This window comes from Anolis sagrei, chromosome 3, assembly GCF_037176765.1.
Source record: "Anolis sagrei isolate rAnoSag1 chromosome 3, rAnoSag1.mat, whole genome shotgun sequence".
Classification (NCBI taxonomy): Eukaryota; Metazoa; Chordata; class Lepidosauria; order Squamata; family Dactyloidae; genus Anolis; species Anolis sagrei.
In genome coordinates, this window is record NC_090023.1 from 244,538,605 (window position 1) to 244,682,783 (window position 144,179).

The 144,179-nt window shown below is 40.5% G+C and overlaps 1 protein-coding gene across 3 annotated transcripts; it reads left to right on the forward strand.

The window, feature by feature from the left end:
* Positions 1 to 38,009: 38,009 nt before the first annotated feature.
* On the forward strand, positions 38,010 to 119,431 carry LEKR1 (leucine, glutamate and lysine rich 1). 3 transcript variants are annotated; one of them, XM_060767645.2, is made up of 13 exons: positions 38,010 to 38,121; positions 43,084 to 43,164; positions 48,636 to 48,850; positions 56,614 to 56,733; positions 58,272 to 58,447; positions 61,857 to 62,042; positions 76,207 to 76,288; positions 94,924 to 95,001; positions 95,616 to 95,819; positions 105,007 to 105,100; positions 108,760 to 108,915; positions 111,114 to 111,413; positions 118,807 to 119,431. In XM_060767645.2, the coding sequence occupies exons 2-13, from the start codon at positions 43,111 to 43,113 to the stop codon at positions 119,215 to 119,217; spliced, it is 2,076 nt and encodes a 691-aa protein (XP_060623628.2). In that variant the 5' UTR covers positions 38,010 to 38,121; positions 43,084 to 43,110; the 3' UTR covers positions 119,218 to 119,431. The 3 variants fall into 3 exon arrangements, with proteins under 3 accessions (XP_060623628.2, XP_067322112.1, XP_067322113.1); XM_067466011.1 differs by lacking the exons at positions 105,007 to 105,100; positions 108,760 to 108,915; positions 111,114 to 111,413; positions 118,807 to 119,431 and having other exon boundaries at positions 95,686 to 95,775; XM_067466012.1 differs by lacking the exons at positions 76,207 to 76,288; positions 94,924 to 95,001; positions 95,616 to 95,819; ... (2 more) ...; positions 111,114 to 111,413; positions 118,807 to 119,431 and adding an exon at positions 69,024 to 69,154.
* The last annotated feature ends 24,748 nt before the right edge of the window (positions 119,432 to 144,179 follow it).

The following is a 144,179-nucleotide window of genomic DNA, read 5'->3' on the forward strand; positions in this document are numbered from 1 at the left end:
AACACAAGCCCCGAAGCGTGCGCCAAAAGCGCTCCTCTCTCGCTCTCTCTCTCCACACACACACCCGCACCCCGCCTTCCTTTCCCCGACCTCTCACGTTTTCAACTCTGCTCTATCCCGCTCGGGAGAAGCGGCGCATGAGTCACCGGGACTAGCCTCTTGCCTTCCTTTCTGTCACTCACAGGAATCCACTATTAATGGGGACTTAGTGCCAAACAAAGGGCCGGGCAGAGAGCGGAGCGCCCTTCGCGTGCGCCTTGGTCGTGCGCCTTCCTGGAGGACAGCCTTTCTCAACCTTCATAATTGCGGAGCCCCCACCCCCGGTGGCACAGTGGGTTAAACCGCTGAACTTGCTGATCGAAAGGTCGCAGGTTCGAATCCAGGGAGCGAGGTGAGCTCCCGCTGTTAGCCCTAGCTTCTGCCAACCTTGTTCATGCCTTCAGTCGTTTCCGACTCTTCATGAGCTCATGGACCAGCCCACACCAGAGCTCCCTGTCGGCCGTCACCGCCCCCAGCTTCTTCAAGGTCAAGCCAGTCACTTCAAGGATGCCATCCATCCATCTTGCCTTTGGTCGGCCCCTCTTCCTTTTTCCTTCCATTTTCCCCAGCATCATTGTCTTCTCTAAGCTTTCCTTTCTTCTCAAGATGTGGCCAAAGTACTTCACCTTTGCCTCTAATATCCTTCCCTCCCAGAGGTGGCCCTGGGTAATTTTCAACAAACAGTATTTTGCCCCCCCCCCCCAAACAATCACTGACATATATTTTCTGTTCATCCTGGGAGTTCTGTGTGCCATATTTGGTTCAATTCCATCATTGGTGGAGTTCAGAATGCTCTTTGATTGTAGGTGAACTGTACAACCCAGTAACTACAACTCGCATATGTCAAGGTCTATTTTCCCCCATGAGCGCCTCAAGAGCACCCCTGGGCAAAATCAACTATACTGCAAATGCTTACATTGTGTAATGGGTTGAGCCGCCCCTGTTCCCTCTAATGAGCAGTCGGGCCTCATTTCCTGAAGTATGGACTGGTTGGATTTTCTGGCCTCCAAGGCTCAAACAATGATGGGTCTGGACTAAACTTGGCACGAATACTCAATGTGTCCAAATGTGAACACTGGTGGAGTCTGAAAATAATGGATCTTGATATTTGGGAGTTGTAGTTGCTGGGATTTATAGTTCACCTACAATCAAAGAGCATTCTGAACTCCACCAATGATAGAATTGGACCACACTTCCCACACAGAACCCCCATGCATTGAAAGGACCCGCTGGCATGAGCCTCCCTCCAGCCTCGCACACTCTCCCTCAGCTGCATATGTGCACCACACTGTCATGCCACCTTGATTAGCATTGAATGGCCTAGCAGTTTCAAGGTCTGGCTTCTTACTGCCTGGAGGAATCCTTTGTTGGGAGGCAATTAGCTGGCCTGGATTGTTTCTTATCTGGAAGTCCCCTTTATTTACTGACAGTTTTTAGGTGTGGCTTGTTACTGCCTGGGAAATTCCTTTCTTGAGAGGTGACCTCACAACCTCTGAGGATGCCTGCCACCGATGCAGGTGAAATGCTAGGAGTGAATGCTTCTAGAACATGGCTACATAACCCGAAAAACCTACAACAACCTAGATGTTTTCTGATGGGGTGATAATATGATAGCTGGGCCCGGAAGCTCTGAGTGCTATGCACATCCTGCAATGGCGGTTGTGAATAAGAGAAGGGACCACGTGGTCCAGAGAGGAGCAGAGTGAGAGCAGGGAGAACAGCACACTGAGGGCAGGAATATAGTTCGTAGTTGAATTTGGTGGAAGTATAGAAAGGAGAGGAGGGTTAGGATAAGCTTTAGGGTAAGGTTAAGGGTTAGGGTTTGGGTTAGGGTAAGATTTAGGGTTTGGGTAAGGTTTACGGTAAGTGTTACGGTAAGGGTTAGGGTTTTACCATTAAAGAACTCTTACATTCCTTCTATAATATCTGTCTTGGTCACATGTTCTGTTCTGTGTTGCGCAAACAACGCTCCCGAAGGAGTGAACCAGAAACAGCATAACGCTCAGAGCTTCCAGACCCAGTTATCATACTACAGTGTTCCCTCACTACTTTGTGGTTCACTTTTAGCAGACCCGCTGTTTTGCAGTTTAAAAAAATATTAATTTAATATATATATATCGCTGTATTTTCCCTGTTTTGCAGGGTTTTTGCCACCACTGCTCTCTGAGGCACTTTCCCTCCTCAGTCCTCCCTCCATCCCTCCAGCCTTGAAGGGCCTTTCCTTCACTTTATTTTAAGTTTATGAAGACTTAAAATAATGTAAAACTACTAAGATAATCCAACCAGTCCATACTTGGTAAATAAAGCCCGACTGCTCATTGGAGGGAAGGATATTAGAGGCAAAGATGAAGCACTTTGACCACATCATAAGAAGAAAGGAAAGCTTAGAGAAGACAACCATGCTGGGGAAAATTTGGAAGGCAAAAGGAAGAGGGGCCGACCAAGGGCAAGGTGGATGGATGGCTTCCTTGAAGTGACTGGATTGACCTTGAAGGAGCTGGGGGTGGTGACGGCCGACAGAGAGCTCTGGCGTGGGCTGGTCTATCAGGTCACGAAGAGTTGGAAACGACTGAACGAATGAACAACAACTAAAATAATGTATAAATATTAAAATAAATATAACGTCCCTACATTGCGGTTTTTCACTTATTGCGGGAGGTCCTGGAATAAGTGAAAAACTGCAATGTAGGGGCATTATATTTATTTTAATATTTATACATTATTTTAGTTGTTGTTCAATCGTTCAGTCCAGTTGTTTCCAACTCTTCCTGACCTGATGGACCAGCCCACGCCAGAGCTCCCTGTCGGCCGTCACCACTCCCAGCTCCTGGAATGTAACCTCCCCCCCCCCCCTTATTGCCTCTGATGGTCTTTGGAGACCCCTCTGAAACCCCAGGTTGAGAAACGAAGCTGTGGTAGGTCCCCCATGGCTGAAAGTGGGGCCCTCCCGTCTTCCCTCTTCTTCCCTGGCTCCTTTGCTCCCTTCCCCTCCCGTTGTCCTTTCTTCTTCTTCTTCTTCTTCTCCCCCTCCCCGAGTCCCCGGCTCGGCTGCTGCGTGACTGCTCCATTTCACAACCACAACACACGGGGGTGATTTCAACTGATCCTCGCTGCCGAGCGGCACGACACCCTTCGCTTGCAATCTACACAGCGATAGCGTGAGAAGAGCCAAGGCTGCTCCGAGGAGGAGGAGGAGGAGGAAGAGGAGGAGGAGGAGAGGGAGGGCAGTGTCCCCAGCATCTCCCTGCCGGCCTTCCTCCCCCAGCCTCACGAAAGAGGACGAGGAGGAGGAGGAGAGGGACCGAGGCGCAAAGGGCATCCTCCGCCAAGCCAGGCGCGCCTTTGTTTTCGGAGCGGGATCCAAAGCGCCGGGTCCTGCTCCCCTCTCCGCCGTTCAGGGCTCGGCATTAAATCTCTCCCGTGGCGACCATAATGAGATGGTGATAAGCAGAAGAAGGCGCCTGCCTGGAGATCAAAGCGAGGGAGGGGGCTTGCTGAGGTTTTAGCACGCAACCCAAGTGAATGCTGACTGCTTCTTATGCGCCTTCAGGTCACCTGTCCGGCTTCAGGCGGGCCCAGGCGTTTCTTAGGCAAGCAACACTCCGGTGGGTTGGGCTGTTCCTTCCAAAACACTTCGGCCCTCCAGGTGTTTTGGACTTCAACTCCCACAATTCCTAATAGAGGCTGAAGTTAACAGGGAAGAGTTAAATACTCCTTTGAGTGAATCTTCTCCTTAGTGGTAAATATAATAAATAATAATAATAAACTTTATTTATACCCCGCCACCATCTCCGAGGGAGCCCCCGGTGGAACAGTGGGTTAAAGCGCTGAGCTGCTGAGCTTGTTGACTGAAAGGTCACAGGTCCGAACAGGCATGTAGCCAGGGGGGGGGGGGGGCTCGGGGGGCTTCAGCCCCCCCCCCGAAATTTTCATGGTGGTTCGCGAAAAGGCCTTATTGGTGCATTACTTAAACTGTTATGTTTATTCATATCATGATCTGATCACCATACTCAATATATCCCATATGCATGGGGGTATTGGGGTAATGATACAAAAGGTTTGCTAGGCTAGACCTTCTTTCACTCAGACTCAGCCCCCCCCCCCGAAACTCACCCCCCCCGAAACCCCCCTGAAAAAAATTCAGCCCCCCCCCCCCCAAAACGAAATCCTGGCTACGGGCCTGGGTCCGAATCTGGGGAGAGGCGTGAGCTTCCGCTGTCAACCCAAGCTTCTGCCAACCTAGCAGTTCGAAAACATGCAAATGTGAGTAGATCAATAGGTACTGCTCTGGCGGGAAGGTAACAGTGCTCCATGCAGTCATGCCGGCCACATGATCTTGGAGGTGTCTACGGACAACGCCGGCTCTTCGGCTTAGAAATGCAGATAAGTACCACACCACAGAGTTGGACACAAATGGACTTAATGTCAGGGGAAAAGCTTTACCTTTACCTTACCATCTCCCCGAAGGGACTCAGAGCAGCTAACATGAGGCCATGCCCAAGAGTTACAATAAGGCCCTTAGGCTTCTTGTTAGACTGAGGGCCCTTTCACACAGCCCTATATCCCAGAATATCATGGCAAAAAATCCCACATTATCTGAGTGTGGACTCAGATAACCCAATTTAAAGCAGATATTGTGGGATTTTCTGCCTTGGTATTCTGGGATATAGGGCTGTGTGGAAGGGCCTTTATATACCTGGTTATTGCTCTGAACTGTTAGGGACAAAGATACGTCAATGCACAAAATATATAGCAGATCTTCAGAAGTGTTTCTTCAGTTGCCCCAAAACATCTACTCTCCCATAAAATACAGGAACACCTCAGCAAGTGAGAATCCAAAAGTGGCAGATTAAAACCCAACACCTTAATCAGTGGCTGAGACCGGATGAGAACCTACCTCCTGCGCATACAGAAGATTGGGCAACTTGGAAGGTGCTGAACAGGCTGTGCTTTGGCACCACGAGATGAAGAGCCAACCTTAAGAAATGGGGCCACAAGTGGAGTCCACAATTTGCAAGTGTGGAGAAGAAAAACCACAGACCACCTATTACAATGCGGTCTGAGCCCTGCCGCATGCACAATAGAGGACCTTCTTACAGCATCACCAGAGGCACATCAATCTGACATCCTTTCAAATATTTCAACATGGCTGTCATTCCCCCTATCATCCTTCTCATCTCCACACTAAAAAAAACCCCTACATTCCTGACTTGGGAGCCAGTAAAATAATCAGTGCACATCAGGACCTACATTGAGACCAATGTAATATTGTCCCTAATGCACCATATTCCCCCAGTGCATAGTGACAGAACACTAGTGTGAGGGGTTGTGGGCTGTAGTGATTGCCATTGGGCACATTGTGTAAACGGTTGATGATTAGATGTGAGGTTCCGATGACCTCACAACCTCTGAGGATGCTTGCCATAGATGCAGGCAAAACTTCAGGAGAGAATGCCACTAGAACATGGCCATATAGCCTAAAAAAAACTACAACAACCCGATGTTCAGAAACCTTTTACTGATGCCATTTTTTGTGACCCAAACATTGAGCTAAGGGGGTCTCCTTTGGGGTTGGGACCAATATTTAAGAAGCAGTGGACTAGACCACATCAACTAACATTTCTGGGAACTGAAGTCTAAGAACATCTGCTGGGGACCACTGAACTAGAATAAACCCACTTCAGACTTGCTGAAAAGATACCAAAGTTGTGACCTCCTCATTCCAACTTTGCAATTCTATGTTCTTTTCCTTAGATCAGTCTTCTTTCATCTGGCTCTCTGCCCTGTTCTGATTCTCCCTGTAGCTTTTCTTTTATATAAAAAATGACTTTTTTATTAGCCCTCTGTCTTTCCACTTGTTATCTATTCACTCTTTCACTCTAGAAGATATATTTTATTTTATTTCATTTTCTTATATATTGGAAAACCACCTTAGATGCACAACTCTGTAACCCCCTACCCCCCCCCCCCATCCCTTATTCTCAATAAAATATTATGCTAAAAAAGAGAAAGGTACTAAAGTTGGCTCAGTTGGATCTCCAAGGGGAAAGCTTTCCAGAGTTTGTTTGCTTATTTATTTACTGTATTTATACCCCACCCTTCTCACCCCAAAGGAGACTCAGAGAGGCCTTACAATGGGCAATAATTCAATGCCATATAAAACAAACATAACATAAACATATACATTAAAACATAGAACAGCTGAGAAGATGGTCTCTCCTGTAGACTTTAATTCTAGGTATGTACAAAAGGAGTCACTATTTTGAGTATTTAGGGACTGAAATATCATCATTGGAATCTTCAGTTCAGTTTGAAAGATAATGGACAGCATTGCAATTCTTGCAACTCATATTCTGTGTTGCCTCTATGGTAGTCCTGTTTGCAACCTTGCTGGTTGGATTTTGCACTAGCTGTACTTTTTGAGTCATTTTCAATTATATTGCAGACATGACTACAATATTCCTGTGCGCACACACAGAGTGCCTGCAGCTAAACATCACACAGGGCAGAACATGGACTGTGCAGTACAGAATGCATAGTATCGACTCACCCAGAACTCACAGCTAACACTGGGCTCCTGGTACGTGCAGACACAGTTCAGTGCAAGACACAATGTCCCCTTGTCATATGTAATGATCTACACAGACCGGCCTTCTGTGTAAATATTTTACCTTGGCTGATAGCATTATAAACAGAACAGCCATTCCAGAAAGAGGCAGCAGTGTATGTTTTTTCCACACTCGAGAAAAAAAAATCTTGTGGAAATATATACATTTTGTTGTGCATTAACTGCTCTCTTCAAGCATGGCATTAGGCATTATCATCAGTTGGTGGATGTACATGCAATACAGTGACTTAATACGGGGTTGTAAGTGAAGATATACAATTTACACTCATTCTCTTGTTTCGAGAAACTTCTGTCAGTATAGATTCATGTAATTCAGTCTAACTACACTGAACTACATTATATGAATATACACCAATGGTTCCCAACCTTTCTTTGACCAGGGACCACTTGACCAGGCATTGCTTTGACCAGGGACCACTCACCAACATTAGTACCAAAAGGGTTACAAATAGGTTTTTGGTCAACTTCAAATTCGGTTTGGTTATTTGGGGTGCTGATTCAGGAAACTGCACTGGATAGACCACATCAGCTCTAGTTTCTGATACAGAACATATGCCATCCAGAGGTCACCATCTACTCACCCACAGAAAACCATATTTAATAAGCCCAGACACTATAAGAAAGTTTCACAAGACCAGTTGCTCTCATTGCAACAGTGTAGTAAAGGTGAGGCCACGGACCATATTTTAGTTCTTGGTCCTCAAACCACAGATAGGGAACCACTGGTATACACTGACCAATAATGCAGTTCCAAACTGCATTATATAGCAGTGTAGATGGGGTCTATATGAATCTCATGGAACCTTAACATTTACAGGGGAAGACATTCTCTTGGTCCTGCCACAAAGAACTGCCTTGGTGAAGATGTGAGAGAGAACTGGGTTGCTGTAGGTTTTTCGGGCTGTATGGCCATGTTCTAGAAGCATTCTCTCCTGGCGTTTTGCTCTGAGGATGCCTGCCATAGATGCAGGCAAAATGTCATGAGAGAATGCTTCTAGAACATGGCCATACAACCCGAAAAGCCTACAACAACCCAGTGATTCTGGCCATGGAAGCCTTTGACAATACATGAGAGAGAACCTTCTCAGTGGTTGCTTCCATCCCCTGGACAGATTTATTTCAAAGCATACTCATGCATGATTTTTAAAGGTGGTATCTGAAGATGTTTTAGCTTCTGATTTGTTTGCTATGCTTTATCTTGTTTAAATTACTAATGCTTTTTAATCTGGAAGTGTTTCAAATCGTTTATTGTGTAGACCACCTTGAGGCCTTGGGGACCCTTCCACACAGCCCTATATCCCAGAATATCAATGCAGAAAATCCCACAGTATCTGTTTTGAATTGGGTTATTGGAGTCCACACTCAGATAATGTGGGATTTTCTGCCTTCATATTCTGGGATTTAGGATTCTGTGGAAGGGTCCTCAGTTAAAGGGTGGAATAAAAATATTTCAATAAAATAACAAATAACCAATGATGGTTCATAGCTTCAAGTTAAACAACCAAAACAGAAAATCATTAAGGGAACGAATAGTTGTGCCCCTAAGGAAGTATGTCTGTCATTTCTGCTTGGGAAAAAGTGCTAATTTACAGTGCCAACATCATTTCCCTACATAATTCTCCTGGATTGATTGCTCCAGCTAACCTGGGTCTCCTCCACACCTCCTTGACAGTATCTGTGGAAATTAACATGTCTTTACATTCATATTTTCTTTTCTTTCTCTGCTCCAAACCACATATTTCTTCTTTTACACAGCTGTGGGGATTCATGTAGCTAGTGTAAGATCCCTGTAAATTATACTTAGCCCTAGAAAGCAAAAGAACCCTATGATTTCTGAAGTGTAGCATGCATAGATATAGTGCTGCCAGTGGATGTGCTGTGAAAACAAACACAGTTTAGAAGCAAAGATTAATCTTTCTCCTGCTACAATACAGAGATTTGTGCAAGATGATCACAAATCAGCTGGGGGGGGGGGGGGATTATGCTATTTCAATAAAGAGCAATGGTCAATTTTCTCCAACTTGGTGCCCTCCAGACATATTAGTCTTAAATACCACTCTGAGTCCCCCTTGTGGGGAGAAGGGCGGGATAGAAATATACGAAATAAATAAATAAAAATAATGGCACATATTTATGGATGGTGGGAGCTATTGATCTGCATTTGGTGGTAGTTGCGTACCTTTGAGTCATTTGCAATTTATGGCAAGATTTGTTTGGGGAGAAGTTTACTTTTGCCTTCCTCTGAGGCTGAGGCCCCTTCCACACAGTTGTATAAAATCCATATTGAATTGGATGATATGACAGTGTGGACTCAGATAATCCAGTTCAAGGCAGATATGGTGGATTATCTGCCTTGATATTCTAGGTTATATGGCTATGTGGACAGGTCCTCGGAGAGTGTGATTTGCTGAATGAGGATTGAATCTGACTCTGCAGAGTTGCACCATGGCCTCCAAAGTTATAGTCCAGCACTGAAATCATTTCACCATGCTGGCCTGCCTCAGGGGAGTGTGCTTCCTCCATCAATGTTTAACATTTACACACGGGACAGAGAGTTTCATCTATGCTGACGATCGTGCCATCACCACCCAAGCAGGGAGCTTTGAAATGGTTGAACAGAAGCTCTCTGAAGCTTTAGGTGTTTTACTACCTGTTAGAGGGAAAAGCAGCTGATTTCTAATCAATCTAAAATGCACAACCTGGGGATCACAATCAGACACAGTGAAGACATCTGCCCTTGTGCTTTGCTACTCTGCTGCTGTCTACGCATGTCCAGTGTGGAACATATAATATATCATCACATTAAAACAGTGGCTGTGGCTCTTAATGAGACATGCCACATTATCACAGGATGTCTATATCCTACACCACTGGAGAAATTATACTGTTTAGCCAGTATTGCTCCACCTAACAGTAGCAGCCAATAATGAAAAGACCAAGGCCATGACATCTCCGGTCCATCCCCTGTTTGGCTATCAGCCAGCACGCCAATGCCTTAAGCCAAGAAGTAGCTTTCTAAGATCTACAGAGATATTTGCAGGAATACTTCAGCAAGCGAGAGTCCAAAAGTGGCAGGCTAAAACTCGGAACCTCAATCCATGGCTGATACCAAATGAGAGACTCTCTCCTGGGCATACAGAAGACAGGGTGACTTGGAAGGCCCTGAACAGACTGCACTCTGGCACCACAAGATACAGAGCCAACCTTAAGAAATGGGGCTACAAAGTGGAATCCACAACATGCAAGTGTGTAGAAGAACAAACCACAGACCACTTATTACAATGCAGTCTTAGCCCTGCCACATGTACAGTGGGGGATCTCCTTATAGCAACACCAGAGGCACTCCAAGTGGACAGCTACTGGTCAAAGGACATTTAGTATAATGCCAAGTTTTTAACTTTGCATGTGTTTTTAAATGCATTACAACTGTACCCTCAATTCGCTTCTGACACAATAAATAAAATATCATGCTGACCCCAACATCTGGAGTATACCTAATTGTATACATTTATTTATTTATTTATTTATTTACTTCGCTTATATACCACAGTTCTCAGCCCAGGGGCGACTCACTGCGGTGTACAACATAGCAAAAAAACAAGGTGCAAAATATAAGACACAGTATAAAATAATCCACAATTCAACATTATCAAAAAACATCATCAAAAACATCATCATTACTACAAAAGCCATTCCGTGTCGTCTCATCGCCAAAACCACAATCCAGTATCAATTTCCGTTGTTCATTCCTATGGTCAATTACCAATCATTGCACTTCTTGTTCAAACGCCTTCTTAAACAGCCAGGTCTTTAATTTCCTGCGGAATATCAGCAGGGAGGGAGCTAGTCTGATGTCCACGGGGAGGGTGTTCCACAGCCGAGGAGCCACCACTGAGAAGGCCCTATCTCTCGTCCCCGCCAGCCGTGCCTGTGAAGCAGGCGGGATCGAGAGCAGAGCCTCCCCAGAAGATCTCAAAGTCCTCGTGGGCTCATAGGTCGAGAGGCGGTCATTATAACCAATAATCAGAAATGATGGGAGTTCTACAATAGTTAAAGGGCAAAAAGAGTTCTAGTCCTGTACAATTCCAAGAACATTGTCCATATAGAAAGAGAAATCCAGCTTCCTGCTTGAGCCATTTCCAAAAGCAGCAGCAAAAGCCTCAACCAGCTGCTTTTGTCTGTTGAACATATGGCTCTCATAATGTGCAAATTCATCATTGGTTACTTCGTAAAGAGCTTTCACTTTAAACGAGGCGCTATACCCGCACTAAGCAGTGTACTAGAGTGATGATTTAGTGAAAGAATCTGCAAACAGGGAAGAAGAAAGGATATTTGGAGATAAGGGACATGATCTAATTGTGGTTATCTAGGCCTGTTCAGAAAGAATTCACAGCTTGCTCCATCCAGTTCATGTTTGGTTAGATACTTTAGGCAATCTAATACATATGAAATATTGTCATTCATGTATACCCTACGGACTGTGGGGGCATGGGATGGAAATGAATATTTCAATGCCCCTTCCTGGCAAAACTACCAAGATTCCATAGCATTTAGCCATGGAAATTAAAGTGGCTTAAATGAGCCTCTAGTCTAGGGGTGCATCTTCACTGACGAATTAATGCAGCTTCATTTCACTTGGCGCAGTGAACCCCTGTGCCGGCAGGACAGGTCGCAGTTTCGAATCCGGGGAGAGGCGGATGAGCTTCCTCTATCAGCTCCAGTTCCTCATGCGGGGACATGAGAGAAGCCTCCCACAAGGATGATAAAAAAAGACATCAATTCATCCAGTCGTCCCCTGGGCAACATCCTTGCAGACGGCCAATTCTCTCACACCAGAAGCGACTTGCAGTTTCTCAAGTCACTCCTGACACGACAAAAAAAAATCACTTTAAATTCCATGACTCGGTGCTATAGAATCATAAGACTGATAGTTTTACAAGGTCTTTAGCCTTCCCTGCAAAAAACCGCTGGTGTCTCACCAAACTACAAATCCCAGGATTCTGTAGCACTGTGCCATAGCAGTTATAGTGGAGTCAAAGGGTCCTTCCACACAGCCCTATATCTCAGAAGCAAGGCAGAAAATCCTACATTATTTGCTTTGAACTGGAATATATGGCAGTGTGGACTCAGATAACCCGGTTCAAAGCAGATACTGTGGGATTTTCTGTGTTGATATTGTGGGATATAGGGTTGTGTGGAAGGGCCTAAAGTTCATTAAACCTACGTAGTAGATGCAGCCCCACACACAAACCATTACACCAGTCCTAATTCCATTACTCGGAAGCAGGCCCACTGAACTCTCTGAGTAATACTCATAGGTCTGTACTGTAAAATGCGTTATGCATTCACACATAAATACTTTGTGTCAATCAATGGTCCTTTTCTGAGGAGAGTACAAATATAAACGAACTAAGACAACCTAGTCATTCTAAAATGGGGTAACCATTAGGGATAGTTGAATGGGGAAAACAGCCTTGACTTCTATGCAGGCTTCAGTGAAATGTATGACTTGCGCAGAAGCATATTACATGTCGTGGAACACAAAGAAAACATTCTGTGTTCCTTTGGCACACAAAGCACAAGCATATGCAGTTCACACATGCACATATCCTGCCTGATTTCTGAGCATTTGGTTACCCAGGTTGAGCATTCTCCAAAATGCTTGGGATCAGAATGCTCTTTGATTGCAGATGAACTATAATTCTCAGAAACTACAATTACAAAATGTCAAGGTAGATTTTCCCCAAACTCCACCAGTGTTCACATTTGGGCATATTGAATATTCATGGCAAGTTTGGTCCAGATCTATCATTGTTTGAGTCCACAGTGCTGTCTGGATATAGGTGAACTACAACACCAAACTCAAGGTAAATGCTCTCAAAACCCTTCCAGTATTTTCTGTTGGTCATGGGAGTTCTACATGCCAAGTTTGGTTCAATTCCATTGTTGGTGGAATTCAGAATGTTCTTTGATTGTAGGTTAACTATAAATCCCAGCAATTACAACTCCCATATGACAAAATCAGTCCCCAACCCCACCAGTATTAAAAGTTGGATGTATCAGGTATGTCTGCCAAATTTGGTCTGCATATCAGATATTTACATTACAATTCAAAACAATATCAAAATTACAGTTATGAAGTAGCAACAGAAATAATTTATGGTTGGGGGTCACCACAACAAGAGGAACTGCATTAAGGAAACATGAGGAACTATATTAAGGGGTGGCAGCATTAGGAAGGTTGAGAAACACTGGTCTAAAGGAAAGGAAAGTAGTTCCAGATAGGTGATGCTAAGCAGATCTGATTTTTGTAGGCTGCCTACAAAAATAGGAAATTGTGTGGGAACAATGTGTAAGCTCCAGTGGGAAGAAATGCAGGGTATAATGGGGGCGGGGGGGAACTGTCCATAGGTAACAGCAAGGAAATAGCTTAGGAAGACACCAGATAAATATTATTCTCATACAGTGGGACTGACACACAAGATCCATTTAGTAACATGACTGTTCAGTAGAGAACATTCACAGTGATTTTCTTCTAAAACACAATTTATTTGTTCATTTGTTTTATTTAAATTCAGCTTTTCACCAGGAGAGAACTCAAAGCAGCTTACAATATGTGTTGTTGGGCTTGGCCTCATGTAAGCCGATCCGAGTTCCTTTTGGGGAGATGGTGGTGGGATACAATTAAATAATAATAATAATAATAATTATATAAATATCAAATAAGTCAACAGGGGTTTAATAAAGTACCAGAATATAACATGGCCTGTAGGCTCTATTTTGCACCCATGTGTAGGTTGCACCCCAAAAGAGGCTCCTTGTTTCCTCTACTACCTAGCAGCCTATAATCTCAGCCAAAGGTAAGTGCCCCATCCTGTACCATCAGTAGGATGAACTTTACCTGTGGCTCAAACCAAGGGGTGTTAGTTATAAAACTGAAATAGGTTACAATCCATAAAAGTGTATACTGCAAGGCCTTTTGTGATATTTGTGTAACAGACCCACAGAACTATCCCCTTGGAAATTTTCTCCAATCATAATGTCCCATGCCTAAGAAGCAAGGTCACATAGGTGTGCTTCAAGTGTACAGCAGAAGATGATTTGCACATCCTCAAGGGCACTGTCAGGGGCCTTATTTGACTGATTGCAATGTTTGTTTATGCCACATGCACGCCACTCTGCACCAGGAAGGGCTCCCAAGAGCAGCTCACTTATCATTAAAAAATGCAAAATAGTTCTGACCTTCAAGCTTACAATTTTAAAAAAAGTAGGACAGAAAGGGAAAAGAGGACAAGAAAAACAAGAAAACTCAGGCATAAGGTCCTAACATGAGATGTTCCAAGGAATCAAGACCAGCTCCCTGAAAGAGGCACAATGAAGTGTTTGGAGGGGGGGGGGGGGAGCTCAGTCGACCTGCTGAATCCTTGGAAACCAGCACACTCTTCTCTGTTCGCATTCAGAGTGCCAAGGGAAGCCTGCGTGCGTGCCCGTGTGTGCCATCCCTGGTACATTCCCCCTCCCGTCTCCCTCGTCTCAAAATAGCGCCACTAGGCAGGCGTGATAATTGCCTCATTTCAAACCGCAGCGGCAGTCTGGCACGACAGTGGACATTTCGAGGCTGGCGTTGGGGTTAAGGGGGGGCCAGGGGGCCAGGACACGTGTCAGGGCCTATATGTCAAGAAGCAGAGCTCTTTTGTCTGTGGGAAGTGTATATAGTTCAGAGGCAAAGTGACAGAGTTTTGTTTAAGTTAGGTTATAGCAGGAGGAATACTAATAGCTCAAAGATTACTAATAAAGATTACACTATGTAACATGATCTTTGTTCCTGGGTTATAAATGTGATTTCCTAAATGGCTCTATTATAGATGCATGGAAAAGATTTATTAAACTGCAAAAACTTTGTTTTTGCGGGACATCCTGCAGCACATTTTGCTATAGTTTTTCAATGAATATCTCATAGAGTCTCAATCAATTCAGTGTAGTTTGTGGCAGCCACAAAAAATGAAATTTCTGGAGTATAACAACTACTGTCAAAGTAAGCACTGCACAATTAAACAGGAAATAACACTTTCAAACCAGGAACAGAAATTATTTCACATTTTGTTGCATAGTGTTAGAATAGTTTTACTACTTGGATGGGAAGCCAAGGCTACCGGGTACTGTAGGCAGACAAAGTAACTGAGGGCCCTTCCACGCAGCCCTATATCCCAGAGTATCAAGGCAGAAAATCCCAAAATATCTGCTTTAAATTGGGCTATCTGAGTCCACACTCAGATAATGTGGGATTTCCTGCCTTGATATTCTGGGATATAGGGCTGTGTGGAAGGGCCCTTTGAAAGCCACCTCTGAAGATGCCTTGCTTTAAAAACACAATGAAATTCATGGGGTTGCCATAAAGCGGCAGGCAATTTGAAGGCACATAACACATGCAAGACTGTATGCATCTTGGAAATGTGGGTTGCAAAATAAAATATCTAGAATTCTAAGCTGCTAAAGGTATATAGATTACACACACACACACATACACACACATTCTCCAGCAGCAAAAGGTAAATATTCTAAAGGCACTGGCTCTTACTTGGTCTTGGGCACTAAGCAGAGCCAGCCCTGGTTAGTATCTGGTTGCTTGCTTAGGCCATCCCTAAATATATCCGAGTATGATGGCCTTTTCTTGGAAGATGCCTGTGCATTGGATTTTTTAATGTGTAGAGATCGATGTACAGCCAATCAACACACAGTTTTCATAGAGTGAGGGTCCCAACCAGTGGCATGGTTAACATGATGGATTGTGGTCTTTGGTTAATGCTTGGTCTGGAACCTCCTGGGAGTTCATGACTCCAACGGTTACGTCCAGAGGTTTATTGGAACACACAAGCCCCCTCACCACTACAAGGTGATAATCCATCGAGGGAATATCTGGATGGCAGAGTAACAAGAAACAGCAATTGCCGAAGGCTGTATTTCAGGGGAAAGAACTGACAAACTCACTCAGAGTATTCCTTACCTAAGAAAACGTTAGAAAATCTATATGCAGATGACGCCCAACTCTATCACTCCTTTTCACCTAATTACAAGGTGCCTGTGCCTGGCAGCTGTAATGGATTGGATTGGGGCAAACAAATTGAAGCTTAATCCAGACAAGACAGAGATGCTCCTGGTCAGTTGTAAGACAATTCTGGGAATAGGGAGTTAGCCTGTGCTAGATGGCGTCACGCTCCCCCTGAAAATGCAGGTTCGCAGTTTAGGAGTGCTGGATTCGGCTTTGAACTTAAGAGGCCCAGGTATAAGCAGTGACCAGGAGTGCTTTTGCACAGTTAAAGCTAGCGTGCCAAGTGCACCCATTCTTGGAGAAGTCAGATCTGGCCATGGTGGTACATACCTTGGTTACATCCCAGTTGGACTACTGTAATGCGTTCTACGTGGGGCTTCCTTTGAAGAGTGTTTTGAAACTTCAGTTGGTCCAAAAAGCAGCAAATGTGTTTGGTTGGAACACAAGAGAGGGTCTTTGTGGTGGCTGCTCCCAGACTGTGGAACTCTCTCCCAAGAGAGACCAGGATGGCTCCATCCCTTCTGGCCTTCTGCAGGTCAAGACCTTCTTCTGCTAGCAGGCATTTGTGGAAGAATAAGGGACAGACTTTGGAGAGGTGGTGGGTGGTATGTTGTGTTCTAAAATGCATGCTAAATGTGTTTGTTGTATTTTACCTGTCTTTCTAACCTAACACACACACTGCAGTTCAGTTGTATTCTTTTTAATGTTTGTAATTGCTTTATTTTAAATAATCAGTGTGTCCAGGCTATAAATAAAGTGGAACTCTCTGCCCCAGAGTGTGGTGGAGGCTGGATGGCCATCTGTTGGGGTGCTTTGATTGCAATTTTACTGCTTCTTGGTGTGGGGTTGGACTGGATGTTCCATGAGGTCTCTTCCAACTCTACGGTTCAATGAAATAATAATAAAGTTCATGGAGTCGATTGACAACCAGAGGGGAATTTTGATTATTAGCACCTGTACTTTATAGAAAAAGTGACTGATGAGAGAATGATTTAAAGTTCTTATAGATTAATTGTTTATGGAAGAGGAACAAGAGGAGATTGAAGTCCCTTTTATCTTTCTTAAAAAGGTGCTTTTCCTTGTTTCCCCTTTTCTTTCTTCCCCTGGCACTTATGTGGTTGACTTGCTTTTTAAAATCTATTTTCTTTCCCTGCTTCTTAATGTTTACACATGGTTGTCCTTTTGTTTTATACATGTGGCAATCTTTTATAAATATACAGAGAGACTCATTCATCCGTGGGTCTCTTCCAGCAGCAAAGCCAGGGCAGGCTGGGCCAAGGAGGGAGGAAAGGATCTTTCTTGTCCTTCTGCCCTGTGGCCCCCAACTGGGTCCCTTCTTCCTTCCTTCTTCTTCTTCAGGAGATCAAGTGTAGGGAAGGGGGGTCTGCTGGGGTCTGTTTCAGGATTAAGCCAGCCGGGCCTTGCTTGCCGGCCGGTCTGCACGCAACGCAGCTCCCAGCCCGGAGGGAGCCGCCGTCCTCTAAGCCGGTTGACACGCCAAGCGCAGCTGGGAAGCCCGGCCAGCCGGCTGGCAGGAAGACAGCTGGCCAGGGGAGTATCCACACCAGAGAGTTAATGGACTTTGCCACCACTTGAACTGCCACGGCTCCATGCTGTGGGAACAGGGGAATTGGGCTTATGGTGAGGCATAAGCACCAAGGCCAAAGACTGTGTCAAACTACAACTCTTTTGGGTTGCTGTGAGTTTTCCAGGCTGTATGGCCATGTTCCAGAAGCATTCCTTCCTGACATATTGCCTGCATCTATGGCAAGCACCCTCATAGGTTGTTTGGTCTGTTGGAAACTAGACAAGTGGGGTTTATATATCTGTGTAATGTCCAGAGTGGGAGAAATAACTCTTATCTGTTTGAGGCAAGTGTGAATGTTGCAATTGGCCACAATTATTAGCATTGAATAGCCTTTCAGCTTCAAGGTCTGAGTGCCTACTGCCTGGGGGAATCCTTTGTTAGGAGATGTCATTTGGTCCTGATTGTTTCTTGTCTGGAATTCCCCTGTCTTCTTGGTGTTGTTCTTTGTTTACTGTCCTTGTTTTAGTTTTTAAACACTGGTAGCCAGATTTTGTTTATTTTCATGGTTTCCTCCTTTCTGTGGCTTGTGGATTTCAATGGCTTCTCTGTGTAGTCTGACATGGTAGTTGTTACGAGTGGTCCAGCATTTCTGTTTTCATAAATAATATGCTGTGTCCAGGTTGCTTCATCAGGTGCTCTGCTATGGCAGACTTCTCTGTTTGAATTAGTCTGCAGTGCCTTTCATGTTCCTTGGTTCATGCTTGCCACAAACAGACAAGAGTTATTTTTCCCACCGTGGACATTCTATAGATATATAAACCTCACTTTCCTAGCTTCCAACAGACCTCACAACCTCCGAGGATGCCTGCTATAAATGTGGGTGAAACATCAGGAGGGAATGCTTCTGGGTCATGGCCATACAGCCCGGAAAACTCATAGCAACCCAATGATTCCAGCCTTCATACAACTCTTTTGATTCCATAGCACTGAGCCATGGCCTAGTGTGGGTACACAAAGAGGAGCCAGGGAATCCCTGCCTGGCTGCTCCATTCCCACAATCGTAGTAGGTCATGCCCTCAGATGCCCTGCAAATTCCTGGAGGTTGGATGCAACTCCAGCCTTCACACCCGGGATTAATTGAATTAATTTAAACAAAGGTCTCTGCTGGACAAGGATAAAGGCGGGCAAGAGGAAGAGAAGGCCTCTGACCATGCGATGGTAAAGAAAGCCAATGGGATTTTGGCCTGCACAAACAGGAGTCTAGTGTCTAGATCCAGAGAAGTCATGCTACCCTTCTATTCTGCCTTGATTAGGCCACACCTGGAATACTGTGTCCAATTCTGGGCACCACAACTGAAGGGAGATGTTGACAAGCTGGAATGGGTCCAGAGGAGGGTGACTAAAATGAACAAGGGTCTGGAGAACAATCAGTATGTGTGAAAAAGATCTTGGAATCCTTGTGGACAAGTTAAACATGAGACAACAATGTGATGCTGCATAAATAGGAATATGGGGAGGCCCTGCTCTCGGCCCCACCTTTATCACAAGTGAGACTGGTGGGGACGAGGGACAGGGCCTTCTCGGTGGTGGCCCCTCGCCTGTGGAATGCACTCCCCGGGGAAATTAGGTCATCAACATCCCTCCTCTCCTTCAGAAGGAAGTTAAAAACCTGGATATGGGACCAGGCCTTTGGGTAAGTTGGCAGATGGATAAAAGACAATGACGACCAGAATAGGAAAGGACAATGACAATGCTGGATGGATTATGAATTGGTGAACGTTGACCACAAGATGATTTTATTGCTGCTATTGTATTAATTTGACTGTTTTAACTAGTTATAACTGTTGTCGTTATATTGTATTTTGTATATTGTATTTTGTGAACTGTTGGGCATCGAATTGTGCCTTTTGTAAGCTGCCCTGAGTCACCCCTAGGGGGTTGAGAAGGGCGGGGTAGAAGAACTCCAAATAAATAAATAAATAAATATAGTCTAGCTCCAGGGAAGTCATGCTGCCCCTCTATTCGACCTTGGTCAGACCACACCTGAAATACTGTGTCCAATTCTGGGTACCGCAATTGAAGGGAGACGTTGACAAGCTGGAATGTGTCCAAAGAATGACTAAAATTATCAAGGGTCTGGAGAACAAGCCCTATGAGGAGCAGCTTAAAGAGCTGGGCATGTTTAGCCTGCAGAAGAGAAGGCTGAGAGGAGACATGATGGCCATTTATAAATATGTGAGGGACAGTCATAGAGAGGAAGGAGCAAGTTTGTTTTCTGCTGATTTGGAGACTAGGACGCAGAACAACGGCTCCAAACTACAGGAAAGGCAATTCCACCTGAACATTAGGAAGAACTTCCTGACTGTGAGAGCCGTTCAGCAGTGGAACACTCTGCCCTCGAGTGTGGTGGAGGCTACTTCTTTGGAGGCTTTTAAGCAGAGGCAGGATGGCCATCTGTCAGGGGTGTTTTGGAATGTGATTTTCCTGCATCTTGGCAGGGGGTTGGACTGGATGGTCCACAAGGTCCCTTCCACTCTGATTCTAATTTAAGCAAAAAGCTCTAAAACAAGGATAAATTTGGGCAAAAGGAAGGGAAGACCTCTTGACCATATGCAGAAGTAACTATCTGTAGAATACACCCCACTCTAGCATTGGGGGGACTGTAGTTGTGTCTACAGGAGGCATGAGCTAGCTTGGAACCTCCAGGTGTTTTGGACTTCAACTCCCACCATTCCTAACAGCCTCAGGCTCCTTCTTTTCCCCCCTCAGCCGCTTAAGCGGCTGAGGGGGGAAAGGAAGGAGCCTGAGGCTGTTAGGAATGGTGGGAGTTGAAGTCCAAAACACCTGGAGGCAAGGCCCAAGTTAGTCCAAGTCTGTAGATGGAGTCTTGGTTCTGAGAATGCTTGGGCTCCCTCCTTTGAGCTGTCTTTTGCCAATCCGGGCCAAGAAGTCTAGGAGGAGGGCGTGGGGGTCAGTGGGGCGGCAGGGCGTACGGGCAGAAGGGAAGGGAAAGAGGGAGGAGGGGAGGGCGTGGGTCCGGGCAAAGTGCGTGCGCGCTGGGCTTCCGCCAGCCCGGCTGATCCCGCCGCAGCACGCGAGCCGGGAGGAGCCCAGAAGGCAGTGGCAGCTGGCCTTGCGTGCCAGCCGCGCACGCAAAGGCACGCCGCAGCCCCGGCGCCCGGCACGGAAAGGAAAGGAAAAGGGCTGGCTGGCTCGGGAGCGCGCACGCGCCCTGGGACCAAGACAAAAAAGAAGAGGAAAGCAGCGCGCGCCCGCCCAGGTTCCCGGGTTTCTCTTTTGTTTTGAGCGCGCGCTCTGCCTCTCATCTCTCGTTCTTTCTCCCCAGGGGAAGCGCTACGAGCGAGGCACGATTTGGAGACATCCTGTATCATCACGATCTTTCGCTTCCCTTCCACCTTCTCTTCCTGAAAGAAGGGATCACTCTTCCCCTTTAGGGCTCAGAGATCCTTGGAGAACCAAAGGACACGGTTAGGACACGAGTGGGCGTTGGAAGAAGGAGGAGGAGGAGGAAGAGGAGGATGGGGTTCAAAAGCATGCCATGACTTCCAGAATCAAGGCACAGGTTCAAGGAAAAAGGGATCTTTGATTTACAGCAGGCATGGGCAAACTTCGACCCTCAAGATGTTTTGGATTGTAAAGGTAAAGGTAGTCCCCTGACATTAAGTCCAGTCATGTCTGACTCGGGTGTGGTGCTCATCTCCATTTCTAAGCCGAAGAGCCAGCGTTGTCCGTAGACACCTCCAAGGTCATGTGGCTGGCATGACTGCATGGAGCGCCGTTACCTTCCCGCCGGAGCAGTACCTATTGATCTACTCACATTTCCATGTTTTCAAACTGCTAGGTTGGCAGAAACTAGGGCTGACAGTGGAAGCTCACGCCGCTCTCCAGAATCGAACCTGCGACCTTTCGATCAACAAGCTCAGCAGCTCCGTGCTTTAACCCACTGCGCCACCAGGGGCTCCAACTCTCACAATTCTGAATAGTTAGGAATGATGGGAGTTGAAGTCCAAAATACCTAGAAGGCTCAAGTTTGCCTATGACAGGAATTTTAGAAACTCAACTTTAGTCCTTAGGGTATTTTGGAGTTCAGCTCCCAGAAACCTCAGCTGCCTTGGCCAATGATCAGAGTATAGAATTTTTTTTGTCATGTCAGGAGTGACTTGAGAAACTGCAAGTCGCTTCTGGTGTGAGAGAATTGGCCGTCTGCAAGGACGTTGCCCAGGGGAGGCTCAGATGATTTGATGTTTTTATCATCCCTGTGGGAGGCTTCTCTCATGTCCCTGCATGAGGAGCTGGAGTTGATAGAGGGAGCTCATCTGCCTCTCCCCGGATTCAAACCTGTGACCTGTTGGTCTTCAGTCCTGCCGGCACAGGGGTTTAACCCGCTGTGCCAGTGGGGGCTCCAGGGTATAGAATGATAGAGCTGGAAGAGACCTCATGGGTCATGCATTCCAGCCACCTGCCAAGAAGCAGGAAAATTGCATTCAAAGCACCCCTGACAGATGGCCATCCAGCCTCTATTTAAAAGCCTCCAAAGAAGGAGCCTCCACCACACTCCGGGACAGAGAGTTCCACTGCTGAACAGCTCTCACAGTTCTTCCTAATGTTCAGATGGAATCTCCTTGTAGTTTGGAGCTGTTGTTCCACTTCCTAGTCTCCACACAATCTTGCTCCCTCCTCCCTATGACTTCCTCTCAAATATTTATACATGGCCCTCATCATGTCTCCTCTCAGCCTTCTCTTCTGAAGGCTAAACATGCCCAGCTCTTTAAGCCACTCCTCAGAAGACTTGTTCTCCAGACCCTTGACCATTTTAGTTGCCTTCCTCTGGACACATTCCAGCTTCTCAATATCTCCCTTCAGTTGTGGTGCTCAGAATTGGACACAGTATTCCAGATGTGTTCTAACCAAGGCCGAATAGAAGGGAAGCATGACTTCCCTGGATCTTGACACCAAACTCCTATTGATGCAGGCCAAAATCCCGTTGGCTTTTTTTGCTGCCGCATGACATTTTTGGGTCATGTTTAACTTGTCCATGAGGACTCCAAGATCTTGTTCACACATACTGCTCTCGAGCTAGGTGTCCCCCATTCTGTATCTTTGCATTTCATTTTTTCTGCCTGAGTATCTTGCATTTGTATGTGGGGAACTGAAGTGCAAAACACCCCGAAGACCAGCATTTGGGAAAAACTGGCACTAATACGGTTTGACAACAGTTTGGCTGCCTGGCTCAGTGCTGTGGGACCATGGAAGTTGTACTTTGGTGAAGCACCAGCATCTATTGACAGAGAAAGCTAAAGGCCCTGTAAAACTGCAAGTCCCATGAGCTGTGGCAGTTCAAGCGAAACTAAACTGCATTCAATCTCCAGTGTAGTTGTAGCCCAGGAGTTGAACTGCCAGCCACTTATGGAGAGCCAGCATTTCTGTGCTCTCAAATCATTTTTTATTTATAAGTTTATCAATCAAAATGTATAACTATACATTTTCCCTTTTTTTTACAGTATCTTAGACAAGAGAGTATGCCATATTATATACAATCAACAATAAAAGGAAAAAAATCAAAAACATCTTCCAGCATATTTCTTATCATTTTTTTTAACTTTACAACTTATACTACCTTTTATCTACTTAAACATGTGTTCTCAAATCATATGCTATGTCCAGGTTGGTTCATCAAGTGCTCTGCTATGGCTGACTTCTCTACTTGGGTTAGTCTGCAGTGCCTTACCTGTTCCTTGGTTTGTGTTTGGATGATGCTAGACCACTCAAACAACCACCATGTCAGACTACACAGAGAAGCCACTGAAATCCACAAGCATGTGGACAATTCAACAGAAAGGAGAAAACAATGAAAATGAACAAAATCTGGCTACCCGTATTTAAAATAACTCTAAAATCAGGACAGTAAATAAAGAGCAATACTAAAAAAACAGGGGAATTCCATACATGAAACAATCAGGGCCAGCTAACACCTTCCAACAAAGGTCCCCCATAGAATCATAGAGTTGAAAGAGACCTTGTAGGCCACCCTGTCCAACCCCCTGCCAAGAAACAAGAATCAGCCAGGCTTTGAAGCTGCAAGGCCATTTAGTGCTAATCAAGGTGGCCAATTAAAACATTCACACTTGCATCCAACAGACAAGAGTTCTTTCTCCCACCATGAACATTCTACAGATATATACAGGGGCAGCTCAACCCATTACGCAAAGTAAGCATTTGCAGTATAGTTGATTTTGCCCAGGGGCACTCTTGAGACCCTCTTGGGGGAAAATAGTCCTTGACATATGCGAGTTGTAGTTACTGGGATGCATAGTTCACCTAAAATCAAAGAGCATTCTGAACTCCACCAATGATGGAATTGAACCAAATATGGCACACAGAACTCCCACGACAGGAAATATATATCAATGATTGGTTGGGGGGGGGGGGGGCGCCAAAATACTGTTTGCTTACCGTTTAAAATGACCTAGGGCCGCCTCTGGATAAATAAACCTCATTTGCCTAGTTTCCAACAGACCTCACATCCTCTGAGAATGCTTGCCATATATGTGGTTTTAAGCAACTGATTTTAAAGTGGATATAAATGAATTTAATGTTTATAATGATTTGAATGTTTGCTGTATATGTTGTGCTCCACCCTGAGTCCCCTGGAGGGTGAGATGGGTGGAATATAAATGTTTTAAATAATTAATAAATAAATAAATAAATAAATAAATAAATAAATGTGGGTGAAACGTCAGGAGAGAATGCTTCTGGAACACGGCCATACAGCCTGGAAAACTCACAGCAACCCATTCTTTCAAATATTTAAACATGGCTATCATGTCAACTATTAACCTCCTCTTCTTCAAATTGAACACACCCAGCTCCCTAAACCATAAAACACAGTTTTACTGTTTTGGTTATCATAATAATAAGGAGTGCAGTGAGAGGGGTTTCTCCTTGTTACTTAGTAATTATTTTCCAGGATCAGGACACAGGGATATTAACAAGGGATTTTGCAAAAAACCCATCTACTCCAGAGAGTGTGGAAGGTCCTTTGCAATAAATGTGTGTGTAGTTTTTATAAATCAACATGTTGTAATGGTTTGAGTGCTGGACTAGAGTAGATTTTGGGACTAAAGCTTCAGGAAATAAGGGTTCGATTCCCCAGACAACTATTGAAACTCACTGGGTTACTTTGGACAAGACATTCTTTTAACGTCAGAGGAAGACTGTAGCAAACCCCCTCTGAGCTAACCTTGTCAAGAAAACCTTGTGATAGCTTCTCTTTAGATTTGCCATATGCCAGAAACAACTTGCAGTGTGTCAAGAATTGGGGGGGGGGGGGCTGCCCTTTCACCTCTTCTTCATGTTGCTTGGGTGCTGAAACCAATTGGAACAAATCCAGTATAAACACACATTCCTCGTCAGAGATGGGAAAAAATCCTTTTTTTGCATCACCCCACCTAGGATTTTGCTCTCTCCCCCAAAATATACAAGGGTAGGGTATTCTGCTGTTTGTATTCTAAGCAGCCCTTTATTCCTGTTCTTTGTATATACGGAAAAAATTGTAGAACTATTTGTGATTGTTTGGATAAGAGCGTACTTAAAACTACTCTTCCTTTTAATGGGGACAGAGAGAAGGTTTGAAGTTGTGGCAACCTCAACTGAGATAATAAACAATTCAGGTCTCAGTGCATATTTCCTATAACACAACATGATGTCCTTAAGACGTCAGAGATGCTTGTATTTGAAGTACAGTATTTATTGGTTCCAGTTTGTTCCCATAATCTGGGCTGAAGTTTGATTGCTGTCTCATTGTCTCCCACATGTTTTCCCATAATGTAGAGATCTTATTGCTGGAGTTTCCATAAAACTTGACCTAAGTCCTGGAAGTGAGATATAGTGGTCCTAAATGTAGCTCCGTCCTCCTAGTAATCTCACCATGCCGTCTTTGTTTGCTTAGTTATGTTTGCTATCTGCTCTGAATGTTATGTGGGACATCTTTCTGTCCTACCTCTACTTTTCCATATTTAACTATCTTGGATCACTATGGGAGGAGTAGATCACAGAGGCTTTCTTTGCAACGAGGTGGAACCAAGTTGTTTTCTTGTTGCCCTCGACAGGATCAATCCTGGATGCATCGAATCCTTCCCGTAATAACAAGGTGATTCAGGGGCCAGGTGGAAACAGTAAATAAACCCATGAGTTACTCATGAAGAATAAGCCTATCAATTAGTGCTATTAGTCACGACAGCTACAGTGAGTCTCCCACTGGGAGTCTTAAGGAGATAATATGGACCATGCTGAAACAGACCCAACTTTCTGTTTGCCTGATGGCAAAGTAGTTGCCAAGTGGGATAGGAGTCACTAGCCTGTGTTCCCAATGGATTGTCATCTGTTCAGGCCCAGGGCATTTATTTATTGCCTCTCAATCCACTAACCCTCCTGAGGCAATGCAGAAATGATAAATGCTCTTTTAAAAACTTAAAAACTAATTTAAAACAGTCTCAACTACTCTCTTAGAAACCAAAAGTTTTTTAAGAGTCAAAGACTAGTGCTGGTTTTGACCTATAAAGCTCTATATGGTTCTGGCCCAGCTTACTTGTCCGAACGCATCCACCCCTACGTCCCACCTCATAATCTAAGATCATCTGGGGAGGCCCTGCTCTTGCTCCCATCAACAGCACAAATGCGTCTGGCAGGGACGAGAGACAGGGCCTTCTCGGCTGTGGCCCCCCCCGCCTATGGAACACACTCCCAAATGAGATAAGATCCGCTCCCTCCCTCCTGGCTTTTAGGAAAATAAAATAAAATCATGGTTCTGGGACCAGGCTTTTGGACAGTAGATGTATGTAGCATTTTAGAGGGACATTGACTGGAATGGCGATTTGACTGACAAGACTGTTTTATTGTTTTAATGCTTGTTGATGTATTGTTTTAATTGTGATTTATGTTTAATTGTGGCTTTATTATTGTAATTATTTGTATTGGCATCATATCGGTGCCCAACGTAAGGCACTGAATCTTGCCATTATTTATGTGTAAACTGCTTTGAGTCCCCCCAGGGATGAGAAAGGCGGTATATAAATACTGTAAATAAATAACTAAATAAATAAATAAATAAAGACTATGAAAACAGTCTAATCTAATAGTGGTTTTCAGAAACTCAGAAGGGCAGGAACCTTGGAAGGGAGTTCCACTATTTATAGGTATGCTAAGCCATGAAGTTGTGTATGTATCTTAGTAATGACCGGCAGCCAGTGGTCACTTCATTTCCTAAAATTTCCTTTTAAACTTGTCCAAGGATATATGCAGTTTGGCATCACTTTAACTGTCTCAGTGCTATGGAATCCTGGAATTTCTAGTTTTGCAAGGCACCTGCACACTTTGGCAGAGAATGCTTAAGATCTTGTCAACTACAACTCTCAGAATTCTCTAGCATTGAGCCATGGCAGTTAAAGTGGCATCCAATTACATTAATCCTACTGTGTAGATGCAACCCAAGCAGGTAGTCATCACTCTATTATGTGGCAGTGAATGCCACAGTTTTGTAAAGCACTGAGTGAAGGAGCACCCACTTTCTGACACTCTTCAGCTCCCATGAATTGCACTGGCTGAGGGCGCATCTAGACAGCCCCTTTAATGCGGGACTCACCGCAATATAAAGGGGACTGTCCAGATGATGTCCTGGACAAACCTGAATTAGCCACAAACCAGTAAACACTGGTTTGTGGTGAATTAATTTGATAGTGGGTTTATTCCTTTTTGGAAGGAATAATTATTGGAAGGTGTGGGATAAACCAACTACTTCTGGTGTCTGGACTGCAGTCCAGAAAGTATTCCCACGGTTTCCTGGGCTAAATTAGTCTGGAAAACTGAGAATACCAACCCCCTTCCCAAAAGACCCCAAAAGCAGTGTAAAAAAAGAACTGACCCGGCCTCCATTAGAGGGCTGCCAGAGCTCTCCTGGGGCATGCAAATGATGAGCCAGGAGAAAGGGGTCATTTGTACGCACCAAGAGAGCTCTGGCAGCCCTCTAATGGAGGCTTGGTAAGTTCTTTTGTTTTGTTACACTGCTTTTGGGGAGCGGGTTAGAGTGTCCGGATGTTCTCCCGGGAAGTTCCGGAAGAACATCTCGACATCCACCCCAAAAAGCACGCATTTTCTGGGGTGTGTGTGGATAGGGGCCCAGGAACATCGGCATTTTTTAAAATGTGGATCCTCCTGGGATAAAGGGCTCAGAGTATTAGAGCAAAGGGGGAAACTCTCCTTTTCCATTTTCTCCATCACTATTTTTCAAGACTCAACAGCTCCAAATGCATTTATTTCGGGGGGGGGGGGGAATAGCTATACATGCCCTGATTGTGGTCTTCCCGGAGGCATCTCCCTTGGTCCAGTGTTTGGAAATGTTATCTTCTTTGACTACAATTGCCACTGGGGATTTGGGGTGATTTAGTTCAAAACCTTCCCAAGCCCTGCTTTGTGGGAAATGGGAATGCTATGTGACATTTTGATCTGTCCAAGCAGAATTGTTTTTGGATTCTGACATTTCTAGCAGAAGCACCATCTAGGGAAGTTGGGATGAAAAGGGAGTTTCCCTCACATTTCTAGTGAAGTAATCGTTTCTTAGAAACATCACTTGCTGTTTTCTCTACACAGAAGAGTTGCTGCAAATAGTTACATGGACCCTGTATATTAGGTATTCAGGACAAAAGAAGAAACACCCGTTGATAATGCTGGTATAGTGTGCACGCATACACATGCATGTATATATGTAAATTCAAGTTGCTTGTCAAGTTATGGTGATCACTATGAATTTTATACAATTTACTTGGGCAAAGAATACTCAGATGTTGCAATTACCTTTTTCTAAACTATAATCTACAGCACCAGGTATTCCTTGGCAATCTCCCTACCAAGTATTAACCAGGTCTTCTCCAACTTGGCTTCCATGATCAGAAAGGACTCAGGCCCTTTCTACACTGCCATATAATCCAGATTATCAAAGCAGATAATCCACATTATCTGCTTTGAACCTGATTACATGAGTCTACACTGCCATCTAATCCAGTTCAAAGCAGCTAATCTGGGTGTTATATGGCAGTGTAAAAGGGGTCTCAGTGATTTCAGGGTATTTAGGTCTACCTAACTGCTCTTGCTGTTGTTATGAGCATTCAAATCAATTGGTTCAATGGTGACCTCATTGTAGGATTTCTCTGGCAAGATTTATTTAGAAGAGGTTTCTCTCTGCCTTCTTCTGAAGCTGAGAGAGTGTGATTTGTCCAAGGTCACTTGGAGCTTTTCCATAGTTGAGCAGGGTTTTGAAGCCTGGTGTTCTGGATTACTACTCCAGTGATCAAACCACTAAACTGTGCTGGCTCCCTAATACTATAGTTATTGCTGAGTATTTGAAGCACAACATAAGCACTTAGTGGCCCCTTGATGTTTGCTGGGGTTTGGTTCCAAGATCCCCATGGATATTAAAATCCATGGATACTCAAGTCCCACAATATTATACTACTGCTAATAATAATAATAATAATAATAATAATAATAATACAATATTATAATTATATATTTTATATTACATGTAATATTACTAATAATATTGCGGTATAATGGTATAGTGCAATATAGTAATATATAATACTAATTTTGTGCTATGGTAATAAGATAATATATTGTATTTACATATTACTTGTAAGCTGCTCTGAGTCCCCTTCAGGGTGAGAAGGGCGGCATATAGATGTCGTAAATAAATAAATAATATACAATGGCATAGTAAAATGATGTCCATTATCTAAATAGGCAAAATCATGGTTTGCTTTTGGGAGGGTTTAAAAAAGCTGTGGATGGTTGAATCTGTAGATGCAGAATCCATTGATGCTGTACTCTGTACATTCATAGCAGTTTAAGCTTTGGCATATCCAAGATCAGACTTTTTGGACCTTATAAAATCTCTGCCCAGAAATCATGTCCCAGATACTTCACTGTGGTTATTTTAAGAGCAAGGCATTGGCACACGAGGCAACTCACTGGGGAGTAAGTCTGCTTAACAGTATTTGGGAAAAGCCCCTTACTCAGTTGGGTTTCTGACTTAGGCTACAATCTTTTGCATCCTTATTGCCTGTTTTGTGGATCACAAATTTAGTACAATCAATTTGAGAGTAAAAAAAAATCGGGAATTGGCTCTACAGTGTTGCCTTACTCCCCTTTTTGTCCTTGCTGAACCATTTTTTTTTATTTTGAATGGTAGCAGACATTTGATCAAGGGTTTAATCAATATAATAAAATCCCAGAAAGAAGGAAATGAAAAATCAGTGTAATAAGAAGCTTTGTCTCATAGGAATGCTAAAAATTAAAATTTCTGCCATATTTTCATCATGGACAGGAATGTAATCCTGTGTCCAACTAACCTGGACACAGCATATTATTTCAGAATACAGAAAGGCTGGACCGCTCTAACACTACCATGTAAGACTGCACAGAGAAGCCATTGAAATTTACAAGCAGGTGGACAATTTCAACAGAAAGGAGGAAACCATGAAAATGAACAAAATGTGGCTACCAGTATTTAAAAACTAAAAACTCAGGATAGTAAATAAAGAACAACACACAGGAGACAGGGGAATTCCAGCCGGCTAACACCTGTGGAGCAGTGAATTAAACTGCTGAGCTGCTGAACTTGCTGACCAAAAGGTCACTGGTTCAAATTTGGGGGGCAGAGTGAGCTCCCGCTGTTAGCCCCAGTTTCTGCCAACATAGCAGTTCAAAACATGCAAATATGAGTAGATTAATAGGTACCGCTCTGACAGGAGGGTAATAGCGCTCCATGCAATCATGCCGGCCACTTGACTTGGAGGTGTCTACAGATAACGCTGGCTTTTTGACTTAGAAATGGAGATGAGCACCAACCCCCAGAATCAGACACAACTGGACTTAATGTCAGGGAAAACCTTTATCTGTACCTTAATACCTCCCAACAAAGGATTTCCCCAGGCAGGAATCAGTGAGGCTTTGAAGCTACAAGGCCATAAAATGCTAATCAATGTGGCCAATAGCAACATGCACACTTGCCTCAAACAGACAAGAGTTCTTTCTCCCACCTGGACATTCCACAGATATATAAACCTCACTTGCCTAATTTCAGCTCCAGCTTTTCATGCAGACACATGAGAGAAGCCTCCCATGGGATGGTCCACATCCTGGCGTCCCTTGGGCAACGTCCTTGCAGAAGGCCAATTCTCTCACCCGAGAAGCAGTTTCTCAAGTTGTTCCTTACATGAAAAAATGGTGATATAATTATATAGTGTGAAAGGACTATCAGTGAGGACTATTTTGCAAGACATAGAATCATATAATCATCAAGTTAGAAGAGACCATATGGGCCATCCAATTCAACCCCCCTGTCATGCAGGAAAAGCAAAATCAAAGCACTCCTGACAGATAACCATCCAGCTTCTGTTTAGATGCCTCCACAGTTAGATCTCCCACCACACTCTGAGATAGAGAGTTTTACCATTGAACAACTCTTACAGGAAAAGCATTCAAACTCAGGGTGCATCTATGCTGTAGAATTAATGTAGTTTGACACTACTTTAACTGGCCATAGCTCAAAGCTATAGAATCATGGTAGTTTGGTGAGGCACCAGCATTCTTTGGCAGAGAAGCTAAAGACCATGCAAAACTACAGCTCCCAGGCTTCCATGTCATTGAACCATAGCAGATAAAGTGTTTTCAAATTGCATTTTAAACCCCATAGTTATAGAAGAACAGAGAGATAGTTTCCATGTGCCTGACAACAGTTATGAAATATCATTTTCTAGTTACCACTTTCTTGGGGTGCACTTTCTAGCTACCACTTTCTTATGGTGCCACAGGAGCCCCTGGTGATGCAATGGGTTAAACCCTTGTGCCAGCATGACCGCTGACCGACAGGTTGGTGACTCGAATCCAGGGAGTGAGGTGAGCTCCCATCTCAGCTCTAGCTTCCCATGTGAGGACATGAGAGATGCCTCCCACAGGATAGTAAAACATCAAACATCCAGGCATCCCCTGGGCAATGTCCCTGCAGACGGCCAATTATCTCACACCAGAAGCGACTTGCAGTTTATCAAGACGCTCCTGACACAGGAGAATTTATGCCGTTTGACACCACTTTAACTGCCATGGTTCAATGTTCAAGAATCCTGGGATTTGTGACTTGGTGAAGCACCAGCACTCTTTGACAGAAATGGCTGAAGACCTTGTTCAATTACAACTTCCATGATTTCAAAGCACTTAATCTTGGTAGTTAACGTAGTGTCAAACTGCATTAATTCGACAGTATACATGTACCCTGAGGAAAACATGAGGAACCACACATTTTTGGAGAAGAATAGAGGGAATTAGCTGAAAATATCACTCCAAGTATGGACAAATTATTACTTTAAAAAGACCACAGGGAGGAAGATGCCTGCGTCCATTTGGCTATTTTTCTGCTGTTGGTTTAAATTACTTTTCACCTTCATTGCCCCTCAATTTCGAATGCAATGATGCTCCTGGTTGCAAAGCCTGTGCTCTCCTGCTGTGGCTCTTCCCTAGGACCTGCTGGTCTGCCTGTGGATTAGTAACAATCAATGAAGGGATTTACACCCCCTGTGTCTTTTGAGTCACTCTACCTGAGACCAGAAAATCTTTGGCTATGTACATGCTTTTTTCTGGAAGTACCCTGCGTGACCAACAGTAGATTCCCTGAGATTAAAGAGAGGATAGCATAGGCTCATCTCATTCTTTTAAAACAAAGGGTCATAGTTTTTCTTGGCCTCTGGGAGAGTAGAATATGTCAGGTAAACATATCAAAGGGATGAAATAGACAGAAGGAATTTAGTGATAGAAACCAGAAGAACACAGTTTTTAAACTACTTATTTAGATACTCCAACTGAAAAAGAAAATAGCTGTGTGCCTTAAACACCTAGTGTACTGGAGTACATTAGTTTCAGCCTGTGAGTTCTTCCAATTCGGGGAGGCTCGTCAATAACCTCCTTGAACTGTGGTGGAGAGAAGTGGATACAGGAATTTATGGTTATTGCAGAGTTCATTGGTTGTTGGTTGATGTCTGCTTTTATATTTTTGATATAATGCTGTTGTTTTATTTTGTTTTATGTTACCATTATATATTTTAATGTGCTATATTTTAATTATGCTGCTATATCACATTGTTGGTTCATGTTCAGATTGTGTTCTACCAAGGCTCCTAGATCCCATTCGCATGTACTATTTTTAAGCCAAGTGTCACCCATCATATATCTATGCGTTTCATTTTTTTTGCCAAAATGTAGTACTGTACAATCAACAAATGTTCACACAAGTATAATCAGCCTTTTTACACATGGGACATCAGGAGGAAAAAAAGTCTCAGTCAATTTAAGATCACTTGAGATCAGGGAGGGGAGTCTGCCTAATTCTTCCTAATATATAGGTGGGGTCTCTTGTTGGACTACAATTCCCATCATCCCCAACCATGTTGTCTTATCGTACTTAACAATCTTTACCTATATATAAGACTGGCTTTAGCAAAGCAGGTTAATCAGCAGCTGCAGCAAATCTTGCTAACCAAAAGGTTGACAGTTCGAAGCCGGGTCAGGGTGAGCTCCTGACTTTCAGCTCAGCTCCCCACCCACCTAGGAGGTCAAAAACAGCAATGTGAGTAGATAAATAGGAACCACATTAAATGGGAAAGTATTTTAGGGATGGTGTTTCAATCAGAAAAATGAGGAAAGTTTACAAACAAAGAAAACTCTTTGGCAAGGAGATGGAAAGACAGTACCCACTCTGTGGCCTGAACCAAGCACAGCCTCCAAAGATGCTGAAAGATTAGGAAAGGTCTACATATATATACCTCTATCTGTTGTATGTCTTGTCATTGTATAATTGGCGTTGAATGTTCGTTGTATATGTGTTCTGTGATCCACCCTGAGTCCCCTTTGGGTGAGAAGGGTGAAATATAAATTCTGTAAATAAATAAATATCTGGAGAACCACTGGTTTCCTCATCCTTGATTTGGGTTGCAGCTACATTACAGAATCAATGCAGTTTGACACCACTTTAACTGCCAGGGCTCATGCGTATGGAATCCCAGGATTTCTACCTTGTTGAGACACAAAACCCCCTTGGTAAGGAAGGCTAAAGTTCTTGCAAACCTACAACTCCCATGATTTCATAGCATTGAGCCAGGGCAGTAAATTGGTGCATCTGTCATTCTATAGTTTAGATTTATACTATTGGATTCTACACAATTTAAATGTATTCGAAAAAACCCTGTTATGATCAAACAGACAAACAAAGCAGTCACAAACACCTTGACCTTGGCGGAGTCAGAACAGCGAAGAAAAGGCCTGGACATATGTGCGGAATTAACTCCATTGCAAAGAAGCCGCAGGAGGTCCATCTACCCTGGGGATCATTGCATTTATTAGTTCGCTTGCCTTTTGTTAGAGGCTGCTTTAAGAGAGCTTTCATTGGGGGCTGGCAGAGCAAAGGCAGTTCAAGTACAGGCTAAACAGATGTCCTAGTTTAGAAGGATTGACCCAGGTTTAAGGGACAAGTCTTGGGTCACGGAGAGTTCTAGTGAAATCAGGACTGTATGCATCAGTTTCACTGGCATTACACGGTCAGGTGGTTCCTCTTTTCCCTCTGGCTCCTTCCTCCTTCTGTGCTTGAATGTGTTATGCCTGCTCAAAGCACTGGTCACTCATTTTAACCAGGGCAGGGTGCAGGCTGCGGATTACAAGGGTGCACATGAGGACATTGCAATCTGTCATGCAACGGCATAGAATATGCTGTAAGCCTGCAGAGATGACAGCATACCCAGGCCAAAAGTTCACGGGAGCAAAAGGGAAAAAAAGCATGCTACAATTAGGCTTACGTCCCATTCCATCACTCTCGGGTTCACAGCAGTTCAGCCCTCCTACAGCAGCTGAGTGACGGTGGCTGGGGCATTCTGTTACGGGAAAGGGAGGAAAAACAAGAGCATTGCTGTGCCAGCAGAATACCCCTGGAACAGCTGGTACAGACCTTAGCGATTCCAAGCACACACGCTTCTTGGGAAGCAAATGTTACTGAAATCCCCATGGCTTTCTTTTCAGCCGGCATGGAGAGAATTGCACTCACACTCTATGCTTTGTGCCAGAGGACACTCCTGGGTGCAGTTCCACTTGGGCGAGGGCTGCATCTACAATGTAGAATTAATGCACTTGAACTGCCACTAGCACTCTTTCAGAGAGAAGACTAAGAAACGACAACTACCATGATTCCATAGCATTGAGTCATAGTTGTTAAAGTGGTTTCAATTATTGCAATAATTCTACAGTGTTGACCTACGTACTTACTTATTTAGGCGATCCCTCGTCCAAGTAGAATTGTCTTCCAAGATCGGTGTAGAGGCGGTGGGTCCGTAGGTGACCGTGGAGCCCTATTCTTGATCTGCATCTTCTCCCGCAGTGAGGGCATTGGTTTCCAGGTGGAAGGCGGTCCCAGTCGGGGTTGGCTAGACGCACCTTCCTCTTGGCATGTTTTTTGCCTTCCCCAATCTTTTTGTTTCCATCAGTAACAGATCTTAATGGCACATTCAGGAGAACGACAAACCCTATATATATATATATATATATATATATATGAAAATCTTTTCTACTTGTCTACTGTGGAGATTGAGAACCAGTGTGGTGTAGTGGTTCAAGGATTGCACTACGATTCAAGAGCATAGAGTTCAATTCCCCACTCAGGCATGGAAACTCACTGGGACAACTTGGGTGAGTCACATCCGCTCAGTCTCAATAAATTAAGTTTGCCTTGGAGCTGTCATATAATGGAAGTGATTTGAAAGCATACATCAGCAGCAATAACAATGGTGAAGTATCATACTAAGAACAGAAGAAATATGGAAGCTGAGAGGAAGGAAGGCTGGGGCAGATGACAAATTTGTTTCTGGTATCTCAGGTCTGGGGGCTCAGAGTCCACTACATAATAACAATTATATTTTAAAAATTCTTTACTATTCTTCTGTAAAGCTTCCAGGATGAATTGCAAGAAAAAAACAACATGCAAACCCTAAACATGAATCATAAAGGTAAAGGTTTCCCCTGAATAGTGGTACCTATTGATCTACTCATACTTGCATGTGTTCAAACTGCTAGGTTGGCAGAAGCTGGGGCTAATAGTGGGAGCTCACCCCGTTCCCCAGATTCCAACTGCCAACCTTTTAGTCAGCAAGTTCAGCAGCTCAGCGGTTTAACCCGCTGCACCACCAGGAGGCCCTGTAAACATGAATATATAAGGTCTAAATAATGATGTAATCGTTGTATAAAATAAAAGTTGGAAATAATTGATCAAACTGTGCTAGGGTTGAAAATAATAAGTTTGGGAAAATCAATCTACAAAATAAATCTACAATTCCCAGAATCTCTCAACTAGCTGGCTGGAGGATTCTGGAAGATAAGCTGTAATAGAAAAACTTTGACAATCTATTTCATTTAGGGCTCTTCCACACAGCTCTATATCCCAGAATATCAAAGCAGAAAACCCCTCATTATCTGAGTGTGGACTCAGATAACCCAGTTCAAAGCAGATATTGTGGGATTTTCTGCCTTGATATTCTGGGATAGTGGGCTGTGTGGAAGGTCTCCCTGATAATGTGGGATTTTCTGCCTTGATATTCTGGGATATAGAACTGTGGGAAGGGCCTTAAAACGCCGCAGCACTTCAACACACTCTAAGACCTTAAACCTAAAATTGGAGAAAATACCTTCCGAAATGTGCAGATCATGAATACTGTTGCTCCGATTGTCAAAATAAAAATATTCAAAGGTACAGAAATTGTCCCCAAAGAGTGCAATGAGGACATAGTATGCACAATGGCCACAGAATGAACATTTACTGGTAGAAGGAATGGGAAGTGGACTAGAACAGAATGGAACAAACAACCGTACTCTCTTGTTTCACAATAGGCAGCTATTGCCAGACAGGAACTGAAGACACATGTGAACTGTCAGGGGTTTCCCCAGTCCCAGTGTTCAACCAGAACATCAAAGGAATCACTTTCATTTCATTTACATTTATACTTACTATCTATAGAATAAGCATAATCTAGACATTTCCAGGAATGTGGCTTGTAGGAGGCAGAAGGTATTGTCCCTACCAAAAACAACTCTTCACCTGTAGTTAAACATTGTTTTAGTCCTGACAGTCAGCAGGATGGAAAAATTTAAGCAATGGATCATGGCTCTGGATGGAGACCAAGGTTCGAATCCTCACTTAGGCATGAAAACCCATTGGGACCCCTTACACACAGCTGAATAAAATACCACATTATCTGCTTTGAACTGGAATATATGTGGACTCAGACCAGGTGTGCACTGATCTCCACACATTAAAAATAACTCACAAACAGGTGTCTTCCAAGAAAAATAAAAGCAAACTAACAAAAGTCCTATAGCAATCAGCGAGTGACGACAGGGGCAGGACTGTGAAATCTGGAAGCTCCTAGTTACAGACCGGCACATGGTCGGTGGATATGGACTTAGTCATTCTACCTCAAAGTCCGAGGCAGTTGAGTAGTTTGGCAGCTGTATCCATGAGCAGCCCTTTTTAGGACCCACTCTGCTCACCCCACATGGGGAAGGGGCTAGAAAATGTGCCCTAAACATAGTCTGCCTCTCTTATCTCTGACTGGACTGCCGTGTCCAGAGACGTCACCACCCTGCGGCCAAAATGAAAAATGAACTTTGGAACATGGAAAGTATGGACACTGTTGGATTCAGATATGCCACAATATCAAAGCAGATATTGTGGGATTTTCTGCCTTGATATTCTTGGATATAGGGCTGTGTAGAAGAGCCCTGAGTGATCTGAGTCCACACTGCTATATATTCCAGTTCAAAGCAGATTTTTTAAAATTTCATATTAAAAGCATTGCATAAATTAGTATAAAACCGATAAAAATAGAAGGAGCGCAGGTGGCTAAATATCTTTTGACCAAAAACGGGCAACAGCAATGGCCTCCAACAATTCTTCCTCTGTACATGAGGCAGGGCATAGTGGACAAGCATACAGATGCAGAGTTGTTTCTTCTACTCCACAGTCGCATAAGGTGTGGGATTCTTTTAGGTAGTGCCATTTTGCCAGGTTGTCTTTTGATCTGCCCACTCCACTTCTGAGTCTGTTCAGGGACTTCCAAATTGCCCATTCTTCAAATGTGTCCAGAGGAGGGCGACTAAAATGATCAAGGGTCTGGAGAACAAACCCTAGGAGGAGCGGCTTAAGGAGCTGGGTATGTTTAGCCTGAAGAAGAGAAGGATGAGAGGAGATATGATAGCCATGTATAAATATGTGAGAGGAAGCCACAGGGAGGAGGGAGCAAGCTTGTTTTCTGCTTCTCTGGAGACTAGGACGCGGAACAATGGCTTCAAACTACAAGAGAGGAGATTCCATCTGAACACGAGGAAGAACTTCCTGACTGTGAGAGCCGTTCAGCAGTGGAACTCTCTGCCCCGGAGTGTGGTGGAGGCTCCTTCTTTGGAAGCTTTTCAACAGAGGCTGGATGGCCATCTGTCGGGGGTGATTTGAATGCAATATTCCTGCTTCTTGGCCGAATGGGGTTGGACTGGATGGCCCATGAGGTCTCTTCCAACTCTTTGATTCTATGATTCTATGAACTCACTTCTTCCGGAAGCTAGGCGGGTGAGGCATGCGCAGAAGGGATTACTCAGCCATGGAGGCTTCTTCCGCCCTGACTGTGGGCCCGCCTTCCGAGTCCTGGGCCGGTTGCCGGGGCAACGGGGAAGCCGCGCGCCTCTCGGAGGCGTGTTTCCTGGCCTGGCTGGTCTTCTCTGCGGGTGAGTGCTCAGCTCTTCCTTCAACGAGGCCGCAAAAGGAAGGCCCCTTTCCCCAGCTCTTTAGTAATATAAGGTGGCCTTTAGCTTCTCCATATAAGCTGGAAACCTCGGGAACCAAAGAGGAAGGGGCTGCTTGTGGCCTTTCACTGTGTATTGTGTTGCTACAGCAGCCCTGGCTCAAAGCTTGGGGAAGTTACAGAAGCAACAGTTGTGTTTATAGTGCCAGTACATGGCATTATTGAGAAGACAGGAAAGCTTAGAGAAGGCAATTATTGAGAAGACAGGAAAGCTTAGAGAAGCGTATTCTGATTTCTTGGCCACAGTTTGTATCTGCAGTAATCTTTGCACCTAGAAATACAAAGTCTGTCTCTGCCTCCATGTTTTCTCCCTCTATTTGCCAGTTGTCAATCAGTCTGGTTGCAAGAATCTTGGTTTTTTTTTTATGTTTAACTGTAACTCAGCTTTTGCACTTTTTTCTTTCATCTTGGTTAGAAGGCTCCTCATCTCCTCCTCACTTCCAGACATCAAATTTGATTTTAGGCCATCAATACGATTGAAGCCGGCCCAAAGTAGCCAATAGCCATGGATTGGGCAACTAAGGATAATAATAATTGGGCAACTAAGGATAATAGAGGGAAAATAGAGGGAGAAAATGTGGAGGCCGTGACAGACTTTGTATTTCTAGGTGCAAAGATTACTGCAGATGCAGACTGTGGCCAGGAAATCAGAGGACGCTTCCTTCTTGGGAGGAGAGCAATGTCCAGTCTCGATAAAATAGTAAAGAGTAGAGACATCACACTGGCAACAAAGGCAGTCAAAGCCATGGTATTCCCTGTAGTAACCTACGGATGTGAGAGCTGGACCTTAGGGAAGGCTGAGCGAAGGAAGATAGATGCTTTTGAGCTGTGGTGTTGGAGGAAAGTTCTGAGAGTGCCTTGGACTGCGAGAAGAGCCAACCAGTCCATCCTCCAGGAAATAAAGCCCGGCTGCTCACTGGAGGGAAGGATACTAGAGACAAAGTTGAAGTACTTTGGCCACATCATGAGGAGACAGCAAAGCCTAGAGAAGACAATTATGCTGGGGAAAGTGGAAGGTAAAAGGAAGAGGGGCCGACCAAGGGCAAGATGGATGGATGGCATCCTTGAAGTGTCTGGACTGACCTTGAAGGAGCTGGGGGTGGTGACAGCCGACAGGGAGCTCTGGCGTGGGCTGGTCCATGAGGTCACGAGGAGTCGGAGATGACTGAACGAATGAACTACAACAACAACATAGTATTATTGAGAAGATAGGAAAGCTTAGAGAAGACAATTATTGAGAAGACAGGAAAGCTTAGAGAAGACAATTATGCTGGGGAAAATGGAAGGAAAAAGGAAGAGGGGCCGACCAAGGGCATCATAGAATCATAGAGTTGGGGAAGACCCCATGGGCCATCCAGTCCAACCCCCTGCCAAGAAGCAGGAAAATTGCATTCAAAGCACCCCCGACAGATGGCCATCCAGCTCTGTTCAACAGTTTCCAAAGAAGGAGCTTCTACCACACTCCGGGGCAGAGAGTTCCACGGCTGAACAGCTCTCACAGTCAGGAAGTTCTTACAGAATCATAGAGTTGGGAGAGACCTCCTGGGCCATCCAGTCCAACCCCCTGCCAACAAGCAGGAAAATAGAATTCAAAGCACCCCCGACAGATGGCCATCCAGCCTCTGTTCAACAGCTTCCAAAGAAGGAACCTCCACCACACTCTGGGGCAGAGAGTTCCGCTGCTGAACAGCTCTCACAGTCAGGAAGTTCTTTCTAATGTTCAGATGGAATCTCCTTTCTTGTAGTTTGAAGTCGTTGTTCTACGTCCTAGTCTCCAAGGCAGCAGAAAACAAGCTTGCTCCCTCCTCCCTATGACTTCCTCTCACATATTTATACATTTCTCCTCTCAGCCTTCTCTTCAGCAGGCTAGACATCCCCAGCTCTTTAAGCCTGGTTTTGACCTCCAAAAACGGTTCCGGCCCAGCATCTCTGTCCAAACGCATCTCCCTCTATGTCCCGCCTCGGAGTTTAAGATCTTCTGGTGAGGCCCTGCTCTCGGCCCCACCTCTATCACAAGTGAGGTTGGTGGGGACGAGGAGCAGGACCTTCTTGGTGGTGGCCCCTCACCTGTAGAATTCACACCTCCTAGGTCATAACTGCATGGAGCGCAATTACCTTTCCGCCAAATCAGTATCTATTGATCTACTCACATTTGCATGTTTTTGACTGCTAGGTTGGCAGAAGCTGGGGCTAAAAAAGGGAGCTCACCCCATCCCACGAATTCGAACCACCGACTTTCCGGTCAGTAAGTTCTGCAGCTTGGAGGTTTAATTCACCATGCGATTGTGGCCCTGGTGCAGAACATATCATATGGAAACCTAGATTAGAGGAATTAGATCTGATACGATTTTCAGACATGCAGCTGACACTATAATGCTTGCAGAAAAACATGAAGACTTGTTGTTTATTCGTTCAGTTGCTTCCAACTCTTTATGACCTCATGAACCAGCCCACACCAGGGCTTACTGTCGACCGTGGCCACCCCCAGCTCCTTCAAGGTTGAGTCAGTTGCTTCAAGGATAAAATGCATCCATTTTGCCCTTGGTCGGCTCCTCTGCCTTTTTCCTTCCATTTTCCCTAGCATCATTATCTTCTTCAAGGTATCCTGTCTTCTCATTATGTGGCCAAAGTACTTTATTTGTGCCTTTAGTATCCTTCCCCCCAGTGAGCAGTCGACTTTATTTCCTGGTGTACCCAGAGCTGAGTCTCAGTAAAATGGAAAGAGTTGTATCCATGCTGATCATAGGACAAATGTCAAAATACGTGCAGAATGTGCAGCTGTGTGCATGACAGGCTACCAGTTCCTGCAAATGTACTGACTTGAGCTGTTGCAATAGTGGAAACTGCTTGTCAGCTTTCTCAGTGATTGTTGAATTTACCCATTATATATGTGCATATAAGTGTATGGTCAAGGAAGGAAGGTCTGTTCACTTGAATTTGAAACAATGGATTGCGTGAGCTGCACTGACTCACAGATGAAGGAAGTTTCGGTGAACTGGAAATGGGTGACTGTATTTATTGCGAAGAGATAAAAGCTGTGCACATTAATGGTCTTACAACCCCAACAAGAGGCAATTTCTTGTGTTCCACTGGCTTTATCTTGATGACAAGGGATTATTCTCCTTTAACTGTAAACAATGAACAAAGATTCACCTGTTACACAGTATGAAGAGAGAAGATAGTAAATGAACTAGGAATTTTCTTTCTCCCTTCAGTTTTTCTTGTCACAAATATGCACTAGACCGGAACAGTTTAGTTCCTGTATTTTGTTGCAGAATCCACACAGAGGTACAGGGCAGGTATTCTAGGACTTTGTCAACTGAACAATTCTATACAATGTCCCAATTTCTTAGATCCAGTGATTTTTTTTACAGACAGAAAATACCTGGGATTTACTGGAAATGAATGTATCATTAGGTTATTCTTTAGTGTAATATCTGCGCACAAAAAAAGGTCCCCAGCCATTAGGCTTGTGCATTTCAGCTGAACCTCAATTCTTTTTTGCTGGCTGAATCTCGGGAGACCCATGGATCTGTTTTTGTGTACCTCCCAAAAACAGGGAGGTTGTCGAATAGCTGTTTCTGGTCCACAGCCGAAAAATCCAGGAAGATCCAGCCCATCGGCAAGAATGGGGAACTTATGACGCTCCCCTTTCTGTTCTTGGGACTCTTTCCTATCTTCCTTTCAAGGGAGTCTGGGTTTGAAGAACGGGTTAAGGAAGCATCCTTCCTGGGACCCTTTCCTTAGACACAGCTTGTGTAAGACATGCCACAGTGTTCTTCTATTCTGATCAGCCCAACAGACAGGACTCAAAGGGAAGTCCCGTGTGAGCGGCAGGCAGCCTCTCCGTGCCATGTGGTGCTGAATAGGAGTAGTCCCTTAACCGACCAAAATACGTGACTTTGGAGCCCTTTTTGTTACAGCCATTCATCCAAGCCGGATGAATGGTTTGGATGAATGGAACTGATCACTCTGAATCCATGCACAAGTCTACCAGCCATGCCAATAGTAGTTGTAACTGTAATACACAACCTCCGAATGACACTGCATTATAAAAAGGCTGCACTCAATTCCTATTAAATTATTTTTAAAAGCCTCTTAACCAAATGACCTTTGTGAGTGTTTCTAAAGAAAAAGGAAAGGAATGAGATTAAAATGTGACCATTATAGGCACAAATGGACAATTGTATACCAGATAATCTTTTTTTTTTTTTGAAAACTTCCAATTATCAGAGATTGAGCCAAGAGAAAATAAGTATCTGAAAAGGTGAGGGTGATAAAGGCTGAGATGAGACTTCCATTACACTAAATTTAATTTAATAGGAGAGTGAATTTAACTGTGTTTTTGTTTTAGATATTCTATTGTATGACATTATGGATAACAATAGTTCAGTTGTAAGGTAGCAATTATGGCACAGCTGTTTTAGGCTGCAATCATTTCAGGAAAGTTCATTTTAAACTGGGTGAAGTGATGCATTCAGCAGAGTGCAGAGGCTTCTGGAGTGACAGTTTATTTTTCTTTAATTTGCTTAACATGCCTGTCAGCTAAGCCCATTGTCTCTAGAAGCTTCTGAATAGTGTTTTCAGTGGATTCAAATTGTTTAGGTCAGTGTTGTGAACATTTAAGACTTGTCGAATCAGTTCCTCTTAGGGAGAAGTCAGTTACATGTCCCCCGTCCATATAACAGGTGCTTGTCAGTGTGAGTGCAGAGGCGGAGGCCTTTCTGTGCAAACAGCTCATTTTACAGCTGAATGGTTTTACCCATCTGGATATAGTTACTACATTGCATCATTAGAATGATAACTTATTTCCTTTGATTTTGCAAACTAAAACCAAAGACTTGGCAAAGTAAGCTCATTTTATCTGTCTATAATATCTTAACAGGTTTTTGTGACGATTCGATAACTATTGATGGTCATGGATAGACATATTCCAATGCATCCATTGCCTGAAGAAATACGGAAGGTATGCTACTGGAGGGAAATGTTATGGCTTGTTAAATGTTGACATGATGCTTTACTGTTTTGATTTCCCTTCTGTTCATTATCATATCTCAGCCAGTTCTTCTATTTCATTTCTCTTCCATTTTTCTCTCTTGTTTGATACTGCTGATATTTACATGTTTCCCATATGTATGCACTCAATATATTCTAAAATTATATCTTTAAATCACAGGTTAACAATAACAATAATAATAATAATAATAATAATAGTAATAATATTTTTTATTTCTTGCCTGCTCTCCTCACAGCTCAAGGTGGGCTACAACATTGCTAAAACACACATTCACATACCCACCTAAAAACAGTCTTTAATATACACATATTAAAACATATTTCTACAAAATACATATTATAATCCACAAAACAGAGATTAGACATAAGATACAATTTTAAAATTCGTCATTAAAACTGACTGGATAGGTCTGCCGGAAGAGATAGGTCTTCACTTGTGTCTTAAATTGCAACAGCTGATCTAGCTGTTGGATCTCTTCCCACAGGTTCCACAGTCTTGTGGCAGCCAATGAAAAGGTCCTCTGGATGACTGTTGCCTTTCACCACGCTACTCAGGGAGAAGGGGTGACCCAGAAGGTGTTGACCTATGGATGTGTCAATCCAATTTGGGGGGGGGGGGTCTAAAATGTCTATACACAAATACATAGGTAAAGGTAAAGGTTTTCCCATGACATTAAGTCCAGTCGTGTCCCACTCTGAGGGTTGGTGCTCATCTCCATTTCTAAGGTATAGATACCTCCAAGGTCACATGACTGGCATGACTGCATGGAGCACTGTTCCCTTCCCGCCGGAACGGTAGCTATTGATCTACTCACGTTTGCATGTTTTCGAACAGATAGGTGGGCAGACCCTGGGGCTAACAGTGGGAGCTCATGCCACTCCCCAATTTCGAACCTGCAACTTTTTGGTTAGCAAGTTCAGTAGCTCAGTGGTTTAACCCACTGTGCCACCAGATTTCAGTAAGGTATATTGAAACTATTCAAACTTGGTTGGAGCTATAAATATAATCATTCTTTGCAATGGTTCCCTGAGATTTGAAAATTATTTCAATTCTTCCAGAATAAAAAGTATGAGAGTGTATGATACAGAATTTCAGATAACAGGTGATCTGTCACATAGCCTATATCTAAAATATATATTTAGCATACTTAGCTTTCTTAGTTTTAGTTAAAGGAATACATTTGCTACGTGCAGAAGGAAATCAATTGATTCATGATGATATATTTATCCCACCCTTTGCTTGAGTTTAGTGGTAGACAGGGGAATCAATCATTTTCATGAAGAACAAATTATTAAGGAAGTATTTTACATTCTTGATTTAAAGGGAATGTGTTTTACTGGCAACACGTAATGCTTTCTGTTAATTATAGGAATTATGGAAAAATCAAAGATTTTGCTACATTTCCAGATAGAGCCTAAACCCATCATTTCTGCCCAAAGTGGAGACGTAAAGTGGAATGTTTGTTTTGAGAGACAGAAGCAATAGTGCTGCAAGAAATCACAATGTTCTTTTCAGGATAACAGTCCCTCCCTTTCCCTTCACATTACAGCTCGGTTTGTCCCCTTTCAATAAGTAATTTTAGTACTTTGGATCCTTATGGTATTTATTCTGAATAACAGTTTCATATTTCTAAGCACAGGTTGTAACTGCCAGGAAAAATAGAATTAATTTTTCATTTCCTTCAGAGCCACTGTAACTATGATCAGCCTTCATGAGGCAAAAAGGAAGAATTAGGATAACTAAAGGCTGGTGTAGCAATCCTGGAACCAGGTCCCAGGCATGTTGTTTTATGAAAGAATGTTTTAAAATGCATAACATTGAGGTATGTCATTGGAATCCATAATCTGGTTATGGCTTGTCTCTTAATTAAATCTATTAATGCTCATTGTTTGGACTCTTGCAAAAGAACTTGACTACATTTTTCTTTCTTCTCCCCATTTGCTGACATTCAAACAATCTTTTCCCCTTCACAAGGAGCTTTCGTATCTGATATCCATCATTCTGTCCCCATTTTTTTACTCTCTCTGAATTTGAAACATCCCTAATCTTTTCAAGCCTTAACCAAAATAAAATATTAAAATACTTATACAATAGTTGAAAGTTGTCTTCATTTATTGAAGCGAGACACATTATTTATGATACACTTTCTTTGATACATATGTTTGGTAATTTGATGATGAATTTTCCCTCAGTACGTTTTGGGGGAAGAATTCATGCTGTGCAATCAGTTTAATAAATCTTAAAATGCCTTAACATGCTCTGTGGTGACTTAGTCTGGGCACAGATTGCCATTTGCCCCCTGGTGACATCTGGTAAACTTAGAGGAGTCCTTCACTAATTTATTATGGCATATCCGCTCAGCTTCGATTGTAGACATGTTCTTTTAGCTCACATCACTCTTTGCTGTTACTTCTTCTCTGTTGTGTTGCCCTCACTCTTATTTCTCTTACATGTCTTACACCTCTGACCTCTCCACACCTCTATTGGTCAAAGGACATTTACTATAATGCCAAGTTTTTAAACTTTGTGTTTTTGAAATACATTACAACTGTACCCTTGGTTCACTTCTGATACGATAAATAAATACCTCTCCATAATATTGTATGTATCCCCTCTACCCAAGGGTCCTTGATTCCTGGCTGCAATACATTATTCTAATATTCGTATGATATTACTTCCAAATTCCAAATTTGTGTGCATTAGGTTGATAGTGAGAAAAAGCAAGTGATAAATTCATCATGGTATCTTGATTATAAGCTCCCAAAACCATTTGCTTAATTTTGTTGAAAATAAATAGATAGATAGATAGATAGATAGATAGATAGATAGATCATGGATGGATAGATAGGTAAAGTAATTCAGGGATAGGTAACCCTAGATAGCCTTGGCTTACAATTCCCATCAGTTTTAGATAGCAATGTTGATGGTGAAAGACTGTGGACATTGCAGTCCAAAAACAGTTGGATGGCCAAAGTTGTCCATCTTTGAACAAAATGGAGTTTTGGTTTCATGTAGCACTCTAGCTATTATATTTCTTTCAAGAGTGTTCTGTAAATTGATATTTTATCCATGTTATTTTCTTTTATACTTCCTTGTCCCACCTGCTGTGGAACTGAAGGTGACATACTTGAAATATCCAGGCAATTATTCTCATCTAGACATTTATCTTCATAGTGTCAACAATGTAATTTGTTGCATGCATCTTCACAGCATGCTGTGATCTTCTACATTCTAAGGCTTAGACACATGACATTCTTGTGAGGCTGAAATACAACTTACTCTGACATGTTTTGTTTGTGCATGTAACTAGATTTTCATGTGTAGGAAATATTAAACGATGTGATCTGAATCCTGGTCATAGTCTCAACTAGAGTAGATCCATTTAGGAAGTCTTAATTTATTGTTTAGCAGTTGATTCATTGAGTCTGCTTTAACAGAAACTATCAATAGAATTTAGATCCCTGTTTATAACTATCTCATATTCTTTCCTGTGTGGCCAATGTGGTCTAGTGATTTAAGGGTTGGGCTGTGACTTGAAAACATGGTTCGATTTCCTGCTTAGCCATGGAAACCCATTAGGTGACCTTGGGCAAAAAACAAATGGAAGGCACACAACTGCAACCTCTAAAAGGAAAGTGGCATCGTCACAGTAGTGAGTTTTTGTGTAGGAGGCAAGAGGATATCACAAACTTTATGATTAAGGAGAGGTATGCAGATGGAAACATGCACAAAGAATGTTTTGTCAACTGAGCCTTGTTTCCTCCTGATAGTTTTCATGTTAAAACTTTGAGTCACTGATATAGCTGAACAAATACAGTGTGCTTAAGTAATTTTTTTCAGCATTTCTGATGCCAAACATGCTTAGAACTCAAACCTGTTGCGATCTGTTGATAGGCAATTATGAAAACTAAAAAAGAAGAAGAAATGGTAGAGCTCATATAGCTGACCTCCTTTTATAAGGAACTCAGGTATAATCCAAACATGTAATTATGTGCTGAGATACATCCGGTTTAAAATGATTAATAATCTCACACCATCCAAATTTCATAGTATCTGTGTGACTCAGAAATGCCATGTGCAGCACATCACACTGAAACACTACCTACTCATGGTTTTGGTGGACCACAAATGTGGCTTTGACAAGCAACTGTTACAAGACTTTATTTGAAGTACATGTTGTATTTGAAAGATGTAACACTGAATTTCTAAATAAAATAAGGTTTGAATTTTAAAGGGAAGTGCTTCCTCTCTTACTAAGTTATGCGGTAACTTAATAACTTCACACCGGAAGTTACTTGCAGTTTCTCAAGTTGCTCCTGACACAGAAAAAAGTGGTATGTGAAAAATTGATAGATTGCCTTTCATAGCTTTCAGTAGTTTTTGACCAAACTTGAATAGTTGTCCTTCCCTAGTAGCAAGAGTGACCCCATTCTGCCTTGATGCCCTGCTAATGTTAGTCACTAACCATCAACAAGAGGTGAAGCTGGTAGATTAAAACATTGCAACTCTGGACAGTGCAACACTGTAGAAATGGTTACTATGTTTCCGCTCCACTGCATTTTGTTCATTGCTATCAGTAAGCCCCTGGTGGCACAATGGATTAAACCCTTGTGCCAACAGAACTGCTGACCTAAAGGTTGGCGATTTGAATCCAGGGAGTGGGGTGTGCTGCCATCTTTCAGCTCCAGTTTCTCATGTGGGGACATCAGAGAAGCCTCCCACAGGATAAAACATCTGGGCGCCTCCTCGGCAATGTTCATGCGGATGGCCAATTCTCGCACACCAGAAGCAATTTGCAGTTTCTCAAGTCGCTCCTGATATGAAAAAAAAAAAGAAAGAAGAAAAGCTGTGAGTTGTTACAAGTAGAAACGGAAAAACGAATCTATCACGTGAAAGAGATTTCCATGTACAGAAACATCAGAATTTTCTTCTTGCTCATTAGTAGCAAGCTTCTATCTTTGACTGCAATCATTCTTTTTTCTTATCAGATTGACTACTACAGTAATATGCTATTGCTGATAAAACAAATATTGATGATTTCTTTGTTGTTTTTTTAAATTGGACTTTTCTTTGAGGCCATTGTAAGCATTTGAAACAGACTTTAGTTCAGTGACAGACCATATTCTTTGCATTCATCTCCACTCAGAGTGTGGAAAGACTTTTGTCTAAGACCCTAGAGCAGGAATAGAAAATCTGGCCCTTCCGACATCAGAGTGCAGCAATATCTAGAGGACTGGATACCCCCCCCCCCCCATTTGCTCTTGAGTTACAGCCTGTTAAAGTGGACAGTGCTGCATTAAATGGCTGAAGAAATCTAATTTAATATAAAGCGGTTTTTTGTGTTCCTGTGTGTTCAGTATACATATTGCTTACAATATAAGCAATGCTCATCATACTTTGTACTCTTGTTTTTGTTTTAGATGTCCCGGGATCAGACAGTGTGTAAATACTGTGGAGTCAGTTATTTAATCCTTCATGAGTTTAAGCTCCTTGAAGAAAAATTAAAAGTGATGGAAGAGAAAGTGAAATTTTATGAAGGAAGTGTTGAACGGGAGAAAATACTTCAAGAAAAACTACAGTGCCTAAGTCAAGACTTTGAGCAGTGCACAGCAGCTAGCAAATCAAAAACAGAAAGGTGAGAAGACATTATTCATCCATAGTAACACACTCATTAATGCATTACAGGAGAAAGCAAATTCTGACTGTCTTGCCAAACTCAGCTTGCATTAGATATACCGGTATTTTCTAGGTGATTTCATATTAATTAAGCCACAGTTTGAAATCTTTTTCAAAGGCCAGTTTTTGCTGCTTCATTTGTGTTGTTCGAGACAGCATTTGCATGTGGTATGTTGGGATGGAAAGTGATTTTAAAATCCACTGTAGTGGGAGTGAAATCGAAATACTAGTAGTTTAAGTACCTTAATGATTGTCTTTGTGTGCAGAGGATTGTGAAATTATGACTTTCCCATTCTGAGTATAGCATGGGGAAATTGCTCTTAATCATGAATTTGGTGCAGCTGTTATTGATTCCCAGTAAATTTATATGTCAGGAGTCATCTTAGGAAAGAAAAAAGAGCTTGAAGTTACTGTCATTCTTTATGTTGTTGTCATTCTCTTATTAGCTATAGACATCTAAGTGTGATGCTAACAGTACTCTTGGTAAACTAGTAAGTATAAAAATGTTATTTTATAGGGTCTAGATTGAGAATAATATTTATTTTCCCTGTTTACATGCCCATTGTATACTCGATATTAAATGTCAGTTTGGCTTCCACTGATTTGAATGGCTTACAGGATGTTGAGGCTGTTTTTAAGAAGAACACAAGATTCTACAATCTACATTATTTGAGCTGATGATATTGTTTGGTTGAAAGAGATTGTTCTGTCTGTTGTGAAAGTGTGTATTTGTGAAATAATAAAGTAGGATGATTAAAAAAAATTATATAGTCTAACTATTTCAGCTAGCTAAAGTAAGGAGGACTACTCCATTCTTGAGTTAATATAACATAGTGCTGGTTAGCATACAGTTATTCAGGTTTCTTGTTCAGGAGCATGTTTATCAATATTTAGTGAGGCATAAACATTTGTGGATGAGAGTTTTTTACTGAGATATAAGCCTTTGTGAGCTAGTCTTCATGTGAGTTTATCAGCTATACGAACTTTTACCTTGCCAAAAGAAAGATATGAATATGGATCTATTTTATTAAAACAGGTTAGCCTTTAGAATACCCAAATTTTTCTGTTTTTGCTCCAAATGACACAACTATCTTATTTGCAATTTGTAAATTATTGGACTTTATGATCTCAAAGCACCCATCTGATTCTTGAATTCCCAATCAAAATGTAAAACTTTGTAACCCTCCCAACAAAAATACACACCAAAAATGAGGAGAGTTGTTCATTGTTTTGTCATTTAGTGTATATCTCTATATTTATCTCCTGCAATCACATGCTTCCATAAAGATACCTTAGACTGAGAATGGGTGCAATCACTTTCTAATATGAGTGCACTCCGATAAGATAAAACCTACTGCTAATTACAACCATAAACAACTATTATGCTGATTTAACTTATGTGCCTTGTTTTAAATGACCACTACACAAAATCAAGGGCAACATATACAGGATCTAAGAAAATTCATAGGATGGCTTGAACAGAAACATTATAGATGTAATCTGTAATACAGAATATAAATGTATTGTTGAAGGTTTTCACGGCTGGAATCACTGAGATATTGTGTGGTTTCCAGGCTGAATAGCCAATTGGCCGTGTTCTAGACACATTTTCTCCTGATGTTTCACCTGCATCTGTGGCTAGCATCTTCAGCTCTGAAGATGCAGATGAAATGACGGGAAAATGCTGCTGGAACATAGCCATACAGCCCGGAAACCACACAACACCCCAAAATATAAATAACTGTAGATGTTAAGCACATTAAAAGGTTACATAAAAATACAGAAAGTGCAAAGCTCTTTTAGAGATTTTTCCTTCTCTTTATCAGATCTCTTTCAAGCATAGAGATGTCATGTTATAGTTGTATTCTAAAGAATCTGTATTAAGAAGTCTCATGTAATGTGCCTCTACAAGATAGAATCAATACAATTTGGCACCATGGCTTAATGCCATAGGAGTTTTCATTTGATGAGTTCCCAACATTGTTTGTCAGAGAAAGCTAAAAGACTGGGCCTTAGCAAAGCTGGTTAATCACCAGCAGCAATAGATCTTTCCCAACTGGAAGGTTGGGAGTTCAAGCCCGGGTCGGGGTGAGCACCTTACCTTCAGCCCAGCTTACTGTCCATCGAAGGAGTTTGAAAACAGCTGCACCTGTGAGTAGAGAAATTAGGCACCGCTTAAGTGGGGAGGTATTTTAAGACACCATTAAAAAGTGGCAATCAAAGAACAGAAGAAAAGTATGTGATGAAAAAGGCTTGTCGTTATAGAGAATGGAGCTACAGTACCTCCTTGTGGTTGGAACTAAGCATAACCTCCAGGACGCCGAAGTTGGAAAAATGCCAAGACACATACCTCTATCTGTCTGTCTGTCCTGTATGTCTAATGATATTGAATGTTCGCTGTGTATGTGTTCTGTGATTCATCCTGAGTCCCCTTTGGAGTAAGAAGGGTGGAAAATAAATGTTGTAAATAAATTGTAAAACTACAAACCCCATGATTCTACTGCATTGAGCCATGGCAATCAGTGATGTCAAACTGCATTAATTCTGTAGTGTAGGTACACTCGTATTACCAGTCGTAATAATAGCTAGCACCATAACTATTACTACTTTGGCACAGAGTTATCTGTAGCAAGTGATAATCTATAGTGTTAAAAAATAAGAAACTAATGAATCTTGAAGTGATGATGCCAACACCCATTTTGGAAGCTCAACTCATATCACTGAGGGGATCATTCACCAGTGAGAATGATAACAGAGAAAATATCCACACTATGATTAAATAAGCCCCACAAAACCATAGTATTTATTTACCATTTATTTATTTACTATATTTATACCCTGCCCTTCTCACCTCGAGGGGGGCTTAGTACAATCAGTAGGGTGCTCCTTGCAATTTTGAAGAAATAGCTTTTTGTAAAATAAGATGGTATATGTCTTCTGGTTGACATAATACCATTGTGCAGGATATTAAACATGACAGCTATTTGGTGTGCCAAATTGATATATTTTTCATGTGAAACAAGTTTATACAATAATTCATCTTTCAGTTTTAAATGCAGATAGTGGAAAGTCAAACCACAATGCATGAAGAGAATAAAGCACTCAAAGATAAAACTTAACAGACCTCTTGAACAGGATATACTTACTGCCCTAACTCATTTCATGCAGTCTGTGGGAAAAGCAAAACCTTGTTCTTGTTCACTGGAACAGATCAGAGTCAGAAGCACAACTTTTTTTAGCAATGTACTAGCAAATTTTGAAGCACAGACATTTATCATGATAATCTCTTTAGCCACCATCTCAATGAGAACTCAGGAAGCTATCTTGATTTGTGTATATGTCCCCCTGCAATAAATAGTATAATGCCCAGTGGATTAGGATCAGATAACAGTCAGTGAGCTGGCAAGGGACAGTGTTGTCCTTTGTTGAGGAACCATAAGCCAAATAATGCCTGAGCCTAAATTGTCCGGGTTATTAGGGTAATGAATTGTGTAAATGCCATCCTGAACTTTGGAGAAGAGGTACAATATTAAAGAGATCAGAGCTATGCCCTGGCCTACAATAGCATTCTGGATTGAATCATTGCATTTAATGGCAAATATCAGCTTTAATTGGGGAGAACAGAAATACGTTCATTTTTAATAGCCCGTCTAACCTGGACATAGCAGTACACAAGGGAAGAGCCATAAACAGGGCTAGAAAAAACAGATCCCAGTAAACATCTCAAATCTGATAACAGAATCTAATGCTATCAACCTGAAGTGCCAATAAATTCATAAAAGAAATAATAAAGTTGCAAAAAAAATGATGCGATTAGGTTGTAAGTGCACAGAAGCTAATTAAGAAGATCAACTTATTGATGTCTTAAAATAATATCTTCACTACAGCCAGATCTGTAATGCAAAAATGCTTAGGGATATATTTTCAAAATCACACAAACCTTAAGATCGTCTGGAGAGACCCTATTCTCGCTCCCGCCCCCATCACAATCACGTTTGGTGGGAACGAGAGACAGGACCTTCTCGGTGGTGGCCCCTCGGCTGTGGAACTCCCTCCCTAACGAGATTAGATCTGTCTCCTCCCTCATGACCTTCCAGAAGAAGCTCAAACCCTGGTTATGGGATCAAGCATTCTCAGAATAGATGGTTTCAATGGACTGTTTTTAGCTGACGGCAAAGGAGTGAAGATGGTTTTAATGGATTGTTGAACTGATGGCTATGGATTGATTTGGAGGACAACATGAAATGGTGTACTGTTTTAATGTATTTATAACTGTTTTTAATGTAGGTAATGTGTATATTATGTTGTGTATTATTTGGCACTGAATGGTGCCTGCTGGTAGCTGTCCTGAGTCCCTCTTTGGGGGTGAGAAGGATGGGATAGAAATGTTTTTAATAAATAAATAAATAAATAAATAGTCACCCATATCTCTGACTGACATTTTAAAGTGATGCTCCACCCCTGATCAGACACTGGACTGGACTGCTGAGGGACAATGGCAGCACCAGTCTTATATAAATAATCATAAATAAATGTAGCTATGATTTTGGATAATCCCAAAACTATGACATATTGGTTACCTCCTTCTATTCCTTTATAATCAGGAAACCTGAACCATAAGGTAAACTGGAGGTTTTCAGAAGAACAAAATGTTTTTCTTAATTCTATAATCCCCCCCCCCCCCCCCCCATTCACATATATAATCCAGTGAATACTAAGCATGCTTGGTAGGGATGTCAGATTAGCATCATTTGGGAAAACTGCAGGGATGACATTTGGGGAGAGAATAAATCGAACTATCTGTGAAAAGGACCATATCATGGTTGGCTAGAACACAAGAGTCAAGTTGGATTAAAGTAAAGGTCTGTCTAAGCCAGTATTCGGTTCACACAGTGGTCAGCTAGTTGCCTCTGGGAAGCCCTCCAGCTACCAGCAGAACTGGAGTGCAGTTTTCCAATATCTAATATCAAGAACCACACTGTTTTTGATAGCGTACCGTATATAATCCTGATCTATATCAATATATCACAAATAATGTAATATATATTGTGGTTAATTTAGATTTCTGAAGCTGCTTCAGAGCTGGAATCCAATTTTGATGGAACCTATTTTGGACAACCACTTAGAAAGTTCTGATGACCTAAGTTAATGGCCAGTGAAAGATCTGATCTCATTTGATGAAATACTCAACAAGGAATAAGGTTTTACACTTCAAGCCTATATTTAGACTCCTGTGGAAGACGATGTTATGCCCATATGGAGACTGGTTCCTCTCATCTGAATTGATTAATTAAATAAAACATCTCAAATTTCAGTGGGGCCTTTGCTGTTAGAACTGTTACTAATGAGAGGTTATAACCTTCAGAAAATAAGAGGTGAGAAAAGCCCTATGTAATAAGATATGTATCTTGTTTTGGCTAATAAAATTTCCTGTTTGATGATGATACAGGTAGGACTTCATGTCAAGTTTGCAAGCATGGACTCGTGAGGTAAATTGACACTGACATAATTGGGATAAGTCAGTTACACAGGTACTCAATGGAAACTCAGCATTCCACTTGAGTTGAAGAAGTCATAAAGTTTGTGATTTTGCTCAATTCACTACCAATTTTTAAGAGATTTAAAGGATAAAAATATCAGAGAGTATCTGCTTTCCAGATGGACTAGAGAAAGTAGCAATTCCTAATCTTAAAGTGACTCAGCTGAGGTGATCTATTTCGCCATTCCTTTTTGGAGAAGACAGACAGAAAGCAATTGATAAGAACTGTGGGCTTTGTCACACAAAGCTGACTATTCCATAGCAGTTATGCTATGATAGATAGTGAATACATACTGGGATGAACACCTTTAGTTTTACATCTGTCATTTCTGCAATTCTTGCAGCATGCAAGATGTTAATATGGTCTCAGATTTTGTAATGGTACAAAGTACCAGTTTGTTCTTTCGTTTTATGTTGCAGTGTTTTATTAAAAACAATGGGTGCAATCTTAACTCAGTGAAAGTCCAATTTAATTGGCGAGAACACATTTAATGTCAGACCTGGAAGTGAAGAACACCCTAGTTTTTAGACTATTCTCCTTCCAATGTGGGAGGGAAGCGAACCTCTACCGCTGAGTTGTAGGTTTTGTTTAATACTAACTTATTTTACACATTCTTTATTAACCAGTAAAAATATTTACACTTTGGGTAATGTGAATGTATTTAACTATAACTGATTAAATAACTAAAAGCCAGATGATTAAGCAACCACAGTTATTGAGATTATTATTTCCCAGTTTTAGAATTGACGTAGTGAATGAGGAAAGAGGGCTAGTCACACATCTTGCACATACTGAGTTTTTTCTCAAGCATCTTCCCCCCACCCCCTCCCCGACAATTTCCTATCTCCCTCAGGCTCCTTGAGGAAAAAATCTACAGATACTGGGCGTGTGACTTGCCCTCTTCTCCAAAGGCTGTTGGAGCATGTAAGAAATCAGTTTGTGTTTGTGTGTGTGTGAATTGTAAAATAAGAAGCATGAAGCTGATTGACCAGGGAGCTAGCTGAGCCTGGGACTTTTGGTTAATATTACATTTTTAGGCCTAGGCAGTGCAGGTGCTTGCAGAGAAACAGAGAGAGACAGAGAAACAGGTGTGTGTTCTTGCTTCATGAGCTGCTGGAAGGAGACTTGCCCTCCTTCCAGCAAAGAAAGACTATTTTAAATCTCTCTAAAAGGACATTATGTGAGTCGATGCAATTGATCACAAGATTGTATATATGTTGTTCTGAATTATGAAGAGTAAACTACTAGTTCTTTATTGATCATCTGTGTGGCATATTTTCTTTCTCTGACAAGACAGTGTGTGGACTGATCAAACGTGAACTACACATGTTTTATTTTATATTACACTATAAAGGCAGCAAAAGGGTTTTTGTTTTCAGTATAAGAGAGGTTAATCTTTGGTAGCTAGTAGTATCTAGGACTTCATATTTATATGTATCCATTTAAAGATATGAAATGTTGTCTGCGCAATTGACTACTGAAATGATAATTTGTTTTACTTTCTTAATGATTTATTTTGAAAAGCTGTAAAATTAGTTTTGATGAAACATTGACATTTTAGAAAACAAATCTTAGACATAAAATATATAGGAATGAATCCAAAGAAACATGAGATGAATACATTCACTCTGAAGTACTGTATAAATGGTAGCAGAAGATTTTGTATTTGGAGTATAAAGGGAGGGAGCCCACAATTCCATGTCTGTACACAGAGTAAATGAAGGGCTTCGTTGTAAGGCAAGTACTAATGGCTGAGATATATACAGCTGGTATTCCTGTTATTTGAGCTTGTTTTGCAGTGAGGAGGTACTTGCGGTCTTACTTTTAGGACCTTCTGTGTTCATTTGAAAGGGACGATGTGCAAATAGAGAGAGAGAGAAACTAGTAAGAATTTGTGCAAAGGGAAGAATCTTATTGAATTTTACCCCATTGTCTTTATGTAGTGCTGTTCCACCAAGCTGGAAAGTTTCCTTCTCTAAGCAGAAAACACCATTAGTCTAAGGCAGTGGTTCTCAACCTGTGGGTCCCCAGATGTTTTGACCTTCAGCTCCCAGAAATCCTAACAGCTGGTAAACTGGCTGGGATTTCTGGGAGTTGTAGGCCAAAACACCCGATTGAGAACCACTGGGGCTATTTGTTTTTAGGCAATTGCTAATGTTACCATTTGTTTAATTTTTTTTAGAATAAAAAGTTTATCTCTTGAGATTGAAAGTAAGCAAGCTGCACTACAACATCTAAATGAGCAGTTGCGATGTCTTCAGAAAGAGAAGGAAATTTCACATAGGCAGTTAGAGCTGTTGCGGTAAGCATTCTCATATGGCAATTTGTAGAATAATTATTTTTTATTTGAACAGGAAACTGTAATATCTACCTGTAAAACCAACTGGACCATTATTTCCAACCTGGTGCCCTCATACGTTTTAAACTTCAACAAACCACTAGCTTGGGAAATGTCATTCAAGGCAGTCTGTATATTAGACATTTCCAGGTCCCATCTTGGAAACTAAACAGTGTCAACTCTGGTTAGTACTTAGGTGGAAGATTGTGAATATCAGCTGCTGTAGGCTATATTTCAGAGGAAGGAGCTGCCAGATACTGTATATACTCATGTATAAGTCTAGAAATTTTAGTTTAAAAAAAAGAAAAAAAAGAAAACTGGGTCAACTTATCCATGGGTCAATGTAAGTACTATATCTTAACTCTTATCCAAACAGGAAACATCCTGTTCTCTGAGTAAATGGCACAAGGTGAATCTAAAAGAAGCACCAAACCCCTCTACTCTCTGTGGTGCTGCTTTGGCTTTTTTGAATGTCTGGGTGGGGAATTGATGCTGGCGGCCAGATTGTCCTTTTGAGGCAGCATTGGTGCTTTCCTCTCTCCACAGAACGTCGTCAAACTTACCTACAGGTCATATCAAAATCCATAATTTTGATCCCCAAACCTGCTCATGACTTGTACATGAAGTTGACTTATATATGAGCATATATGGCACACACAGAGTCATATAATAGTGAAGAATCTCAGCATGCCTTGTTTTCTATTTCTGTTACCTGATATCTCAGTTCTCCAAGCTGCTGCTGCACAATGTCCTCAGTACAGTTTTATTCTGTAGCTTTCTCATTTTTGCTTCTTTGTTTGGCCTTTCGGGTATTTTGTATGCCTTTCCTCTATTTTCCTACATGGGCACCTACAGATCACAGTGGTATTGCCATCTGCCTTTCTGCCTTGATCTTATTACTAGAATTGGAAAGGAGGGAGTGTCTGTTGAAAGGTCCAATACCACTGTTTTTCAGATTTGTGCACCAATCTAAATCTCCTTGGAGAAATATTCTGTAGGAAAAGGTTTTGCCATCTGCATGAGAGGAGACTCTTTAAAAGTATGTCTTTCATGATCAAAATGTTGTCTGATAAATTACAATACTTACGAGTTGTTGACATTCCAAATGTTCATGATCATGATAGATTAATGATATTAAAAATGATATGAACAATAACCCTTTTGTGAAATATGCATTTTGCCCACACAATGATGCTCACCCTCCGGCCACCCAAATTGAAAGGGAAAAAAAATAAATGCATAGCCTAAGATTGCTGTGGGATAAACAGACATATTGGAAATATAATTGCAGTTGCTTTATGGTGACCAGTTAAAATTTGAATCATATTCAGAGTACAGACAAATTCAACAGGGAATTAATAAACGATGTCACTAAACAACATGGAGAACTATATTAGCTGCCCTTCTTGATTTGTAGCAGTAGTTTTTGAAATGGTAGTTGTTTCAAATGTTACTTTGTTTTGAAAACCAATGATCAATTAGTTTTTCTTCCCTTTTGGCAGAAAGGCATCGGAAGAACGAATGTTTATCATAAAAAAAGCCTTTGTCCTCCTTCCCTTTATCAGAGAAGAAATAAACAGTATTAAAGAAAAAATATTTGGCTTCTCCCGTCAATGGGTTGCACTAAAAGAGGAGATTTTTTTACATCTAAAAACCATGAATGTTACTGCATTGGAAGGTAAATGATCAGAGTATAACGGTTTTCAGTACATTATTCTTGATGACTCTTTGATTTGTCTTCTCCTTTTCGTAATGACTTCCTTTGAACTTTAACCATGAGCACTGAATTGGGCTTAGGTCTTAAGAATCCAAGTTCATAATTCTGCTCTGCACAGCCGTGCCCACCAGAAATAACTGAATACAGCAGCAACTCGTGACTGTTTTTTGTGGGTCATGCTATGAAATGGTTTGAATGAAATCTAACACAGGGAATTTTCTGTGTCACTGACAATTGCAACTGTCAGTCTTCCCTTTAAGTCATATAGATGAAGGGTCACAGAATTTGAAATCTCCAAAGATGCCTCAAGGGGCGGATGAGGCCTTGACTGGTCGAACTCAGTGTGTTCTCACTTGCAAAAGGCAAGCAAAAGATGCATGGGCAAGATGCTGCTGCCATTGCTATCTGCTGTGCTTCCACAGTCTGCCTGAGGTGGTATCAGGTTCTTGTGCATGTGTTAACATCCACTGTAACATTTCACACAAAAAACAGAATGATTAACAACAACAAACTGCTGTGGGAATGTGATGGAATTGTTTTGACACGGGACTAGTGCCAAAACCCTCACAAGATCAGGTGGTTTACTGGAAAATCTGTTTAAAATATATTGCCCAACATGTGAAGTCATTGTTAAAAATGCTAAAACATAATTTTCCAAAGAACTAGAACTATCACAAACCCCCAACCCCCATGCTCTTCTAATTTAGATATGCTACTGCTTTGGTCAGTTAGTAAATCACTTTCTCTAAATGTTGAGAGCAGCTGTCTTATTAAATGTATGTCTCGTGCTGAATGTGACACTGTTTCTGTCTTTTTGAGTAGCTGGTGTAGAATTGTTCTGAATATCTTACTTCAGGCATATGCACATGTGTTCTCTTTCCTTTCTATGGAAAAAAGACCCCTGTTTCTAAAGCATGTCTCTTCTTATTGCTGAACTTTGATAGTGGAAATTGAAGGGTAGGAAATCAAAGAACATTGTGCCCCTCTGCATGCCGTGCCACTTTGAAATTGTGTTTTGCCATTTATGCTCTTGGCAATTCAGACCACACATATAATTACCTCTGATTTTAGTCTTTCAGCCCTTACTTGTCACAATTAATGTGCTTTCCAACTGACATAACACATGTATGCTTAGCAAAAGGAGGCTGAATTTTGGAACCTTTTCCTTATATAAATAGAAAGCCTATTTCCAAATGCAGAAATGTTGTGGAAATTAATAATTTAGTTGCAGTTGGAATGGAGATTGCCATATACAGTTATAAATAACCTGCTTATGATGGAACCATAATAGCTATAACAATTCAGAGCAATATTACACAAAGCAATAACATCCATTTATTGGTTCCTGCTGTCTTATTTTTGGTTCTTACAAGACATTATACAGGCAGTCCCCAGGATATGAACAAGATGGATTCTGTAGGTTTGTTCTTAATTTGAATTGTATGTAAATGCCTGCTGCAACAAAGAAGTAGTGATATGCTTATAAATAGAAGTTTCTCAATTTACTGAAGTCCTCAAATCTCTCTCCACTATTCCACACTCATCGCAGTGTTTCTGGTCTTCCCATTACATCTGTCAAATAGTGGACTTCCCGTTCCATCTTTAAAAATTCTGTCTACTGGCTATCCCACTTTATTGCGAAACCAAGGATACATATCCTACTCTCTGACCTTCTATTTTGCTATTTTGCAGATAGCGGCTTTTACTCTAGCAAGTGCATTGACCTTTGTCGAGCCTGAGAATCAGCTCAGAGTTTACTAAAACTGTGCCTCCTATCTTTTGGCTCATTAGCCTCTCCACCTGACAATTCATCTTCTGAACTCGCTTCCCTAGAGAAATCTAGGCCCCTCTCTGGAATGTGGCCTTCACTAACTACAGGAGACACTGAACGCTTAATTTCAGGACTTAAAATCTCTTGCTGGCTCGCAGGCTCAGCAGGCCCAGAAATCCCATCATCCACTTCCACTTCCTCATTGAAATTAGGTACAATCATTGGCTGAATCAAAGCAATGCCTTCCAGCTCCTGCATGGAATCTGCAGCTAGTTTATAGTGGTTATTCAAAATCCAGCTCATGCCAGTAGTCTCAGTGGAACTTCCCTGCCTTTCCCTCAAAACAACCCAGGGTTGCAATCACCCTGGCCCAACAGGTCAGTAAACTATCTGGCTTATGGGTGGATAACCCCTACATCTGTTTCTATAAGCAAAAGGTAGCCCTTCGAACTGATACTTTCCACGTATACCAAAACATCACTGCTGGAATTTTTCCAGAATCCAACCATTTGACAGGAGGAAACTGTCCACTCAATATATGAGAGGAGAGCTCTAGTTTTCCATGTCTACAGGACAAGTGTACATGCAAAATATTCCAAATTCTTCTGTAATTACTGCCAAGATACGCTTATACGTCTGGTATCTCATATCTTAATGAATCACAGCCACAATGTGCCTTCCCTTTCAGTTTATGGAACAGGAACTCCCACATCACATCAGGTGTCACTCACTTAGAGCTGTCACTACGTCAGCAACTTTTCTCTGAGGAACACCATAATGTCCCCTGCTGCAAGTGGGATGCCTCCTCTTAGAGCAGTGGTTCTCAGCCTGTGGGTCCCCAGATGTTTTTGCGTTCAACTCCCAGAAATCCTAACAGCTGGTAAACTGGCTGGGATTTCTGGGAGTTGTAGACAAAAACACTGGGGACCCACAGGTTGAGAACCACTGCCTTAGAGGGATGCTGCCTTTGGAAGAGCTGTGCCCCTTTCCTGCATGGCATGACCTCACCTCCAAGCTCAGTTGCTTGCTAGTCTCCCATATGTGCGATTTCACAAAGACCACAAAAAAGAAGAATGGTTTGCTTACCTGCAATCATGTTTCTTCAAGTTGTCATCTGTGAAATTCACACATCCCTATCCATCTTCCCAGCAATCATCTTGCCTCGTTATCCGTGGCTGCTATCTTGCAGCTAAGGAACAGAAGCTGTAGCCCCTCTCACTGGCTATATACTACAGAGCGGAGCGTGGATGGGGCTGCCGCCAAAATGTATCTTGTAGAGCTTCTAGAGTATTCCAAAACTGACTGCGCAGGTACAGGAGACCATATGTGTGAATTTCACACAAAATCTCTGTACAATGTCATATATAGAAATGATGAATTTGATTTAGAATAATGTCTGGCTAATACTCTGTAAAGGACTGTGATTGATTTCATTATGTGGAACCAATACGCAACTCTGAAAGGGACTGCGGAATGAGTTTGTGAAATAAATTAAAGCAGTTTGTATATTTATTTAAACCACAATCGTACATATAAAGTGAACATTTTTTAAATTGTGGCGTGTATCTTGGATATTCAGAATAATTTCATTTTTTTTAGAACTGTCAAGGGCAAACCAAAGAATAGGTGAATGCCAAAGGGAAAATCGGGGTCTTGAGGAGGAGGTGCAACGTTTAAGACTGGTGTCAGAGGCAGCTAAAAGGGAAGGAGAGCAACTTCAGACTTCTCTGTTACGAGAAAGTGAATTGCAAAACAGATGTCATGAACTGCAAAAGAAAACACAAGGTAAGATATAAAAGAGGTGACATGTTTCACAGAAAGATTGCATTGCTTTAAGGCATAGTTTTGTGTATTGCTCCACTGTTGATTTATTTTCCACTGTTTGCACACACCACCACTGATTTGCACTCTCACTCTCCTTACCCTATCACCAGCCACTTCCAATCAGAAGTTTCTATTTGGGCATTTAAAGAAACCAGACATGGGGCAAAGGGACTAAGATTGTGAAAGAGTGTCTCTCCTAAGGTCACACAACAAGTTTCTGAAAGAGATTCAAATAAGAGACCTCCTGATTTGGAGCTCTTTTTTTACACTACTCCACTTCACTAGTTTCTCTCTCTCTTTTATGTTATAAAGCACCAAGCCATAGATTCCCAATATAGGAGGAGGCTATATTGCTTCCTTCTAAATGGCCCAATTATAAGGTACTTTTATTGACTTCTGAAGAAAAGGGGAAGAAGATCTGGCCATGAGAGAGTAGCAAACTGTTGAGAACATATGCCAACAGTTGGTTTACCACAAAAACATTAAAACAAGAACTCAAAAGAGAACTAAGAATATCTTTTTAGAAATGTCCATCTTGGTGTTTCCTTTGATTGCTCTAAAGTCTATCTGATCAGTTTAGGTCAGATATTGTCGAAGGCTTTCGTAGCCGGAATCACTGGGTTGTTGTAGGTTTTTTCAGGCTATATGGCCATGTTCTAGAGGCATTCACTCCTGATGTTTAGCCTGCACCTATGGCAAGTATCCCTAGAGGTACCTCTGAGGATGCTTGCCATAGATGCAGGCGAGACGTCAGGAGAGAATGCCTCTAAAACATGGCCATATAGCCCGAAAAAATCTACAGCAACTTAGGTTAGATAGTTTTAGTGTCTTTGGCATCCCTGGTGAAGCTTGGATGAGGCTAGGCACAAAGCTCTAAGACACACCAAATGTTTTTGGGCAGTGCCTGGGACTTCTACTAATGGTGTCTTGTAGTCTCCTTTTTGAAATCTGAGACATAGAACATTAATATCTTGTTCCTTTTGTGGGATTATTTGGTATCCATGTCAAGCAGAGTGCAACATTGCCAGTACAATATGATCTTGTAGTATAAAACAGAAGAGAACTGCTCAGGATGCTCTTATAAGGTTAAAACAGTAAAAAAAAAACTTAGATTAACTGTTTTAGGAAATCTGTCTTATATAGCAATGGAGACAAATATATATAAATGGAGTTATATCGTAATAAAAGAACCCACAAAGCTGGATCTCATGTCTGGGTGTAAGACATCCTCAGGCAGGAGCTTCATGGATCCCCCCTTCCTAGACAAAGTCATAAAAGACTGACTTTTGGAAAACTGGGGAAATGACCTTCGCAGGCAGGCAGGAAGCCAAAAGGTTTGAGTACATAGATCAAAGAAATAAAGAGGTGATCTAAAAGGGTAGGTATGCTTTCTTGAACTTCCTCTGTCACTAATTACTCAGTCTATACTAACATTGATGCAACTCCACTTCCAACATCTTTTACAAGACCATTGCAGAACCTAATGCATTATAACATCTCTTACATTGCTGTTTGACTCAAAACTATTTTGAAAGCCACACTATCATTCATTCTACAACTCAGAAGTACCATTCAGGAAGTAGCCTTGATTGATCAGAGTAATTGTAATTTCAGAGTATCACGTTTCTCACAGTATGTAATTTTAGATTTTGAACTGTATGGAATGCCTTTCATTTTGTAGACAATGATAATAATGATACAGTGATCATTGCTGCTATTTGTCACATAGAAGTAAACCTAAAGTAAACCATGGGATCTAAATCTAAGGAAGTATCTGTAAAACATCTTCCTGAGGCACACATTCTCCTGTAGAAGTTCCACTGTCCAGTTTCTAGTCTGGTTGACATGCATTGTTGCATAACACAAAAGAGAATCCTGTGGCATAGACTGCAGCAATAATCTCATGTAATCATCTGGCTTGCAAGTAAGAGACTGAAAATCTCATCCTAGGTTGGAGTATTTGCCCCATCATTTTTCAGAGCTTGAGTATGGTCAATACTCTTCTCTGAAGCTAATACTCATTTTCAGACAGTATGGGAAGTTATAGACTTTGAAATAGGATTATTCTAGCTTTTCAGCAAGCTGCCTAAGGGTATTTATCTATTTGAAAAGGTTAAGCTGCCATTCCAAGTAACAGCTTCATTCAACAGCTATGCTTTCATCTCCAGAAAAAGTTGGGGTGATGGTGGAATATACTGGCAGCTGTTTTTCCCATAGTTTTCTTGCAGTACATTCTCTGGGATGGTATGTTACCACAAATTGTGGTTCCCAACAGGCTGTGAAAGGAATAAAGCTGCCTGCATAGTCCTGCCAACTTGTTCTCAGCACAACCATTTAAATTCTTAGTTTTTTAAAGTAACCTTTCAACTTTACAATCAAAAAGTGTGCCCCAGCTCAAAAGTGCTATGACCTCTGCCCTTTGAAAGTTAGCATTCCCCCTTTCCCTCTCTTCAAAGGGAGATGAATAGTTTTGTAAAAGTAAGGGAAGATTCTGTCCTGTAATAAGGAAAGTGGGCACAGAATGAGATCTCTAGGTCTCCCTGTATTCTTATTTTCATCCCTTGGCTAAATGTATTTACCTTTTATAAGATTCCACTGAAATAATGACACCCCTGAAAAAGGTTTTAGAGATTGTCTAATGAAGCTATGATATAGTACTTCTTGTTGTTCCGATACTTGGCACAACTTTATTAAAAGTGATAGATGTATTGTGTAACAGGCGGTGAAGTATGCGTTATGCCTAGCAAACTCCAATTGGTGTATTAATAAATGCACATTTTGTTCTTACTGAAGTAGTTTTAAATGTTCATGCTTAAAAATGCGTGTTTCCCCTTAATCTGTTTTTCTGTTCTTAGAGGTCAGTATGACCAGATAATTAGTAAACTGAATTCCTATTTTTCCCCCAGAAGAGTGCTCTCTTCATTTTAATAAACAAAAAGACATTGTGACCAGTCATTAACTGAGGGCAAAAACTCCAGTAAACTAAATTCCCATATTTTCTAAGTAAGAGTAAATTTAAAAGTACCCATATTTATTCGAATCTAATGTTCACTTTTTTGGGCTAAATTACCATCCCAGGGTGTGCATTAGATTCATGTAATCTGGTAATCTTAGTGCTGTGCCAAAGCAAAAGGGGAAGCTACTTCAGGAGCACCTGGAGCTCCTATTTGAGAGGTGTCGTTTCTAATTTTATTGCCATGGCTCAATACTATGCAATGCTGGGATTTGTTGCTTGATGAAACATCAGCATTCTTTGCCAGCCCCCATGACCCTATAGCATTGAACCAAGGCAATTAAAGGACATTCATTCTACAGCATAGATGCACCCCAAGATTTTCCTTTCCATTGCTGGAAGCTTTGGTGTGCTAATACTTTTGTTTTAAAGAAGGAATTCTAAGCATGCAGCTACTGCAATTCATGCATACCTTTTTTGGCTAAATGATAAAGAGTAATTTTTTTCCCACTTTACATTACATTCACCAGCAAATACTTTTTTTTGGTTTCAGGGTTTTGAAAATTGAGATGTGCACAACATTTGATGGTGTGTTAGACTTGAGTGAATACAGGTGTATTGACCACAGATCATTTTCAATAAGTCTTTTCTGCAAACAGTTTTATGTATGGCCATGTTCCAGAAGTATTCTCTCCTAACATTTAGCCCACATCTATGGCAGGCATCCTCAGAGGTTGAGGGGGTCTGTTGGAAACTAGACAATGAGGTTTATATATCTGTGGAATGTTCAGGGTGGGAGAAAGAACTCTTGTCTGTTGGAGACAAGTGTGAATGCTGCAATTGACCACCTAGATTGGCATTGAATAGCCTTGCAGTTTCCTGCCTGGGGGAATCTTTTGTTGGGAGGTGTTAGCTGGCCCTGACGTTGCAAATGGCCACATTGATTAGCATTTAATGGCCTTGCAGCTTGAAAGCCCCTTTATTTGTTGTCCTGATTGGATTTTAGAGTTTTCTAGTACTAGTAGCCAGATTTTGTCCATTTTCATGGTTTCCTCCTTTTTGTTGAGATTGTCCACATGCTTGTGGATTTCAGTGGCTTCTCTGTGTAGTCTGACATGATGGTTGTTAGAGTGGTCCAGCATTTTTTTGTTCTCAAAAGATATGCTATGTCCAGGGTGGTTCCTCAAGTGTTCTGCTATGGCTGACTTCTCTAGTTGAATTAGTGTGCAGTGCCTTTCATGTTCCTTGATTCATGTTTGTGTTCTGCGTTTGGTGGTTAATATGTAGACTTGTCCACAGCTGCATCATATATGGTAGACTCCTGCAGAGGTGAGAGGATCCCTCTTGTCCTTTGCTGAACGTAGCATTTGTTGGATTTTCTTTGAAGGTCTGCAGATAATTTGTAGGTTGTGTTTCTTCATCAGCTTCCCTGTGCGGTCAGTGGTTCCCTTGAGGTATGGCAAGAACACTTTTCCTCTGGGTGGATCTTTGTCTTTACTCTGTCTTTGTCTTTACTCTGTCTTTGTCTTTAATTGTGCTTCTTTTATGACTTGGGTGATGGTTGGAGTTTTTATGTAGGTATCTGTGTGTGTTTTATCAAGAATACTTCTACTTTTAAAGTGACATGAAAAGAGAATTCCTTACATTCTCTGTCCTGACTATTACACTGATATGTTAAGACCATTTTTAGGGACACCTATCTGTATTTTAAAGATGGAAAAATGGAAGTATGCCTCCTTGTATTTGCTGATTCATATATAGCTTTTGCTCTCAGCACTTCAAAGGAAGTTGCTGTACAGTTTGTGCATTCTCCCCATCTACTGTCAGTGGCTGTCCAGGATCTAATATCTCTTGTTGAATAAAATGATGACTTTGTTTACACTTTGAAATAACAAGAATTATCTATACCCATATAACTTTTTATGATCAGGGGATTTTATCCTGAGGCCTCATAAGGTATCTCCATCTATCTGAAGTGCAGTGAATAGCTACACAAGGCAGATCTTTTTTGCAGTGGTACCAAGACAATAAAGTCTTACAAAAGAAGTTCGGTTTGATCCTAGCTCTCGTTCTCATACTATTATCTTATATGTGACTTTCCCCTGCAAGCTTTTACACGATGCATTTAAGCTCTGTTGTCTTCTATAAATTTTATCTTTATAATTCAAGTGTTTTATGCATTTTGATTATATCTCAGTTATTATGTACATTTTTATTGCCTTCAATAATATTTTTCTTTTAGAAAAGCAAGGTAGAAATGTCAACAGCAAATAACACAATTTAGCTTTTACAATAGTGCTTTATTCTGGTAACTGTATTGTAACCAAATGTGAGTTTAAACAAACAAAAATTATATTATAACAATGCAGTAGGGAAATAGGTTCACAGAATCCTGGCAAGCCTTCCAAGGCCTGTCTGGTCCAATTTTGTGCCATTGCAGTAAGTGCCGGCCAAATCCTCCATGACAGGTGGCCATCTATCCTCTGCCAAACACCTCTTACTGTCAGGAATTCATTCTTCATGTTTAGTCAAAGTCTCCTATCATTCTGTTAATGCAGCCCAGAAGTGTGCTGGCCTTTTTTTTTTTTTTTTTTTTGCTGTCACATCATGTGATTGGCATTAATAAAAACCACTATATCATTTTTGTAATGTTTTTTCCTGCTGAATCTCTGTGCGTCTTTTACAGGTCTAAGTCTTAATTAATTTTGTTACTTCTCCACTCTGTTAGCATTATCTTGAATCTTAATTTTTCTTCTGTGTATTAGCATCCTTTTCCTTTTTAGCGTCATGTCTAAATTTGCTTGTAGGTTTTGTTACTGTGTGAGACTACATTCCATCAAGAAAAAAATTACAAGGTCTTTATCTACGCTAGGGTAGAATGTATTGCATTGCTCTTGTTTACTCTGATGCGAGAACTGGACCATAAGGAAGGGTGAACAAAGGAAGATAGACGCTTTTAAACTGTGGTGTTGGAGGAAAATTCTGAGAGTGCCTTGGACCGCAAGAAGATCAAACCAGTCCATACTCCAGGAAATAATGCCTGACTGCTCACTGGAGGGAAGGATTTTAGAGGCAAAGATGAAGTGCTTTGGCCACATGATAAGAAGGCAGGAAAGCTTGGGAGAAAAGGAAGGAAAAGGGAATAGGGGCAGATCAAGGGCAAGATGGATGGATGGTATCCTTGAAGTGACTGGCTTGGCTCTGAAGGAAGTGGGGGTAGCCACGGCTGGCAGGGAACTCTGGCGTGGGCTGGTCCATGAGGTCACGAAGAGTCGGAAGCAACTGAACAAATAAACAACAACACTGACAAAACAAAGTATGGAAATACTTTGCTGTGCTGTTGTTAGTCATATCTTTTAACATGGCATACGGATTTTGTATACAATTGAAAACAGTTTTTGTTTGTTGTATATGGTATTTGAAGTTCAAAACATCCATGATTCAGAGGTTCTCTAGCTGATTTACCTGTTACAGAACATAATTTGTATTCAAAATATTTTGTTTAGTTTATGTTTTTGTTTCCATAATGTGTCTTCCATTGCTGTTCAGAAATAAGCCTCTGAAAAATCTGGCAAGGACGAGAAATCCATTATAACTTTAGATTGTGTCAAAAAGATATTGTCAACATCTATAACAGAATTGGTCATGGTGACCTTTCTGTTACAGCTCAGGCATTGCAGAGATATTAACAATTTAATACAATCACACCAAATGTTGAGATAACTTTGAATCTTTTGCATTAAAGAACCATCTTCTCAGGAAGCCATATTTACTAAGAGTACAAAATCAAATGTAACAAGTAGGAGAGCAGTTATGCACAAAATACTTCCAAACCAATCTTTTGTACAATTATTTCAGCAAGACATAATAGATAATCCAGTTAGATTGAATCAATCTGTCAACATTAGTCAGCAGTAGAAGACATATTCTAGAAACAAAAATATAAACTTGACAAGATCTCTTGAATACAAATATCATTCTTTTAACAGTGTGCCGTCGCACTTGGGGGCTATAAGTCTTAATGAAGGAGGGATGGATGTGGCATCTTTCCCCCAAGGGATTGCTTCTTGCCCTCCTATAGGAAACTGGAACTCCCAAAAACCCAAAAGGCTGTAAATAGCTCAAGGTAAGTTTTATTTATCACAAAGTCATTTCTTCAAAGCAATGAGCTGGAAAACTTTAGAGGGGTGAAGGAAAACATTCGTTACAGTCTCAATCAGTCCTGGGTCCAAGGGGTTTGAAGCTGAGAAGCCTCATCAAGTTTCCTCTATCCTCAATGGCTGTGAATGCCGGAGCAAACCACAACCCCAGTTCAGATGACCTATGTTTTGAAGACTCAGGATCTTCCTCTGGTTCCAAAAGAACTGGCTTGAAGACGCTTGGGATCTCCTCAATGTTATCCAGGATGATCTGGACATAAAGCATGAGTCCCAAGGGTAAAAAACCTCAGAACTGGTACTAAGAGGTAACTTAAATCACGGTCCTTTAGAATCAAGTCTTTTACTCACATCCATGTGGTATGAACTCTGCTGGCAGAATGAAAAGAAAAAGGAAGCTCTCCCCTCCTGTAGGAAGAGGTGGAGCCAAACAGTACTGATTGACAGCTATAAGCAACCAATCCATACAACTATACATAAGCAGTGTAAAAAGGGGCAGGATTAAGCATGAAACAACAGTTTAAATCTTACAACTAACAGTTCTATACATAGGTGGTGCCACTCACACCGTCACAAACAGGTATCTCAGGTCGAGAACCTCTGAATCATGAGATGTTTTGAGCTTCAAGCCCCAACCAACTTGGTTGATGGTAAGGGGTTATGAGAACTTCAGTCCAAAACAACTAAAGTAAAGGTTCTGAAATAAAAAGATAAAGTTTCCAGTTATAGTAAAGTGTTGCTAATCCAAGTGTTTCATATAATTATAGGGCTACTCAAATCTGCAGGGGGAGCCAACACATTTTTCAAGAAAGAAGCAGCTTTAGAAAGAACAGAATTTAAAGCATAGGAACTGTAAGATATAAAATGTCCGGTCCCATGGGCGTCATTTGAGGATCAAATATTTTAATTAATTTGAGAAGTCTATGGATTTGTTTAAGCAGATGCAAAAATGAAGTGACAACTTGAGTAGGCTGAGTGTCATAAGATTCTGCAACTCACAACAAAAACTGAGTGTGGTTTAAACCATATAAGCTTTGGGGTGCTTGTATTTCAACTATTCATTTGTTGTTAAAAATAACAGATGCCAATTTTCCACCCAGGAAGTAAGCACTCGGCTTTTTGCGCAACAGCGTACAATGTGGCTGCTCTTCTGGAATGTCATGCTCCCAGGCGTTTTCCAAGGATTGTGGTTGTTTTTTGTCACCATGTTTTGTTTAGGCATTTAGGAACTTTTTGTAACTTTTTGGGGGGGGGGTGGGTGGGTGGGTTGTTGTAAGCTGTATGGCCATGTCTGAGAAGCATTCTCTCCTGACATTTCACCTGCATCTACGGCAGGCATCCTCAGAGGGTGAGGTCTGTTGGAAACTTGGAAAATGGGGTTTATATATCTATGGGATGTCCAGCGTGGGAGAAAGAACTCTTGTTTGTTTGAGGAAGGTGTGAATGTTTCAATTGGCCACCTTGATTAGCATTTAACGGCCTAGCAGTTTCAAGGTCTAGCTTCTTACTGCCTGGGGGAATCCTTTTTTGGGAGGTGATTAGTTCGCCCTGCTTGTTTATTATCTGGAAGTCCCCTGTTTTTGAGTGTTGTTCTTTATTTACTGTTATGATTTAGAGTTTTCTTAAATACAGGTGGCCAGATTTTGTTCATTTTCATTTCAATTGGTTTTTTTTCTTCACTCTGCAGCAATTAGGTAGCTTAAATTGCTTCTTCACTGGGGAAGGGGGTAGACAGAAAACTTTTAAGATGTGCAATCTGAGGTGCCTTAGTGTATCCACAACAGGGAGCAAGGCAATTTGGCAACCACTGTGTGTTAATAAAAGCTGACAGTCTATTTTCTCAGCGGAATCGGTGCAACTTATTTTCTTCATCAGTTGAAGTGCTCATTTGGTGACAAAGGCACCATACTTGTTAAAAGTAAATTAATATTTTTGGGTAACCATTTTTCATCTTTTACTATACATAAAATGGCATTTATATCATTTCCATAGCCTTTATGTGATGCGTCTTTGTTTAGATTATAAACTCAATCTATGTACAATCCCTAGTTCTGGTATTCATGAAACGTTAGATAAGGACAAAACTTTACAATTTGGCTACATATAGGAATAATTTCAAATGGCAGGAAAATAGCCTTGCTAAATTAACACAGTGGTTATGATCAAATGACATTTGTTAACAATCTGGCCACAGGGATTGTGAAATTTTGTGGGGATCACCTAGTGACTATCTTATGTTACTCCTGCATTCTCCTTTCACTACATACAGCTCATATATTAGTCTTCATCATGTTTTAAAAATTTTCTGCAAGAGAAATGTCTGAAGTCTCATTTCATATATTGTGTTGGTCTGATACAGATGAAGGATTTGCTAAAACCTTCCAGAATGCAAAATATAAACTGATCTCCACTTAACTTTCCCTTTGTCCAAGTTAGTTATCTTAATTTTTGTAGGCTCAGTTGATTAAATGTTTCAAAATATCCCTAGCACCAGTGAAGTGTGCATTGCACTTTGTAATACATTATGCATTTATCATTATGTAAAGCATTTGTACCCAATTCTGAAGCCAATAAAAGCAAAAACAGTTTACATAACACTAAAACATCAGGCAGACATTGCCCTCAGGCTTACAATCTGAACGACACCGCACAAAAGAAAACCAGGCCAGCAGGACTCAGAAGGAAGTGTGAGGGAAACCAACTCACCCCCAATTCTGGTAGTGCAAAGGTCTTAGCATAAGTAGCTGAAATGAAAAATACGTCAAAGAGAATGGGAGCCAGAAGTTGCTGGTCTTATTGAGAAGGTGATGGTGACTCTGCCTTTCTCCCATTCTTCATCACAGCTTGATGGATGGTTGCTTCCAGGGAACGCTTGTTGGAGGGAGGAATTATGGCTCCATATTAAGATTAGGACATCATAAGGGGGGGAAATCATAATCAATTGCCAATTTAGATTTATTGGAATATAATATAAACCTGTAGCTTTTGTGCCTCAAAGGAATGTGAAAAAATGTGTTTCAATATTATATACAGGTTTAGCATCTGTTCAAACCAGGCCAGAGGTAGAAATGTTATTTTTAACAAGTAATTTGCGACTCGTTACCTTTAAAAGGCGGCTTGATGGTGTTGCTCAGTACTAAGGTGTGGCTTGTTGCATCACTCATCACGAAGAGATTGCTTTTTAGTTATTTTTTAGGAATAAAAAGACTTAAACTACCAAAAGAGCTAAACCCAGTTATTAACTGCAATTACAACAAATCATTGAATCAGTGGGGGTTATTATAAGTGCTGATTAACTAAATCCCATTTGTTCAATATGTCAGCTTTATTTGAAGCTAATAAATTAGCTCTTAACATCAATTAAAGCTCTTAAATTCCAAACGTGTACATTTAAAATAATGTAAAACTTTAAAATAAATAAAAATGGTCAAAAATCCGCTCCAAATGTTCTCCTCTAAAATCAGTGTTTTTGGAAATGTTAATAAATCTATTTTTTAAAACTAAAAAACCACAGTACTGCGATCGTTATATTGCTTTTGTAAAAGTAGTGGAGCCCCCGGTGATGCATCAAGTTAAACCTCTGAGCTGCTGAACTGGCTGACCGAAAGGTTAGTGGTTCGAATCCTGGGAGTGGGATGAGCTCCCACTTTTAGCCCTAGCTTCTGCCAACCTAGCAATTTGAAAATATGCAAATATGAGTAGATCAACAGGTACCACTTCAATGGGAAGGTAATGGCACTCCATCCAGTCATGCTGCCCACATGACTTTGGAGGTGTCTACGGAAAACGCCAGCTCTTTGACTTAGAAATGGAGATGAGCACCACCCCGCAGAGTCGGACATGACTAGACTTAATGTCAAGGGAAAACCTTTATAAAAGTAGTGGACTTGATAATATTGCTACTGAAATATCTATTCAGGTAATGTTACTTGAAGCACATTATTTCCAAACTCAAATCTATAAAGCAATTAGTAATTCTAATTTAAAAACATATTGAAGCAACAGATTTTCCTAAGTAGGACTCCCAAGCTCTCATTGATTTAGTAGGTCTTCACATATTGTGTCTAGTTTTATTGAGGGCTGTGAAAAACAAATTAAGACCAGTACCCTCAAGTATCATTGAAAGAACAATCCCCATTTCTTAGCTATCCCATGTAAGAAATGATTTTGTTGTCTGTGCCTTCTAACAGGAAGTAGCTGATGTATTTGTGTTTTCATAGGGAAAGGCAATTGCCCTATATATCCATGTATTTAATCAAAAACATTAGTCAAAAAATCAGTCCAAAAAACCTGGGTCAACTTATTCCTGGGTCGGTGTGAGTACTGTACCTTAACTCTTATGAAAAAAGAAATCATTCTCTTCTCTGAAAGTGGCAAAAGGCAAGAGCTTAGCCCATGCTGGGAAAACTTCAAAGAAGCACCAACTCATTCAATTCTGTCTGCTGCAGTACCACTTCCGGACTTTTTCACAGTTTGGGTGGCCAGGCTGCCTCATTGAGGTAGCATTGTGGCTTTTCCTTCTCCAGAGAATGACCCTCAACTTATACATGGCATATATCAAAAACCATAATTTTGGCTCAAAGCCTGTCCTTGTCTTACATACAAGTCTGTGTGGTATTATACTGTACTTTAAAGCAGAATTGGCTAACATTTAGGCTGCATGTGACCTTCACTCACTGCTGGCCCCTGGCACCACCAAGTGGTGCCATTGCTGGCAGCAAGTTAGCTGCAAAAATGGCAATTATGGTTTTTGCTTTTCTGCAGTTTCGCCATCGCACCATACAGAAAATAAACACTTGTTTTGCCAGCTTGTCACTGACCTGAACTTCCTATTAGGCCAGTGCAGTGATTCTCACCAAGCACAATCAGCAGCAATCCACAATAGTTGCACATACAAACTGCTTCAGCACCAGTCTGATCAAGCCAGACAGTCGGTCTGTTTTTCCTCAATTACGTTTCCCCTTGCGATGAAATGGAAACAGATTGGCTGTTGCATATGGTGTAACCTTGTTTGTTTTTATGTAGGGTCATAGGGGGATTTTTGCTTTTTTATGAAAAATCCCAGCTCCTGAAATGTGACAGCGGTGCTTTCTTTTTAAAGTAATGGTGAAAGGAGAATGCAACCCTTAATGAATTCCGAAGAGGCAGGAGAAGCCCTGACTCCCTCCAGTCATCTAAGTTTAACAAGCTGCAGGGTTTACTAAAACAGCCAAGAGAGGCAATTATAACACCAGTTGTAAATATGTCTGTAAGTGTATCTGTGTAGAGTTTGTGAGCTACCTTCTGGAGAAGGAAGCAAAATATAAACAGATTTTGAAATGCAGTTGTAAAATGAATTAATCACCATTTATATTCCCATTTGCTACAAGATGTTAGTTGCCATCATAGTTGCCATTTCTTTAAAAAAGAAAGGCTTTATTTCCCATTTCTCCGGAGTAAGTAAAACAAATGCATTTTAATTACTTGAGAAATTTGAATTCATCAGACTTCTTTGATACAAATCACATTCCCCTCTCTCATAGTTGCTTAAAAATATATACAATAAAGAAAGCGTCACAACATGAGCCAGCAGTTGAACCATGTGATAGTCCTTTTTTCTCATTTAATAAGGACTAAAATATAACTGTAAAAGTAACTTTAAAATGTATACCACAATGGAGTGGTGTTACCCCCTTTAAAAATTTAAATAAATACCCTATACCTCAAGTATCATTGAAAGGTTCAAGTTCACTTAATTATGGTAAATGACCAGCTCATGAGAAGAGGGACAGAGTCCCACACAAACACATCAAGTCTAAGGGTCAAGAGATTTAAAACTTTTAAACTTCAATACTTTAAAACCTCAAAACTCTAAAACCTTAAAACAAGTGCATCATTTCCAGAACATCAAGACAAGAGTATATCAAAATTAATGGATTTAAAAGGGAGGGAGTCTGAATGGATGGGATTGGGGTGCTCATGTAGCGCAGGTAAGGGAAGTCCAGCCAGACAGAGGAGGGAGCAACATCCATTAATATAATAAAAAAGATTAGAATTAAAGAACTATAATCAATTTTCTGCTAGTATGAAATCTTGACTTGTACTGGTGCTATTCGTCATTGCCTGCTGGATTTTAATAGCTGCTGTGCAGAACTTTACAATGTTATAACTTATAGCCAAGTTCGTATCTGAAAGCAGCAGGGAGATGTAAAATTGTCCAGAGCATCCTGGTTGTTTGAGTAGCCATGGCGTAATGAGACGGGATCAAATATCTCTATATAGCAGGCACTGCAGAAGCACATGTTCTGTTGTCTCTATATGACCTGAGTCACAAGGGCACAGTCTCTCGGCATATGGGTATCTTCTGGTATTGACCTTCCAATATGGCAGATGGGAGAGCATGGCAACATGCCAGAGTGAAGACCCTCCAGTGGCTGGAAACATCTAGCATTGTTAGATATTTCATAGGGGAGGTACAAAACCTACTGACTCCATCGATAATAAAGGATGAAGAATTGGCTAAGTCTAATTGGTGCTCATTGTCAGTTATTCGTTGTTTAATCAGAGATTTGGCTTGGTCATAGCTCATTCTGGTTAGCAGTCCTGGAGAGAAGCCTAAGGGTGGAATTTTGGCTGCTATTGCTTTGTCCCAACTGGACTGAAAGCCATCTGACATAGTAAGAGGTGCAAGGACAAGGGGAGAGAGGGATAGTCTAAGCCAATAGTTCAATATCACCCAAACTCAGGCCTCAATTCTCAGGAAGCCTATCTCCAGATGTAGGGTGGCATTAGAGACACATCTTGGGACCTGGAGGGCTGATCTTAAGAATTTGGATTGTACACTGGCCAGATTAAAATCAAGAATGTGGGCCTGAAAACCTGCCATCGGTTTATACATGAGCATATACAGTAGTTATATCATATTTATTGAGGAAAGGATCAAATTACAAGTAGCTATCTGTAGGTAATTATGTCTGGCTGTGTAATTATTAATAATTAAAAAGCTGAGTGTAATAATAATAATTTCTCATTTCAGATTTAACAAGCCAGATAGAGACAATTGAATTCCAGTTCCAGAAATCAGCAGCTGAAGTGCGCCATTATAAAGAACTATTCATGTAAGATGCTTCAATTTATTCACATCTTTCTGCCTGATTTCCTTGCAGTTATGCTCTAACATGTAGGATACAATGAACACTTTAGTAATATTGTTAGTCTATATAGAGGATTCAGAAAGGAGCATACATTCTTATTTTTACATCTGCAGAGCATAGGAAATACTTTATTATATTTGAGTGGTTCTTAATTGTGCTGTATCTAATCTAGGTTGCATTTCTGTTATGTAATATTAAAAATTATGTGGGAAGTCTTTTTGAACAGATACAAATAGTCCTACAGATACTCGCAAGAGCCCCGCTGAATAAAACCAAAGGTCCACCTAGTCCAGCTAGAGCTTGAAAATAATTATCATTAGTTCTATTTTGCAGTAATTAAGGAAAAAAACCTTGAGCACATTTAACAATATAGTCCTTCAAATCGAATGCTTAATTATTCAACAGAAACATAACAGACTGTTTAAATCAGTGAAACCTTGATAACTGAATATTTAAATGGTTTTCATTGATTCTGCTGTAGTAGGGACTAACAGTTGGATTTAGGTAATAATGTCTTCTTAGAAATAATCAGCACTCGTTTGAATGAAATTTTCTTCCAGGTCTGTAGGAATCAGATTTCAGCTTAACCATGTTAGATTTGAAAATACAACAGGACTCTTTGTTGTGTATTTTTGACAAAAACTTTATAAACCATAGCATTTGTAGGTTTAAAAAAAATAAATTCAGTTTTTCTTGGTACATCATTCTGATGTACTTTAACGTGGATTGTATTTTACTTATCTACTATATTGAAATCTTGTTTTTTGACTGCAAATGTCTCAGCCAGTAAGTCCCAAAGGCTTCTGGTAAAGCAGAAGGGAAGAAAATGAATCCTTCCTGAGTCCCATGGCGAGAGATGGTGCGTTATAAATAAAGCGTTGTTGTTGTTATTGTTATTATTCCTGTGGTTGTTTATTCATTCAGTCACTTCTGACTCTTCATGACCTCATGGACCAGCCCATGCGATAGCTCCCTGTCTGCTGTCACCACCCCCAGCTCCTTCAGAGTCAAGCCAGTCACTTCAAGGATACCATCCATCCATTTTGCCCTTGGTCAGCCCGTCTTCCTTTTTCCTTCCATTTTCCCTGGCATTATTGTCATCTCTAAGCTTTCCTGTTTTCTCATTATATGGCCAAAGTATTTCATTTTTATCTCTAATATCCTTCCCTTCAATAAGCAGTCGGGCGTTATTTCCTTTAGTATGGACTGGTTTGATCTCCTTGCAGTCCAAGGAACACTCAGAATTTCCCTCCAACACCGCAGTTCAAAAGCATCTATCTTCCTTTGGTCAGCCTTCTTTATGGTCCAGCTCTCACATCTGTAGGTTACTACAGGAAATACCATTGCTTTAACTATGCGGATCTTCGTTGCCAGTGTGATGTCTCTACTCTTTACTATTTTATCGAGATTGGTCATTGCTCTCCTCCCAAGAAGTAAGCGTCTTTTGATTTCCTGGTTGCAGTCTGCATCTGCAGTAATCTTTGCACCTAGAAATATAAAGTCTGTCATGGCCTCCATGTTTTCTCCCTCTATTTGCCAGCTATCAATCAGTCTGGTTGCCAGAATCTTGTTTTTTTTATGTTTATCTGCAACCCAGCGTTTGCACTTTTTTCTTTCACCTTGATTAGAAGGCTCCTCAGCTCCTCCTCGCTTTTGGCCGTCAAAGTGGTATCATCTGCATATCTAAGGTTGTTAATGTGTATTCCAGCAATTTTAACCCCAGCCTTGCAATTGTTAAGCCCTGCACATCGCATTATGTGTTCTGCATACAAGTTGAATAGGTTGGGTGAGAGTATACAACTTAAGGTATTATTATTTCTAGGGAGGGAATTCTACAGCGTTTTTCTTTAAGGAAGTATGTGGATAGGAAATTGTGTAGTTGGTGAAACCCAGAAATCCTGCATATGTCATTAAAAGGGTATACCATGTAGCAAAGGGGCATACAGGTGAGAAAATTTGAATTTGCTTCTGCAGACTGCACTCCAAGTCATGCTCTAGAAGAAAATTCTACAAGCTGAAAGCACACATCAAGAAGATCACCTCATGTTTCCTCACCAGATGTGTCTGTGAAACTAAGAGAAAGTCCTCCTGTGAGGACTATAAACACAAACAGGCTTGTACAGGAAGATACATATCTTTCTGGTATTCTGAATCTCAGCTGTATCGAGCTTTATAGTTGATGACCAGCACTTTGAATTGTGCCCAGAAACAAACTGGTAGTTGGTGAAACCCTTGTAACAAGCAACATTGAAATATGTTCCCTTAAACCTGCCCTAGTAAGTGATCTCACATTGACCCAGTTACAGTAATCCAAACAGGCATATGTGATCAAGACATTTGTGATCATAACCCAATATGACATCTCCAGGAGCTCCAGCATAGGCTAAGTTTCTGCTTCTTGATTTGCCTTTCAGCTGATCAAGAGCATATCTGTCTTGTTTGGTTTAAATTTCAGCTTGTTCACTAGTTCACTCTTATCCAGTCTATTGCCAACAACAGGCAGCAGTTTACCACCGTAACAAGGTTTGTGGAATTAGATGCAAAAGAGAGTTAAGAGGTAGATGTGAGCTAAATATTGATAACACCAAAACTGCAAAAACTGAGGAATCTCTTCCAGGCATTTCATGTGCACATTAACTGACATGATGGACTCAGCCGAGCCTTGAGGGAGTAGACATACCAATGGTCAAGATAGGAATCCCTCAGCACCTCTTCGAATTTCACTCCTCCAAGAAAGATTGAAACTGTAAAACAGTGTTCTCTAATCATATTTCAGCAAGGCTACCTAGAAGGATAATATAGTTGTTGATGTTGGAGGCCCCTTAGAGGTCCAGAAAAAACAATGAGAACACACTTCTCTTGTCTGTCTTCTAGCATAGATCATTTCCTGAGTTTCCCAGTGGCAGGCATTTGAAGCTGGATCTTTATTGTAGCCTAGTGCTTCAACTACTTCACCACAGCATGTGCTACTATGTGCAGAAGCCAACATAACGTTCTGGAGATGGAGAGCACCAAACTGTTAGAGGAGACCCCTCCAACATATTTTACACACAAGTAAAAAGTGTCAGAAGAAATGTAGTGAATATGCATTAGCATAGCGAGTTCCAGGACAATGACTCCATTGTGTTCCATCTTTTGAATAGAAAGCTTCTGGCACTTAGTGATAAGGAACAGCTGCACACAGTCCTTCCCTCATTCAGCAATGGAAAAAAATCAGCCAGTTGTCCAAAGTGAACATGAGAGTCACAACGAAAACAGGAAATCCTGCAAAAGCTGTAGTAGAACTGACAGAACGGCCACAGAGGCTCAAACGATGAGTGGAAAACACCTGTGGCAACCCAAATGCAATACAGACCCTGTAAGTGTCAAATAGGAGACACAGAAATAGGGCAAAAACATTGGAAAGCACGACTGTAAAATGCACATAGTCTGCAGAAATTGAAAAAAATCTGTCTTTTCCCAAAGAAATAGTACTGAGAATGACAATATAGTTCGGGTCATTATGAGAAGCAGACAGTGAAAAACACAGTCTGGTCCTCATGAAACCTCCCCCTTTGATCCCTCCTAAAAATAACCCTAAAGACCTGGATCAAAAGGCCCATCTATATCTCAGTATTCAACCCAAATGCAAGTGACTGACAGGTAGGAGATGCCAGGTTATTTGTTGTTTTCAGTCTGTTACAGTTATATGGTAGCTCATCACGTCACTGCACCCCTGGTAGCAAAGATTAGAAAACACTCCAGAGTCGATTAGAAATAATGTTTGAAAAAAATTTTTTTATAGCTGAGAGCTGGAAACTCTCAGTTTAGGAGTTACTCTGCATGAAAAAATGCATAGTGTATGCGTGTGTTTGCACACATACATGCAGAAAACTACTTTATTCCACAGTAAATAGTACTTTCTGAATAAAAAATCCTAAACTGCAAATCTTTTTCAAAAACTGCACAGTTTTCAGTGATGACTATGTCACCGTGAATGTATTTGTACTTCCCAGAGAATGAAATTTATTTATTTAGTCCACATGAGGGGAAAATTACTAGTGCCAGAGAGGAAACCATAAGTTTCCAGAAACCATAAGTTTCACAAGCTTTTCACATGGATACTGGCTTAAGAAGGCTACCTTCCTGGTGCTATAGATTATCATTGGCAGGCATGTAGCGGGGGGGGCTTGGGGGGATTCAGCCTCCCCCCCGAAATTCTCATGGTGGTCCGTGAGAAGGCCTTACTGGTGCATTATTTAAACTGTTATGTTTATTCATATCACGATCTGATCACCATGCTCAATATATCCCATATGTATGGAGGTATTGGGATAACGATACAAAAGGTTTGCTAGGGTAGACTCTCTTTCACTCAGACTCAGCCCCCCCCCCCCAGAACCAAACTCAGCCCCCCCCCCCGAAACAAAATCCTGGCTACGGGCCTGATCATTGGTCTATTCAATTCTGCATAATTAAAGCTTACTGTGTGGGCAAATACCAATCAAATGCTTTACTGCCGAGTTATAGTTCTAACTCTCATTAGGCTATAGACAGTATTTGAACATAAATATTATTTTGTGGGGCTTTGTAACAATTTCAGTAGTGAGATTTTGCACATAAACTTTTAACACTTTTTTATGCACAGGTATATGTATTTTCACATTTCTATAGCTACCTTTTTAAATATCAGAATTATAAATACATGGCAGCTAAGTATTCTAAATATTTTAATGGTAATATAAATGAATATATGTACATACATATCGAATAATGAGTTCCCACATACGATTTCTAGATGTTAATTTAGTCTAGATCTAATTTAGCAAAATAATATATTCTGTTTCAGTTTAAATATAAATATAAAATTTAGTTAGAGTTATTGATAGTGAGGTAATGTTATAATAATGAGAAATTTCTCTGCGTTTCCAAGTCTAGTGTCATTTTAATTGTTATACTGGTTGTCTGTTTTCATTCTGGCGTTACTGAAAAGGCAGTGCTACTAATTCAGTATTTTGTGGTTGCTACAGTAAATGATTGCATGCTAGTTTTAAATTAAAGTGAGGAAATATATTGCCTAAGTTTAAAGTGTCAGGTACTTGCCAGTACCTGAAAATCTGAAATTAGACTGAGGTTGTTCACTTTGAAGTTCTTCTCTTCTCAGTTGTTTCATCTGTAAGCTAAGAAAAATACAGGAATATTTATAGTATATATTGCTAAATATGAGTTCAAGTTACAGTGCTCTGCATTTTAAAATATTGAAATTGTACAGAAGTTTGAAATACTCTTCTGGCATGACTATAATCCTTTTACTTTATTTTCCGAAATTTATCTTCTACTAATGCCTTTGATTTCCACCTGGAAAACAGAGGAATACAATATTTTATGTGTGCTTAACTGCTCCCTATATCAGGATATCAGTAATGTGATAAAATCAGATACCATAAAATATCTATGGCCTACAGTAACTTTTACATGTGTCCCCCACAGAATAGTTTTTGGATTAAGAGTTGAGTGTGTTTTATCCTCTTCGGCCCTTTTCATTATTGATTTCTTCCCACCAGCAGGATCTGTCTCAGTTGGTAAACAGAACCCCATATTCCAATGAATGTAGATTTCTGGATTGCTGTGAGTTTTCCGGGCTGTATGGCCAAGTTCCAGAAGCATTCTGTCCTGACGTTTTGCCGGCATCTATGGCAAGCATCCTCAGTGGTTGAGGGGTATGTTGGAAACTAGGGAAGTGAGGTTTATATATCTGTGGAATGTCCAGGGTGGAAGAAAAAAACTCTTGTCTGGTTGAGGCAAGTGTGAATGTTGCAAATGGCCACCTTGATTAGGATTTAATGGCCTTGCAGCTTCCTGCCCAGGAGAATCCTTTGTTAGCTGGCCTGCCCCTGATTGATTCTTGTATGGAAATTCCATGTTTTTTAGTGTTTCTCTTTATTTACTTTCCTGAATTTAGAGTTTTTTAAAATACTGGTAGCCAGATTTCGTTCATTTTCATGGTTTCCTCCTTTCTGTTGAAATTGTCCACATGCTTGTGGATTTCAATGGCTTCTCTGTGTAGTCTGACATGGTGGTTGTTAGATTGGTCCAGCATTTCTGTGTTCTCAAATAATATGCTGTGTCCAGGTTAGTTCATCAGGTGCTCTGCTATGGCTGACTTCTCTGGTTGAGTTAGTCTGCATTGCCTTTCATATTCCTTGATTCGTGTTTGGGCGATGCTGCGTTTGGTGGTCCTTATGTAGACTTGTCCACAACTGTGTAGTATACGGTAGATTCCTGCAGAGGTGAGAGGATCCCTCTTGTCTTTTACTTAATGTAGTATTTGTTGGATTTTCTTAGTGGGTCTGTAGATCATTTGTATGTTGTGTTTCTTCATCAGCTTCCATATGCGGCCAGTGGTTCTCTTGATGTACAATAAGAACACTTTTCCTCTAGGTGTCTTTACTCTCATGGTTTGTTCTTGGTCTTGCAGCTCCTCTGATGTCTGGACATTCCACAGATATATAAACCTTACTTGCCTAGTTTCCAAAAAAACCCTCAATCTCTGAGGGTGCCTGCCATAGATGTGGGCAAAATGTCAGGAGAGAATGCTTCTGGAATTTGGCCAATACAGCCCAAAAAACTCATGGCAAACCAGTGATTCCAGCCATGAAAGCCTTCAATGTAGATTTCAATGTATCTGATTCAATCTCTGGGTGCTTCTCAAAATGAGATGGAGTGTTTGCAGAAGGGATGTGAATGTAAGTCAGCAGTGACTGGTGTTGTAGTATAGAGTGTCTTACCAGCGGGTTTTTTGTGTGTGGTGTTTAATGGAAGTCTGGGTGGTTTAGTCACAACCATGCAAGTGTGTGAACATTGCCCAGTATAAGCCACCAACATTATGGACTCCTAACTATATTTTACACCGTTACTAGTAGCCATGTTTTCTCTGTAGAGTTGACTTGGCTTTCCCATGCTTCCTTTGCCAATAGTTTCGCTTTGGCTGTTTCTCACCAACAACAGTTGCTATCAAGTACAAAATTCTGCTCCAGCATTGGCCTTTATGTGTGTGTGTGAATGCATACATAATTACATTATAAACAGCTAGCAAAAGTACCAAGCTCTGCACAGTTTGGAATACCACTTCAATTGATACACAAAAGACTTCAAGTAAAGACTCTCACAGCTGTCTTTTTTGGATACATTTGCCTTGTATGACATAGCTTCTGAGCCTATTGAACCAGATATGCAGTGGAGAATCTGAGAGTACAATGTCTTCAAGGAAATTCTGGATCACATCATAAGCAGTTAATCCCCCAAATAATTTCAACTCATAGAGGCATTAAAGGGGGAACAGGCATCTCGAATAGTTAAACTTCTGAGCTGAACATAATAGCATACAGGGAAAGCCATAAAATGATAGTTGTTCAGTAGCCATGTCAGTGTGATAAGAAGCAGCAGGACATTGGACTATAAAAGCTAGACATTTTAAGTATCATGAAAAGCATAAATGTGCCGAATTTATGAATGTATGTATGTGTTTAATGCTCTTTCAAACTATCTGCTGTCCAGAATTCTCTGGACAGTGTCCAATCTGTTAAGAAATTATAAAATGCTTTAAAATAACAGCAATACTGTAGGGGAATACTTGAGAAGCAGAATATATAACCATGGTAAAATCAGGAGTATCCTCAACAAGCTTAAATATAACAATGCGATAAAATCTAACTTTATAAAGACATTATACAATACTTGGGAGAATAATGTATGCATGAAGCAAGCCTCCCAGGGAAAAGCATTCTGTAGATCGACTGCCATCATCTCTCTCTTATATTTACTCTCCTTGGGACCACCAAGGGAGCATTGAGTGATGGCCTTAGGTACCAGGTAGTTAAGTATGAGAGGAAATGCTCCTTTAGGAAAGCTGTTTTCAAAGGTGTTCCCACATATAAAGCACAGCAGTAATTCACCGTGATGGCTACCTAGTCACAGTTCTGTTAGTTTTATTTATTTATTTATTTACATTTATATGCCGCCCTTCTCACCCCGAAGGGGATTCAGAGCGGCTTACAAGATATATAGACATACAATACAATAATTATTGTCTTCTGTTAATCGATGTTATTGCTAGAATTGCTGTTTTCTGTTAACTGATGTTATTTGTCTTATTGCTGTTATGTGATGCGGGCATCGAATTGTGCCTTGCTTTTGTAAGCCGCCCTGAGTCCCCTTCGGGGTGAGAAGGGCGGGGTAGAAGCAACCGAAATAAATAAATAATAAATATGTTATATTATTAGCATAGTACAATATCAGTATTATATATTACTATATTGTACTATACCAATATATTGTAATATTATTAGTAATATTACATGTAATATAAAATATATAATTATAATATTGTATTATTATAGTTTTATTATTATAGTATTATTATTAGTAGTAGTATTATATTGTATTACATTATAATATTATAAATATTATATGTATATACAATATATTATATTATTAGTAAAGCACAGGAGACAAGATGGAACTGTCTTCTGCCCCCCTCTCTCTTCACTCTGTATTTTTCCTAGGCAGAGAAGACTTACACCATGTATTGGTGACTTAATGATTATACATTATGGCAGTGTGCTCTGTGTGATGCTCCCTTTGAAAATGGCCCAAAAGCTGTAACAAGTGCAAAATGCAATAGCTATATTGCCGACTTGAACAGGCCACATATACCATGTAATATTGGTTTCAAAGGAAATGCATTGGCTGCCATGATGTTTCTAGTTTGCCTTCAAGCTGTTTGTGAGGAAAAGATCTCAATGACTTGGAACCACTTTAAAAAGTGTCTTTCTCTATATATGCTTGCCTGAACATGGAAATAGGCTGGAGCGACCCTCTCATAGAGAAATGCTTTATGTGAGGACATAAGGTCTTTTCTGCTGTAGTGTTCTGGTTGTGGAATGCCCTCACCTTAGAAGCCCAATTAGTGCTGACATCGGATTCATTTCAGTGTTAAGTTAAAGCACAACTGTTTATTAAAGCCATTTGCTTTCTATCTAGTTTCTGGTTTTACAAGATTTTAACTGTTTCACTTGTTTCAATTTGCAATATAGTTCAATATATTTTAAACAGTAACTTATTTTACTGTTTTAAATTTTAAATTAGTTGAATTGATTTTATTATACTTAGCCAGGAGATTGATTGATTGATTGATTGATTTACTGCATCCATGAAAGGTTCTAGGTTATCTCTATTCAAGAGGTGTAGCTTGAATATCAAACTTAGGGCAGGCTTCTTCTGCTTTGCTAGCAGCAAGCTGAATGGAACAAATACATTGACCACTGGAATATATAGAGAGAGGACATCCCTCCTGTTGCACCAGCTCCACTGCTACCAAGCACAATTCAAAATGCTGGTTTTAGCCTATCAAGCCCTAAATGGTTCCGGCCCAGCTTGCCTGTCCAAACATATGTCCCCTTATGAACCACCTCAGAGATTAAGATCATCTGGGAGGCCTGCAAGCGCAACTGGTGGGGACAAGAGATAGAGCCTTCTCAGCAGTGGCCCCTCGGCTGTGGAACTCCCTCCCCAGCAACATTAGATCAACCCCCCTCCCTCCTAGTCTTCAGAAGGAAAGTTAAAACCTGGCTCTGGGATCAGGCTTTCAGAGAATAGTTAGTGCAATAACAGATTTGTAATATATGCAATGATTATGCAACGACTCTGGAATACAATTATAGTTGGCATGATTATATTGAATGTAATGCTTTTAAATGTTTAATATGTATTGATTTAATTTAATTTTAATTTTTAATGGTATTGGAATTTTATGTGTTTTAAGGCATTGAATAATTGCCTGTATGTAAGCTGCTTTGAGTCTCCTGCGGGGTAGAGAAAGGCAGGGCATAAATAGAGCAAATAAATAAATAAATAAGCTTAGTTTCTCGCCAGACCAAGTGTTATTTCTGGTCAAATGCTGTGATCTGTTAGACTAGTATAGATGCATAGTTTGTAAGTTTCAGAGGCAATCCTTCAACTAGTTATAAACTTACTTGACTTGTAAAACATTGTAATATAAAACAACACTAAAGACATTAAAGACAAAAAAAAATCATATGACAACAAGACTTAGAGTTTTCAAACACTAGACCCCTTCCAAAGAGAGGCCTTGTGGAGCATTCTGATCAGAAAAACTCTGATGTTTCTTTTGCTAAGGTTTTGACATTGGAAGACACTGATCATTCTAAAAATCCCAAAGGCTCATTGAGAACCTCTGAAGTTAAGCTATTATTGATATTGGTGGAGTGTTGTGTCGTTTCCGGGCTATATGGCCATGTTCTAGCAGCATTTTCTCCTGATGTTTTGCCTGCATCTGTGGTTAGCATCTTCAGAGGATCTGAGGATCTTTTACCGATATCCTTTTGGATTGCTCAAGACAATATATAATTTAGAATGTTTTTGAACTCCAGTCAGCAGGGCCTTGGCTTTCTGTCTTGCCTGATGTACTTCTTAACTGGTACTATGTATTGATTTTGTTGACAAAAGGTTTTGTTAGCCTTCATATCTCTTTGTGTTGTTTATGTTTTGATTTTGCATTAGTGTTTATGTCAGGATCACCAACCTTACTGGGATTGTTCTGAATCCAGTAAGACTGGGTGAACTGCATTTTATCTTGGCCTGTTTGCCAGCTTCCTGATCTAACATGTGTCTTGGGATCAGACTGTTGCAGCTTTTTGTTCCAGAAGTGGTTATTAAATTGTTTACATAATATCTTTAAAGTTGTTGCAACTCTGCTGCTTAGCCCTGTGTTATTTTAATTGAAACACAACAATTAGTTTCAGATGAATTTCAGATGAAAACTTACAATAATTAGAAAGAGATTTGTTGCAAATCTCTCATTGGTCGTTCCACCAATGACAATATGGGGGAAATGTGACAAGCCTAAACTGAGCAAAGGCACTTTGAGGCTGATAAGTCCACAGTGCCTCCAGCATTACTGTTGAATCTAAGTGAAGCCCTAAACTATAAATCAATCACTATCAATTAATACTTTAAGTCAATCACTACAAATTAACTCATTCCAGAGAAAGATGAACATGACTTGACAAGACAGATGGATTTCTCTTTCTCTCATACATACACACACACACCCTTGCAGCTGTCTCTGTCTTATCTAAATGGAGTCTAAATGTATTGGCACTCATCCATTCCATTGGCCTGTCTAAGCCCTGGCTCAGTCATCAAGTGTCTTAAGATAAAAGGAAAGGTTTGAGTTGAGTGTCATCCACATACTGGTGACACTTCAACCCACACCCCCAGATAACTTCACAAAGTGAATTTTGTAAATGTACTTTGCAATGCTCTGAAGAATAAAATAGATTCCCTAAGAACTGTGGTGTCGTTGTTGTGTGCCTTCAAGTCATTTCTAACTCACAGGGACGTGGAGGTCAATTTATCATGGAGTTTTCTTGGTAAAGTTTGTTCAAAGAGGATTTGTCTTTGACTTCCTTTGAGGCTGAGAAAATGTGAATTGCCCAAAGTCACCCAGTTGGGCTTCCATGGCTGAGCGGGAATTCAAATGTGGTCTCTGAAGTCATCATCAAATATCCACAGAGGTTGGTATTCTGTGAGCCAGCATGTTACTGCAGGCTTCAAATACAGAGAAATAATAATAATAATAATAATAATAATAATAATACCAGTACAGGTGGCCCCAGTGGTAATCAGCACACTGGGTGCCGTGCCAAAAGATCTCAGCCGGCATTTGGAAACATTGACAAAATCACGATCTGTCAACTGCAAAAGGCCACCTTACTTGGATCTATGTGCATCATTCAAGAATATATCACACAGTCCTAAACGCTTGGGAAGTGTTCAACTTGTGATTTTGTGATACAAAATCCAGCATATATATCTCGTTTGCTGTGCCATGCTGTGTTTTTGTGTCAGTAAAATAATATAGCCCAAAAAAACCTACAACAACCCAATAATGAAAACATTGTTAAAACAAGAGATAAAACACTATTAAAAGGCAAGATACACAGAGTTAAAATACAAGTTTTTCTACCCAACTACCCCTCCCCTCTCTTCCACCCACCTTTCTCTTACAAGCTATCCAATTTCCCACTTTCCTATAAGCTAAATTGTTCCCCCTCTATCACTGTTATGTTTGAAAAATGCACAATAAAAATTATATTTAAAAATACAAGTTAAACTCTACTGATGAAATGCAGATTAAAATTCACAACTTAAAATTGACCGGGTAGATGTATTATAAAGACCAAAAATCACTTGTGTTTCATATTTATGTTAAGGCTTTTCCCAGTATGCCACTGAAATTCAGTGGCTAGATATGAATCAATGTTCAGTGGCGAAGTAGGCAATGTGGTCTGCATGAGTCTTTCTCATTCCTCATTATAGATAATACAGCCACGACTACCACCACATGTAAAAAAAAAAAATTGGTTTTATGCCTGTTCCTGGGATTATTTAGGATTCTGATTCAGAAAATTGCATTGGATAGATTGCATCAGCTCTAGTTTCTTAGATATGGTTTTCATGATTTTCTAAGGGCGAGTAGGAGGAGACTGGTAGATGGCATGTGTTCTGCATCTAAAAACCTAGGGCTGATAGGAGGGAACTGGTGTCATTTTTTGGGATCAGCAGGTAGAATATACCCAGAAACAGGTCTAATATTTGAGGCACCAAAAATTGTGTTGGCCAATGTGATCATACCATTCTTATTGAGATAGTAGAAGTCACATAACTTTGTTTGCCTGTGGGTCTAAGCAAAATCAGCCGACCTGCAAATAAACCCAGGAAGCAAACAAATAATATGATGCTGGCGGTGGACTTCCAAGATAGACACAGATCCCTTCAGACCTTTCTATTATCTCCAGTAGTTTCATGCACAAACATGTATGTTCCATTATAGAAAATATATCATGCCATGCAGAAAAATTAGTTGAAGGTAATTCCTGCAATTCACATGCTTTATGTGCCTCTGCACTCACATGTGTCTGTGTGACAAATCACCTAACAGGCAATAAGGCATAATTTTATATGCCATCTGTAAAGGCTACAGAACTTTCTTTTGAACTAAATATTTGAATTCTGCAATTATATAAAACATTGTGACAGCCAGTTCTGGAAATTCTTGACTTGACAAATTTCAAAAGAAATTGTTTAATCTTTAAAGGCCTCCCAGCAGTGTTTACTTTTATGCAAAAGCCAATTGACAATAATTAGGTGGATAAATAACTAAAGAGATGGCTAATTATTTTTGACTTGTAAGATTCAAAGAAATGGAAAAGCTGGGAAATGTTTTGGAACTCCCTTTATAAACTCTCTCTCACAATGTGCTATATATTTTACTCCAAAGCATACCACTTAAGCACCATAGAGATTAATTTTGTCACCACAGGTCAAATAAAATCAAATGATGCATCACATGCAGTCATGTGTAACTTTCCCCCAGTGTTTGGCCAAGCTCCATTATATATTTTTGCTAGATCCCTCTGCTCTGCCAAAATCAGCGATACCCATTACTTCTTGCAGCCTCTTATGTACCCTAAAACCTGCTCCAGAGAGCCAGGAAACCCAATGAAGCAGGTTTTTAGCATCACGTACAGGACTGTGGAGTGGGGAGGTGTCACAGTTTCATAAATTTGGGATATAGAAGTTTACAACTGAATGCCTTTTGTCTTGCATTTTTAAGCCAAACAGGATAAGCCAACATCTATTCTGGAAATCAGCAAGGGAGAGGGGCCCTTGAACCCTTTCATCTCAGACACTTTCATATCCAAAATTGTTCTCTGTGGCTATTTTTTCCATACGGGAGAAAATGTAAGGGGCGCACAGATAACCTAAGGGTGCTGCTGCTTGTATCAAATCAACAAATATCAAGTGACACCCAAGAGCTGGTAGGCTTCTACTTACTCACATAAAAGAGTCAACTATTTTGTCTTAGTTGCTCTCAGTTTTCTAATTCAAGATATTTTACTTCCTGGATGAATTAGAGTGGCATAACCCAGCCTGCTGCAGGGATCAAAAAGCTGAAAAGTCTTTCCGCACCACTCAGATGTAAATTCCTGCCTTCATTGGTTCCCACCTCATGCTGTTTACTGCTTTACCTTTCTGACATCTCTGCTTGTTTCCTTGCTTGAGTGCCTTCCCGCCTGCCTTGGCTATAGACCATGAGCTCTCACTGTACCTTTGGGGGGGGGGGGGGGGGGACACAATAGTAGGCTGTGAAGGTTTGAAAATACTGCAGAGTTTATAGGGGATGGGAATCAACTTACAAATTTGCGGTTCACTCTTTGTTAACTTCAATAGGCAACAATAATTATTTACCTCTTTCAAGATTTGTGTGTCCGACTTGCCCCATGCTTGTATTGATTTGAAAATTAAATTAATTGTATGACTGTAATTTTAAAGGGTCTTATAATACAGTTTAGTTGTATCCTCATCAGCTAACAAAAGCTGGCTTTTCCCAGCCAGCCATGTGTTTGTTCTTCAAAGAAACTCGGATGTTTTTTGCTACAACATGCTGAATTTTCAACAGATAACACAACATTCCATGGTTTCTGGTGTCATGATCTAGTCTTCTTTTGGGAAAGAGGTGTTTATTACTTTTTAAAATGTATACCATATGCACGCAAAATTCAGGATTCCCCAAACTTGTTAAAGCTTCTTGCTTTTCAGTGCTTTACCTCTATTTCCTGTTTTATTTCTATTTCTATAGACAAATTGGCCTGCTTTTAAAGATTGACACACTACTAGTTTGTGTGTGTGTGTGTGTGTGTGTATGTGTGAGGAGTGACTTGAAAAACTGCAAGTCACTTCTGATGTGAGAAAATTGGATGTCTGGAAGGACATTGCCCGAAGAACTCCCAAATGTTTGATGTTTTACTATCCTTGTGGTGGGCTTCTCCCATTTCCCCGCAAGGGAAGCTGGAGATGACAGAGAGAGCTCAACCTGCTCTCCCCGAATTCAAACTGCTGACCTGTTGGTCAGCGGTTCTGCCAGCACAAGGGTTTAACCCATTCCACCAGCAGGGGCTACTAGTAGTTAGTTACATTTAAACCCAATGTTTCTCCATAGAGCTCAACTTGGCATTCTCGTTTTCTGATTGATCTTCCCGATAGCTCTTTGGTGTAGGCCAGGGTGAGAGAGAACAAGTGGCCTAAAATCATCCAGTGAGTTTCATCCATTAGATCCTGGATTTCTCAAACATTAATCCTATCACATTGATTCTAAATGTAATGAATGATAGAGACTAACTTCCTGCATTCCTCATTGGGTTGGCTTGGGGGAGATATTTTCCCCATTTGCTGCTTGTTTTTTTTTTAAAAAAAATAAATCTTAATTTATGTATGCAAATTTCAGGGTTCCCCAAGTAAATTATCATTCCTCATGTTCTAAAGCAGCCCAGCTTTGGATCAATTTCTTTTGATGTCTCTTTCAGAAATAATAATATGTGCTGACTTGTTTGTCGGTAGTGTTTTTTCTCCCAGTACTTGCTTTAAAAATGAAAACTGAACTTCTTTCTGAGCTGAGGAATATCTGGAACCTACGTTATATGGATTACAAAATACTTATATACTCAGATATGGCAACAGAAACGTGGAAAGGCAGGGAGTTTCTATCACCAATAACTAGATGTCTAAACAAGGCTGGGATCAGATTTATGTGGAGTTTCCCTGCCACTTCACTATTTTATAAAGATGGAAAAAACACACAGTTATAACTTTGGGGGAAGGCATCAAATTGCTCAAACAGTTTGATCTTTACCAAGACATGCCTGAAGATAAGGCATTTGGCAGAGAGCCAGAAGATGGAGGCCAGAAGTCAAAGGACAAGCCACGAGAGGAGAGGAAGGGAGGAGAAGAGTCAGGGAGTAAAAAAAGACAAAATTCTGAGAAGAAAGATAATCAACAATGCATGCCAACTAGAAGCACAGACAAACAGCCATAATTAACAAAAGGGAGAACTTGTTATCCAGTAATTGTTGTTTAATATGAAAAATGTGAATAACTACAATGGGGGGTGTCTTTGTATGCTTTATAAGAGTTGCCTCTGAGACAAGTTAAAAGATGGGAGGACACTGTCATTGAGCCTGGGACAAGGGATCAGCAACTGTTGTACTAAAATAATTAGGGCGGGAGGGTAGGGGAGACACCGGCCCTGAACAATCTGTCTGGAAGATGGCAGGAAGTAGCTTCTTTGCCATTCCTCCCATGAGTAGCAGGGAGGAATTGTTCTATAGGTTTTCTTCTTTATATTCAGCCAGTACAAATTTGTCCTTTTGATGCACTTTATCTCGTCCCTCAGTGACGTTTAACCCTTCTGTCTGTCCCATCTGAGTCTCCCACTAGATATACTACTCAATTTATCTATCTCGCCCAGGGGTTTTATAATTTTATCCCTTGCATTTGGCCCAGTCCACTGTGTTTAATTATTTTACCATATATTTTGTGTTTATTCTATTGTATTATTTTGCAATTGTTGCACTATATTTGATGTTATTATCTGTTGTATGTATTTTATTTTGCCTTATTCTAATTTCTTGGGCTTGGCCTCATGTTAGCCACCCTGAGTCCCCTTGGGGAGATGGTGGCAGGGTATAAATAAAGATGATGATGATTATTATTATTATTATTATTATTAAGCCTTTTGCTTGATAGATCTGTTTAGCCCAGTTTTCAAAATTCCAATATTAAATGTTCCATGGTTCTGCTTGCAAGTATACATACTTCTGCAATAAACCATAACATTTTGCCAACTAGAATTTTGTCTTAATAGTTACAAAATTTAAACCAGTTCAAGGATAAACTCCACACATGTATATAAATCCTGATTTCCTCTCCTTGCATGCACTGATGTAGTATCTTTCTCTTTCTGCATGAGAGGAGTAATCATTTAGCCCTCATTCTGCCTCACCTGTCAGAAATGATATGGGCTCCGGGTGAGGTTTTTGCAGTATTGAGTCAAATGATTAGTTGTTCTGAGCCATCCTGATCTAAATCAATCCAGACAAAGAGATATGTAGAGATTCTTTACCCAGTCCCTCAACCTATTCAGTTATGTTCAGGAAAGATAAAGCTTGTCAGGAAAAATACCCAGGAGGGGCATATCTTGAGAAAAAAAGGAGAAGTAGGAAAATGGTAGAATTCTACTGGAATTTAAGAGCTTTGATACCATGGCCATGGAAAGGTGTACAATAAAATCTCTTACCCTCTTTCTGCCTATTATTCATTTCTGATTCTCATTTTTGCCTATTTGGATATATTCTGCCTTGTCTTTCAAATATTATTCAAGCAGTGTATAACCATTACAATATCTTGATGAAACAGCAGTGCAAACAACATAAAACAGAGACAGATTCAGCATATAGAAATAGAAATCTGTTCCCTACAGCATCTTCCTGGGGAGGGGAAAGCCTTCCAGATTTAAACATTTAGGAATGACACGAATCTTCATGAGACAGCAAGAGAGGGAGAGGACCAACCATACTTTGTGGGAATATGGTTTTCTCTAGTTAACTGACACTGAAAATACCTTTTCTCTTGTGCCTATTAAACAAATGTTTTCCATCACCAGCGTCTCGCCTCTCCAAATTGCAAATCCCACAATTCCATACGATGTTGCGGTTAAAGTGGAGTCATGGTGCTATAAATGTGTCATATGAAAACACCCCCAGCCATTGCTTTTATTAAGGGCTCACAATTAGTTGCTAACCATTATAAATGCCAGATACAAACTGCTATATACTGCTACTCAGAAGGAAACCTGAAGCCCTTCCACACAGCTGAATAAAATCCCACATTATCTGCTCTGAACTGGGATATATGGCAGTGTGGACTCAGATAACCCAATTCAAAGCAGATATTGTGTGATTTTTCTGCATTGATATTCTGGATTATATGGCTGTGTGGAAGGGCCCTCATTTATTTAAACAAGATAGGAGTATTCATTTGTTTCAATATAAAAAGGATAGAGACTTTGCAACTTCAAAGATAAATCAGGGTTTTTTTTCACCATAGCTTTCATGAATTCCAGCCTATTTCTCTGATGACACAGAAAAAGTAGATTGTAGTTTATGAAATCTTATATAAACGGATGAGGATTGGAATGAGAGGATATAGCTCTTTTTAAATTGTTACTGCACTGTCTTTTTTGTCCAAATGCACTTAATTGTTTTTGCTTTTTGAATGTATGTATTGATGCAGTCGAATTGTGCCAATATGTAGACTGCCCTGAGTCGCCTGCGGGCTGATATGGGCGGGATATAAATAATGTAAATAAATAAATAAAAAATAAATATTAAGATAAATTGATTTATTGAAAGGCATCTTAAATTTGATGAGATTTACTCTCAGGTAAGTGTGCTTTTTATAATCTTCTATCAGATGGATGGTGAACCTAACTGCACGAATTATTTTAGATGTATTTTGGTGCTATAAATGTGTCACATGAAAAGACCCCCAGCCATTGTGTTTTGTTTTCCTATAGATTAAAAATAAATTATTCTCAAGAGAATTAGATGTTAACAAAAGTAGACCCCCTCCCCCAGTGATCAAGCTTCGATTGATTTGTATAGGGAGGTAGATTTACAATCCACAATTGTGTGTTCTAGAAAGAAGTCAAAAGAAGTTGAAGACCATCAAACTGAACTCCAGAAACTGACATATGAGGTTGGAATGTCCGAATCTCGGTATGAATCACAATTGATTAGAACTGTTTGCAGCTGTTTTAAAATACAGATAATTGGATCTTTTTGTTTAGACCAGCAGTCCCAAGCTTAGGTTTCTGGGTGCTTTTCGACTACTATGCACAGAATCTCTGATTATTGGCCATGGTGGGTCTTGAAGTACCAACATCTCGGCACACAAGATTGGAAATATATTTTTTCACTTTTTTGTTTTTTCCTTCTTGTGTCTATTAGTTTTTTCTTCATTCATTTCTTGTATTTATGACCTTTTATTTTATTTATTTCATTTCTTCCTCTATTTTCTGGTTTGTCCTGCATTTCTCTCCCTTAATTTCTGCCTCTATTAACATTTTAAGCCTGTTGACAATCAGGTCTCGTTTTTTTCTTCAGTTTTTAAGCTGTGATAATTTTAAAAGTATAGTAGTATTATTACCAGTGACTGTGTTGTTTCCAAGTCACATTCATGTTGCCTTTCATGTGTTTCAGAGCACAGTGGTTTCACTTAGATAAATTCTTTGCATAATGCTTATATTTCCAGTAAAGTGTGTGTAAAGATAAGTGCTTATAGATGTTTGCTGAGCGTAGCCGTTAGGAAATGTGGTCATTTTTGCTTTTAGGTTTAATCATGCCCTGACAGAACGAGAACAATCTTTGCTTGCCTGCCAACAAGCGTGCTGCCGTTTACAGGAAGAAATGATTGAAAAAGAGAGGAAAGAAGAAGACCTTAAGAAACTAACCAACCATTTGGAGAGTGAACTGGAAGCAATTAAGAACCTCCTCAAGCAACGAGAAGAAGAAGTGGTAACACTTAAGCAAGAAAGGTAATCAGAAATGACTTGCCATGCATGGCATTACAGGACAGGATGTTCTGCCTAGATTTTCTTTTCTTTTCTTTTTTTTCTTTTTTCTTTAGAATGTCATTGAACTACAAGTCCCCCTAACAACTTGACTGTTTTCAGTTCTCCACATCCAAAACAAATCTTTAAAGAACACGGTGTTTTCTGGTCCAGAAGTGGAGAGGGGAAATACATTTTGAAGAAGGAAAACAGTATTTTTTTAGTGCAGACCTCAGAATTTTCACCTCATGCAGAACTCAGCAGATTTTTTTTCCATGTCAGAAGCAACTTGAAAACTGCAAGTTGTTTCTGGTGTGAGAGAATTGGCCATCTGTAACGATGTTGCCCAGGGTATGCCATATGTTTTACCATCCTGTGGGTGGCTTCTCTCATGTCCCCGCATGGGAAGCTGGAGCTGACAGATGGGAGCTCACCCAGTCTCATAGATTTGAACCACCGAACTTCAGGCCAGCAGTCCAGCTGCCATAAGGCTTTAACCCGTTGTGCCACTGCGGCATATTCCTTACTATGTTTATTCCTTACTATGTTGTTAATTGCATGCTGATTACAACAGAAATCATGTCCCCCATCCAGAGAAAATTACTTTATAAACTCATGTATAAGTCTAGAAATGTTAGTCAAAATGTCCAGAATCTAGTTTGGACAAGTATTGGATCTTAACATGTTCTAAAAAGGAACCATCCTCTTTTCTAAGTAGAGTGATGAAAGGCAAGAGGCCACCATGGGAGAACCTATAAGAAATGCTGAACCTCTAAACTCTGTTTGCCATGGTACCACTTCTGGATTTTTTGTATGGTGGCGACGGCCGGGGAAGCTAGTCCTTGAGTTGGCTTTGTGTTTTCCCCTTTCAGAATGATCCTCAATTTATCCACAGGCTGTAGCAAAATCTATAATTTTGACTCCAAAACTTATCCTTGACTTATACATGAGGTTAGCCTATACATGAGTATATACCAGGCATGGGCAAACTTTGACCCTCCAGGTGTTTTGGACTTCAACTCCCAAAATTCCTAACAGTTGGTAAGCTGGCTGGGATTTCTGGGAGTTGAAGTCCAAAACAACCAGAGGAATATATAGCAAACTTATTCATTCAATTAACATCAGTGGTGGAAGATAGTTACAAGTAACATGTTGGTTTATGGTGAAATCTAATTATGATCAACTTCCTCTGGACTGGAACATTTTGTTGTTGTTCATTCGTTCATTCGTTTCCGACTCTTCATGATCTCATGGAACAGCCCACACCAGAGCTCCCTGTCGGCCGTCACCACCCTCAGCTCCTTCAAGGCCAATCCAGTCACTTCAAGGATGCCATCCATCCATCTTGCCCTTGGTCGGCCCCTCTTCCTTTTTCCTTCCATTTTCCCCAGCATCATTGTCTTCTCTAAGCTTTCATTTCTTTTCATGATGTGGCCAAAGTACTTCATCTTTGCCCCTACTATCCTTTCCTCCAATGAGCAGTCGGACTTTATTTCCTGAAGCATGGACTGGTTGGATCTTCTCGCAGTCCAAGGCACTCTCAGAACTTTCCTCCAGCACCACAGTTGCTCAGCCTTCCCTATGGTCCCGGTCTCACATCTGTAGGTGACTATAGGGAATACCATTGCTTTAACTATGTTGATCTTCGTTGCCAGTGTGATGTCTCTACTCTTCACTATTTTATTGAGATTGGACATTGAGATTGGACATCTCCTCCCAAGAAGTAAACATCTCCTGATTTCCTGGCTGCATCTGCAGTAATATTTGCACCTAGAAATACAAAGTCTGTCACTGCCTCCACGTTTTCTCCCTCTTTTTCCCAGTTGTCAATCATTCTTGTTGCCATTATCTTGGTTTTTTGTTATGTTTAGCTGCAACCCAGCTTTTGCACTTTCTTCTTTCACCTTGATTAGAAGGCTCTTCGGCTCCCTCTCACTTTAGACCATCAAAGTGGTATCATCTGCATATCTAAGGTTGTTAATGTTTCTTCCAGCAATTTTCACCCCAGCCTTGACTGAAGCTTTAATGTAGCACGTAAAATGTTTAAAGTGATTCACATCCATCATGGTAGCCTTTACAATAGCTCATTGCAGTGAGTGAAGCCAATACATGATACTTCTATGACTTCAAAGCATTCTGTATGGAGGAAGGACTCATATATATATATATTTGCCCCCTTTCTCTTGACATCACTTCCAGTAAAGACATGAGTGTTACCTTAGTTGCTTCTCAGGAGCAATGTCATTTACAGCCCTCTATATTGTCTCCCTGAGCAGAGTTGATACCTCAAAAGATGGGTCCCTGTGTTGCTCATGTAAATTCAGAGTTAGCAAGAAATTTCAGCTGAGTTCAGGGCTACCATAATCATATTTCTGTTTCTGTTCTGAGAACTGGGCATCTATCACAATCAGCTTCACCTCTTGTTATTGAGAAAAATAGTGCAGCTTGTAACATTGTATCCTGCATATTTTTTTTCTCAACATGCTGCCTTATGAGAGAAATTTGCTGGCCGTTTGTGGTAAGTGACGTTTTCAAATTGCTGGTATTGTTGAGTGCCTTCAAGTGATTTCTGACTTATTGCAGCCCTAAGATGAACCTGTCAAGAGGTTTTCTTAGCAAAATTTGTCCAGAGTCAAACATCAAAACTGAATCCAGTGTAATACATTTGTATGGCAAGAGTTTTCAATGTTCTTTAAACAGACAGACAATAATCACTGAAATAATTCAGACTCATCTAATTTGTGCAGGGTTGTTGTAGAATTCTAACTTGAGGTTTTAAAAAACTATGTGTTTTTAAGTCAGAACCTTCAAAGCTGCAATATTGGGATAGTTACATAAACACAATAATACACGCAGAGCTGTCTCTGACTTGACAACTTGGAAGTTGTTATGCATGTGGGAATTGAACAAGCTATCTTTTGTGTAGAGATATTTTATATCATTCTTTTCTTTCCTGTGAAATTCAGTAGAAAATTTATCTCTTCAGCTGTCATGTTTTCTTGAATAAAGGCTACAGATCTGTATATTTAGAAAACAATAGAATTCTTATGCATTAATTCCTTTGTTAAGTGCAGTGAGAGTAGACTCACTGAATCATTGGGTTTAATATAAATATTGTTGTATCTATTCTAAAGTCTTTGACTGTGTGGATCATAATAAATGGAGGCAAGTTCTTGGTTGTGTGAGGATACCAAATCACCTTGTCTGTCTCCTGAAGAATCTGTATAACAACCAAGTAGCAACAGTAATAACAGGCCATGGAACAACAGACTGGTTCAAGATTGGGAAAGGAGTTTGGCAGGGCTTATACTCTCACCCTATCTATTGAACTTGTATGCACAACACATCATATGATGTGTGGGGCTTGACGAATCCTAGGATGGAGTTAAAATTGCTGGAAGAAACATTAACAACCTTAGATATGCAGATGATACCACTTGGATGGATGAAAGTGAGGAGGAGCAGAGTAGCCTTCTAACCAAGGTGAAAGAAGAAAGTGCAAAAGCTTGGTTGCAATTAAACATAAAAAAACTAAGATGATGGTAGCCAGACAGATTGATAACTGGCAAATAGAGGGAGAAATGTGGAGCCAGTGACAGACTTTCTATTTCTAGGTGTAAAGATTACTGCAGACGAAGACTGCGGCCAGGAAATCAGAAGACATATGCTTCTTGGGAGAAGAGCAATAACCAATCTCAATAAAATAGTGAAGAGTAGAGACATCACATTGGCAATGAAGATCCACATAGTTAAAGCAGAGGTATTCATCTTAGTAACCTATGGATGTGAGAGCTGGACCATAAGGAAGGCTGAGCAAAGAAAGATAGATGCTTTTGAACTGTGGTGTGGGAGGAAAGTTCTGAGAGTGGCTTGGATCGCAAGAAGATCAAACTAGTCCATACTCCAGGTAATAAAGCCCGACTGCTCACTGGAGGGAAGGATATTAGAGGCAAAGATGGAGTACTTTGGCCACATAATGGGAAGACAGGAAAGCTTGGAGAAGACAATGATGTTGGGGAAAATGGAAGGAAAAAGGAGGAGGAACTGATTAAGGGCAAGATGGACGGATGGTATCCTTGAAGTGACTGGCTTGACCTTGAAGGAGCTGGGGGTGGCCACAGAGCTCTGGCGTGGGATGGTGCATGAGGTCACAAAGAGTCGGAAGTGACTGAACGAGTAAACAACAACTGTTGCATCAAGTTAGGACTATCAATAGGATTAAGACTTTCTTAATCTATGAGATCAGTATTCACTGGAAGAATGCCCTTCCACAGGAATTTTTCCATATATTTTTCAATACCTTGTTAAGAAAAAACCTGTTAATATTTGAAATGGACCACATTCACTTTTATTGTGTAGCATGGAAGTACTACAAATTACTATGGCATTTATTAAAGCAGGATTCATTTTACATCAATTGACAAAAAAATGGCAACTTTGTATATCCCTTAATGGACTTTGAGTGCATCCAGTTCCTTAACTCATTCACTCTTTTAGTTTGCTAGGATTATTTGATGGCAAACGAGTGGGAAAAATCATATTTATTGAGCACAGGACTAGCAGTACTATTAATTGTTCGTTTCAAGGAAATTCACAATGTGGGTTTCGTTAGAAAGGGTAGGATTTAGGCCAAGATGAAATGTCAGGAAATTTGAGTATATTTCCAACTTTCGGAAGGGAGGAGGATCATAATCAAGTTGTAGCATGGGAAGAGGTGGTTGAGCCTTCCCCTGACTCATATCCATAATCTGAATTGTAGGGATTACACCTGCTCCCTCTCTGTTGTTGTTCTTCCGCTGGCAGGCTGCCCTTCCAAGTCTTAGGCTTCCAATTTCTTAAATGCATTCTTCATTTTAATTAGACTGAGCCAAAGTATTGGAAGTCTTTAACTATTTTGATGTCTTCATGGCCCATTTAGAAGTATATACATCATTTGTGGCCATTATTTCAACTGTGTTATTGCTTTTGTATTATCTTTCTTAATTTCACTCAGTATTCATTCTAGGTCTTTGCTATTTTTTGCAAGTTATATGAGGTCATCTGCATAACAATGTTGATGGCCCTTCCTCCAAGTAAATTGCCTCCTTCCCCTGAATCTAATCCCACTTTCCTTGTAATCCATTCTGAAGCTAATTTAAATGTATTGGGTGATAAAATGCAGTGTTGTTTGATCCCCTTGACAATAGGAAACCAGTCCTTTTTCCTCAAGATTATGTCATGTATCAGGACAACCAGAGATTGTGGAACACATGTTTCTTTTAGATAATATTTTCTGCATTATCAAAGGGCTCACTATACCAGTAATCAATAAAGTATAAGATGGAAGCAGTACACCATCATTTTGAAAATCCTGTCTTTAAACACATTTCCCAAAAGTGTGTTGAATTATTTGCTTACTGCCAGAAAGATGTGAAAGAGTGGGACATTCTAGCCTCCCAAAAAAAGAGTTAGAGAGCCTAGGACAGGTATGGGTAAATCCAGGCCCAAAGGCTGGATGTGCCCCTTGGGCTCTTTTCTCAGGCCTGCCTCTCTCTCACCATCCTATCCTTCCTTCCTTCTCTCTCTCTTTCTTCCTTCCCTCCCTTCCTCCTTCCTTCCCTTCCACCCTTTTGACCTTCCTTCCCTTTCCTTCCTCCTTCTCCCTCTCCTCCTTCCTTCACTTTTGTCTTTCCTTCCTTCTCTTTTCCCTCCTTTCCCTCTATTGCCTTCCACCCTTCCTTCCTTCCATCCTTCTCTTCCTCCCTTTCTTTCTTCCTTCTCTTTTTCCTTTCTCTTTCCTTCTGGGGGATGTTTATCTGGGAGAAGAGAAGGTAAGAGAGGAAACATGAGAACTATTTTCAAGATTTAAAAGGATGTCCTCTTGAGTGAAAAACTGACTTTCTGCTGCTCTAGATACCAGGGCACAAGGGAGCAGTGGTTTCCAATTGCAGGGAAAGAGATTCAACTGAAAAGATTAGGAAGAACTTCCTGGAGAGTGGCATAGGCTGCCTGGGAGTGTGGTGGAGTCTCTTTCTCTGGAGGCTTTTCCACAGAGACTGTCTTTCAAGAGTGCTTTGATTGTGCCTTCTTGCGTGGCCAGGGGTTGGACTGTACGGCCCTTGGATGTCTCTTCCAGCTTTAGGATTCTAGGATTATATATCAGGAGTCAGCAATACTGGGTCTAATGGACACACTTTTTCTCTCCCGTCCACAATCTCATCCTGACCATGGCCAACCCTTTTGGGATCTAAACATTTCCTGTCTTTCCTTCACTTTCTGCCTCTGAAAGAAAACAGGAATGGGAGGAAATGGCAGAGAGGGGACTTGAGGAGAACTCCCTCCACTCCATCCCACCATGCAGCCCCCAAGTTAAAAAGTTTGCCCATGCCTGGCCTAGAACGAACCACTTAAAAGGCCCTCTCCTGCATCTTCACCAGATGCCCTGTGAAGATGAGAGGAATGAAGGAAAAGCTTCTTTAAATATCAGAGAACCTGGTTAGGTTTTTGTGGGAAAACATAGTAAATAATTCCTGGAAAGCCAAAAAAAAAAAAGATTTTGAATGTTAAAAAAAAAAACTAGGAAGATGTTGAAATCAGGACTGAATCACATGTCTCAATCAGTGCATAGTGTACATTGGACTTTATTGGAGCATAGATCTCAGACTCCAGCAACTAATATGTACATAAGGTATCCACGTACTGATGCTGCTTGCTAAAGCGGATAGAATTTTAGGTTATGCTGTAAAGTAGATTATAATTTCTAGACATCATAATCATGAAATCAGACTTTTAATGATTGTATATCCCTTTCCAGTCCACATGACTGATGTAGGCTTATGGAAATAAGTATTGTTGGATCTACTGCAGTTTTGATCTGTAATGCTGGATATACCACAGGTTATTAATGGGACCAGAATGACTGGACAGGAAGAGGGCCTGTAGACATAAGTCTCCATAACACAGAGAAGGAACACTCTAGTACACTTTGCTGGTTGAGCCATTGCTGAAACCTTATGGTTATATTAGGAGACTGCCAAACAGAATTGACCTTGACATACCATTAATCAGTCTGCATCTTGACACCTAAATTACATTAGAACAGAAGTGTTGTTCCGCACCAGACCAATGTCTGGCTCAGCATCCACTCCCCCCCCCCCCCCAAAAGTGACTAACCTGAATTTAGAGATGGTCTAGAATTTCTCAGAAAATGGGCAATCAGTGCTCTGATGTTTTTCTCTTTCTTTTTAGGCTGTTTTTGACTTTGAGGTAGAATTTCAGCACCTTCCACAAGAAAATGTAAATGAGATTACTCTCATTGCATTTCCACATTAGCTGGGTTGATTTTTTCCCCAGACATGAATTTAAAACAGTATGGGGATGAAAACTTGAAGACCCCATTTTTCTCCTATAATTCCTCCTCAGCATGGGGAGAATCCTTTGTTCGAACATTCCCATATTTCGTTTTTAACAGTATCAAGTACTTTACATTATCTTAAAAGTTATTATAACCATCCTAGTACATTCCTAGTAGAGGAGAGTACTGAGGACCGCACTGCATATGGTTGTCACCACTATAATATTGACTCTGGCAACAAAACATAAGAGATAGAAACTGAATCTCTGCACATATCCATGCATTCACATGTCCACATCTACATTTACTGGTTGATAGTTGTTGTTCACTATTATGGGTCATATATATCAGTACACGCCTCCTGGTGATGCAGCAAGTTAAACCACTGAGCTGCTGAACTTGATGACCAAAAGGTTGGTGGCTCGAATCCGGGAGCGGGGTGAACTCCTGCTGTTAGGCCCAGCTTCTGCCAACCTAACAGTTCAAAAACACACAAGTGTGAGTAGATTAATAAGTACTGCTTCTGCGGGAAGGTAACTGCTCTATTCAGTCATGTTGGCCACATCACCTTGGAGGTGTCTATGGACAGTGCTGGCTCTTCGGCTTAGGAATGGAAATGACACCCCCCCCCCCCCCCCCGAGTTGGACACGACTAGACTTAATATCAGAATCAACCTTTACCTTTACTATGTCAGTGCTCAAGCTATTCTTGATTTATTTATGACATATATATGCCGTCCTTCCCACCCTGAAGGGGACTCAGAGCAGCTTACAATTTATATGTAAATACAATATATTATATTATTAGCATAGCACAATATTAGTACCATACATTCCCATATGGTGCTATATCACTATACTGTAATGTTATTACTAATATTACATGTAATATGAAATATATAATTATTTTCATTTATTTATTTCATATCAAAAGCATTGCATAAATTAGTATAAAACTGATAAGAAATAGAAGGAGCGCAGGCAGCTAAATATCTTTTGACCAAAAACGGACAACAGCAATAGCATTGCTGTAACTTCCAACAATTCTTCCACTGTACATGAGGCAGGGCATAGTGGACAAGCCTACAGATGCGGAGTTGTCTGTTCTGCTCCACAGTCACACAAGGCGTGGGATTCTTTTAGGTAATGCCATTTTGCCATGTTGTCTTTTGATCTGCTCACTCCACTTCTGAGTCTGTTCAGGGACTTCCAGGTTTTTTATTATTATTATTATTATTCAAGTATTATTATTAGTATTATATTGTATTACATTATAATATTATTATCAATATTATATGTGCATACAATATATTATATAGTTATCGCAGCACATTAGTAATGTATTATTATAATATATTAATATATAAGCCTTATATTGATATATAAACTTTAAAGTGCCATGAACTCATGGAAGACTACCCTCCCACACACACACTCATATTTTGTGTTAAGTATTGTTAATTGCTTCTGGTTTACTTTTGTGGGACCCCAGCATTATCACAAATAAGCATATTGCCCAATTTTGTTTGAGGATTTTGTTAATAAGGCACACAGCTATATGTTTTAAAAAACCATTTAATTTCCTGTGACATGCATTGTAAATCTTGCCTGTGTATTGAAAAAGTCATATATCTAAATTGATGTTTTGATTTGTTTATGTGTTACATGTTTTTAACTGATGGTGTGTGCTGGATTCTAATATGTACTGGATTCCTTCCCTCAATCCGTGAGGATAGGCATGTGTTGTGGATAAATGGTAAAGTAGAAGAAAAACATTGAGGTTTTTTCCTATGCCCTCTCTATTTTGAATATCATACTCTTGGATTTTGTTGTGTTTAGGGCATCTGTGTTGATTTCCCATCAGACCAGAACAGAGCAGCTGGAGAAAACATTGAAGCAGAAGGTGCTGAGTGAAAAGAGCTGGCAGGAAAAGGTATGACTGGGATTTCAAGTCATCCCCATGTTTATGTGTTTTCTGTACGTTAAGTCACTTGTTAGTAAATGCATCTGGTTTCAATTTCCTAATAACTTTTGTACTCGTGCGCTTAACATTCTTTATCCAAAGTTAGAATGAGTCCACAAGGGATATTGTTTGTTTATTAATTAGTTTTAAAATGTTATTCTGACACATGACTCCATAGAATCCTCTTGTTTAAAAATAATAAAAGTGTAAGAAACTGATTAAAATAACAAGAGGGGGGAAAGGCAATCATTCTTTATTAGCAGTAACAAAACACCAACATCTCAGGTAAAATGGCATAATTAAAAATATTCTTTCCCCATCCTTGTATTCCCTTCAAAGTTTTATGAGCTAGTAAAAAGTTAGAATCAAATGCACTTGAAAGTTTCCCATCTAGACTCGCCTTTTTTTTTTTAAATGTTCTTTCCCTGGATTAAGTTTTCCAGAACAACCCTACTCTTTGAATCTTTTTGGTCAAAGACTAAAACTGCTCAAGAGCCCCTAAAATCAGTATGACTTGCTTTCTTCCATCAAGTCTGGTCTTCCTTAATTTTACTGGCAAGCCTCCTGATTAAATGCCTCTGACTAAGTGTCCACTTCTGTGTTTTGAATTCCCGTCTTTAGTGGATCTGAGAGAAAGTATACATTAAGCCTGTGATAATGTTGCCTGATTTGGTCCAGAACCCCAGATTTGAGCTCATTTTCTGCCTTCTCATAGACTAGATTAATTCAAATAGAGCTGAATAACAACAACAACAACAACAACAACAACAATTTTATTTTTATACTCTGCCTCCATCTTCCCGAAGGGACTTGGGGCGGCTTACATGGGGCCAATCGACAGTTAAAACATAACATGTACAAAATGCAATAAGCAATCTAAAACAACATAATCAACATTATAACAACAATAAAACAAACCTCAGAAACAACAACCAGTCTCATTGTAGGAGGACGGTCTGGTGCACAGTAATTTAAAGATAGGTCTAATGAGTAAAGTATGTAGATGATAAAGCAGCAAAAGGATAACTGGATAATTAAGACTTTGAGTAGAATAGTAGTAAGGTGCAAGGACAAGATTTAGGTCATAGCTAAGGCAAGTTGTCCAGGGAATTATCTAATCAAATGCGCAACGGAACATCCACATCTTTAGTTCTTTGCAAAACGTGGATAGGGAGGGTGCTAGCCTAATCTCCCTGGGGAGGGAGTTCCAGAGCTGGGGTGTCACAACCGAGAAGGCCCTTTCTCTTGTCCCCACCAACCACACTGAGACGGGGATAGAAGTGATAGGAGAGCCTCCCCAGAAGATCTTAGAGATTGGGTGAGCTCGTAAGGAAAGATGCAGTCATGAAGATAGGCAGGTCCCAAGCTGTCATGATTTTGTTTCTGTTGAACCTCCATGTAAGTTTGCAATTCATGTAACTCAAGCAGTTTTTGGTAACCATTGCACATTTGGATGGCCCATGAGGTCTCTTCCAACTCTTTGATTCTATGATTCTATGATTTTTATTTGTGGGTCAGGTTGTGTGTGTGTTTTCGGTTTTTGTGTTCCCCTCCCATACCGATGATATTTTGCTCATTAAGAAAGCCCAACCTCTCCATTGTTATGCTTGACTAGAAAGGACCCAATTTTCTGGCTGTGTCTCATTCAGTCCACAGGAAAGTTCATGCAAACATTGCAGCTTCCCTCTCATCCCATCACCTTCCCAGCTCTGGCAGAAAAGATATCTTCAGATTGCAGGAGGATTATCTGAAGGCACATTCTGAGCACACATGCATTTGATTCTACTGCATAAAACTTCAGTGTATAGGATCTATAGAAAATAAGAATATCCCCACCTTCTCTCCCTGTTCCCATTCTCCCAAATGTCAAAATGCTCAATAACTAAACCTAATGTTTTAAACACCTGGCCTTCAGATGTTCATATCTTTTTGTGCATTATGTACAGAATATACAAACTGAGTATGATTTTGATAAACACACACGCATCTCAAGTCGTTTGAAACATCTTGTTCTCTCACATATAGGACATAATTTTAGCATGAGGTCAGTCTGTTTGCATAATCAGAATCTTTTAAATGCATCCTAGCATTTTAAATGGGCAATGAACTAATAGAAATAAGAGACAGCAGTTACATATTTGCTAACAGCTATTAAAATGTGCTGAATGTCAAGTGTTCTGAAAATACTCTCATCAGACCAGAGAGATGCTCCTGCCTTTTTCTTGGGTCACTGTGCCATTACATAGGCATAATGTGTTCCCTTTTTAAAAAGAAGAAAACTTTTGATCCATGTTAAATGGGGGGAAATCAGTTTGAAAATTAAGTTGCTGAAAGTGGTATTTTGGCATTTAATGTGCTGGGTTATAAAATGTTCTAGAAAGAAAACAAATCAATTGTTGCTATGCAACTTGAGCAAGATAATTGAGAAACATCTTTCAGCATGCTCATTATTGTGCTTATTAGTTACCCTGATTTTCAGATATTAGATACATGAGAAAAAATGATTCTGTTGTTAGTTCCAATGAACTGACAACATTTTTTTTTAATATTAATTCTTTGTTGACCCTATTTTGAAAACACTTAAAGCCCACTCCTGACCTGTATGTTCCAGATGTAAGAGACACTTGTTCCACACTTCAGTAGTAGTGCTGTACACTTTTATCTACATGAATATGATGTCCAGGTAAGAAGAAAACACCATTCCCCTGGAAGAAATATTTATACAAATGGATGTTGCACAAACATTTTCACAGACTGAAATTCTGATCTAGAAGCTTGGTCCTCACTCTCTGCTCTGCCTTCATCCTGAACAATTTCTCTGCAGTGATGTCCACAGTCTGGTTGAGGCTGCACAGAAAGAAGAGTCACAGTGAATCTGGCAAATATCAGTATTCAGTTCCCATGGTGGCCAACCAAGGGCTCACAGGCCCACAAGCTAAACAAGAAACATCCAGTTATATTACTGGAAGTAATATATAACTAACATGAGTAGCTGTCTTTGAGAAGTTATCTTCAACTAATCTCTCACCATTTAGCCCAGGTTTATGAGAGATGAAGAAATTATTTTTGTTGTTTTTCGTTCCGACTCTTTGTGACCTCATGGACCAGCCCACGCGAAAGCTCCCTGTCAGCCGTGGCCGCCCCCAGCTCCTTCAAGGTCAAGCCAGTCATTTCAAGGATAACATCCCTTTTCAACAGGAAGAATATACGTCTCATGTTCAAAAATAGGCTAAATTAAGGTTTACATTTCTCTTTTCCACAAAATGTAGGAATGGTAACCATCTTGGATAGGCTTGACAAAGGATGATACAAAATTATAGTGAAAGAAATGGCCAACTCCATTCTTGCATTGAAGAGCATGTATCTATTCACTCCATAATACATATATGTTTTGAATTGGCATGTAATTTATATGATATATATAAAGTTTGTGTATGCTTTGTGTATTCCTTATTAGTTGTGTGCGTGCACATGTATATGGTTCAAAGACTGCATATCTTAACTGACCTGAGCCCTATTAACAATTAACTTTTTTTCAGGATTAATACAGTGTATTTTGTATTCTGTGAACATTGGTATAAATCAAGGGATGCAAATACTTACACACATTCAAATATTTTGCTTTGTAGATTGAAGCTGAAAGAGCAAAAGAACAACTCCATCACAAAGAGGAGATTCTGAGACTAAAAGAAGACGCCAAAATGGAGCTTGAGATTGAGAAACAAAAACATCAAGAAATAGTTGCAAAATATCAGAAAGATCAGAATGAACTGCTGCATACAAAGGTTTTATCACATGAAGATAAATTGAGATTTTTTTAAAAAAAAATGAACAGGAAACAGACTTTCACTTAATTTCATCATAAAGATTATATAATACAGTACAATGGGCATGCTAGAAAATGGTTTCCCCAACTTCTTTCAGAATTTGATAATTTAGAACAGACACTAAGAAACAATCTCAGGACCAGCCATTCTTGTTGATATGGTCTGATTGATAGGGGCAGTCAGTGAAAAGATGTGTTAATCACAACATGTTGAAAAAATACATGTGTTTATGCAATCAGGACTTGGTGCTATTTCTGAGTTGTTGTTCTCTCTAGAAAATGGAGGAATTTTAGAAATTTTCATGAGCATGCTGTTAGTAGTGACCTGGGTCATTTATAAACCATTATTCTGCATGACAGAGAAATCCATGATTCAGAGGCAACAGCCCTGTTGTTAAAGCACATATACTCCCACCATAGAACATGGGTCAGTGTAACTTTTGACATTAGTTTTTCATAAACAATTCAGGTTAACCATTCAGAGTCTGAAGTGATTCCGTCCTGGGATAACTCATCATGTTGTTTTTCAGATCATTCTCATATCTTCAGATGCCATTCTTTTTAGTTATCTCTGTATAGTCCCATGAATAATTTCTGACCCTAAAAAGAGTTCCATGTGCTATATATAAACAGAGCTCAGATTTTTAATAGGTGTCCCACTATTCATGCACCCACTCAAATGAATGTTGCCAGAAAGGGTAGATGAAACGATCACAAAAACAACACCCCCATGAAGAAAGGTTGCTATGTTTGAAGTTTAGAAGAAGGGCAAGGAATAGCTATGATTGATAGATTTTCCCTTCTTTCATAGCATTAGAACTCAGAAGTGACCACTGAAACTAGTTGGTAGAAGTGAATGTCTTCAGGTAATAAATAGTTAACTCGTGGAATTTTTGCCACAATATATAGTAGAGATTTGGATTTTTGTGGGTGTCAGGAGCTACTTGAGAAACTGCAAGTCGCTTCTGGTGTAAAAGAATTGGCCGTCTGCAAGGATGTTGCCCAGGGGATGCCCGGATGTTTTACCATCCTATGGGAGTCTTCTCTCATGTCCCTACATGGGAAGCTGGAGCTAACAGAACAGATGGGAGCTCACCCCACTCCCCGAATTCGAACCGCCAACCTTTCGGTCCACAGTCCTACCAGCACAAGCGATTTGGATGATTGAAGGGAATTGAGTAAATTCATGGACGTTAGAGGCACCAAGAGCTACAAGTCAACAGTTATTGGGCAAGCCACACATTCTCTATCTCAGAAGAAAGTAGACAGACCCCCTCTGAATAAACTTTGCTAAGAAAATGACACAATAGGTAGATTTTAGGTTGTTTGTAAAAAAAAAACTTCAAGGCACACAACAATTTGATATGCATCAATGAGAGGCAGTGTGGTGTAAAGGTTTGACATTGATCTATGACTCTAGACCAGGATTCAATCCTCTGCTCAGCCATGGAAAGCCATTATGCAACTTTGGGTGAATCACACAGGTTCAAGTCTAGAAAACTCTGTAATAGTGTCATCATAAGTTGAAAATGACTCAAAGTTACACAGAAACAACAATTAGGCGGCAAACGTATTTAGGCTCTATGTTCACCTTCCCCCATCTGACACCGTTCTAATGTTAATAAGGGCATGGAAGCGATGACTGAAATGGTCCACCTTAACTAGACAAAATCATGATAGGGGAAAGTTGCTATATGCCATAGAAAGTTTTGCCAGTTGATTTCTGCACAATAAGCTGCTATGCAAAACTAAAATACTAAAATAGTGACACTTAGACACTATTTTATTTTTTCCCTGACAAAGCATTCCATCTGTTTGTCATCTCTGCTGTTGTTATTTAATATTTTAATGAATCATTTTCATTCATTTTTTAAACCACCCCAGTAAGCTTCTATGAATAGAGGAAATATAAAAATGAATATGCCATGTTCAAGCCATTTATTTCTTCCATAATTTTGTTTAATTTGATCTCTTCATATATCATGTTTTTGCAATGCATTTTTAAAGAGAAGCTTATGAACAACATAGTGTTGTCATAATTTTTATTGATAGGATGATGTTACATTTTCCTCCTACTTGGAAAATCTATCTTAGGCCTACTTTAAATCTGTTTAACCAAAGATCTACAAACAAATAAATGACATATTTGCTTTTCAGATACCTCTTCTGATATCCAGTGCGACCTATAACCTAAAGATGGAAATGGATGCACTTGAAAAGAAGCTCCATGAATCCCAGGCCATGCTTACAGAGAAAAACCAGGAAGGAGAAAAAGAAATGCAAAGCCTTAAAAAACAAATTATGGAACTTGAACACCAGCTGCAAGAAGAACAAAGCACACACCAATCAGTGACAGTAGATATGAAAGAAGAAATCAAAAAGAAGACCCAGGAGCTGGAAAAACTGACTCAGGAGCAAACACAAGTAATTCAGAATATGAATCAAGTGCAAGAGGAGGTATGAATTTGAGCTAAAGGTTTAGATCTGATTTCTTGAATTTTATTTCTGAAGCTCTTTTTGTACTGAGCACTGGTTGAGGAAAAATAAACTATCTAGTCATTGGGCAAGCAACAGGATATATCACACACCTTTCCCTTTCTCATGAACCTTAATCCAATATTATTTGGTTCTTAAACCACAGCTTCCCACTATTTCTAAACTGAAAAATTGTGGTTTGAGTGAATCCTACAAAGAAGGGTTTTGAAATCAAAGTGAAACTATGTATACTGCTGGAAGTGTTAGAAGTTGTGGGGACTGCTGTGTGTAGGGAGTGTCAGAAGTGATGAGAAATTAAGAATGGCTGAATTAAAGTGGAAGGGAAAGCACAAGAGAAGTATGTGAACAGAATATCCATTCCCAGTGAAACAAATCATGCTTTTTGAGCTAAGATTGTTACACCTGAAGTGCCTATTATGTTATTATGTTCTGTTATGAACAAGATGTGATTCCCCACTCCCAGTGTCCTTCGTTTGACAGATGCGATTTTTATTGCTATATTTTGGACTCTTTCTGCATTATTTGAAATCCCTGTACTATTCCTGAGTGTAGAAAGGGATTTTTTTTTCTGTTATTCACATGTCTACTATGAAGATAATCAAATGAATATGTGGAAGGTAAACATTGTAACAGTGTGTGTAAGAATGCTTTTCTCCATGTATTCAGTATCATATAAAAATGTCCCTATTTTGCTACAAGTATTCACAGCTAACTGCCTGAATATATTATATCTGGAGAGTCAAAATTTTGTACCATGTCAGGGCATACAGAATACATGTAACATATGCATCTTTGTGTGCCACTTGTTTGTTTGTTTGTTTGTTTGTTTATTCTATTTGTATCCTGCCTTTCTCTGCCCTAAAGGGGACTCAGGGCAGCTTTACATATGGCAACTATTTGGCCCAGCTTATCTGTCCGAATGTATCTCCCCCTATGAACCATCTCGGAGATTGAGATCATCTGGAGAGGCCCTGCTCTCGGTCCTGACTCCTTTGTAGGCCAGGTTGGTGGGGACGAGAGACAGGGCCTTTTCAATGGTGGCTCCTCAGCTATGGAACTCCCTCCCCAGTAATATTAGATCAGCCCCTTCCCTCCTGACTTTCAGAAAAAAAGGTGAAAACATGGGTTTGTGACCAAGCCTTTGGCAACTAATACAATGCAATAGATGACTTGGATTTGTGTGTAACGATCATTGGAATGGCCTGACCTTGATTGTGGATAATGTGATTTTATAGCTGCAAGTTTTATTGTTTATGTTTTAATTGCTTTTAACCGGGTTTAGATTTTTAACTAAATGTTATTTAATTGTTTAAGGCATTGAATTTTGCCTCTAGTGTAAGCCACCTTGAGTCCCCTTCAGGGTTGAGAAGGGCAGGATATAAATAAATAAATATTCAATGCCTTTAAACAACAAACAGTTAAAATACATTACGTTAAAGATTTTAAATTAAAATTAAATGCACATTAAAACATATAAAACATTACAATCACTATTAAAATTACGCTATCCACAGTCGTAATCCAGGGCCATTCCAAAAGACATTGCACATAATTCTGTAGCTATTATTGTTGGGCTTCAGATGTTCATGTTGTCATCTGGTGTTGCAGCCACTGGGCAACAAACCTATATATGGACTCACCCCAGAGCAAAGGTGGGCTGACTTTAGGTTTGTAGGATCTACTTTTTTATTTTAACTAGAATCCTGAGATCTATTACATACTTTATCCAGTTGCAAAACATATAAAATAAAACAATTATGACCGTAGAAGTTTGTATCAAAACTGAATGAAGATGACAGACCTACCACATCAAAATCAGTTCCTGGCTATATTAAGCTTTTTTCATTTTACCAATATAAGTTAGGGAAGAAAAAGAAATCATTTTGCTGGTGTTGCTGTTAAGTAGTTGGAAGCTATAAGCAAAAGAGTAAACCTACCGTAGATCTATAAGTAGGATATACTACATCTGTCTTCTATCCATTGTTGTCCTTGTGCATATCAAGTTATAATAAACTATGCTACAAAACATTGCAAATTTGTAAATAATTGATTCAAAGTATTCATTTGAGAGCAAAAAATCTAAGAAAAGGGAGATCCATTTTCTCCTGGGACATTTTTAAAATGTGTAGAATAGCTAGAAGCAAGGAAAAACAGTGCAAAACATGGAGGCATCCCCAAATGGTTAATGTGGCCACAACATCATGCCATCCTTTGTTGTGGTGGTAGTAGTAGTACTAATAAGTTCTACAGATTGACCAAGACAGTCCCATCCTTCAAATGAACCTTAGCAGATGCTGTGTGTTTACTTTTCCCGTTTTCTGCAATAAAGAACACATTTCCTTAAGAAGGCTCCAGGGAGATTCCTAGCCACAGACAAAGTGACCCAGACATGATCAGAGTGCCTTGTGAAATGCATTAGCCAAGTTCAGTCAGCCTAGGGTGGAGACCTTGAATCCTGCAAAACGTGGTAGGAATAATAGTTCATAGGCCATACAAATAAAGAAAAATACTCAAAAATGAATAAAACCCTCTCACCAAGCCTGTAGATGAGAATCTCATGACAGATGCCAGCAATGATCAAACAGTTTGTAGTCTTCATTGGTAGGAAGAGCATAAATGGCCACCTTGCCAAGATTATTTATCTACAGTACATATGCTGTACTGTAATCTTCGTCTTCAGTTTTTAAAATGTCCTAATTGTTAATAAGATAATATTAAAATTAATTACAATTGTTAAGATTGTTAGAAGATTAAAAATGCTCACCTGTTGGAGAATGTCAAATACATGCCAATTAAGTCACAGCCACTCAACCTCAGAGGAAAGGAAGGGAAAACTCCATGATACGGTGACCCCATGATAGGGTCACCATAAGTCAGAAAAGACTTGAAGGCACGCAACAATAGTAAAAACAGTAACAACAACAGCAAAGCGTTGTTTTTGAAGCTCTTCATGAAAGCTGCCAAAGAGAAGACAATGTGAGTGTCCTTAGGCAGGAGGGTCCAGAAGTGTTTCATAGTCATCCCATGTTTTGAGAAGGTTATGGCATCCAAGCCAACCAAATGGTCAAACTAAATTTGACATGGTGTTTTATTTTGGATTGCTGTGAGTTTTCTGGGCTGCATGGCTATGTTCCAGAAGCATTCTCTCCTAATGTTTGCTCACATTTATGGCAGGCATCCTCAGAGGTTGTGAGGTCTATTGGAAACTAGGCAAGTGGGGTTTATATATCTCTGGAATGTCCAGAGTGGGGGAAAGAACTGTTGTCTGCTTGAGGCAAGTGTGAATGTTTCAACTGGCTATCTTGATTAGCATCGAATGGCCTTGCAGCTTCAAGGATTGGCTGAATCCTGCCTGAGAGAATCCTTTGTTGGGAGGTGATTAGCTGGCTCTGATTGATTCTTGTCTGGAATTCCCTGTTTTTGAGTGTTCTTTCTTTACTGTCCTAATTTTAGAGGTTTTTTTTAAATACTGGTAACCAGATTTTGTTCATTTTCATGTCTTCTTTTTGTTGAAATTGTCCACATGCTTGTGGATTTTAATGGCTTCTCTGTGTAGTCTGACATGTTAGTTGTTAGACTGGTCCAGCATTTTTGTGTTATCAAATAATATCCTGTGTCCAAGTTGGTTCATCTAGTGCACTGCTGCACATTTTCATTTTAAAAAGGATCAGCATAAGTATAAAGACTTCGTTGATGCAGAGCCAAATACAAGCACAGTCCAGTGAAAAAGAACTTAAACTGCCAAATGCAGCATCCAACCAGGATCTCATATCCTAGTTGAAGTATTGAATAATAATAATAATAATAATAATAATAATAATAATAATAAACTTTATTTCTATCTCGCCCTATCTCCGCATGGGGACTTAGGGAAGTTTACAACAAATAGCGGCAAACATTCAATGCCATAAAGTGCAGACAGAAACCAAAACAACTAAAGTAACCATAAATCAAAGAACATATTAAACATCCATTTGTTGTTCATTCATTCAGTCGTCTCCGACTCTTCGTGACCTCATGGACCAGCCCACGCCAGAGCTCCCTATCGGCCGTCACCACCCCCAGCTCCTTCAAGGTCAGTCCAGTCACTTCGAGGATGCCATCCATCCATCTTGCCCTTGGTCGGCCCCTCTTCCTTTTACCTTCCACTTTCCCCAGCATAATTGTCTTCTCTAGGCTTTGCTGTCTCCTCATGATGTGGCCAAAGTACTTCAAGTGGTAATGGGAACATCATGACAAATTAGACAAAATAAAACTGGAAGGAGTTGACCAGGTTGCTGCTTGGTAGAACTCAGGTAGAGGTACATCTCTCAAAAAGGAAGTTGGGGTTGCAGTTGCCCTTGTTGAGTAGTTCCAGGCAAGAACCTCCAAAGAAAAGCTGGCAAGTGGATGTTCTATTTTGTGCATGAATATAATGAAATGTTTGGAGCTTTATCTCTGAAAATTAATATTTCCCTTTTATCTGCCATTAGGATGGTGGTATTATTGTTCTAATTCAATTACAAAACAAGGCCTTTTGCCACATCAGCTGTTTCAGGCCTTTTGGTCTACAGCATTCAAGTGCAGTGACCAAAGTGGCTTTTAAAGCTGAAATTTATAATCAATATCTATTGTCCATTTCCTCTGAATCGCACACTGCTTCCAGCAAAACTGCATTTCTGTTTCCTCCTACACTCCCTTGTGGTCCTGAGGGCTGGTAATCTTTTTGGACCACATTTTTGACACAAGGGATGGCTGCAGAGAAGGGAAGGGGGCCAAAGAAGGATACAGACATACCTCTTTGGTTGCCCACTGCAGTGTGTTTGTCTCTAAGGTTGTGCTCTGTAATCTTGCTGAATGAGTCATGCAAATAAACTTTTAAAATGAATGAGCCATGATAGTTGATGATGCTGGGACTTCCAAATGAACATGATTTGAAGATTCCTATTTGGGGAGGAGGAAGCAAGAAGCTGACCCATTTTCTAGCTCATTCCACACATTATTGATAATACTTTGTTTTATATAGTAAGTTATACAACTCTTGGTTGTTAATGTTATTTAGTATTTCCATCCAATCATCATCATCATCATCATTTTTATTTATATCCCACCCCATCTCCCCAGAAGGACTCAGGACGGCTTACAACACACATAAATACAATGGACAATATGTGCAAAATAAGTAGGCAAATAATAACACAACAAGTCAATATAAAAGAGAAAATCTCTTTTTCTATTACCATTTCCCCCCTTGATCTGTTGTATAAAATTGCTGAAATAGTGGTTATTTTAGTTCTTACCTTATGCGACCTCTGTTCTGATTAAGCAATTATTTATTTTGTGTTAAAAGCATTGCACAAATAGATAAGTTTAAAACTGATAAAATAAAGGGATCACAAGCTGCTAAACAGATTTAGACCAAAAATAGGCAACAGCAATTGCATTGTCTGTAGCTTTAAACAGTTCTTCCTCTGTGCACGAGGCCAGGCATTGTGGACAGGCATAGATATGCTGAGTTGTTTGTTCTGCTCCACAGTCGCACAAGGTGGATGGAGGATTCTTCTAGGTCAGTGGTTCTCAACTTTTTTTTTTATCAGGGGCCACTTGACTAGGGACCACTTTGACTAGGGACCACTCTCCAACATTAGTACCTAAAGAGTTACTAATAAGTTTTTGGTCAACTTTAGATTTGGTTTGGAGTGCTGATTCAGAAAATTGCACTGGATAGACCACATCAGCTCTAGTTGGTCCGCAACAGGGAAGGAGTGGAAGATGGCGTGAAAGGAATGGAAATAAAAATAAGTAAAATAAAATAAATGAAGAGGAAGGAGGCCCGTGAACCAGGTTTTCATCCTTACAGCTCACTGGTGGTCCATGGCGCACAGATTTAGAACCACTGTTCTAGATAGTGCCATTTTGCCAGGTTGTTTTTTGATGTGCCAACTCTGCTTCAGAGTCTGTTCAGGGACTTCCAAGTTGCCCATTCTTGGTTTGCCCCTGGAGGAAGACCATTGCTTTATAACACTACTTTATTCAGCAGTAATCAGATTAGTTCTTAGAAGGAGACTGTGCATTGTTTAGGATTCTTCTCTGTACCCTTGCCTTGGTTAGGATCTGGTAGTACTTATGGTGCTGTTTCTTGCTCTTCTCCCGCATCTTCTCGGGTTTAGACTGTTTTAATAGCGTCTTTTAGACTAGCTGCACTTAGGATGATAAAAGCTCTGGATTTAACAATCCCCTATGGGAGGCAGCTCTCTTTGGATGTGTCCTCCTGCTCTTGGTGCTGCATGGGCTTCTGAATATCTGCCCCAAAATCTTGATCTGCTTTTCAAAGCCGAACATTATTGCTGCAACAAAGAGTGGGTCATTTAATTGTCTATTTTTAGTTTATTTAATTTCCAATGTGTCCTGTTCCAAGGGCTTGAGGCAAATAATGTTAATGACATTTTTGGACATTGATTTATTTTTGGGTGGAGATCAATCACTGCCACCTGGTAAAGGCTTCTATTGTCGGCGAATCACTCAGAACTGCTGTGCACCTGTTCGAAAGGCAGACAACCGTCATTTATTTCTTTAGAGCTTGTACTAGATCATATTTCTGCTGGGTTGTGTGCTATGATTCATAAAAATGGGTTTGGACTTCCTTTATTAACTGAAATGCAGCCTGAATATCTAGTATTCCGTGAAAGTTTTGCTCTATCATTATAAAGCATTGTCCCTCACATCAGTTCTATTCAGGAAATTGCTTGACAAGAAAGCAAGCATCTTAGTGGAGACATTAAAGAGGCTTTATTTGTTGGTTGTGTGCAATCTTCCCCTAGCCAGCCTTCTCCAGATATATTGGTCTTTGATGTTCACTACTCCTGAACATGTGCCTTGAGATTATGGGAACTGAAGTCCAAGAACTTTGGGGTTGGCTGCTCAGAAACTCAATGGCGATTTTTTTTTTTTTGCCACTGTTTTTGGAGTAGATTCAGAGCATAACATTTAAGCTGAGTCTGGTATAGAAGTCAGCTTTTGTAGCTGAGATGAAATTCAAAAGCAGTTCACATTGTTGTGTTGGATTCCCTTTCTGGAGAAAATAATAGTTTTGACGCCCACCTCAGGGCATCTCTCAGGAACCACTATGTGGCCTGGCTGCGAATGGGTTTTCACCACACCCAGGAAGAGAACACAGCAGCCGATACATGAGTAAGGACACATTCCTTATCTGTGGGACCGCTTCAAGCATTTCAGCATGTTGCCTGTGCACTCTGTTCCCTCAGTACTAGCCATTTCGAGAAGTTAAAGCACCCAACAGTTGTACCTTTTTGTTTGTCTTGACAGTGTCTTATGAAATATGTGTTCTTCCCCCCTCCCCTTTTTATTCTCGCAGAATGCTCTTCTCCAGGACACAGTGCGCAGGGAGTGTGAGGAACGTTATGAGCTTACTGAGGCTTTGGCTCAAGCCAGAGAACAAGTTGTGGAGTTAAAGAAACTTGGTGGAAACTTCCCGTTGTCACAGTGTTCTCTCAGTCAGGGCGGTCTAACCTCCTCCACCCTATTGGTCAGCAATCATGGGCAGAAAAACCCCAGCTGTGGGAAAGGAGCAGGATCTTTGGGACTTTGTGGGATTTCGAGAGCCACTAATGCACCAGTCTACAGTACTAGATACAAGAGCAACCACATGGGTTTTCCGGCTCTGCCTGCACTACAACCCCCAGGCGGAAGAACCTCTTCATCTCTAGATGAATCCAGGAGGAAGAGGATCACAGCAGTGATAAAAAGACAGCTGAGTGAACTCTGATGAGTTAAGGACTAGTCCCTCTGACCAAGAACTGCCACCAAAAACCATTGGCAGAAGCCAATCATCCATCTCGGTATGGGGAGAATATTTCCTGATCTGATATTTGATACTTTTCGTTGTTTTAATATGTTGGGTTGAAGAATCAGATATGTAAGTTTTAGAATTTAATCATGAACCAGGTTATTTTGCTCAATAAATGTGGTTTTGGTCCAGTTCTCATTGAAGTAGCAAAATTGTGTTTGGGCTTCCCAGTTGGATCACTTCTCACTACAGATGCACTTTTCTGTGATCCAGTAGCCCTCCATACAAAATACAGTAGAGTCTCCCTTATCCAATCTCCACTCATCCAACATTCCATATTATCTGATACCCCTAACCCCACCCCCCATCTTTCCTGCCTCCTCCGTGCCCTCGTCCCGGTAGCAAAGGCAAAGGGAGGGAGGGCGAGCGAGCGAGGGAGGTTGGCATTTGCTGCTGGGATGAGCAGGATAGGGAGCCGGGGCCTGGAGGACATAGGAAGGGGAGGGTTCAATAAGCTTTTCCTTGATCCTTCCCTATTATCCAACATTTTCAGTTATCCAACGTTCTGCCGGCCCATTTATGTTGGATAACCAAAACTCTACTGTACACATAACAGAAAACATCCCAACCTAGCTGGGAACTTTGTTGTAGGCCAAATAAATCTTCTACAGGAATTCCACAAACAACATCCTTTTGATTGCATTCCTTATAGAAATGCAATGTTTTGTGTTTTTTTTTAAAAAAAAAAACTCAGTGCAACTGGGACTATTGTATTCAGATTTGGCGCAACCTCAAAGGATGATGGGAATTGCAGTCCCACAATATTTGGAGGTTGGCAACACATTCACTGCTCCCTTCATTCTCCTAAGCTGTTAGTTGAGAGACAGGATATCTTTCAGGGGCCAAATGTATCTACTGCCAGCACTGATCTATGACCAGCAGCCCTAAGTGTCAAGGAGGAATCTGGAAGTTGCAGCCCAGCAAAGTAATTTTCCCAAGCTTTGGTAGCACTGGTTTTAATTGTAAAAAGAAAATCCTTTACATAAGATTAATTCTCACCTGCAAAGCAGTAGAGTCTCGTTTATTCAACCTTCACTCATACAGTGTTCTGTATTGTCCAACGCCGTCTGCTTCCCACCCAGATCCACAGCTGTTACAATACATTGCGATGTTTTGGTGCTAAATTCATAAATACAGTAGTTATTACATAACGTTAACATGTATTGAACTGCTTTTTCTGTCAATTTGATGTAAAATATGGTATTTTGGTGTTTAATTTGTAAAATCATAACATAATTTGATATTTAATAGGCGTTTCCTTAATCCCTGCTTATTATCCAACATTTTTGCTTATCCCACATTCTGCTGGTCCATTTATGTTGGATAAGCAAGACTCTACTGTAACCTCTTTTTGTTTGTGTGTAAATGGACCCCAGAGAAGAATTAACTTTCCAATAACTTATGTATATATTTCCAATGCACCAAAAGCTCAATTACTGCCCAGTTAAATTCTACTGGAGAGTCTACTTTCCATTAAGCTTTCAAAATTTGCTGAAACATGAAGAATATCGGTTGATGTTCATGGTTTCTTTCAGTGACTGCAAGCAATTTCAAACTTCAGCCAAGTTTGGTGTACAATTTGTTTCGAAGTAGAATAATACATCAAAAAACTCATAATTTTGTTCTGGAATGTGCCGTTTTAATGGGAGCACATTATTAAATAACAAAAATGAATGCTCTCTGTTAAGGGCTGTGCTGGGCACTACATGATATGGCTCCATTTCAATAACAAAAGTGTGTAATTTCCAGCTGCAATGAATCAGAAATGGCTCCATTTAATTCCATTCTGCTCTACTGGAAGAGGAAGAGCGCAGCAGACAAAAGCTGGAATTAAGGTTAATGTATTCAGTGAACGAGAAAAACACGTATCAGGGCCTAAATCAGACTGATGGCCCTGACAAGGGTAGATGTATTGAATCAATAGACTTTTTGTAAGTGTTGTCTTACCATTCACCAATTAATTGAATAGATACACTAGCTGAGACTGGCAATTGGATTTATATTGAGATCTGGATGAGACTGAAACATTATAAGATATTTTACCCCTAGGTTCACACTTCCATGTTGTTATTCTTTCACTGGAGCTAGCAGGAAGAGGCGGGCTATTGCCCTGCAAAGTTTCTAGTGTGATCCACAGACTAAATCCAAATTAATCACAAGTCACAGCAAGAGCCAACTTAATATTACGGTTATACCTCATCTAATGAAGCATTTGTGTTTTAATGTTACTTTAACAGAAAATTTGGGATCAGAGGCAGAAATAAAATGGAAAGAATGGGGATAGGTCTTCCTACACCACAAAACAGAGCAGATCAGCATGTTCCAACAAACCTTTATTCCAAACAACCAGGTCAGATAAGCCTTGCATAAGTCAACAAAACATTTGGAACATTCTAGCGACCGCTTGTGGGCTTCTTGCACAAGGCATATGCAGGTTGGTTAAGAGTTTTGTAAGGATCAACATTAGAACATTCTAATGGGTCTAGTCATAAAACAGAAAACCAAACAAAAAACCTCACAACCGCTGAAGATGCCTGCCATAGATGCAGGTGAAATGTCAGTAGAGAATGCTTCTGGAACATGGCCATACAGCCTGGAAAACTCACAACCCGTATGACTACCATTGTTTGGTTTTCTGTTTTATAAATGGATCCATTAGAAAATGCACATGGATGTAGGCGAAGTACAACTCCCATTATCCTGGGTGAACCCCACCCCAAACCATGCCAGAATTTAAAGTTTGTCATGATGGGTGTGTGTGCCATATTTGGTACAGATCCATCATTGGTGAGATTCATAGTGCACTTTGCACATGAGTGAACTATTAAATCCCATCATCCTCTGTCATTTCCCCCACCGCTCTCTGGATGTGGACGCCATCTTGAAAAATACATATGAACATATATAGAAACATACATACAAACATTTTAACTTTTACAACTATATCATTCATATATATATCAAATAAATATATATACACCGATTTGTTATTTCCATTTTGATAGTCATATGTATGTATGTGTGTGTGTCCGTTTTGACCATGCTGGTGAGGCAAGCTTATCTGTGCTCCTTTTCCTCTAGTTTTACTGTTCATTCATGTTCAGTAATGGATTCTAGAAGTAGCTGCTGTTTACCCTGCATGTTGTAAGCAGACCCACAGCTATAGTACGTACAATGCAGTAAAGCAGAATCCCAGTCTTCCAGAGCTCAAGCTTTGTTTGTTGCATTTGTTACTTCAGACGAGCAGCTGCAAATCAACAGCAAAAATCTGCATTTCTCCAGTCAACTCTTAATATCAAGGCTGCAAAAATATTTTCAGTTAGACAAAAGAAAAGGAGTAAAGGACAGGGTGAATATAAAAGGACTTTGTGAGAAGGAGCTATGTTATCAAAGGCTTTGTTAACTGAAGTATCTGCATCCTGCAAGAGTATTTCATGAAAAATAATGTAATGTGGTGATATAGCTATCCTACCTTCCTATTAGGTTGCTACCATTCTAGAGATCTTTACTTGACTGGGCCAAGACACCATGTTGTCTGACACACCTTCCACCTCCACTGCAGAACTACAGCAGTTTGCTGTCATTTCTGTTGTAGTTTCATCCTACTGAATCCTGAGATTTGTCAATAGAAAAGGATAAATCCTTCACAAAAGTGCAAATCCCAGAAATCCATAACATTGAGCAATGAAATGACTATAGTTCTGCAGCGTGGATAGAGCAATCAAGGATAAGGCCAACACAAACCATATTCTATATACAGATGCCACCTGGTTTGGCTGACTCTTGCTTCAGTATTGACCACTGAACCACTGCCAAGGATAACTGGATAGCTTGAAGAATATAAGGTATGGGTTCTTTCCACTTGCTGCTACTCCCTGCCTTGGAGCATCTAATACCTGGAACAACTACCTGCTCTTCAAAATGATAGGACAACTGCTAACCCCTTTGTAGTGCTGTAGCATTGCTCTTCTACAACTAACTGAAATTACAATGATGATTTTACCTAACATATTACATCTACAGTACCATATTATGACATAATTCTTGTGTGTAGCAAAATTATGTATACAGTATAGACTCAAACATGTTTAGGTACCCTGAATCTTTAGTAAGCAGCTTCCTTTTTGCATCTAATATATGTCAGCACACAAAGTATACAATAGGGAAGTGGATAGTGACATTACAGAATTTTGTCACTATGAGGCACTCGATTTAGTGATATCTGAGTGAAGTCAATGTATTCCCTATCTGAGTTTCATAGAATAGAGTTGGAAGAGACCACATGGGTCATCAAGTCCTTTGATTGTGCAGGAAAGCACAATCAAAGCACAAAGTAGTTTGTGCCAAAGTTCCAGACTTATAGATCGTCCATAACATTAGGAACAAAATGTCCAACACAGAGATATTTCTGAATGGGATTCTTATATGCACATTGGTCTTTCAATATAAATCTGATGGCACTGCAAAGAGAGATTGGAAATTGAGAAATGAATGCTAATTTGTTTCCAACCCCAATTCAAGAAAAATGGCAAAGCAGGAACAAAGAAGATACAGCTGAGGAATGTGCCTTACACCTCACATATATAAGGAAAGCATCAAAAGTAAAACATAGAATCACATGAGTTGGAAAGGAGACCACAAGGGTCATCTAGACCATTCCAAGTTATGGAGGATGGGGCTGTATCTCCAAAGTAAGCCAGCCTGTAAGCTAGGCTACTGTGTGGCTTGTGAATAAGGAGGCTCTTTCATAAGTGGATAGTAGATACCCCTTGCTTCAAACATCTAAAAACTGCAATTACCAGCATAACTCAGCATTATTCTAGCATGAGGCCTCAGTAGGATTCTGACCAAGGGATATGTTGACTGGGAGATTCCGGGAGTTGGATATTAAAACCTCCCAACTTATTTTAAGATACCTTGAGGAGGTAATACTGCAGCTAACGTTGTTAAATCAGTCCTTTTACTACACCTTGAACCAGAGCAATTATGTAATGCCTAAGAGTGCATCTACACAAAAGAATTAATGTAGTGTGACAGATTATGGCTCAATGCTGTGGAATCATGATAGCCGAATTTTTTAGGGTCTTTCAACCACAAATATCTAATTACAACTCCCATGATTCCATAGCATTGGCCCATGGCAGTTACAATGGTATCAAACTCTATTCATTCTACACTAGAAATGCACCCTAAAAGTGTCATTTCATCCTCAAAGATGGCCTTAATATTTTGCTATGATTCAGCTTTCCACAATTAAAATTTGTGTGCTAACTGTGCCCATACCTTGAGAAGCCAGACTTGGTTACATCCCACATATATAACTGTAACAGGCTCTATGTGGGGCTGCCCTTGAAGAGTGCCCAGAAACTTCAATTAGTCCAAAGAGCTGCAGCCAGGTTACTTACAGGTGCTGGACCCAGAGAGTGGACAACCCCTCTGCTACAGCACCTGCACTGGGTGCCAATTTGTTTCCGAGCCCAATTCTGAGATTGGCTTATGATTCTAAGATGAGACGGTGCGGATGATTTAGTGTAATATGTATTGTTGATTGTTATGTTTATATTGTTGTTTTGATATGCCCTTGTTGTAAACTGTTTTTATATGTTGTAAACCGCCGTGAGTCGCCCTAGGGCTGAGAACGGCGGTCAACAAATGCAGTAAATAAAATAAATAAATAAATAAATAAATAAATTCAAGGCACTGGTTTTAACTTTTAAAGCCCGAAACGGTTCAGGTCCAACTTACTTATCCCACCGCATCTCCTCATACCAACTGGCCCGCTCTTTAAGATCCCCTGGTGAGGTCCTACTCTCACTTCCACCAATGTAACTGTCAGCAACGAGGGAGAGGGTATTTTTGGAGGTCACCCCAACCCTGTGGAACACCCAAAGAAATTAAAACAACTCCCTCCCTTTCTTCTTTCAAAGAACATTAAAACTTTCCTGTTTAGACAAGCTTTTAATGAAGGAATCTAAGCTGGAGTAATAAGAAACACCATAATGTTTATGGACTGGAACAAAGTGTAAAATAATCTGACATGATGCTACAAGAATGTGAATGTATGTTATTGTTGTTTTAAACTGTTTATTTTTATAATGTTTTATACTTATCATCAATGTATTCGGAGTGTTGTTTATCATGATTTGAATGTGTTGTAAGTTGCTTTGGGTCCCACAAGGGAGAAAAGCAGGATTTAAATAAAGATTTTTTATTTATTTATTTTACTGACATAAAAACACAGTATGACACGGCAAATGAGAGATATATGCTGGATTTCGTATCACAAAATTACAAGTCGAACACTTCCCAAGTGTTTAGGACTGTGTGATATATTTTTGAATAAGGCATGCAGATCCTATTATTATTATTATTATTATTATTATTATTATTATTATTATTATTGAATTAGAGCCCCTGGTGGCGCAGTGGGTTAAACTGCTGAGCTGCTATAAACTTGTTGACTGAAAGGTTGCAGGATCGAATCCAGGGAGTGGTGTGAGCTTCTGCTTTCAGCTCCAGCTTCTGCGAACCTAGCAGTTCAAAAACATGCAAATCTTAGTAGATCTATAGGTACCGCTCTGGTGGGAAGGTAATGGTGCTCCATGCAGTCATGCCAGCCACATGACCTTGGAGGTGTCTACGGACAACGCTGGCTCTTTGGCTTAGAAATGGAGATGAGCACCAATCCCCAGAGTCAGACACAACTGGACTTAATGTCAGTGGAAAACCTTTACTTGCTTTACTAATAATTTAATTATTGCAAAGGGATAAGATTTTTTTTTTGGAATTTACCATATTCCTTTTTATACAGACCGCAGAAGCAAATATTAAGGGCTATTTCTATCTTTTTCATTCATTGCCATGCTATCTGGGGATGTTATTTTCTCTCTCTCCCTGATTCACTTTTCTACAATCATTGTCAAAAGCTTTCTGCAAGAGGCCTTTTGTGTGAATGATCTGAGTGCTGGAGACACAATTTGTGCAAAGGACAACCTGAACTTCTGACATTGTGCTAGTGAACTCCTCCCTGGATGACAAACACTTAAACCTTTCCCACAAGACACTAAGGCTTAGTGACTAAGCCCTTACAGTGCATTATGTTTGCCTGGTTCCCAAGAACCCCTTCTGTCCACTGAACACAAATAAGATGACAAACATTCCAGCCTTAAGAGTTTCCCATCCGGAACCCTGGATTTCTCATGAATATAATGCTCTGCCAGGCTATAAATGACCCTGCGTTCCCAATGAATAAGTGGAAGCTCTCTCTGTACCCGCTAGCTAGCAAAGGCTCCGTTATCAAAGAGTTACACAGAGTTCTTTACACTGCAATGTACAAGGGAAACAACCAAATTGTCCAGAATATTGGGACATGGAGGAAAAGTGGAGCACTGTGTATAGGAACTTATATTCTTTGACATTTTTAAGCAAACATTCAATATAAGCCAGCAACCATTAAAAATTAATTTGGTTTTTAATATAGATCCTGGGAGTATAAAATATTTCACAAGGAGCTGTATTTAAAGGAGAAGGAGGGGGGGACCTTGAGGGAAAACGACTGACTGCAACACAAGTGAATACCCTGTGTTGCTTGTGAACAGGGTGTACCTATCACGGGACAAAATGCTTTTTCCTGGGCTCCCAAACCTCTTGACCCCTAAGGGTTAGCAATACAGCACAACCTATCCAAAGACACCTAGTTCTGGACTGCTTCAGCTTGCAGATCACAGTGTACTGGGCTATTAACACAAATTGTTTTGCTTGCCAAATGATGGCTAGAGTTATCTGCAAAGCCTTGCTCTGAGTCAACAAGATTGGGCAAATCTGTTTTGGTCAAGGCTGCCTCGCTCTCCAATCCTCATCGAGGCTGGAGACTAAAACTAACAATGTTGCCTTCCTTGGTTTTGATTTTCTAATTGATCATTTGTCCTTGCAAATGTTATTATGTGCCATAATACAAAATGGTACAATTGACTCCAATTTACGGTGACCATCCAACTGGGTTTTCTTCCTCTGAGGATGAGAGAGCATGACTTGCCCAAGATCACCCAGTGGGTTTCCTAGTCTCCAGACCAGCAGAAAACAAGCTTGTTCCCTCCTCCCTATGATTTCTCCTGACATATTTATACATGGCTATCATGTCTCCTCTCAGCCTTCTCTTCTGCAGGCTAAACATGCCCAGCTCTTTAAGCCACTCCTCATAGGGCTTGTTCTCCAGACCCTTGATCATTTCAGTTGCCCTCTCCTGGACACATTCCAGCTTGTCAACATCTCCCTTCAATTGTGGTGCCTAGAATTGGACACAGTATTCCAAGTGTGGTCTGACCAAGGCAAAATAGAGGGATAGCATGACTTCCCTGGATCTAGACACTAGACTCCTATTTATGCAGGCCAAAATCCCATTGGCTTTTTTAGTTGCCTCATCACATTGTTGGCTCGTGTTTAACTTGTTGTCCCGAGAAGACTGAGAGGAGATATGATAGCCATGTATAAATATGTGAGAGATAGCCACAGGGAGGAGGGAGCAAGCTTGTTTTCTGCTTCCTTGGAGACTAGGACGCGGAACAATGGCTTCAAACACACAAGAGAGGAGATTCCATCTGAACATTAGGAAGAACTTCCTGACTGTGAGAGCCGTTCAGCAGTGGAACTCTCTGCCCTGGAGTGTGGTGGAGGCTCCTTCTTTGGAAGCTTTTAAGCAGAGGCTGGATGGCCATTTGTCAGGGGTGATTTGAATGCAATATTCCTGCTTCTTGGCAGGGGGTTGGACTGGATGGCCCATGAGGTCTCTTCCAACTCTTTGATTCTATGATTCTATGAGGACTCCAAGATTTTTTTCACACATACTGCATGATAATTGTGTATGGGATTCAAATAATAATAATAATAATAATAATAATAATAATAATAATAATAATCAATGTGGTTTAGTATGCTTCATAAGCAAATAAATATTCTGGTCTTGGTGCTTTATTTCAAATTCTTGGCTCCAATGACAAATCTCCCTTTTCCACCCTAAACTAGCTCTGGGCACCATAAGGGCATGCTACTCCAAGTGGTGGTTTGAAGATTGGCCTGAGTGTAGATCTTCCATTTGCGGCAAACATCTGGTAAGCTATGTTAATATGATTACAATATTGATTTTCTTGTATCTACTTTTATTATTTATTCTTGAGTTCCGCTTATGGGGAAAAGGTGAGATATAAATGTAATTGATTGAATCATATGTGAAAGTAGCAAACTCTAGAAAAAATTTCAATCTGGAGGCAATAGCTTCCAGAACTTGCAGCCAACATGGACACGGGAACATATCATGAACTGTCATCCAAACAGTAATTTTTCAAAGCTCTCATCTTATCGAAATTCTGGCGTGAAATCCTGTATCTATCACAGAGAACAAGGGAGGGAGATTAATGAATCATGATAATCAGTGGGATATAATGGTTTGAGTGTTGGACTAGGCTCCTAGGAAACTAAGGTTCAAGCTTTTGCTCAGATGTGGAAACCCACTGGGTGTTCTGGAGCAAATCACACTCTCCCAGTTTGCAAAGAAGACGTTGGCAAACCTCCTCCGAACAAGAAAACTTGTCCAGAAAACCCTGTGATAGGCTTGCCATTGGTCAGAAGCAACTTGAAGGCAGATAGGCAGATATCAACTACAAATCAAGTTACAGCCAGCAAACTAGTTGGTTACTTTTTATTATCTGCAAGAATTCCTTCCATGAGATCTGTGTAAGTCATTGGCAAGTCTTCTGATTCAAAGGAAATAATTACTTGAGGGCCAATCCAAATGTCACCTGGCTGAGAGTCTGTATAAAGAAAACATGACACCATGGAGCTGTAAACATGGGGGAGGGGGGGGATTTTTGAACTCTGTGGTAAAACTAGCTCTGAGTGTTCCATGCTCAAGAAACCCATATGAAATTAATAGGGTCTCCAGAAGTCAACAGGTAACTTGAAGGTACATGCAAACACACAGATTGGCTGAAATCCAAGGAAAGACATACCAGGCATTATGCGCTCTCTCCTGAGCGATGCAGGTAGCGGATGCTTGTCAAAATGCCTTGTTTATTTCTTGTGCAAGCAATAAAAACACATTATTCAAGTCACCAAGGTGTGGGGCAAGATCAGTATTTACAGCTGGAGACATTTTCAGAGATCTGAATTCTCAATTGCAGCAAAAGTTGAAGAACAATTTAGAGTAAATAGGCCTTTGATTACACTGAACACATTTGAACTCAAAAGGCCAGCTGCAGTGCTGGAAAAAAGATCTTGAGTTCTTGCCTCTGGTGTTTGTCTTTGAGGGAGGGACAACATTTCAAAAGGTTACGAAAGGCAGAGTGAAAGAAAAAGACTGATGTAAAAGAGGGCCTCACCTGTCTGGTTTTGGTGTCCATTTTAATTTTTGTTTTCTTGTAAAATGCTACTCAATAGAAGGGCTGAGGCACTTTTTCATATTTACTTCAATCAGGATGCGGAGGTTAGAAAATTACTTTTTGCACTAAAATCATAGATGCCCTTAATGTACTGACTAGGAGTTCAGAAAGATTTTATCCAACTGTAACTTTTTTAAACTCTGGAAAGTGTAATACATCCATATCGTACATCCTTGTCTATTATTATTATTATTATTATTATTATTATTATTATTATTATTCCGCTCTAGCTCCCTGAAGTGACTCAGGGCAGATTCCAAACATAAAAGGCAAACATTCAATGCCTGAACACAGCAACAATACATCCATATTAACAACATGGAAACAACACAACATATAAACACAACTTATGACTTAACAACTAAAATTAAATATAAAACACAGCCTGTTATAACAACCATAAGACAAAGCATCAAACACTGAATAAAAACAACAATTTTCCAGTTCCTTGGGACAAATAGATTAATCATTGCTCAAGATATCGATTGAGCTGGTGGGGCGAGCATGGATACAGATGGTAACTATTAATCAGAGGTATAATGGTAGTATTACCAACCCCTTCTCCTCCTCTTCATAAGCCAGTAAGAATCTTTTATTCCTTTGGAAGGGAGTTCCAGAGGTTGGGGGGGGGGGGGGGGCAGCCATGGAGAAGGCCCTTTCTCTCATTCCCATCAGCTGTGCTTGGGACAGGGTGAAACCAAGAGCAGGGCCTCTGCTGATGATCGCAGTGTCCGAGTTGGTCTATAGTGGGAGATGCGGTTTGCCAAATAATCTGGACCTGAACCATAAAGGCTAAGGTTATTTTCAAGAAACAGCTGACGTTGCTGGGGGGGGGGGGTGCACTTTACATCAGTGGTTCTCAACCCGTGAATCTCCAGGTGTTTTGGCCTACAATTCCCAGAAATCCCAGCCAGTTTACTAGCTGTTAGGATTTCTGGGAGTTGAAGGCCAAAACATTTGGGGACCCACAGGTTGAGAACCATTGCTTTACATTCTCAACATAAAATCTTGGGTTGCAAATGCATCAGAGTCCCTGGTCCCACCAGGTAATGCTGCGCTCTGTGAAAATAATTATCCTACAAGTAATGACAGGCTTGATTTAGAGTGAGTCTATGTGGGCAAGAAAGCCAGATGCACCTTAAATTGTCTTCTACCTGGCTCACATTCAACTATTTCCAGTGAGTATTGTGGATTTTCCAGGGTTAAACCAGCTTTGCCTTACTCTGGGCAAAATCAGGGGTACTCTGGAGTTGGCCAGAAATTCAGGAGTATCTCTTGGCCTAGAATCAGTCTAGAAAGCTAGATCTGATCTGATTTGGTGTTGTCCATGCCAGACACCGTGTCATTACCCTTTTCCTGAGTTCATCAGTACAGAAAAAAGGAGATGGGTTGTACCTGCTGCTCCTCCCAGCTGAACTCAGAGATCTGTAGGAGCTCCTGTCTGTTGTGAGCACTCCATGCAACTAGGAAGCAGTGGGGAGAGATTGGCAACATGGAGGGTGAAGTGACACTCCAGTGGGGCCAAGAAGGTCTTGGTTTGGTTGGACTGTCTGGACAGATACTAAGGCAGTGAATGTGTGTGGCTACCTCTGGGGCCAGTTTTTATCATTTCTGCTTCAGACTGGCCATGGATTTACTGGCCAATATAGACTCACTCTTGGAAACAGTATTTCTTACTTTCCCCACTTAGTATGTAAAGATTGAACTTGTATAGAACAGAAACCAGCTCAGTCCCTGCTTTATTTCTAGTCATGTCTCTTGAGTTCCAATCAGCATTGAAGGGCAGGTCTCCCTTGGGGATGCCGGATAGCTCTGTAACTCTTGGAAACAATATGCCTCTAAGGTAAAATTCCATCATTGTTTTTAACAAGTGGCTCTGCTAATATATGAAAATATTATTAAGCGACCTGGAGTTCACCTGAAACACCAGGAAAAATATTCCTTGGTCTTGAACTCCAGAGAGTAACTTTGTTCATGGACCAATGTATCATTGCAGGGTAAGCTGTTTCAGGACTGCATCCTTTTAAATGTTGAATTAGATTTTAGAGAGATACTCATTCTCAAACTGAATATTAACCTAAGGGTCAACCTTGCTTGCTTCTATGTAGCTAATGCACAATATTGAAGAATTTAGTGCTCGGATAAGTTGCCTTGTTTGGAGCACAACTCCTAATTAGCCTAGCCATTGGTCATGCTGGGTTGGTGATGTTATGAGTTGTAGTCTAAAATTTGCTTCTAAACTCTGCTGGAGATGCTGATTCATCTATTGGATTAGTTGTTATTGATGGCAAGTTCTCAGCAAGTACTTGTTTTCAAATGACATTTTCCCTTTATATATAACCATGAGCGCATATTGTTCTGCACTGAGTGTTAAAGGCATTGCATTTATATAAGAATATTATCCATTGTACAGCAATAATATGTTGTACCCACAAAAAATAACTACGAATTGAAAAAAAAAGTCTAACTGCCAGAAATGCATTTTGAGATTCCTACAAGAGATAACTTTGTTGGCCTCTGCCACTGCTTCCTAATGAAGGAAATTAAGATCCACAGATTAGACAAGTTATATAGTTTGTTGTCCAAGTTCTGATTTGACTATACAGAGAAAGATCGCCTCTAACATTTTTCAGATGGAAACAAAGTGTGGTCAAGACAGCAAAAGTTACTAATGAGAAAGAATACACCAGGTAGGAAAGGCTATAGCATTTTACTTTGGCCTGAGTCAACAGGTTCAAAAGCAAATCATAATTGTTTTGTCTCTTGAAGTCAACATGTCTAATTGGAGACTGCTGTACTTTGGACATATTCAGATTTTGGAATACCCACATATGCATGATCTTGAAGATTCACATGTTGTTATGCAGCCACCTGCTACAATTGTAGGAACAAGAACCAAATCAAGGAGTAGAAAAAGCTTCCACTTTCTTTATCCTTGCCTTTTTGCCAGTGATGGGTGTTTTGAACAAGAGCAAAGACTCCTTCCCCTTCGGCTGTGCCACAACAGGCAGGGAAAGCCAAGATGCCCCTTCACACCCAGTCAATGCTGGAGAGGTTGGAACTACACCAAGGAGCCCTCCAGTTGCTGTTGTTTAGCAGGGACAAAGCCGTTACACAAGGTGGTACTGGGTACCTCTTTCTGCAAAACCAGAGAAGGTACAGAGAGCGTTGACTACTGCAACGCTCTCTACGTGGGGCTGCCCTTAAAGACGGCCCGGAAGCTTCAGCTAGTCCAGCGCGCGGCAGCCATGTTGTTAACAGGAGCAGGACGCAGGGAGCATACAACGCCCTTGTTGTTCCAGCTCCACTGGCTGCCGATTTGCTACCGGGCCCAATTTAAGGTGCTGGTGTTATCCTACAAAGCCCTAAACGGTTCCGGCCCAAAATACCTTGCGGACCGCATCTCGGCCTATGAGCCCACGAGGACCTTGAGATCATCTGGGGAGGCCCTTCTCTCGATCCCGCCTGCCTCACAGGCACGTCTGGCGGGGACGAGAGAGAGGGCCTTCTCGGTGGTGGCCCCCCGGCTGTGGAACTCCCTCCCTGCTGACATCAGACAGGCGCCCTCCCTCATGGCCTTTCGTAAGGGCCTGAAGACGTGGCTCTTCGAGCAGGCATTCAACTGAGTGCTATGTTACTGGAAATGACAACCGGAATGAATTACGACTACGAGATTGATTATGATTCCACGATATGACGGAGCGGATTATTTTAGTGTAATTTAGATGTTGTGTATTAGTGATGTTAGTTTGCTGTCCTGATTTCTCTGTAAAGTGTCTTTTATGTACTGTACACCGCCACGAGTCGCCCTAGGGCTGAGAGCGGCGGTTAATAAATGCAAGAAATAAATAAATAAATAAATACAGTATTTATGCTGACACAGTATTAAGTCACCAACAGAACCAAAACAACAATTTCTAACATAAATGAGAAAAAATGGGTCCTGCCATGTGGCAAGTTTACTTAGGGTTGTTGCAATGCATTGAATCACCATATTAGTCTTTTGATATTTAAGTTAGTGTAGAAATATGGCATGCATACATAAAAGATGGAAATAAAATTGTAGGCGGTGAGATTTTGAGGTGAAGGCAAAATCCTAAAGAAAGCAAAATCCTAGAGGATTCTGAGATTGCTGGAGTTCCTAATTGGCCAGCTGTGAGGAATGAGCTCCCAATTTATCTGCACCTGTGCCATTCACTTCACTTTGATGTGTACAACAGGCAGTAGGACCATGTGGTCTCCAGATGTTCGGCTCTAAGTCCCACCAGACCAGGACAGTATGTAATGATGAGTAGTGGGAGATACAAATACACAGGAATTATTCCACATGTTCTTCATCCTGATATCAGAAATCAGTAAGCAACTTTTTTATGGTACACATTCCTACATTGCAGGTATTGTAAGTAATACAGATGCCAACAAAATTGCATAGGAGCTGGTTCAGAAGCTGGCAACCCTGTGGGCTGGCAACACCATTAGTTATCTGACACAATGCCAAACAGCTGGGATGCAGAACTGTGCTGAAGCTGTGTCATATAGTCGGTCAGCAATTTTGTAAAATGGCAATGTTTGTAAGATGCATCTTCTCCATTGAATTCAGCACATGTAAGTGGAAAAGCCATGACTGCTAGCACTTGTTATGCAGTTGTTAAAGGCAGAAGAGCACCCAATAATGACTGCCTAATGGCAACTTGCAGAAACCAGTGAATTTCTCCAGACATTATCCAGTAATAGTTGAGAGCATTGTGGGGGGAAAAATCTGTGGGACAAGTAATGTTTACTTATAAATCAAAGGATAGCTTTATTTGTTTGTTCTCTCACACTAAGAAAAATGTTAGCATCAGTTGAAAAATCCATGATTATTTCTTTTATTAAAGTGTGTTTGGGTAGAAATAGAAACTCATCCATGGAGGGAATGGATGTTTCCTATATACAGTATTATACAATGGACCTTACTGGTTATGTAGATGGCCAAAGGTCCCCAAGGATGCTCCTGGCCCTCCAGCCAAGCAACCCCTGAACCTCACCTCTGAGGATGCTTGCCATAGATGTAGGCGAAATGTCAGGAGAAATGCCTCTAGAACATGGCCATTTAGCCCGAAAAAACCCACAAGAACTGAACCCCTGAACCGTTTGCATCAGATTTTTCATTACATGTAGATGTTTCAGCTTCCTTAGAGATGAAGCTGAAACAAGTGTAAGATATTAATTTATCGATAGGGTTTCCATGCCATGTTTTCCTTTGAAAGGCCATGGGACTCTTCACATATTATTGAGAAAATAAAAAAGTCCTTTTCCCTAATAAAGGATGGAGCAAAAGAAAAGACCGAATGAGCAGTGGGGTGCACAAAAACGAAAGTCAGTAGAAGAGGGGAAGGATTTAGGGGAGAGAACAGAAAAAACAGTAGGGTGGGGGTGATACGTAATCTTGTGAATATGAATATTTCTGCTAGTCCATGATAAATGTTTTGTCATATTATATTTGGCTTTTTAAATAGCAGGAAGTCAAGGGTAATTTTCATGACAAGCTACAAAAATCATAGTGATACTAAGAAAGAGAAGGGCCTGGATTTCTAACTCCGTGTCCTTTACACAACAGTTCTGGAGGACCTATTCCTATCAGCAAGGTCACTGATGGTAATATTGATGGTATTATACTGAAGAACATTGCCATGCTCAAATTGATTTGAGAGTCCCCAAGGAGTCATTACCAAGCAATACCACTGATCTTATAATTGACTTAGGAACAGTTCCTTCCAAATCTCAAGTCCTACTTGGACACTCTTTGGAATGTAATTTTTTTATCATTTTTGAGAGGGATCATTCCCATGAAGAAGTGCTTTTATGTTGTTTGTTTTTTTCATTTGAGACCTTGCAGCTAATCCTTATCTTTTCAGAGCCTCTTCAAGCAACCACTCAGTTTTTGAGACAACTGCTCTCTCCATCTCTTTTAAGAGAGCTGTTCTCTCTCTCTTTTTTTGTTTTTGTTTTGAGAAAAAGCTTTTCCACGCAGATAATAGGGAGACATATGCATTTACCAGTAGATTTTCCAGAGATCATATGGTGTATCATACATGTAGGATATAATCTTAAATACACTTATCAGGAAGTAAGTTGCATTAAACACAATGGGGCTTCTGTTGAAACATACTTAAGGTTATTCTATACCAGTGTCTCTCAACCTGGGGGTTGGGACCCCTGAGGGGGTTGCAAGGGTGTTTCAGAGGGGTCACCAAAGACCATCAGAAAACATATTTCTGATGGTCTTAGGAACCCCTTTGGCAGAGAAGGCTGAAGATCTCTCTGCCTGTCCTTCTCTTTCTTTTTGGAAACAGATTGCGAATCCTCCCACCAAAAGCCCACCTCCACTGTGATTGGCTGGTCTCTCAGACAAGAGGAGGGCTGTTTCTGAGACTCCAAGTGGGGAAGGGAGAGTAGGCGTGCTTGGTGCAAGGTAGCATGGTGCGCATGTGCAGGCGAGGGAGAGCGTGTGAGGTGGGAGGGAAGTGTGTGCCACTGAGTCCCTTCAAGGCATGAGAGTTCTGTGTGGGTGAGGTTCAGAATTCTCTTTGATTGTAAGTGAATTATAAATTCCAGCAACTACAACACCCAAATGCCAAGGTCTATTTTCCCCAAACTCCACCGGTGTTCACATTTGGGCATGTTGAGTATTCATGCCAAGTTTGGTCCAGATCTATCATTGTTTGAGTCCACAGTGCTCTCTGGATATAGGTGAACTACAACTCAAGGTCATTGCCCACCAAACCCTTCCAGTATTTTTTGTTGGTCATGGGATTTCTGTGTGCCAAGTTTGGTTCCATTCCATTGTTTGTGGAGTTCAGAATACTCTTTGATTGTAGGTGAACTTTAAATCCCAGCAACTACAACTCCAAAATGACAAAATTAATCCCTCCCCAAGCCCACCAATATTCTAATTTGGGCGTATTGGGTATGTGTGTCAAGTTTGGTCCAATGAATGAAAATACATCCTGCATAACAGATATTTACATTACTATTCATAACAGTAGCAAAATTACAGTTATGAAGTAGCAACAAAAATAATTTTATGTTTGGGGGGTCACTCCAACATGAAGAACTGTATTAAGGGGTCGCAGCATGAGGGAGATTGAGAAACACTGTTCTATACTCTTCCATTTGTTAGCCTAGAATAACCTCTGTTGAACATAATGCAACTTACTGCTAAATAAGCATGTGTTCACCCCAGTATTCATCATAGTGCAATTTCAGAAATGTGGAACATATAATTTCTGAAAATATAATTTCATGCCCGCCAACTGTCTTGATCTGGTAGTGTCAGCCCCTATTAATCCTTTGTCGTCCCTCTTTGTCAGCTGCTTTTAAAATGTCCTCATTTCTCTTTCCCTCTCTCACCCACCTCCCTTTGCGACTGGCTTAATTCAGTTTAGTTTTCATTGCCCTCCATAACTCACAGGCAGGAGAGCAAAGAGGAAAAAGGATCACCTCATGTGCTTGTCTTTCAGTCAGGCCTTTAGGTCAACTGAAAATACAGCTTGACAGCTGTGTTGTGTTATTACATTTCAATTACTTAAATGGAGCGCTTGGGTTCGGGTGACACGTTTTATGGACTTAACAGCCTATTAGAAATGTACATGGGGACATTTACACCTTGCTCGGTGCTTTAGGTATAGCCACTCCAAACACGTTCCCAGCTGACTGACATCAAATAGGTCCCTAAATCCCTGATATTGGAGGAGGCAGAAAGCTGGAGCCACTACAGGCTGTCAAAAAAAAAAAGTATCCAAGCAATAACCCAGTGTGCAGCAAACAAGTACTTTTCTGTGGGCAAATTGTATCTCAGCTAACAGGGAAGGCCAGTTGGGGTCTTTTGCATGACTGTAGAAGAAGGCAGCGTATGAAGTGAGTTTGTGTTTAGGTCAAATGCTCCCAGATCCTGAAAGTTATTTGGGGAGAGTTCTTGGGCTAAGGCTATTGTTTCTGTTGGAGTAAGGCTTGTTGTCTATGTGACAACTGCTTGCAATTAGGGCTGTGCACAAATCTGTTTGGACCTAAACTGATTCAAATTTGGTGATTTGTTTGTTAAATCCCCAAAACAGGATGAGTGCAGCATCTATTTTATCTGAAAAACCTCCCTGGGCCCCTCCTCCAGAGAGGACCCTACTGGGAACTCGCTTTCCCAGCAGTACTTGCGTGGGACAAGCATTGACAAGCCTCTGAGCTCCTCCTGGGACATGATGGGAACTGAAGTTTTTTTTCTCTGTTTCTAAATAAAAGGCCTGGTTATGTATATGCTCTGATTGGCTGAGAATGGACACAAATGGTAACTAAAAATCTCAGAACCCTCTGTTGTGGTTTGACTTATTTTTTAAATGTTATGGTAAAAACTTAATTCCAAAACATCAGATGATTGGTAAATTGCTATGAAAATTGGCAGGCCTGCAATTGTAAATGTGGTCTACAATTAAGGTAGGTTTCATGAAGATAGGCCTAAAATGGCTGAGAAATGAGCCTCTAAAGCAGGGGCCCTCAAACTTTTTAAACAGAGGGCCAGGTCACAGTCCCTCAAACTGTTGGAGGGCCGGATTATAATTTGGAAAAAAAAAACATGAATGAATTCCTATGCACACTGCATATATCTTATTTGTAGTGCAAAAAACAATACAATAATTAAAATTAAGAACAATTTTAACAAATATAAACTTATTAGTATTTAAATGAGAAGTGTGGACCTGCTTTTGGCTGATGAGATAGGATTGTTGTTGTTGTTGTGTACTTTCAAGTCATTTCAGACTTAGGTTGACCCTGAGTGCAGGCCAGGTAAATGACCGTGGAGGGCCGTATCCGGCCCCCGGACCTTAGTTTGAGGACCTCTGCTCTAAAGTCTCCTCATTGTTATCAATGGGATGAATCTTTCCAAAACAAAAATGGCACCTCCCCCCTCCCCCCAATTTTGTCATTTTCCCGGTAAAGAGAATAAGGGGTTAGCCAAAAACTGGATTGAAAAATGGCATGGTTTTGTGCTAAATTGCACACCCCTATTTGCAATTGCTTGCATTCAGGAGGTATTAGAGCATTTTAACAAAGTCTGCCAAAATTATGTCAGCCCCTAGGAAAAAGCTTTGTTAACTATTGGAGTCACCTCTAAACCCGTGTCAAATTGTTGCATCCATTTTGTAATGTTTTGCAATGAAAACCACATATCCAAAACCAAGAATCAGGAGGCTCAGGGTTCTACATAGCAAGTTGGCAGTGATTATTAGCTATATGGATGATATATAGATAGATTAATTCATTCCTATTCAGTGCAACAAAAAGTGCCCCAATGTCAAAAATCAATCGAATTTTAGTTTTGATACAAAACATTTTTATTGGAGTATGGAGAAACACAAAGTTGTATGTGGTTTTCTTTTGGGATTCTGTAAGTGTGACATTGGGAGGTTTAAATGGTCCTTTTATCTAATGCAAGACGCAGACAAAATAGATGGAAAAACAAGCTATTTCACCGAGTAAGCACACATTAGGTGGGTAGAGGAATGTACACTCCTCCAAGAATTTAAATCCCGTGGGAGCTGTAGGTGTCACTGTCCAGAAAGAGAGGAAATATTATTACTGTACCAGCTTCATTTGCTCTTCTTGTCTCCTTTCCAGTCAGAAAGAATGGGAAAATTCCCTGGAAGAAACGGAGGAGGGAAAGAAAAGGAAAGCAATTAATGCATTACTACACTCCTTTTTTATAAGTGACTAATGGTTCCATTAGTAACTGTTTTATTTGAATATAAATTATAAAATATTTATTTGAATATAAAATATTGATATATAATCTCTGCTGGTCTGCCAACCTTCCATTGGGTGATTCTTGCCTGAGTAGAGATGTTTGCCACCTAGTGACTGAAGAACGTGATGACAGCTAACTTTTAATTAAGTTAATTTAATAAATGATTTTTTTAAAGTAAACCCCCAGATGCAGAACTCTAGGATCCTTTATTATGCATCCTGTTCAGAAGATTTCACCACACTTTATATCCCTATAATCATTGAATTTTGGAAAAAAATGGCTTGTTGTAGAAACAAGGATTAGTGATAAAGCTTCAGTGGAAACACTTTTCTCCCTTGATAACTCTTTCAGGACTAAATTTTCCTTTCTAGAGGCAGGCTTTTCTCACTTCTTATTGTCTTAGCTCCGTTTTTAACCATGAGTTGTTTGTAAGTCAAATTTTTATAACTCGGGGGCCACCTGTAATACCTTTCCTAGGCATTTAAAGCTTTTAGCATATGGAACATTTATAGAAAAGTCCTCTGATTTTAAGTAGAAATTTATTGCTAGAGCAAATCGTGGACTTTTGGTCCACAGATCAGCCCTTCAATACTAACTTGAAATATGGGCATATTGGTGTACCTTCTTGTACTTTAGCCTTTGTCCCAAGCATAATCCAAATTATAAACTTCCACCAACAAGAGAGAAAGAGTGAGTGAGAGAGAGTAGCTTGTGTATTGGAGTCCATCCTTAAATGAAAAGGTTCTTTCTTGCTGGGATGATGGTCACATGGGGAGTCCAGGCTCTTCTGGACTCTTGGACCAGTTCTTCAACATGCTTCTGGAATGAGCTTCATGTATTCGAAGTAGACTGAAACATACTTAGTCCTAATCTTTTTTTATATAATGGTTTTAAACTACTTCATTGGATGTGTTGCAATAGCAGTTTCCCAGATTAGTTTAGTGTTTACACCTTATTTTATTTTTCTAGTTATTTAATACTTAATGTTTATTTTACTTAAGTGATATTTGTCTTGACTGCTCTAATGTAGCACAAATCCTATGTAAAATCATACTACATATTTTTGACATTAATATTGAAATCTGAAATACATACAGAAAGTCTTTACTGTAAAGACCCTGTTCTCCCAATTTCTAATTATAAACTATTTCCCTTCTTTTCCAAATCTCTTCTCAGAAAGTAACTTCAACGATATCTTCACCAGTGTTAATGACACCTGAACTACATTTTGAGCACAGCCTACATTGGAAAATTAAATAATCACGCTTCCTGCTATTCTGTGACAATGGCAGTAGTGTGACATTGAGAAACACATTCCTACAATATCAGAGATTGGTGTGCACCTCTTTGGCTTGCTTTAGGTGGAAGTTGAGGTGGAAGCAAAAACTGTGAATGTGCCATTGTTTAGAATTTGGGGGAAGGGGGTTGATACATAATCCATGTTTTTCTTGCTGTAGGTGAAGGGAATACAGTCCACAAACCCTAATTCTAGGTACAAATCAGAGCAAGGTTGTTTTTAAATCCTAAGGGAATCTAAGACAGGAGGGTACCTCTTGTGTTTATTTGGTATGGAAGCTGACATAAAACACGAAACATCAACATGCCCATATTTTGAAGTAGATGTTCCTCACCATTTTTTGAACACCCCACCCCCCGTTCCGTCGTGGTTTCCCCCCTTCCTTATCACATGGGGTGAAGCCCTTTTTTGGCTCTCCTGTTTCATTTTGGATGGTCTCATCATAATTTTCATGTTTAAGGATGTTCAAAAGGGGCTTAGTGTGCCTCCTTCTTTGAAGTCCTTACAAGCTAGCTGTGGTGCTACTGTCATTGTGTCTGAGATATGCTTCGCTATTGTCACTCATACACACACAAGAACAACAACTGCTGCTGCTGCTCATTAACTGCTTGGCACATTTTGTCTGGCTCCTCAGCAATGTCCCAACAGCTTTGCTACCATCGGCATAACCTCTTACCTCACAGGAGCATGCAGTCACACCGCCCCAGAAACATAGTGCTCTTGGTGGGCTTTAATTAAATGCAGACTATTATTTCAAGGTCACTGTGTACATTCCTAAGCATAAGCAACAGGCAATAAGCTTACCACCACCACCATCATGGAAAGGACTTTAGATAATACAAAACTAGAAGATAACCTTCAGCAAGGGAAAGTCTGGGTGGTGTCCTTTGTACTGTGCTCACCCAAGGCTATGACGGAAACATGTTCAGTTTAAACCTGGATAGGAAAATGAATTCCATGGAAAATATTTTCTGACAAACCTTTGTAGGGCCGTGAATGAGATGGCCCAGAATATTTTCCCCTCATTTCTCAGTTTCCAAAATAAATGCCCTGGAGAGATGTTGCTTTTCATTTTCCCTATCAAGAAAATGATCTCTCAACCTGGGATAGATATGCTCACAGAGTGCTGTGTGGGTGGGGAAGCTTGGAGGAACGTGTTTTTTTCTGTCATGTTCTCATGCTATTGTCTCTTGATAGCTTCTGCAAACCCCCTGAGGAAAGATAAAACTAGGGAAAATCATTACTAACAAGTGCATTTGCTTCTCTTGACATATGAGATCACCTTTGTCCTGTGCTTGGGCCAGCTTAGACTTCGATTTGAAAACATCTATGAAGAAATTTTCAGAAAATCACATTCCACATAAAGTCTATCTTCTTATGGTGATCTGTAATTATTGATTGGATTTAATAAGTACTAGAAAAGCTCAGAGCTTAGAAACTTTATGTTTTAGCTGATGAGTGGAAATTCAGAGGAATTTTCTCAGCAGTGAGAGATGTTTAGTTATTTAAGAGACTCTTTCTGAATTTGTGGGTTCCTTCTTCTTCTTCTTCTGTATTATTATTGTATTTATTTATGTCCTGCTTTTTCTCTCTATATGGAGACTCAAAGTGGCTCATAACTAAAAGCATTGCAACACAACTTAAAATATAAAAATATTGTTGTTCATTCGTTCAGTCATCTCCGACTCTTCGTGATCTCACGGACCAGCCCACGCCAGAGCTCCCTTTCAGCAGTCACCACCCCCAGCTCCTTCAAGGTCAGTCCAGTCACTTCAAGGATGCCATCCATCCATCTTGCCCTTGGTCGGCCCCTCTTCCTTTTACCTTCTACTTTCCCCAGCATAATTGTCTTATCTAGGCTTTGCTGTCTCCTCATGATGTGGCCTAGTATCCTTCCCTCCAATGAGCAGTCGGGCTTTATTTCCTGGAAAATGGACTGGTTGGATCTTCTCGCAGTCCAAGGCACTCTCAGAACTTTCCTCCAACACCACAGCCCAAAAGCATCTATCCGTAGGTTACTATAGGGAATACCATGGCTTTGACTATGTGTTAAAATGGTATTAAACATAATTAAAAGCATATAAAATCACAGCAGCCCCTGACAATCTCAAAAACCTTCTTTTTAAAACGCCTGCCTGAATAAAAAGGTTTTACCCTGCTACTGGAAGGACAGCAGGGAAGGGGGCATTCTGGTTTCCCTGTGCAGGGAGTTCCAAAGTCAAGGAGCAATCACTGAGAAGGAAGGCCCGTTCTCTCGTTCCCAGTAACCCAGTTTGAGATGGAGGTGGTACTGAGTGAAAGGCCTCCCCTGAAGGTCTCAAGGCTGGGGCAGGTTTGTACAAGGTGATGCAGTCAACCAAATAGCCTGGACCCAGGCCTGTAGCCGGGGGGGGGGGGGGGGGCTTGAGGGGTTTCAGCCTCCCCCCCCCCAAAAAAAATTCTCAGGGTGGTCCATGAGAAGGTCTTACTGGTACATTATTTAAACTGTTATGTTTATTCATGTCATGATCTGATTGCCATGCTCAACATATCCCATATGCATAGGAGTATTGGGATAATGATACAAAAGGGTTGCTAAGGTAGATCCTCAGCCCCCCCACCCCAAATCAAACTCAGCCCCTCCCCCCCCCCCCAAATCAAAATCCTCGCTACGGGCCTGCCTGGACCTGAACCTTTTCTAGCAGTATTAAACAGAAGCCAGTGATCCATTTATGGCTAGGATCCCACTTGACTGCAGAGTATGCAATGAGCAGTGGGTTGGATCAGTTGATGATTTCAAAGATCCTTCTCTATTTTCTGTTCTTCTTCTATTGTCTTTCTCTTTTGATGTCTCCCTTATCTAGCCTTTCAGAAGATATATTTCCCTTTCGGTTGTGTGTATGTATCCTCAAACTGCTTATCAATTTATGGTGAATTTCATAGGGTTTTCTTAGGCAAGGTTTTGTCAGTTCCTTCCTCTGAAACATAGCCTACAGACTTTGTATTCATTACCTGAAAAAAAAATATAATGAAGACATTGATGTAGCAACCTGCCTTAAGCCATTTGTGGACCACAGCCACACCTCAATGGAATCCCATTAATTGTAATATTCTGAAACTTACATTCTGTATCAGTGAGGTACCAGCCATTGTATTTTTCCAATGTGCCAGGAAGCCAGCATCATATTTGTACTCACTGGTTATAATGGTTTCTTTCCTAGAACATTACCAGGGAGTTGGAGTTAGTGACATGAGGGTTGGCATCAGTCCATGAACCACCACTTTGAGTAGTAGTATTCTATACTATTCTACTGTCTTGAAGCTTTTATGCCTGTTTTGAGACTTTAAAACTAAAAAGTAGGTAGAAAATGTTATCTATTCATTCATTCAATGAATC

Coding starts and splice junctions, on each gene's coding strand:
- LEKR1 (XM_060767645.2), top strand. CDS start 43,111: ATGGTCATGGATAGACATATTCCAATGCATCCATTGCCTGAAGAAATA. Junction 56,734..58,271: donor AGGCAGTTAGAGCTGTTGCG/GTAAGCATTCTC, acceptor CCCTTTTGGCAG/AAAGGCATCGGAAGAACGAA. Junction 62,043..76,206: donor ACTGCAAAAGAAAACACAAG/GTAAGATATAAA, acceptor TTCTCATTTCAG/ATTTAACAAGCCAGATAGAG.